At 40.0% G+C, this 144,179-nt stretch overlaps 4 protein-coding genes and 1 long non-coding RNA gene across 9 annotated transcripts in view; 3 read left to right on the forward strand and 2 right to left on the reverse strand.

Annotated features, from left to right (window-relative positions):
* Positions 1-13,218: 13,218 nt before the first annotated feature.
* On the forward strand, positions 13,219-24,481 carry LOC138953554 (uncharacterized). The gene is made up of 5 exons (XM_070325397.1): positions 13,219-13,531; positions 14,856-14,900; positions 20,758-21,024; positions 22,632-22,748; positions 23,736-24,481. Exons 1-5 carry the CDS (start codon positions 13,331-13,333, stop codon positions 23,814-23,816), a joined length of 711 nt encoding a protein of 236 aa, XP_070181498.1. The 5' UTR covers positions 13,219-13,330; the 3' UTR covers positions 23,817-24,481.
* A 9,688-nt stretch (positions 24,482-34,169) lies between these two features.
* LOC138951927 (uncharacterized) lies at positions 34,170-38,122 on the forward strand. The gene is made up of 3 exons (XR_011451267.1): positions 34,170-34,660; positions 35,571-35,691; positions 37,807-38,122. It is a non-coding gene; the product is annotated as an uncharacterized lncRNA (long non-coding RNA).
* Positions 38,123-52,560: 14,438 nt separating this feature from the next.
* LOC138952492 (L-asparaginase-like) lies at positions 52,561-80,258 on the forward strand. 5 transcript variants are annotated; one of them, XM_070324176.1, is made up of 15 exons: positions 52,561-52,931; positions 56,643-56,763; positions 58,638-58,664; positions 63,408-63,437; positions 66,370-66,484; positions 67,274-67,399; positions 68,856-68,939; positions 69,369-69,495; positions 69,979-70,091; positions 70,795-70,980; positions 71,329-71,442; positions 71,992-72,204; positions 72,712-72,959; positions 75,672-75,771; positions 77,328-80,258. In XM_070324176.1, exons 1-15 carry the CDS (start codon positions 52,763-52,765, stop codon positions 77,571-77,573), a joined length of 2,019 nt encoding a protein of 672 aa, XP_070180277.1. In that variant the 5' UTR covers positions 52,561-52,762; the 3' UTR covers positions 77,574-80,258. The 5 variants fall into 5 exon arrangements, with proteins under 5 accessions (XP_070180277.1, XP_070180278.1, XP_070180279.1 ...); XM_070324177.1 differs by lacking the exon at positions 58,638-58,664; XM_070324178.1 differs by lacking the exon at positions 63,408-63,437 and having other exon boundaries at positions 52,562-52,931.
* A 2,598-nt stretch (positions 80,259-82,856) lies between these two features.
* On the reverse strand, positions 82,857-108,487 carry LOC138952678 (uncharacterized). The gene is made up of 21 exons (XM_070324376.1): positions 108,103-108,487; positions 104,418-104,523; positions 103,777-103,891; positions 103,400-103,525; positions 102,324-102,407; positions 101,728-101,854; positions 100,959-101,089; positions 100,387-100,566; positions 99,427-99,540; positions 98,526-98,588; positions 90,920-91,091; positions 89,933-90,029; positions 88,947-89,067; positions 88,559-88,684; positions 87,478-87,561; positions 86,979-87,105; positions 86,431-86,576; positions 85,420-85,602; positions 84,846-84,959; positions 84,384-84,456; positions 82,857-84,160 (listed from the first exon to the last, which is right to left on the reverse strand). The coding sequence occupies exons 1-20, from the start codon at positions 108,194-108,196 to the stop codon at positions 84,394-84,396; spliced, it is 2,373 nt and encodes a 790-aa protein (XP_070180477.1). The 5' UTR covers positions 108,197-108,487; the 3' UTR covers positions 82,857-84,160; positions 84,384-84,393.
* A 20,675-nt stretch (positions 108,488-129,162) lies between these two features.
* Positions 129,163-144,179, reverse strand: part of LOC138952875 (L-asparaginase 1-like) — a 21,998-nt gene continuing 6,981 nt past the window's right edge. Inside the window, exons 5-11 of the mRNA XM_070324620.1 lie at positions 141,213-141,296; positions 140,850-140,979; positions 139,465-139,580; positions 138,132-138,311; positions 136,123-136,236; positions 135,450-135,518; positions 129,163-130,282 (exon numbers count right to left, since the gene is read on the reverse strand). Coding sequence (XP_070180721.1) covers positions 130,202-130,282; positions 135,450-135,518; positions 136,123-136,236; positions 138,132-138,311; positions 139,465-139,580; positions 140,850-140,979; positions 141,213-141,296 — 774 coding nt within the window. The 3' untranslated portion in view covers positions 129,163-130,201. The remainder of the gene's footprint in view (positions 130,283-135,449; positions 135,519-136,122; positions 136,237-138,131; positions 138,312-139,464; positions 139,581-140,849; positions 140,980-141,212; positions 141,297-144,179) is intronic.

Genomic DNA, 144,179 nt, shown 5'->3' on the forward strand with positions numbered 1-144,179 from the left:
ACAAAAACCACCCCCACCACTCAGCTTAGAGGCTCTAAACGAGAAAAATTAATAATAATAAAAGGCATGCATTACTTTGTGGAATGCGATATTTTTGTAAAATGTTTTTACAAATCACGGGTTAACAAGGGGTAAGTCTCTTTAAGATGCACTTAATGTGCTAATGGTCGTTTTCCAAATAGGGTGAATGCACACACTTTGTGACTCGCTAATGCAATACCTCTGAGCCAACGTGTGTTATTTGTAAGAAGGGGAATAAGAGAGTTTTGGGGCAATACGTTGGCAATTTAATTATCTCCCATAATTCAACGCAGACGTGTGTGTGTCCGCAAACCTTTTGAAAATGCATGGATTTTTTACACGACAGTGGTTTCAATAGCTAACCTCGTCCTTTCCATTCGGCATACTCGCAGACACAACAACACATACCTAAGAGACTTACGTCTGCATGTCCGCAATGCGTTTTCGTCTGCTGGTGTGTGTGTATGTGTGTCAGTCCAGCCGTTCGGTAGTTCACGTTGTTCAAGTTCTAGAGTCTGCTTGTAGTAATTTAGTAAGTCAACGTTACCACATATACAACTCTAATAATATAATTTGGGTAACCTTTTCATTTGTCTATCTGCTACGAGGAAAAGCTTGCAGATTTGCTCCAAAGACTCAAAGCAACGTACCTCTTCATCTCAGTCCAGCGAACGACAAGAAGATCTCCTGGCATGTTCTTTTGAAGCATGCTGACAGTATGCGGACCTGTTTAACTGCATCAGTTCTTCTTCTTGTCGATCACTGCATCAGTTGAAAACTGTGAAATGTCCATCTTTATCACAGGGAAAGCGTGCACCTGCCTCGGAAGCGAGAGGTTGCGAGTTCGACCCTGGGTCGGGGCGTAAGCAATTTTCTTCCCCCTTTTCTAGCCCAGGTGGTGGGTTCAAGTGCTAGTCTTTCGGATGAGATGAAAAACGGAGGTCCCTTCGTGTACACTACATTGGGGGTGTGCACGTTAAAGATCCCACGATTGACAAAAGGGTCTTTCCTGGCAAAAATGTATTGGCATAGATAAAAAAAAATGTCCACCAAATACCCGTGTGACTTGGAATAATAGGCCGTGAAAAATAAATATTCGCCGTAATGGCTTGAGATTTATTGTGTAAAAAATTCCATCTCACACGGCAGAAATTAATATGTAAAGCGCTTGGAGAACGTGAAGCGCTATATAAATCTCCCATATATAAATAAATAAATCACAGTTTCTGCGGTCTATATCACAACTGGGCTTTATTATCCCACGAATTAACCTTATTCCATGGTTGAAGACAGATGTGGTTATCCGACCCCCAGGGCACTGATACCTGGAAAGAAAAAAAAAAGTTCCAATGTCATTTTAAACATCTTATTTGTTTTATTTCTTACCTCAGTCCAGCAACCGTTGACTAAGCAGCCAGCATTTTTCCCCCTTTTTCGCTGTTTTTGTTTACTTGTTTCACTGAAAAAGTTCTACGAAAAGACCAGTCTCGTGAATTTGCCATGAATAAAAAAAGCAAGCTTCAAAGAGACACTGATCGTGACGATGAAACCGAGCCATTCTCAGTGAGTATTGCCAGCGTCATCTTTCGTGCTCCGTCTGGCCCTCTTAAAATATATGTAATGATATAATGACCTACACAGACAGAATTACTGCAGTTTCAATCCTACCTTTGGCTAAGTCTTCCATCCAATATTTTAAGCATCACATAACTGTTTTGATGCAACCTCAGTCCCAGATTTTCAAAACGATGAAACTGTCGTCTGCCACGGTCTACGCGAGACAACTCTAGAATCGAACGGCGCACCACTCACAAAAATTACTCCCCTTTACACAAAGCTAGTTATGATATGATTATGAAAATGCCCAGTACTACCTGAACTGTCATCAAAAAATCACTTTTTTTACATTCAAAGTTGTGTTTATGTTTTTCTAATGTAAAATTGGCTGAAATTTATTAATCCGTTGGAATTTTTAACCTAAGTATGACCGTTTTTGAGATATATCACTGCAAAGAGGGGGTATAAATGCTACCCGGTGCTTTGAACATATTGACCTTGAGCGCATCCGAAGCGCTCAGCAACAGGCTCTTTCTGCAACTCATGAAGCTAGAATTGCCAAAAGGCGTGCAAAACTGACCAGGGAAGAAGCACATCAAGAGAAAGAAGAATTTCCTTATCTGGCTGGTGCTTATTAGCTCAAGATATCAGGTAAGAGAGATAATGTGTAGTTTTTTTGCCAAATTTTAGGGTAGAAAAGTTCGTGAAATTTTGACATTTTCGTCACTTTACGAAAGATAACTACAAAACTATTAAAGATACAGTGTTGCCATTTTGCACAGTTATTTTGGGTATGATGCTTGGTTGCTGGAACCTCTAATAATGAATGTAGATAGAACAGAACTCCAATATGAATTTTTTCAAGTTGTAAATATTGACTGGTTTTTTAATCGAAAATGAAAAATCAACGAAAATTCCCTCAATGATGATAATCACTTTCTTTGAGGTTCCAGCAATTCAACCTTATGTTTAAAACAACTTTGCAAAATACCATCACCCTTCTTTAACTGGGTTGGCCTGTATCTTTTGTGAAGTGTGGGATATGAACGACAAATCGGTCCGGGCAAAGTTTTTTCAATATTTTTTTTGTGCATCTATTATTTATGTTTGTCAAAATGTGTTTATGTCTGCTGAATGTTTACTATGTCTAGAAACTGTGGTCAAAATTTGAAGGTTCTATCTGCATTTTTAGGTTTTTTAGTAAAATTTAAAAAAAACCCGCGTTCAGGTAGTACTGGGCCCTTAAGGCCAACAAAAAAGTCTGTTTACGGTAACATAGGCACACAAAAAAATAGGGTCGGTAGGTCGGGATGTTTTTTTTTCGTTTTTTTTTCTCAAAAACCCCCATATTTTTAAGTTATTTTGCCAAAAAACAAAAGACTTTTTTTTTTCCTATTCCCCCCCCCCCCCCCCCCCCCCTAAATGCCAAAAAAAAGTCTAGCGTCGCGCGAAAAAATAGGGTCGGTCGGGATACCGTAAACAGACTATTTTTTTGTGTTGCCTAATAGGACGTTTATCATAAGTAATAGCCTGTTTGTGGTTTTTTTTCACTTCTGCTTGTTGCCTTTTTTGTTTTGTGGTGTGCGGTTAATTTTCTGGAAATACAACATTTGGGACTGCTGATGCTTTTTACAACTCTTGCGGAGTGCACAAAATCTGTCATCGGCATAGTAAGCTTTGTACTTTTTGCAGCGACGGAAAGAAACATAACCTCTTGTGAAAATAAATCAGTGACATTTGTTATGTTCGTTTGCCTCCCTTGATTGAATTGTCTGCACTACAAAGTTATGAAGGAATCTAACGGGATATTATCTTTGCCTAATATTACGACTTCTGATCTGATTTGTTTTTAATGCTGGCCGGAGCTTTTGACTGTTACCGACTTGAAGTAGGGAACAACTTACAAAGCGGCACCGGAAATGCAGCTAAAGACCACTGTTAAACTTAAATTAATGTAAACAGCTGCATGAATTGAGATCAAACATTTATTTTCCCCGTTTTTTCAGTAATTGACATAATACACAATATTTCACGGCCTGCAAGGAGCATCTGTTTTACTCCACTCGGACCCCTACGGCTTATCCGCCCCTAGTGGCTTATCCATGGCCAAAAGTTCAAGAAAAACCACAACTTTGAAGATGACAATATTGGATATTGTTTTTCTCTCTCTAAAACCGATCGAGGGGTGAGCCTGCTGCGTCGAATCGCCTTGTAGGCCCTGGCCGTGAAATACGGTATATGCTCGGACACTGTAAACACACTGACGCTTCGCCTCCACTCCTATCAACCAACGTCTTTATTTAAGACGGTAGATTTGAAATATGGTTAAAGAAATAAAAAGCAGGGCCTTCTTATATAATGAAATAAATCCGGTTAAAACAAATGAGAGTTTTTACACTGCCTAACGATGTGGATTTAGTGAGATGCATCAGAAATAACATTAATTGTGTGTGAAATTTAATCCTGCCTAGCTTTCCAGGAAATAGAGAGCGAAATAAAGGAAATGTCACAAAGGAGAAACATAAGTTGCAGTGCTCGAGCCTTAGGACGTGCCATCGGCCATGAACACAAATATTGTCCTTGTGGTAACGTTATTCCAAAGATAACAACAATATCTTTTAAACACAACATGCCTTTGGTATTTCCCATTTATTTGATGAGAATGACACACAAAAGTGGCATGGGAACTAGTTCGGGAGTGCTGATAACATAGACTGCAAACGTTGAAGAACCATGTATCTTTATATCTGCTACGGGAAATAAAGATACAGTCAGAACTGAATTTAGAAAAAGTTGCGCAAAGACAGAGGCAAAGACACGTATATTAAAGGAAACAAATCATTGTTCTATCTTTCCTAAATATAAAACCAATATCATTTTAACCGATTATTTCCATGGGCATTCTAACTGTCGTCCTTCTTGGTCCTCTGTATGATTAATCACATTCAAACACAAAACACAACGAGCTATATAGAATAGACCTTTTCGGTATCTGAGCAGCTCTCGCGAGACACGCTCTTTGTTATGCTTTGAACATCGCGAGAACTTCGAACCTTGGCTTGTGCAGCTCGCACGAGATCGCTGTACCGCATGCTTTGCTATGCTCTGAAGTTTGCGAGAGATTACGAGAGCTTGGAATACCGAAAGGGTCTATAGAGTGAAGGTACAAAGTTGGCTCAGCAATCACGAACACGATCACGAGCACGAATCTGTCTGTCTATCTGTCTGTCTTGTCTGTCTGTTTGATTGTCTGTCTGTCTGCCTGTCTGACTGACTGACTCTCTTATTCTCTGTTGCTCTCTCTGTCTCTGTCTCTTAAGCTTTCTCTGTCTCTTTCTCTCTCTGTCTCTCTCTCTCTCTCTCTCTCTCTCTCTCTCTCTGTCTGTCTGTCTGTCTGTCTGTCTCTCTCTCTCTCTCTCTCTCTCTCTCTCTCTCTCTCTCTCTCTCTCTCTCTCTCTCTCTCTCTTTCTCTCAAGTTGTTGAACATGTCCCCTGCAACTTGAAATTGTGGTTTTGATTTGTGTGAAAGACACTGTGATAATATGTCCTCTCTCCTTATCAGTGATATAAACAGCTGACTGCTACATTCCACTGCAACCAAGCAGCACTATTGGAACTAGATTGAACTCAGCTGGCTTTACTGTCCAAAAACTGGAACAAAATTCGGTCTTTCAATTTTTCGTAAAATGTTTTACGAAACATAGAGCAAGCAACACCCACACTCCGCGTGGCTATAGTTAATGCCGCGAGTTGTGCACTGTGACTGCACAGTTTATTTTATGGCAATGTGTCTACAGAGGTAAATTTTCATTACAAAACTTCAACAAGAAAGGTTAATTTCCGTCGCGATATAACCTTGAACGGTTGAAAACGACGTTAAACACCAAATAAAGAAAGAAAGAAAGGTTAAATTTGTTAAACGTTTAATCATGAACACAACGGAACATTGACAGCATTTTGTCAAAAGATGAAAAAGATGAAAATGCCATATAACATATCTCCGTTTTTGCTTCATGGTTTTGGAACATTACCCGAATCTGCCTGTTTTGGAGTTTCAATTTTAGACTAATGCACTCCTCCGAAAGCGGCGTATGGCTGCCTAAATGGCGGGGTAAAAACGGCAATACACGTAAAACTCCACTCGTGCAAAACCACGAGTGTACGAGCGAGTTTCAGCCCATGAACGCAGAAGAAGAAGAAGAAGAAGAAGAAGAAGAAGAAGAAGAAGAAGAAGAAGAAGAAGAAGACTAATACACATACAAGAAGTTCTTTGCTTGAACGCTATATTGCCTCCGAGGGAAATGTCTTATCACTGTAAGCTTATCTTGGTTTCTTTGTGTAGTTATAGAAGAGGACCAATACAGAGGTGAGTGTGGGGGACAGTCCAGTGTGCGAGTGAACAGGGGTTGACAATAGTGTGACAACACAGTGTATCCAGTGAAGAAATACCCAGCAAACCCGATTAGTGAGCACAAGATAAATGCCCTTCAGAACAATGGACACTTTAAAAGCTGGGAAGTTGATACTTGAGTTTTTTCTTAACTCGATCACCCACACCCACCCTACTTCCATACCACCTAAAAACAATGAACTATCAGCGGTGACATGCATTCCATCTCTCTCTCTCTCTCTCTCTCTCTCTCTCTCTCTCTCTCTCTCTCTCTCTCTCTCTCTCTCTCTCTCTCTCTCGCGTTCCATGCGTACAAAGCTCCGTGAGGCGATACATGCTCAAGCTGTCAAGGTGCAATTATCCGCAGGTGTCTCAGAACACTCACCACCTCAGACGTTGTAGGCAGAGTTCCGTTTCACTGTTTGGTTTTCAAAGTTTTCAAATACCTTGGGTCACATTACAAGTAAACAACCGGATGTTTAAATGAATAAATGTTGCAATATAAATGGATAATTATGGCAAACAGTGGAGATTTGTGTGCGTTTTCGTGGTTATGCTCGATGTAGACCAACTCAGATTAGAGAAACCATAATAGGGAGCTAAAGCAATGCAAAGGCAATGTTTTGGTGACACAAAAAGTAACGGACTAGTCCAAGATTTTTCTTGTTCAAGCTCTGAGCGAAAGCAAATTGGACGTAGCTTAGGTTTGTTCCTGTTCTGATATATTTTAAATCGAGCAGGTCTTCAAAATGTTCCAGTTCAGAGCATTTTTACTGACTGGTCTTAAACTAAACATTGCTCAAGGTATAGACGAAAAATTAAATAGAATAGTGGTCTGCCTTGCATAAGGAGCTATTCCAGGACTTTTAGTTACTGCAATATTGTCACGGGACAATTTACAATTATTCTTATTTAAAAACATACAATTAAACCCATGGAAAGATTTGTACTCGTTGTTTAACTGAAAAATGTGTGTGTGTGTGTGTGTGTGTGTGTGTGTGTGTGTGTGTGTGTGTGTGTGTGTGTGTGTGTGTGTGTGTGTGTGTGTGTGTGTGTGTGTGTGTGTGTGCGCGCGCAGGTAAACAGGCAACCCCCAATCACACACGCACACACATTTCTCAAACGCATTCACACACACACACACACACGCACACACACACACTCATATACACACACACACACGCACACACACATACACACGCACACACACACACACGCACACACACACACACGCACACACACACACACACACACACACACACACACACACACACACACATACACACACACACACTTGAACAACTTCCTGTGTTGTCAGTGCTCATCTGGGTATTTCCACTCAAATTTTATCTGTAGATAAAATAAAAAATTCTTTTTAAGTATGTCAGCCGGAAATTACGCAAATACCCTCTTCACCTTTATTGGTCACAAAAACAGAAACTAGATCGGTTTAAATCTCGTACTTCTGTAATCTTGAACTTTGTTATCGTTTACTTCTTTTTAAATGACATCTGCAAGACAGTTTTGTGTGAACTACTTTTGTTTAGATAAAATTAAGCACGATTTCTTTTTGTTTTGTTCTCACGCTGGTTTATGGAGCAGCCGAAGGTGTTGGTTCAATATGACGGTGATGGTCGATCGCATTTTCGTTCATTCTTTCTTTTCTTTACTTTCTTTATTTGGTGTTTAACGTCGTTTTCAACCACGAAGGTTATATCGCGACGGGGAAAGGGTGGAGATGGGATAGAGCCACTTGTCAATTGTTTCTTGTTCACAAAAGCACTAATCAAAAATTTGCTCCAGGGCTTGCAACGTAGTACAATGTATTACCTTACTGGGAGAATGCAAGTTTCCAGTACAAAGGACTTAACATTTCTTACATACTGCTTGACTAAAATCTTTACAAAAATGGACTATATTCTATACAAGAAACACTTAACAAGGGTAAAAAGAGAAACAGAATCCGTTAGTCGCCTCTTACGACATGCTGGGGAGCATCGGGTAAATTTTTCCCCTTAACCTGCGGGGGGTATTTTCGTTCATTATCGACGAAGCAAGTAAAACGTTGTGTCACAAACCAAATCAAATATATATGACAGCAAGCTTGTGGTGACCCGACTGAAATGACTTTTGAATGAGATTCCCTTTAAGCATACAGTGCCTTCGTTTTCGTGTAAACAATCAACAACAGCAACACAGATCCGCCTGGGCTTTTCAATTTACATGGCATATAAACCAGCTTTCATTTAAGATTTTATTTGTTATTAAATGACCCAAAAACTGTATATTATATCTATTATTTAAAGAGGAGTCTAACAACAATACATGTTAACTTTAGCTATTATTTAAAGAGTATAGCCAACAAGTGTCTGTGCATTATTGTATTGTATTGGACAATAAACAAAATATTACGTCTTAGAGTTTTGCCTTATGTCTTACGTAATAAGCACGTAAGTTGTGTGTGTGTGTGGGTGGGTGTGTGTGTGTGCGTGATTTTACCAACACTACGCTAAATTCCTTGTGCTTTAAATGTTTTTTTAATGTCACTTGGCTCAATAAATACTGTATTCTGTATTCTGTGTGTGTGTGTGTGTGTGTGTGTGTGAGTGTGTGTGTGAGTATATGTGTGTGTGGGGGGGTGGGTGGGTGTGTGTGTGTGGGTGTGTGTGTGTGTGTGTGAGTATGTCTCATACTTGACATGCAAATACGGTAATTGTAGGTGAACCAAGTGCAGCGACCGTGTAATTATTCTTCGCTTTGTATATTGCTAATCAAAGCCAACTCATCACAGGAACATTATGTTTACGCGTTTTTCACAAAACACAACATTTGTTCCGCAACCAACCAGCGCATTATTCATTCCACTGACGTGTCTCCTAATATTCTTTATTGTTGTTTGCAGTGAATGAGCCCATTGTGTGAAATCACTCTGTCACGTCTGTCAAGAGGTGTTTGTTGTGTTTTCCTCGTTGTGTGTGTGTGTGTGTGGATGTGTCAAAACACTGCAAATAATTGCACCACTGTTATAAATAGAATTATAACCGTTACGTGCTTAATTACACTTATGACTAAACGCACATATGCTTGCATGTTTAGAACTGCATCTTTATGAGTTGAGTGATCATCTGGGGGGAAAAGGCTATGTCCGAAAAAGTCAGATGGTAAACAATGTAGGTCTAAGTTGTGGAAAGAGAGAATTCTTTATGTCCTGCAGGCTAAATATTTCGCCTCTTGAGAACACCATGTGGGTAATATGATTCGAGTTTTACGCCCTCACGGCTTTTGACGAGATACACAAGTGTGTGCGTGTTTAGGCGGTATCAGCACTTATGACAGAATTACCCAGATATTTTACGTGCCATTGTGGTGACACGGGGGTGGGACATGCCTTTGGTCTGCACATAAAGTTGACCCGTGTCCGTCCCGTCCCGAATTCGAACCTGCGACCTTTCGATCCAAAGTCCAGTGCTCTAGCTCTACCAATTAACTGAGCTACCGGGCCCCCGTCTAAGTTCTATGAACCAATGGGACCTTATAGCTGATCTAAATATAGACAACAATACACAAGTCACATTAAAAACACCTGAGGTATCTATTGCATGCTTATTTAAGTCAATTGAAAAAAAATCAGAAATGCACGCATTTTAAAACTTTGTTTTATGTAGGTCTTGGATTTTAACTGAAAATGAGTATTGAAGAAAACAAAGAATTTAAATATAATACACATGCTTGCCATCTACAAGTAGCAGACCCTTAATAAACGTAAACTTTACCACGTGACATTATAGGTCAGTTAGTAGCGAGGTGGTGTGCCTGAAACACGGTGGACAGGAGCTCGTGTGGATAGCTTAAACCACTATAAGCAAGGGTTAGTTAGTTAGTTGTTGCTTTTTGGGTCCAGCGGACCATATAGGCCAAATCAGGACCCCACAAGCAAGGGTGTTTTCTCTTTAACTCGTACACAACAAATAAAAACCCGACAGAGTTATTTCCGAGCATCGTCTATTGGAAAGAAAGAAAACAAGCACATGTTTAAACAACATCAACAACAACAAAACACACACGCAACCGTCTATATGGCAAGTGCAGTCAAACAAGTTGAATATAACCTGAAAAGCGACCATTCATATTGGTGCTCGTCCAACAAATTAACACAGATTAAGGCAAGAAATAAAATATTCTGCTTAAAGGTACAGTCCTTCTGATCATATTCACCGTCACAGACCTGTCCATGCTTTAGCTTTTAGGCGTGAGAGAAGAGCATCCACTTGGACACATACACAAAGCCAACAGGCTGGCTGCTTCCTCTGCCGAGATGAAAGTTTTTGTTGAATTAATTTCGTAAATGGACACAGATGTCCCTTACGAAATAGATTCATCAACAAATTCCCACCCTGCACATCAGTCAAGCAGGCTGTAGATGTTCGGTATGTGTCCAAGTGGAAGATCGTGTTATCCTGTGCAAGAGCCTGGACAGATAGATGTGGTGGTGTGCATGTTCGATTACGCGAGGACTGTACCTTAAAGGTGGTCGTCTATATATACATTTTTGCTTTTTTTTCAATCATCTTATGGTTAGATTTCGATACAAAATTAGGTCAAATGATGAATGAACCATGGGGAAAAAAGTTATAGAAAAAATATATGTAAAAAAAGCTTTTATTTTGGGGAAGCGTGACTCACGCTTCCAATATTTTGTTTTCTGTTTGCTGAGAACATGTGCTTTGCCTAAAAATACTGACCAATCAAATTCATGTCACTATGCTTATAGCCACGTCCAAACAAGTGCAGCAACAGTTTGACACTGGAGCGCTGTCCACGCTTTTTTATTAACGCACGAAATGCACGGGATTTGAGAGGAGTTTTGCGCTTGGCATTTTCCAAATAAGGATATCCTACTATGAGTACTACGCTGGAATACTACAATGAATTTTCAAACGGCTACACTGGCTTCGTCTTTCCTGATCGAAAGGGGGTGTATTGTTGATATTTGTAGATAATAGACTCTGCATTTTAATGGTCAAATGGCGATTTCGGTATAAAAATGTAGACAAGGACCTTTAAAAAACAAATCGCGTAAGGCGAAACTACAACATTAAGTCAATCTGTCGAACGCACAGAATGAAACTGAACGCACTGCATTTTTTCACCAAGACAAAACAGCTTCCTCAATTCCCCGCGGCGAGGAAATAGCTCATTTTCCCCGTGCAACACGAAGTGAAATTGACAAGCCAGTATAGCGCAACAGCGTCTTGCAGTGAGCAGAAAAGCGCGCTTTTCTGCATTCTTTTTAACTTTCTGAGCTTGTTTTGAATACAACATATGATATCTATGTACATATCTTTATAGATTCAGAATTTAATTAAGCATACGAAGCAATCAATTTAGAATCTGTTTGCGAAAAATCGAGTTTAATGACAACTTAAATGAGCAAACTAACTAATTAATTTTTAATCTTCAGAGCTGCAATGCAATCCCATAGTCCGGACTTTGTCAAAGATTGCTTGACCAAAATGTCGACCAATTTGATAGAAAAAAGAAGGCGCGGCAGTGCCGCCTCAACTTTTACAAAAAAACCGGATATGACGTCATCAAATATATTTATTAAAAAAATGAAAAAAATGTCTGGGGATATCCTACCCCGGAACTCTCATGTAAAGTTTCATGAAGATCGGTTCAGTTGTTTTCTCTGAATCGCTCTACACACAAACACACACACACACACACACACACACACACATACACACACAAACACACACACACACACACACACACACACACACACACACACACACACACACACACACACACATACGCCACACCTTCATCTCGATTCCCAGTCAATGTTAATTAAAACATTTAGTCATAACTTGACTAAATGTAAAGACAAAAAAATATACTAATCTTAAAGCCGCCCTGCTGCCACTATTTCCATAGAATTTCAACATAAACTGTACCGGAAAGGACAAAGCAGGTGGCCAAGTTTCTCGCGCTGGGAAATCTGAGACAGTGCATGATTGTATTCTCAGTGCGGTTTAACTTTCTTTTGTTGATAGCATGACCCAACTTGGCGTAAAGACAATAACATGCTGCACCTCAGTCCAACTATCCTTTTGGGGGGACTTTCCCTGCTGTACTAAACTTAACTGACTCGTTTTTTCAGAAAAACAAAAACCGCAAGGTATTTTTCTGAGGTCAGTCACTTCTTATCTGCTAGCCCTATGGTTGTGTGGTTGGCAACAAGTACGACAACTGCGTTATGTTGGCCTCCACAAACCCTAATATTGCAGTATTTCTTTAAATAAAATCTTGTTTGAATCAATAGTGCAGAATGTCGGTTTGTAGATATAACAGTTCTCTCGGAAATCACGCAGATGAAACGTTGAAATGATGTCATCCCTGGACTTTCCTTAGTACGCCTACTATTTACTAGTTCAAGCAGTGCTTGGTTTCATGACGCGCGTGTTACGTCTAATGTCGGTCGTAAGTTAAGTTGTTTTACATGTCGCCATCAAATATTTAAAATATAATCAGCTAAATTGGAATTCATGGCCCTTCCTTCCCATGTAAAGCAATTTGTAAAATAACATAGACAAACCCGGATTTGTTTTTACTAAATCCTTTAATCTTGGTACGGGTCAGTGCCAAAGATACTATATATAATATTTTTCTTGTTTATGATTCCTCAACAAATGTCGTCAGAAAAGACGAAACCGGCACGGTCGGCCTAGTGGTAAGGCGTCCGCCCCGTGATCGGGAGGTCGTGGGTTCGAACCCCGGCCGGGTCATACCTAAGACTTTAAAATTGGCAATCTAGTGGCTGCTCCGCCTGGCGTCTGGCATTATGGGGTTAGTGCTAGGACTGGTACGGTTGGTCCGGTGTCAGAATAATGTGACTGGGTGAGACATGAAGCCTGTGCTGCGACTTCTGTCTTGTGTGTGGCGCACGTTATATGTCAAAGCAGCACCGCCCTGATATGGCCCTTCGTGGTCGGCTGGGCGTTAAGCAAACAAACAAACAAACAAACAGTAAAGACGTCACCACGCAATGCAACAAGCTATGACGTCAAAAACTGACGATGATACTAAATACTGACAAACGAACAAACAATGAAGTGATTGACAAAAAATTACGACCGGGTCGTAAAGCCGTCCTAATCCCTACGCCCCTCTTCGTGCGGCGTGTGTCAAGTGACAGCTGTTCGCCGCACATCCTACACGCGTACTGTTTATAAACCACTCTCTGTGCTCAGCGAATCATTTACTTCACCGCTGTTTCCTCGAGAACAACATTGACCCAAGAACGAAAATCCTCAACGCAGAAGAAATAGAAAGAGAGAGAAAGCTGTGCTTTTGATCACGATGAAGTTTTTAGTTCTCGCTCTTTTCCCGGCACTGGCCCTTGGTCAGATGGCCGTCGGAGGAATCTCGGACACTACCGTGTCCGCGACTTATGAGCCCGTGGTGTTTGCTGTCCAGGCAATTAACAACCAGTTTGCTGCCAGCAATGGCGGGCAGTCTCCCAACCTCGCCCTCCTGGAAGTCGTCAAGGCCAAAACACAGGTAAGATGGTGTTAATTAATGGTTTCAAATTTACCAAAATCACCAATTGTTAGCACCGTATCAGGTGGGCAGGTGCTGGGCCTGTCGCAACCAAAAGAGAGAGAGAGAGAGAGAGAGAGAGAGAGAGAGAGAGAGAGAGAGAGAGAGAGAGAGAGATAAAGAGAGAGAGAGAGATTGAGAGAGACTGATTGAGAGAGATGTGTTTGTGTGTCTGTCCGTTTTATCTGTGTCTGTGTCAGTGTGTCTGTCTACGCCTGTCTATCTGCGTTTGTCTGACTGCATGAGAATAGAAAGGGTGTGTTTTGCATAGTATAAGCAACAGCACATCTGTTTGTCAAGCCTAACTAAGGGTTAGCTCTGAAACAATAGATTAAAGGGCTGGTGACAATTTTATTCATTAGCACTCGTCAGTGAAGTTTTTAATTTAGCAGGCGTTGAACGAAGTTTGTGACATTTGGGGTTTTAAGTGAAAGGGGCAGTGCCTGTTGCACCGGACTGGCCTCAGTCATTCGTGCTTTTCCGTAAATGTAAGCCGAGTTCAAATGATCATTCATAACTCAGTTATTGTATTTAAAATCAATTCCCTGGCTGTGTACAGTACACGGAGCGTAATATTATTCCAAGTTGACCCTTTCTGTTTGAATCGACACTTAATATAAAATCGTATAAAAAGCAAATAATGAACAGCGAAAGAAAAAAACAAATCAGCGTCATGAAAAATTGGAAATGATCACAGAAATGCGGCATTCTTTAGCGCACTATTTTCAGCCTCAAACTCAGGTTGATCAGTTCGTTGTGTTAGCTGTACCAGCTGCTCGTGTCATCTTGTCAACAATAAGGAATGTACTTTCTTTTCTTTTTTTTACATTTTTTTTTTAAGTTAGTCCCTCTTTAGGGCGAGGGCTGGATGTAAAAAAAGCAGACCACTGCTTAATCTATTACCCTCGTTAAATAAAGATTTGTCATTGTCATTGTCAATTGTCATTCCATCTCTCTCTCTCTCTCTCTCTCTCTCTCTCTCTCTCTCTCTCTCTCTCTCTCTCTCTCTCTCTCTCTCTCTCTCTCTCTCTCTCTCTCTCTCTCCCCCCCCCCCCCCCCCTCTTTGGTGAGGACAGGTGAATGCGACTATTCATAGAATAGCTGATCGGCCCCTCCAACAGAAAGGTCAACCAACATTCATAACTGTTTTGTGTGTGGGTTTTTTTTCTCCCCGTATCACTTAAAATATCTCTCGATCTAGGTAAATATTTTCGTTGTTGAAATATTTGATGACATGTATGTTCTTTTGTAATTGGAATTTATTTATTTCTTCTTTTGTTAACAGGTTGTCGCAGGACAGAAACTCTTCCTGACTCTTCATCTTACTGGGGTAAGTGATTTGTTATACTCTGTCCGGCGAGAACAAAAACTATGACGGCTTACTAGTGCCAAAACCTGGGGTTACCCATTATCACGTGATAATTACTAATTAACGCTGTCAGTTACTGTTTTCACTCGTTAGTTACTCATTTTCACGGGATAATTAGTAATTTTCACGGGAAAATGACTAACTTTTAGTTTTGGCACTAGTTAGCAATCCGTCAGGAAGTGAGCCAAAACTAAAAATTAGTAATTAACAGGTGAAAGTTAGTAATTTTCCCGGGAAAATTAGTAATTAACACGTGAAAATGGTAAATATCAAGGGAAAATTACTAATTTTCCCGTGATAATTACAATTATGAGGTTTTGGCACTAGTAAGCCCTATGACGGCTTACTAGTGCCAAAACCTGGGGTTACCCATTATCACGTGATAATTACTAATTAACGCTGTCAGTTACTGTTTTCACCTGTTAGTTACTCATTTTCACGGGAAAATTACTAATTTTTAGTTTTGGCACTAGCAATCCGTCAGGAAGTGAGCCAAAACTAAAAATTAGTAATTAACAGGTGAAAGTTAGTAATTTTCCCGGGAAAATTAGTAATTAACACGTGAAAATGGTAAATATCAACATAATTATAATTATGAGGTTTTGGCACTAGTAAGCCATCATAAAAAACAGAAACGCATTTCTCTAGTGAACGATCATGCACACCCTTTAAATCTAAACTAGCTTTAACTTGTGTTTAGACCTAGGCTCCTGCGTCATGTACGCACTGTTTGATTTCCTTTCGTTTTGTCATTTTGCCATTGTCCGTCCTTTCGGTTTCCCCTTTGCGAAATTTAAAAAAAAATTCCCCTCGGTGTTTTTGTGTCCACTTCCAATTCATTTGAGTTGTGTTTACCTATTTGTTTTAGAACCAACATGTTTTGACAGTTTTGATTTATCTGAGAATGTCTGAAACGCTTTGTCCTTTATTTGATGCACTCTCTTCCATACTTTCCCTTCATGTCTTGGTTTAAACATAAGTTTATTTTAACAAAGGTTACAATCATGACATGTACACAAAATACACAGGTAACAGCAACAAGCTAGAAGCTTATAGTGGTGTCTTCGAGGTTGAAACACGCCTTTCCTGTATACAACTAGTTATGTGACACGATCGTCTAAACCTTCAAAAGTAGTGAAATGTCGGACTACTAAAGTGAAGATTACTTGCAACGGGCATAATCGTGGATTCGAAAGAATTTCTGAATCAGCTGTTTGCCTTACTGATAACAGATCCAGTTTGTTGAGTGTCCTGACCGCAAACCTTTCCCCTTCTCCGGTGACCTCGCTGTCTTTATCTACCTTCAAACATAGCACCGGGAGATCGGATTATCAGTTGGAGAGACAGAGAGAGTATGGGGGGGGGGGGGGGGGGGGGGAGAGAGAGTGAGTGAGAGAGAGAATGAGGGGGGGGGGGGAAGGGAGTGAACTGAATTGAACTGAACAGAATTTAATTTGACAAGGATAAAGATTTAAGGCTAGGCCTTTACTTACTATCTGTCCTAGAGGGAGTGAGAGAGAGAAGGGGGAGAGAGAGGGAGGGGAGGGGAGGGGGAGAGAGAAAGGGAGATTTTGCGATGGTGTAATCTCCACATTGGAAAGAAGGGGCAACGATGATAGAATTACGTGCACATTTCTGTGTGTGTGTGTGTGTGTGTGTGTGTGTGTGTGTGTGTGTGTGTGTGTGTATGTGTGTGTGTGTGTGTGTGTGTGCTATTTGCAAATACACATACACACAAACACACACGCACACACACACACCGGCACACACACACACACACACACACACACACACACACACACACACACACACACACACACACACACATAAATCAGGGGGTGACATAGTCTGGCTCAGTCTCCAAACTTTATGCACAATATTCTTCTTTTTTAAACCTTTTTTTGACTAAATGTTTTAACATAGAGGGGGAATCGAGACGAGGGTCGTGGTGTATGTGTGTGTATCTGTCTGTGCGTGTGTGTGTGTAGAGTGATTCAGACCAAACTACCCGACCGATATTTATGAAATTTGACATGAGAGTTCCTGAGAATGATATCCCCGGACGTTTTTTTCTTTTTTTCGATAAATACTTTTGATGACGTCATATCCGGCTTTTTGTAAAAGTTGAGGCGGCACTGTCACACCCTCATTTTTCAATCAAATTGGTTGAAATTTTGGCCAAGCAATCTTCGACGAAGGCCGGACTTCGGTATTGCATTTCAGCTTGGTGGCTTAAAAATTAATTGATGACTTTGGTCATTAAACATCTGAAAATTGTAAAAAAAAAAAAATTTCATATAAAACGATCCAAATTTACGTTCATCTTATTCTACATCATTTTCTGATTCCACAAACATATAAATATGTCATATTTGGATTAAAAACAAGCTCTGAAAATTAAAAATATAAAAATTATGATCAAAATTAAATTTCCGAAATCGATTTAAAAACAATTTCATCTTATTCCTTGTGGGTTCCTGATTCCAAAAACATATAGATATGATATGTTTGGATTAAAAACACGCTCAGAAAGTTAAAACAAAGAGAGGTACAGAAAAGCGTGCTATCCTTCTTAGCGCAACTACTACCCCGCTCTTCTTGTCAATTTCACTGCCTTTGCCATGAGCTGTGGACTGACGATGCTACGAGTATACGGTCTTGCTGAAAAATGGCATTGCGTTCAGTTTCATTCTGTGAGTTCGACAGCTACTTGACTAAATGTTGTATTTTCGCCTTACGCGACTTGTTTTTAATTTGTGCAAACAATTTGTTTGCACAGTTCTGTACTTTGGACAAGTTTTGAACCTCTGGACTGGTTTAAGCTGGTTTAGCGCTGTAAGTACCTGCACTTTGTACTGACAAAATAAAGCCAGTTTTAGCTGACCTTTTTTTTTTAACTGAAATGACACACTGCTCCACGGCTATTGCGAGTTGTCTCTCTGACCGGACGCTACCATCCTGCGCGAATCTATCAAAACAAGAATACAGAGTTATCTTCCATATGTTTTTCGCGAGCACTGATCTAAATTTGAGATCAGTGTTCGCGAGACGAAAATGATTGCAGATTGGCCGACTTCGACAGTGATCTCCGTTCTGTTCTTCACAGTTATGATAAAGACATCGTTCTAAGGTCAAAACAAGTCGAAATTTTGGGACTGCTGCCGGAAGGAGACCGTAATATATGGTTTCATCACTGTCAACTGGTTACAGAAAAAAATCGTCTGCTCCAGTGAGCGCCGAAACCAAACGGTTGATTATCACGTGACACTTTTGCCATATTTAGAGTTGTTTGCACAGTAAATACAGCCGCGAAAAATAGCTCGCTTGAAACTGTCTTACATATCAATTCCTTTGTAATTTAAAAATTACAAAACACCCTGAAAAATCACTATCGACGATCGCGAATCTGCTTATATCAATAATACATTACAAAAAGCTCTAAATATATGTTAAAAAAAATTGAAAAATCGGTTTGAAACTCAAGGCATCCTGTCAGGGAGAGAATGAGCCGAACTCATTTTGACCTGAGTTCAGGATGACACTGCAGTTGTTACGGTACAACTAGATTAGAGTACCAAAATCATTCTGTTGTTTTGTGTGTGGACATTTTTAGTCAGATTTTGATAAAACTGTGAACATACATAGCATCCATATTGTAGTTTTGAAATATGCAACTTGTTTTGGGCTTACTGGTGCAGAAAGTGTGCTTTTGCAAATTACCTTTTGTTACGTGCGCAGAATTATATTTTTAGTCACAAGTAAGATTAGAAATAGAACATTACTTGTTTTCACGCAAGTGTGAAAATACTTTTTTTTCTGGAATATGAACCTCAACCATCATGTTATTTTCCCAAATTTCTGAGTTTCATCGGTTTGAATAATGCCGATTTTTGAAAGAACAATTTTAAAAATCAATAGTTCACTTCAGCACATATTTCTGAGGACCGCGACGTTATGTTGGACAGATTGTGCAAAGGTGCCAGTGGGATTAGGTTGTTTGCTTATCCTACCTGAACTAACACTTACACAGAATGCTAAAGTTGAAGTGTCGGTGCGTCTTGGAAATGTACTCTCACGTCACCTGAGGTTGCTATGCCTCTCATTGAAATCGATACCTTGGATTACGATGCTGATTGACAGATCGTTCGATCCCAGGTCAACAAGACCAAGTTGCGTTGAACAATAGAGTTTGCACACATACCTAGTTGCTCCCTGCACTTTATATGGTTTATTATTCTGCACACTTAAGTAGGATAAGCTGAAAACAAGCTAAGAGTGTGAGGAGTATTCTATTTATGGATATTCTTGTTATTTTTTTAACAAAACGTTTTGACGGGCCGGACTCCCAACTTCGCCCTCGGTTAATTTTCTCTCGTCGTAAACACTGTGTTACACAAGTGTGGAACAATATACAGGTGTTACGTAACATCTGCATGACTGTGATAAAGTGACAAAGGCTACATCCTGCTTTTGCGGGAAAACTAACATGATCAACATGATCATGCGATACAGAATCATAGAGAATGCCGTGCATGCACACACACACACACACACACCACACACACACACACACCACATACACACCACACACACACACACACACACACCACACACACACACACACACACACACAAACACTGTCCGTGTCAAAGTGACATTTCACTACATCCGTCTGGTTTTTGTTTGTAGAAAACTGACACGATGAAACAATCGCACAGGCGCTCGCACCAAGCCCCCTTACACAGAGAGAGAGAGAGAGAGAGAGAGAGAGAGAGAGAGAGAGAGAGAGAGAGAGAGAGAGAGAGAGAGAGAGAGAGAGAGAGAGAGAGAGAGAGAGACAGAGACAGAGACAGAGAGAAAGAGAGAGAGACACAGAGAGAGAGAGGAGATTTTTGGGGGGTGTTTATGTGAATGTTGAATTTGGAAAACAAATCTCTGTTTTAACTGCAGTTGGTACGTTCTGAACGCTTTCTCCTGCGTACAAAGCTAAAATGTTCTAGCTATGTGGCACACCAAATGCCAATGTGATCCTGAAGCATAATTCTATTTAGTCTTTGAACATGAACAGGTCTCGTCCATTCGATCCGTCTGCGTCGTGATCTTGTTGGAACACAATGGGACAAACCCCACCAGGAGAATATGCGCACACAGTACTAGCTGCAGCCTACATTCAATCATACAGAATACAACAGTCAATTGTTATATCCGTTGTCAGCAGTATGTTTGTTCGCGTTTGACAAAGCATACTTATCTTGATTATGCTGCAATAACACTAGTACTTTTTTTCTGGTGAAGCTAGCAGCATCTGAAATTTGAATACACAGTATTTATGCTGTGACTTTATATTAATCCATTCTCTATGACAGATCTTGACGGCTTATGATCCATCTGCTGAACAACCCTGCAAAATAAGGAGCGTTTAACCATAGACGATTTGTCATCTTGTATGTATTTTGTTTAGAGAAAGGCTTAGAGACCAACAGCAATCATGTAGCTTCAGTCAGACACGGGATTCCGTGCTACAGTTATCAGTCGCCAAACCCGGGAAAGCTGTTGACGGAGCTCTGTACCACATACTGAATAACATCACGGCGTTCTGAAAGTAAGTCAAGAACCCAAGTTCTCAACGTAAGCTGAATAGAGGTCTGTCGGTATAGGTAACACGTGTTCCCGACAGACCCCTAGGCCCTCGCTAGTGATTGGTCCATCCTTGTTTGTCGGAGGTTTTGCAAGAAAAGGTCACTCTTTCACACCACCTACACTAACCCGAAGGAGCTTTTCTCCAAAATCTTTTATTTTCCACTGCACTGTGTTTCAGGACTACTACTGCGACGTAACGGTGTGGTACCGCGCCTGGCTGAAGGGTGACGAGCGCATGCAGGTCACTGACGGCCCCACGTGCCACCAGATAGCACGTGCCATGGGGGGCCTGGGCGGTCAGAGTCAGCCCAAGGCCCTGGACAGCACCACCGAGCAGATCGTCAACGACGCCCTCAACTTCGCCGTCTGCGCCTCCCACGACAGGAGCAACGCCATGTTTGCCTCCGTTCTTGGCGACACCTCTGGGGTTACCTACACTCAGCAGGTGAGACACGGGCGATAAGGTCACACATGCGTAGATTGTATGGAATGGGGCACATCTCTGGGGACACCTACCTACACTTAGCAGGTGAGAAAGAGGCAATAAAGTCACAAATGCGTAGATTGTATGGAATGTAGCGCATCTCTGGGGTCACCTACACACAGCAGGGTACTACGCAGGTGTTAGAGTCGGGTATGGTGTGGAGTATACTTCTGGGCAGGGCCGGACTACCGGGGGGGTTATGGGGGTTGCGCACCCCCCCCCCCCCCTAGCCTAAACATGTACCTTACTTATTTAATTTTTTTTTATTATTGCTTATTTTATGCCGTTTCATGCAAGGAGCGACCATTTTCCTATCTCAGAATATGACCTACCCGTCAGCTTCAGGGGGCTTCGCCCCCTGACCCCCACAACGAGGGGGGGTGGGTGGGTTCTAGGGTTTCCGGACCCCCCCCCCCCCCAGCCAAAAAATAAAAATATTGAATGAGGTATGCATTTCTTTATTTTACATTGAGTTTCAATTTTTGGGGTATTAATCAGTGACAAAATCTGCTGCCTGAAACTGGTAATGATCATCCTCAGAATGCACCAGATTGCACCATTTTGCATCCTTTTTTTCAACATTTTCCGGGGGGGCATGCCCCCGGACCCCCCTAGCAAGCTCGGCGCTTCGCGCCGTCGGCTCGGCGCTTCGCGCCTTCACACCCATATCTTCACAATATACTTTTGAAAAAAACCAGTCATAAAATGAACTGATCCGCCCCTGCCGCCAGGGGGGACATCCCCCTGGGCCACCACTGGCAACCCCCCCCCCCTCCTCTTCGCCTAGTCCGGCCCTGCTGGGTATGGGGTTAGACAACAAGTCCCTACACTGGACAGGTGAGCAACACGTCCCTACACTGGACAAGTAAGCAACAAGTCCCTACACTGGACAGGTGAGCAACACGTCCCTACACTGGACAGGTGAGCAACAAGTCCCTACATTGGGCAGGTGAGCAACAAGTCCCTACACTGGACAGGTGAGCAACAAGTCCCTACACTGGACAGGTGAGCAACAAGTCCCTACACTGGACAGGTGAGCAACAAGTCCCTACACTGGACAAGTGGGCAACATGTCCCTACACTGGACAGGTGAGCAACAAGTCCCTACACTGGACAGGTGAGCAACAAGTCCCTACACTGGGCAGGTGAGCAACAAGTCCCTACACTGGACAGGTGAGCAACATGTACCAACACTGGGCAGGTGAGCAACAAATACCTACACTGGGCAGGTGAGCAACAAGTCCCTACACTGGACAGGTGAGCAACATGTACGGCACTGGGCAGGTGAGCAACAAATACCTACACTGGGCAGGTGAGCAACAAATACCTACACTGGGCAGGTGAGCAACAAGTCCCTACACTGAACAGGTGAGCAACTAGTTCCTTCACTGGACAGGTGAGCAACTAGTTCCTTCACTTGGCAGGTAAACCCCAGGTCCTGTTTACAGCTGACGTAATGTCAAACAGCCTTCTCGTGGAATTCGGATTAGAGATACCACCATAATTCCCCTCTGCTTTGTTGATCTATTAATTCGTTTGTATTATTTATTTTTTTGGTCATGTTTCAGGTGACGACCGGCATGACCTACACATTCCAGAACGTGCCCCTGTTGGAGACTCACTGTCACAACGTTGGCTGCGCTGCCCTGGACCTGACCAACTGCCAGGCCAATGCCCATGGCATGGTAAGCAAAACGTTTCTCGCTTATTTCATTTGCAGTTCCCTGGGGGACATACAGCTACATCCAGCGTTGCCACTGGCAAACACTGCACAAACTATAAAGCAGAAGCAGAAGCTCTCATGCAGGCCGCCTCCTTCGTTCAGGACTCCGCAGACTCTTGCTACCAAGTTGTCTTCCTCTCGGACGCCCTTTCAGTCCTTCAGGCCCTAGAGAACGACAAACTCCCACAGCTGGCCAAAGCATTACAGATGGTCAGACAAACCAGAAGAGTTGTCCTCCAGTGGATACCAGCACACTGTGGGATACCAGGAAATGAAAGGGCAGATGAGCTGGCAAAAGAAGGAGCCGTGGAAGACCAACCTGAAAACAGTGTCAGCTTTAGTGAGCAGAAGACAATCATCAAGGCATTGATGAGGCCAAGGACAAACAGAGATGACTACCACACAATGTCCAGAGAGCAGCAAGTCAACCTCATCAGGCTGCGTACTGGCCACAACAGGCTCAATGCTCACATGAACCGAAAGTTCAAGCTGGCGCCATCACCAACCTGTGCCTGCGGTCAAGAGGACCAAACAGCGGAACACATCTTACAGCGATGTCCCTTACTAGATGAGGAACGAAAAGAAGTGTGGCCGTCACCAACTCCCTTGCAGACCAAACTATACGGCAGTCGACAGGAGTTGGAGAAAACGACAACATTTATCACCAGTGCTGGACTGATTGTGTAACCTCTGCGAACGCCAAGAAGAAGAAGACTTCATTTGCATTTGTACCTGTCATGTGAGGCACCTCCGATGAGAGGACACCTCCAAAAAAATACTATCTACATTCCTTATTTGGTCTATTTTTCTCACCAAAATATGCCTGTCTTGGCAGTTCCACTACCTGCAATACAGGGACTATTTCGACCGGTTGTTGTGTGTCATAATCACTGACCCAAGAAATCGTTTTGTTTCTCAAACACTGAACGAAGCAATCTTTGTGTTTCAGAAATCCACCTGCTCCTTCACAGTGCAGTCCGAGCCGTGGATGACGCCCGCTTTCTCCCTCGGTAACATGGCATGCAACTAGACCTAGAGTGTGTCTCACCCGACTGGTTTCGCTTTTCTAGGCATCAGCGGCATTTGAACACCAGCAACAAACTTCGGGACTCTGGCCCACATGAACCGACCTTAAAACGTCATCGGCCTTATGACTTAACACTTTTGTTTACATGTGCTTACTGTCATATACAGTAGGTACCTTCCGCACAGTCAAACAATGGCTCAAACAACAAGTAAAAAAAACCGCATCAAAAACAAAAACAGAAAGTAAGAAGCCGTTCACACCAGTTTTTGTCCAGCGTTCAAATAATATGTCACCTGTATAAGAGCCCACTAGCTGCAGTTTCACTGATAAAGCGTTGACAAACCGATTTCTTTCTTTTATCTCGAAAATAAAAGTGTTGGTAATCATGTTTCCATTCTCGGACTTTGCCAGATGTTAGAAACTACGAGACCTTCAGGCGCTTACTTGCTAGGCACAAATGTATATGTAGTCAGAGAAAGAGCTTAGTTTTTAATGAATTTATTTACTTGATTCAAACGAGTAAATATCACTCGCCGGAGATCTTCTTACCTTCTTATATTGTTTTGTGTGATTTGTTGGTGATTTGTGTTTCCATAGAGTTTCAATGATAACTGTGATTCAACTTATATGTCTTTCACACAAAATAAAGTGTTCTTTTATAAGTTTTACTACTGTTTTGTGCATTCTAACTTTTTCACTCCCGCGATCAAACGCGCGCATGTGTGTGTATGTGTGTGTGTGTGTGTGTGTGTGTGTGTGTGTGTGTGTTTGTATGTGTGTGTGTGTCTCTCTGTCTGTCTGTCTGTCTGTCTGTCTGTCTTTTTCTCTCTGTGTGTATGTCTCACAAGTATGTCAGCCAGAAATTACGCACGCACCCTCTTCGCCTTTATTGGTCACAGAAACAGAAACTAGATCGGTTTAAATCTAGTACTTCTGTAATCTTGAACTTTGTTATCATTTACTTCTTTTTGGATGACAACTGCAATTTAGTTATGTGTCAAAGAATCACCCACCCGCCTTAGGCCCCCCCCCCCCCCCCAAAAGATGTATGTTTCTGGTCACCCGACCCTACCTAGTTTTTTTCCGCCGACCCTGGACTTTTTATTGCATTTGTAAAAAAAAAAAAAAAAAAAGCCACAAAAAAAGCGTCAATAATAAAGCACGATTTCGTCTTGTATTGTGCTTTCGTTGGTTCATGCAGCAGCTGGAGTTGCTTGTTCGTAACCTCCCGTAACGACCTCTCCCAAGAACGACCCCCTCCTTTTGCCGACCGAATTTCTCGGCACGGATGCCTTTCACACTGTAACTAACCTCCCAAGAACGACGCCCTCCTTTTTCAGACGACCGACCTACCAACAAAGGGTCAATAAGACTTAGACCTTTTTACCAGTGAGTGTCAAAGTTCGTAATTACCCGCCAGCACACGCGGAACACGCACGCCATTACTAAGAACCTTAACTGACTGTAAAACCAAGAAAGTCAACAAAGTAAAGAACAGTGATTAAGGGCATAATCAAAACAGAACAACAACAACAACAAAAGAAAGAAAGAAAGAAAGAAAGAAAGGAGGGGGGTGGGGGAAGAAGAAGAACTTGAAAAAAATGGAAGCAAAATCTGTGTCCTTCAGTTTAAGCAGTAATAGATCAAATAGATAACCTAACCTAAAAGTCTTATAATTAACACAGTTATGGTTTTATGGTGACAGAATCACCCACCCAGACACAGACACATACCTCTATCCCAACCTGCACACTAAGATGTAAGGTGAACACAGAATCACCCACCCAGACACAGACACATACCTCTATCCCAACCTATACACTAAGATGTAAGGTGAACACAGAATCACCCACCCAGACACAAACACATACCTCTATCCCAACCTACACACTAAGATGTAAGGTGAACACAAAATCACCCACCCAGACACAGACACATACCTCTATCCCAACCTACACACTAAGATGTAAGGTGAACACAGAATCACCCACCCAGACACAGACACATACCTCTATCCCAACCTATACACTAAGATGTAAGGTGAACACAGAATCACCCACACAGACACAAACACATACCTCTATCGCAACCTACACACTAAGATGTAAGGTGAACACAGAATCACCCACCCAGACACAAACACATACCTCTATCCCAACCTACACACTAAGATGTAAGGTGAACACAGAATCACCCGCCCAGACACAAACACATACCTCTATCCCAACCTATACACTAAGATGTAAGGTGAACACAAAATCACCCACCCAGACACAGACACATACCTCTATCCCAACCTATACACTAAGATGTAAGGTGAACACAGAATCACCCACCCAGACACAAACACATACCTCTATCGCAACCTACACACTAAGATGTAAGGTGAACACAGAATCACCCACCCAGACACAAACACATACCTCTATCCCAACCTACACACTAAGATGTAAGGTGAACACAGAATCACCCACCCAGACACAGACACATACCTCTATCCCAACCTACACACTAAGATGTAAGGTGAACACAGAATCACCCACCTAGACACAAACAAATACCTCTATCCCAACCTATACACTAAGATGTAAGGTGAACACAGAATCACCCACCTAGACACAAACAAATACCTCTATCCCAACCTACACACTAAGATGTAAGGTGAACACAGAATCACCCACCCAGACACAAACACATACCTCTATCCCAACCTACACACTAAGATGTAAGGTGAACACAAAATCACCCACCCAGACACAGACACATACCTCTATCCCAACCTATACACTAAGATGTAAGGTGAACACAAAATCACCCACCCAGACACAGACACATACCTCTATCCCAACCTACACACTAAGATGTAAGGTGAACACAGAATCACCCACCCAGACACAGACACATACCTCTATCCCAACCTATACACTAAGATGTAAGGTGAACACAGAATCACCCACCCAGACACAGACACATACCTCTATCCCAACCTACACACTAAGATGTAAGGTGAACACAAAATCACCCACCCAGACACAGACACAAACCTCTATCCCAACCTATACACTAAGATGTAAGGTGAACACAGAATCACCCACCTAGACACAAACACATACCTCTATCCCAACCTACACACTAAGATGTAAGGTGAACACAGAATCACCCACCCAGACACAGACACATACCTCTATCCCAACCTATACACTAAGATGTAAGGTGAACACAGAATCACCCACCTAGACACAAACAAATACCTCTATCCCAACCTACACACTAAGATGTAAGGTGAACACAGAATCACCCACCCAGACACAAACACATACCTCTATCGCAACCTACACACTAAGATGTAAGGTGAACACAAAATCACCCACCCAGACACAGACACATACCTCTATCCCAACCTATACACTAAGATGTAAGGTGAACGCAGAATCACCCACCCAGACACAAACCTCTATCCCAACCTATACACTAAGATGTAAGGTGAACACAGAATCACCCACCCAGACACAGACACATACCTCTATCCCAACCTACACACTAAGATGTAAGGTGAACACAGAATCACCCACCCAGACACAAACACATACCTCTATCGCAACCTACACACTAAGATGTAAGGTGAACACAGAATCACCCACCCAGACACAAACAAATACCTCTATCCCAACCTACACACAAAGATGTAAGGTGAACACAGAATCACCCACCCAGACACAGACACCTCTATCCCAACCTACACACTAAGATGTAAGGTGAACACAGAATCACCCACCCAGACACAAACACATACCTCTATCCCAACCTACACACTAAGATGTAAGGTGAACACAGAATCACCCACCTAGACACAAACAAATACCTCTATCCCAACCTACACACTAAGATGTAAGGTGAACACAGAATCACCCACCTAGACACAAACAAATACCTCTATCGCAACCTACACACTAAGATGTAAGGTGAACACAGAATCACCCACCCAGACACAAACACATACCTCTATCCCAACCTACACACTAGATGTAAGGTGAACACAGAATCACCCACCTAGACACAAACAAATACCTCTATCCCAACCTACACACTAGATTTAAGGTGAACACAGAATCACCCACCCAGACAAATACCTCTATCCCAACCTACACACTAAGATGTAAGGTGAACACAGAATCACCCACCCAGACAAATACCTCTATCCCAACCTACACACTAAGATGTAAGGTGAACACAGAATCACCCACCCAGACACAAACACATACCTCTATCCCAACCTACACACTAAGATGTAAGGTGAACACAGAATCACCCACCTAGACACAAACAAATACCTCTATCCCAACCTACACACTAAGATGTAAGGTGAACACAGAATCACCCACCCAGACACAGACACAAACCTCTATCCCAACCTACACACTAAGATGTAAGGTGAACACAGAATCACCCACCCAGACACAAACAAATACCTCTATCCCAACCTACACACTAAGATGTAAGGTGAACACAGAATCACCCACCCAGACACAAACAAATACCTCTATCGCAACCTACACACTAAGATGTAAGGTGAACTTGCCTGAGGCTGTCTATATGTTTGCATGGTGATGTCCTTGATCAGAACGCCATTTTCACCTAAACCGGCCGGCGAAATCGTTTTTTTCACATTTCAAGATCTCCATACACTAACAAAAGTCACATGGTTTGAAAGTGTATTTATGTGTGTACAAGATAAAAACAGATAAGTACTTTTTTATCATTTTTTTAATGGCAGAATTAAACTTATACTATCGATACCACCTAATTTAGAAAACGGCAAGAAGAGCCAAGATACCTGTTTCATTAACAAGGAACACTTTTTTGGTTCATAAAAAGACACTCACTCATTTTGATATAAAATAATAATTAATTGCATACATATTTGAATACAGAATGTTAAACAAATCTACTTTTATTTGAAGTGGAAAAAACACCCCCCAAAAAACACGCACATAAGTGACGCACACAAACTGAAGGCTTGCCACCAAAGACTGTGGGTACCCTAACTACTCTCCTCACATAGGGAGGGGGAGATAGAAGGATCCCTAAACAAAGCCTGCCTCAACACGACTTTAGTAGGTAGCCGTGCCTGCTTGGTCATCCAATTATGCCGTCGAAAATACAAAATTTAGTCAAGCTGTCAAACTCAAAGAATGAAACTGAACGCAATGCAATTTTTCAGCAAGACCGTATACTCGTAGCATCGTCAGTCCACCGCTCCTGGCAAAGGCAGTGAAATTGACAAGAAGAGCGGGGTAGTAGTTGCGCTGAGAAGGATGGCTTTTCTGTACCTCTCTTAGTTTTAACTTTCTGAGCGTGTTTTTAATCCAAACATATCATATCTATATGTTTTTGGAATCAGGAACCGACAAGGAATAAGATGAAAGTGTTTTTAAATTGATTTCGAAAATTTAATTTTGATCATAATGTTTATATTTTTAATTTTCAGAGCTTGTTTTTAATCCAAATATAACATATTTATATGTTTTTAGAATCAGAAAATGATGAAGAATAAGATGAACGTAAATTTGGATCGTTTTATAAATTATTATTTTTTTTTTTACAATTTTCAGATTTTTAATGACCAAAGTCATTAATTAATTTTTAAGCCACCAAGCTGAAATGCAATACCGAAGTCCGGCCTTCGTCGAAGATTGCTTGGCCAAAATTTCAATCAATTTGATTGAAAAATGAGGGTGTGACAGTGCCGCCTCAACTTTTACAAAAAGCCGGATATGACGTCATCAAAGGTATGTATCGAAAAAAAGAAAAAAAGAAACACTCATGTCAAATTTCATAAAGATCGGTCCAGTAGTTTGGTCTGAATCGCTCTACACACACACGCGCACACACACAGAATACTGACACATTTCAAGCGTTCTGCGCCAAAATGTTGACTTTTCATTGTTATTATGGAATATTTAATGCAAGTAAAAGATTATAGTCAACGGGAAAGTCAAGATTAATCAATTCTTGAAACATGAGTGTACTTTTTGGTCTTTGAAAAGTTTGAACGTTTGAGAGAACCCAGTCCTACCACGGAAGAAGAAGAAGAAGAGGAAGAAGAAGAAATCAAGCGAGGACGAAGATCTGATCAGAGACCCGACGAACTTCACTAAGACAAAGAGTAGGAGAGTTTCTGATGAAATCAACGAGCCGAGCCAAAGTATTAGTATTTACTTCATGTATTTCGGGTTTACATATTTACTCCACAATCCACTTCCAAACATGCCTCTTATACAGTTAGAAATGTAGTTAAATATAGTTTTTGATCATGAACAAGCAGAAATTCAAGTGAATCATGTCAAGAAAATCACCATGATCCTTGTTTTCCCCAATAACAGAGGATCTGCAATAGTGTGGGTTTTCTCGGACATTTACATTATCAAGGGTGTATTAGGGTATGAATGACAGCTCATACTGTCTGTAAAGAGGCGGTACACCCCGAGATTGCCGAAAACAATAGGGGAAAAGGGAACATAACAACTCTATGATGGGGAGAGGGGTCATGTATATATGTGTGTGGAGGGGGGGGGGAGACAGAACAGGAATCAGTGGCAAAATACCGGACAAACAAAGATTGCCTGCATAAACGAGTAAATTGTTGGGTTTTTTGCTCAAATAAAGCAAAAATCATTCGTGAGAGTCTCAACCAGAGAATAAAAACTTTGCGTGAGAGTCTCACCCTACCGAGCGTGAGAGTATCAACCGGCAATATGTAGGGTTGCTACGCGATTTCTTGACATGTAATCGAATTGCAACTTTTCAAAGACCAAAAAGTACACTCATGTTTCAAGAATTGATTAATCTTGACTTTCCCGTTGACTATAATCTTTTACTTGCATTAAATATTCCATAATAACAATGAAAAGTCAACATTTTGGCGCAGAACGCTTGAAATGTGTCAATATTCTCTGCTCCCCTTTTACAAGTGCATTTAAATAATAAAAATAATTCTGGAATATGGTACGCATACTTCTTATGCTACAGTGCAAACAACAATAATACGATAAAATGTCTTTTTGTGAAAGTTATGATGCAATTTCTGGAGCAACTCACCTCGCTTTGCCGCCGCGTGAGAGCTGAAATGGATTGAACCGGAACGTGGGTAGTTTCTTCGTACCAACCGGTTATACGGTGTGTTAATTATTGAAGTGACTTATAACATTGAATGAAATATTTGTAAATACTAATGGACATAGTCTGCTGTTGCTATGAAAACTGGCATAAACAGCGCCATATTGGATTTCTAGGAAACGATTTTATAGCAACATCATACATCAGAAATTCTAAATATTTGGCACAATTATATACACATGTATTATATCTACAGATGTGTTTGCATAAGACTACAGTTTAATTCAATTTTTGTTTTTGTAATAAGGATTTATGAATAAGCCTATGCGGTTAGAAATTCATTTAGGCAACTACACATTAACATGCTTCCATTTGAAACTTCGAGGTCTTCATCGGGGATTGACGCCCGACAAAAGCTAATTGAACGCGACGAAGGGCTTCAATTAGACTTTGGGAGGGCGTCAATCCACGATCAAGACCGAGAAGTTTCAAATGGAAGCATGTTAATGTTATTGCCGGGGTAGAACTTTCGATTTTGTACACAACTTCTGACTGGAATGGTGACCAAAGGTGTTATTGGAGGTTGATCTGGAACTAAATCCGGCAACTGACTCGACTTGATGCAGTCAGTACTCAGTAAATCTTCTAATTAACACTACACGGGTCAATTTCAGTTGTTAATCTCAGCTTGTTTATTTTTATTAAAAGCAATTTTTATTTTTATTTTGTTAATTTTGCTTTCCCCTTTTGTTGAGTTTTGTTGTACTGTCTGTCACCGACTGACGGATTCACCGTGAGGTGAAGAAATAACTTAGGGCAGTGAGCGGGAAGCAACGTCACCGCGAAAGCCAAGTGTTGGGCGCAAAGTAAGAATCCGGGGCAGAGTTGGAATAATCGGGATTTCCCGAAACCTCCTTTGATTTCCAACAAAGCGTCGCCTTTCCGGAAACGAGCTGCCTCGTTCTAGAAATGGCAACCCTTCGACTGGCACAAAAAAGTATACCCTTTTCACAGGTCATGAATAAGGTTTATGAAAAAGCAAGATCTTATACAGGGGAAGTCTTGAATTGGGGGTGTGGGGGTACACTGTGTAACAATTCTCTGAGTGACACTTACTCAGCGCATGCAGCTAGCTAGTGCTGCTGTCTCGATCTATTTTGAACACAATGATTTTTTTTTCTCAGAGTAGAGTGTTAGTTTGTTACAACAGGCTGAAATCATCTTTAATTTGAATCAACATTTTGCAACAATCAATCACATCAATATAGCCCACAGACTTTGCACATTACGTTTCAAGAGCCTAGATTACCATGCAGTGACAAGAGCCTACTCAGTAAAGGGACGTAATGCTGTCTCTGCAGCCCAGAGAGACTGTGTGAGTTTACAGATCTCTGGTTTAATATACAATCAGTTAAGACTGAGTAAAAAATTAGTACAATCGATAGTTACCAGTGAAAAGTTATATCGGAACACTCTTGTTGTGTTTTTGTTGTTGTAAAATGTAGGATCTGAAACATTAAAAATTACGTAAAATTGGTGCGTTTTGGTCGAGTGGGATGGGTCGTTGAACTGTGTTGTTACAGCCCGCCGAAGATATCAAAAGGGTTTTGCTTTTTGTAATTCGGTTGGTTTGGTGCGTTATACAATGCATCTGCTTTTTCAAGACTAAGCATTGATCACTTTAAAACACAAGGATCATCATAGGCCATCATGACTTGTATCATTTTACATCGCATTCTAAGAAAGAGCAGAATTCTCACTATGCGCGCGGTACATTTCTAGAATCGCGTAGCGCAAAGTTGGAATTCCTACAATGGCGGCCATTGTTGGAATTCCAACAAAGCGCAGGTCATTTCCGGAAAAGCGCCGATGACGAGATGGGTCGCAACATCACCACTGCATGGTAATCTGGGCTCTTGAAACGTGATGTGCAAGTCACCTGTGCGCTATATTGATGTGATTGATTGTTGCAAAATGTTGATTCAAATTAGCATTCAGATTCAGATTTCAGCCTGTTGTAACAAACTAACACTTTACTCTGAGAAAAAAAAATCATTGTGTTCAAAATAGATCGAGACAGCAACTAGCCAGCTGCATCCTTTCTTTCTTTTCTTTCTTTATTTGGTGTTTAACGTCGTTTTCAACCACGAAGGTTATATCGCGACGAGGGAAAGGGGGGGAGATGGGATAGGGGAAAGGGGGGGAGATGGGATAGAGCCACTTGTTAAATGTTTCTTGTTCACAAAAGCACTAATCAAAAAATTGCTCCAGGGGCTTGCAGTACAATATATGACCTTACTGGGAGAATGCAAGTTTCCAGTACAAAGGACTAAACATTTCTTACATACTGCTTGACTAAAATCTTTACAAACATTGACTATATTCTATACAAGAACCACTTAACAAGGGTAATAAGTGAAGAATTTTATGGGTGAGAAAAGGAAAGTAAAAGGACTTTGGGGAGGCAGAAATAGAGAAGAAACAAGAAAAAGATCCTAATTAGGTTCACGGCATCGAGAGTGATGCGACCTTCTCTCAGAAGTTAGTAGAGAAGGCTCCCCCATCCACCACCCGGGGGACGCGCCTCTACGCCAATTAGGGGGCGCGAAGCCAGCTGCATCCGCTGAGCCGTGTCACTGAGAGAATTGTTACACAGTGTACCCCCACACACCCCCCCCCCCCCCCAATTCAAGACTTCCCCTGTATAAGACCTTGCTTTTTCATATACCTTATTCATGACCTGTGAAAAGGGTATACTTTTTTGTGCCAGTCGAAGGGTTGCCATTTCTAGAACGAGGCAGCTCGTTTCCGGAAATGCGGCGCTTTGTTGGAAATCAAAGGAGGTTTCGGGAAATCCCGATTATTCCAACTCTGCCCCGGATTCTTACTTTGCGCCCGACAGTAGCACTCAGTATTGTCTTCCCTGCAGCAAGTCTATCATCTTGAACACAAGGCCAGTACTGTAACTGCCCTTGATACGGATCGATCCAAGGGGGGGCAATCTCAGTCATCTCAAAGAGGGAAATCCAAACGCTATCCGCCTTGTTCGATTTTATGGGCTTGGACGATAGAGAAAAATAAGAAAAGCAAACACTGGAGTATACCTGGACGAAATTGCTATCAAGAACGCAGAATTGATTTTTTCTGAGGTTTTTTTTTGCCGTAAGCGCCATGTTTATCGGAGCAGGAAACTCTTCCAGAGTGAGGCCCCTTTGTTGATGCATGTCAACATCCGTAGTGGAATGCATGAATGGAGACTATCAAGCTAGTTGGGAACTAAATCCAAAGTTCGAAACTATCGCTCTAGTGCGCAATGCATGGCACGATATTTTCAAATGTTCCGACCTAAGTTGGTGACTAACTTGCCTAAATTTGGTCCTCCTCCGAGGAGGACCAAATTCCTTAGTTTCGAACTATTGCAAAAATACAAATGGCGGCCGCCATGACAGTCTTTGATTTTGCTGTACAAAAAAATCAAATATTCGGCAGTCCGACGCATGAACCAAAGAATGATGTCGACAAAGAAGTTGAAACATTGATTGCGCTTTGGAGGGGGTTCAAATACAAGTCGTGAAGTGACCGGCACAGCTGATTTGGGACACGATCTACCTTGAGTCGGGAGATTTGCTATGAACATTGACTAAATTTCCACTTTTTACATCAGCGACTGTACAAATTTGGCTTGTACATCTTCCTGTCGCCGATTTTAATCGGTTTGGATCATCCAACAGGTAAGAGCAAGATTCATCCGTTGTGTGCGTGTAGTTTGTGTGTCCCACGGTGTGTGTGTTCGTTTGTGCGCCTCGGTGTGTGAGTGTGTGTCAGATTATATTGCAATAATACATTTGTTAGAAAGTGAGAGCAAGGGTAGATCTAGATCTATGGGCCAGGCAGTACTGTCTGAGTGTCTCCGAAACCGTGTTCAGTGTCATAGGAAAATAGGCCTACGAGCCATTGTGTAGTGGTGACGATGAAAGATACAGTTGTTGTTTTTCTGACAGTGACATTGACAATGAACGATCGTCAATGCATCAATGATTATGCACAGCAGCATCGGTTTCTTCGGAACTGTGCACTGTTGACTGAATTTCCCACGGTGGAGCAATGAACAGTAGACACTAAAACAAAGCTAATCTAATGCATTGAAGCATCGCTGTAGATCTATCTCATTCAACTAACAATATAATGCAGTGAATGGCAAATCTATCTCTGAATGAGCTGTTGTGTATCCTTATTTGCTGTAAATGTCCTGGCTCACACTGCACTCCCAACATTAGAAGTATGTGTTCTAAGCTGAATGCATGTATAATTTGATATAGTAAGTGTGTAAAGCCAAGAGTAACACTAACTGGTCCAAAACAATTTTTGTGTGGATACAAATGAAGAAAGAAACTGACTTCACTTGAATCACTGCCACTGAAAGTGTGTCTATTGTGTATTTTTAGAAGGGTTATTCAACAATGACTTATTTTTCTGTTTAAATACTTGATATTTACTCTGCATGAACAGAGTCAGAGGTAAATGCTGCTGTATAAACTATGATTGTGAAAGAGGGGATAAAAGAATCAATGAGCGAGTGGTTTAATTATAATACAGTTATTATTTATTGTTAATTAATTATTTTATGGTGTGTTTTTTCAGGCCTCCTAAGAAACCAGAGATGATGTGTGATGAAGTGTTCATACAGCTCTTGCATTCATATATGGATTCTGGAGAGGATTCAGACTGAGTGGACATGCTGCTTTCCAGGCTACCATGAAGAGTAAGTCACACATTTCTGTACCACTACCAAGTACCTGCTTGTGCCTATTAAATTGTTATTGTAAAATTGATTTATGATATGTAAATTGGCACTGGTGATAGTAGTTTGAAGCTGTGTAGATGTTTTTGGCAGACTTTTGTACGTTGTGTTGTAAAGAGATCTGCGTTTCACATTAGATGCACTTACAATCTAGATAGATACATTCAGCTATGTCAACACTTGTTACATCTGAATCTGAGAGTAGTGGCAGAAGATGCAAGTTTATTGACACAAAAACATTACGGCTTTGTATAAAATAAATTCTTACATCTGTATGTATCCTTGCATAGTACAATTTGTACTATTTATACAAAATGGTACATAAAGCTTGGTTTTAGTTCTCTTTCTCTTCTCAAATCCTTTGCCACTATTCTTAAAGTAAATTACACAGTGTGAATGAACTAATACAGCACAGGAAAGTAAAACAAAATTGCAAGATAAAATGAAATCATTACTAATTTACTTGAATTATTTTAAAGGCACATACAGTTATTCTTCCCTTGGCTCACCATCCTAGATCTTGCCAGGCTTTTACATGGAATAAGAATGAATCTGTTCACTCGGATACTTCTACATTCAACACCCTGGCTTCTTCCTGCTCAGAGTTAGATTTTGTTGTGGAAACCACTCTCAGATTAACAAAAATGTTACTTCTTTACTTCTGCGAGTGACTTTTGAGAAATTCGTTCATAAATAAAATTCAACTATGCACATGAAGCAGTCACTGACTGTCAGGGTGTCAATATTTTATGTGTCTGGGTGAAGTTATGTTCCTATCCCATGTACAACTGGCCAGATCTGAAATGGCCAAAATCAATGGGATCAACACACATCCCCAGAATCTTCATCACTGGAAAATGTGGTGGGTTGAATCTATTTTAATAAAAAGGCTGACAGGCGAGTGCTTTGGATCCTGAAAGTTCTGTTTTGGACTGAAATCGAGACACATTTCCCAATGAAACTCAAACTGTATAGTGTTATGTTATGTTATGTTATGTTATGTTATCAGACTGGTACTTAGGCTGTTAAGCCTTTGTCTGATCTTTTGATCAGTTGCTATCCTAGCCTAACTTTGGGCTAGGTAACCTACACGATCTTCTTTGACCGTGGCCTATTCTATCAACTTTTTCTTGGATGGTGTAGTGAGAGGCATACTGACATTTGGGCTATACATATAATCTTTCAGTGCATTGTCCAAGCGATTTTTGAAACTGTTCATTGTCGGCGCTTCTACCACATTCTTGTCCAAGGAGTTCCACGTGTCTATGATTCTGTTCGTGAAGAAAGATTGTCGGAGAGCTGTTCTGCATTGTTTCTTCTTGAGCTTGAACTGATGTCCACGGGTATTACAAAGGCTATTCAGCTCCAGTGGGTTCTTGCAATCGTAGTATCCATGCATGAATTTGTATGCTTCAATCATGTCTCCCCGGATACGCCTATAGCACATGCTTGGAACTTTCAAAACTCTCAAACGCTCTTCATAACTCAAGGTCTTCAACCCTGGAATACACTTCGTGGCTCTTCTTAATACACTTTCAATCAAATTTTTATCTTTCTCGAGTCGGGGACTCCACACCACATTTGCAAACTCCAGATGAGGCCGTACAAGTGCAACAAAGAGCAGTCTTAGCGTTTCTGCGTCCAAATGCTCATAAGACCGTCTAATGAGACCCAGGATTCTGTTTGCTTTGTTGACTTGTGTTTCCACGTGCTTTGAGAATTTCAATTCACTGTCCACATTGTGTTGATGCTGAAGAGCGAAAGTGTGTGGGTTGAGGGCACACTTGTTTTTGACTAAAATCGAGAAACATTTCTGCCGAGCACAAAGTTCATACACGCACAGATGTTTTCAATAGTTTAGATTACAATATCACACACACCATCCCCGATCCCAATGGTCATGTGAAGAGCAAGTGCTTCCTCAACCCCCCCCCCCCCACACACACACACACACACACACACACTGCTCAACACGTACACACCTTCTCCCCCCAACACACACCCTCCCCTCGCTAACCAAAACCCATCCCCGTGAATACTGAAGGTGCTCAGTTATATGTTTTCTTTATTTTTCAGGAAGGACCGCTACATTAAGGGAAGGCTGTTTGCACCTTGGTTCGCTGGGGACGATGATCAAATTCAGAGTACCATCACAATTCTGTGCTTTTCCATCTGATTCAGCTGAGAATGCTTGCAGAGGTTTCTACACTGCCCGTCATAAAAAGTAGGCAGATGCGTTTGAGGGCAGATCTTACTGATGAGGCTGTTGATTGAAAAACCAAGTATATGACTGAAAAGGCCATTAATTTCCCTACTTTATTCAGAAACAAAATTGGGTTTTCATGACGTAGTGTCTATGCAGTGAAACCTGCAACACAGACACCCCCCCCCCCCCCCCCCCCCTCCCACAAATCAACTTCACAAAATCAAGCTTCCCGTGTTAAAATCAACAACACAAATCAGAACAACTAAACCGAAACATGTCATTAGACAGAACAATCAAATCTTTATCCAAAACAGTCCGTTTTGTTCACACATATCTTGTCTAACATGAACGCTATGGCATGCTGAGCGTGTAGTTGTCAATCCTCTCAGTTTTTGAAGTCGTTTTAGCGGGTAATGAGACCAAAAATGGTACATTTCAGAACTCCTCAACGCATTGTCTTAAAACTGTCAGTGATTTGTGCTAACACACGTCGTTAAGTACAAAAATGAGACCAAAAAATGGTACATTTCAGTAACTCCTCAACGCATTGTCTTAAAACTTGTCAGTGATTTGGGCTAACACATGTCGTTAAGTACACACGGAATCTCAAGTCATGTGAGATATTAGTTCTGCTGTTGCGCGACATGCCAGAACGAATTTTAAAAATAAAAATGTACCCTGTCCAATGAACTGAATTTGTAAAAAAAAATTAGCATGCATTAAGAAAAATGAAAGCTTCAATTTACCTTTAATTTCATACATTTTCAACTATGACTGTTCACAGCGCTAGCGCATTTGTACGCACACACACATTCTTGGAAAATGCTCTTTCAAGAGCCATGATCAGTTAAGCGTGTCAGCCGTGAGCTTTTCTAGGCGTAGGCCTACATTTGCGCTCAGCGCTCTGAATGAGGCAAAATATTAATGTTCGCGTTGAAATCCTCATACCGCCAATGTCTGATAAAATATGTACATGAAATTTAATTGTGTGGCGCATCTGTTATTGTTCTTGAAGATAACAACAAATTAATTGTTTTTCAATGAGTCAGCGAAGACCTACCATCAATTTAAGAACTCTTTCTGGCATGTCAATTAACAGCAGACTAATGTCTCAAATGACTTTAAAATCCGTATGAACTTTCCCACATGTGTTACTACTGTTAGCACAAATCACCGTCGCGTTGAAGGCAATGCGTTGAGGAGTTACGAAAACGTACCGGTTTTTGTCTCATTACCCACTAAAACTGCCTTTTACAGCTTCTCAGAGGAATGACACCTACACAAATCAACATGCCTTAATGTCAGTGTTAGACCAGATATGTGAACAAAACTGACTGATTTGGATGCAGATTTGATTGTTTTTTCTATTGACGTGCAGAAGATGTTTTGTTTTGGCAGTTCTGATTTTTTGTCAATTTTAACGCGGGAACATTGATTTTGCGAATTTGATTTTGCAGGGTGTCTGTGTTGTATGTTCCACTGTATAAACACTATGTCATATAAACCCAATCTGCTTTCTGAATAGGTTTGGGGAATGAATGACTTTTTTCAGTCATATACAGGATAAACCAAAAAAATGTAACACTAAAACAATGCTAATAACTTCTACATCTGTTGACCGAATCACTTTATTTTTAAGGTACATAAACCGCAGCCAGTGCATGACCCTTCCACAAAGTGGACATTTTGTAGATCAAATGTAACTGGTCAAATGGTCGGACTTTTGTGCTCTATTTCAAAAAATAAATTCCAAATTCGGCGGTCGATTCACTAAAACGAAGTTTGACCATGAACGGTATCAATACTTACTTAATTTAAACCCTCCAGACTTTTAGCTATTATATTATCTGAATGTCTGAGTATACACCCCCTAGATCATCGGTGACCTGAAGAAAGCAGTTATATACTCATAGACAGACGCGTGTGAAGCATGTTTAAATGTGGAGTACGCTCATTTAAAAAAAAAATACACCAAGTTTGTTTGAGAATACTCCAAGTCCAAAACAGGGATTCCCAGGTCTGAATGTTGATTAAGGTATACTTTTGTGATTCGAATTGTCCCGAATGTTACAATCTTGAGCGCTTAAATCGGGCAAGTTTGGCTACCGCTGAATTTTAAAACCTGTACTGTTGAGTCGATCCCCAAAATTGGGAACTTAATTTAAAATTGCACAAAAGTCAGCCTATTTGATCTTCAAAATTGTCACTTTGTAGAAGGGTCATGCATAGGCTGAAGTTTATGTCCACAAATGTAGGTTATTAACTTGTTGTGGGTTGCATTGTTTTTGGGTCAACCTGTATTTGTTTTTTTTTAATAAACGGCCTCATCATAAAGATTTGCCTTCAAACGGATCTGCCTACTTTTTATGACGAGTATTATTGTTGGCTCAGTGGCTAAAGAAACATTCTACAGGATGAATAAACAAACAAACAAATCTCATGATTCTCTGTGTTTTAATGTGTGTGTGTGTGTGTTTTGGGGAGTTTGTTTTGGTTTTTAGTGAGAGGATGGCTGGTGGTTTGGATGGGGTGAAAAGCTGAGTGACACTGTGATTGTGGATAATTAAATTGTTGTTGCTGCTGTCAGTTTCAAGGCACCGTTCTTCTTGCAAACGCCAAGTTTGGCTTACTATTTTATATCTGCATGGGCTCTTACATGAGGTTAGGCCATCTATACATTTTGATACATACCAAACATTTACATTCTGACTGGGTCATGTGCAAAGTTGGAATGTTTGAATGAATACATTTTGCGGATTGATGCCAGTAGAAGTTAAACAAATTAATTGATCAAACATTCCAACACTTCAAAGTAAACACACGTGTTTTTGACAGCTGGTATATGTTAAAGTGGAGGGATGGTTTTATTCCACGTGAAGCCTGCATGCCACATCTGAGACGTTGAGCGAAATCGTTTACACAAAATATGCAATCATTGTTTATCATCATTTAAATTAAAACGTTCATACACAATGACACAACAAATGTTGTCGGAAACTCAAAAGAACACAAAGGAATAAAAGATGATCAATGCAGCAAAACGCGCCACTTGTACAGAGTGGGTTACAATTTCATTCTTTGTTTAATTTAGCCTTCACATTTCCCTTATCATATCTTATATTTTAACATCGTTCTGTTCTTGTCAGCTTGAAATGTTTGCAGTTTTTACTCACGAAACAGGTTAGTCTTCTGAAGTCAGTGCAACATCAAATCTAAAACTGATTTCACACATGAGATGCATTTTGATGATCAGCTCTACCATACCGAAGCAATGCATTTAAACTGGCGCAGATTAATTTTCAAATGATGTTCAAGCAACAGCTAGCTTCCTTATAGACAGAGTGTCTAAGTTACAAAATATAGTCATCTCAGTATCCAACTTCATTACCTCTGTTTCTTTGCTTGCTTAGAAGAACTTCTCAGAGTGTTTGCGGCATTCATCAAACAAGATCATACACATTAAAATATTGTCACTTCCTACTCATTGAATAATGTATTTATTGTATCTAATTATTCATGTTAAAGACCAGCACAAAATTGCAATCATTTAAATATGTCACTGACATAAAGTATTCTACCCGATCTGGAAAAAAGGAATAAAATCATAAGTGCATGATTCAAATCACTGATGATGTCTTGTAATTCGGTAGTGTTTCCAGTTAATCTTTTCTCTTTACATCTCACAATTCTTTTACTAGTTTATTTTGTAAGTAGAACACCAGGCCAAAACATTGTTGGCTCCTTTTGTATGACATCACACATTTTCAAAGATTTGCTTGCTAACTTGCTTGTTTCTTAATTTGTTTAATGATCGCTCCAAATTACATTCCTTCCTTTATCTGGCACTCTTGTTCTCAACTTTGTCCCTCCCTCTTAGCGGTTTAGAGAGAGAGGGAGTGAGTGTGTGTGTGTGTGTGTGTGTGTGTGTGTGTTAGTGTGTGCGTATGCCTGTGTGTGTGTGAGAGAGAGATAGAGACTGAGAGAAAGAAAGAGAGAGAGTTGATCTATTGTCTTGATTCCCTCATTCAATTTTCTTTTGTTGTATAGTGTAGAACTTAGACAGCTTCGTGACATACCTGTGGTGCGGTTTTATGGTCGTTTAACTCTCCATCGGTGAACCATGCAATTATTTCTCTTCAACGATTACTCGGTCTCTACTGACAACTCTAAACTCCACAAAACACGACTTTTTTCAGTTCAGAAATGTCAGTTTCGCTCCCATAAATTGAAACACAAACTTAAATACATCCATACATCATTGTCTGTTACAAAGTTCCAGCTTTGCTTTAAAATGCACAATCAGTATGAGGGACACGGACTTTTTCCCAGTACATACCGACTGAGCCATCACTCAAATCTTCGACGACACTGACTCAGCCTATATGCTGCGTACATCTCCCCGGTCGGGCAGTTTTAGCTCTCGTAATGTGCGGAAGAACTGAGAGAAACATTTGCGTTCTGCCTATGTTTGTCTTGTTTGCTCGCCAAAATAATATTGCATCGATCAACCACTCAAGTTCGCACTGTTACCATGCTCCCAATCCCATGCTGGTTTGTTTACCACTTTCGAAGGTGAAGAGTTCACCGCGCCTGCGCAGTGACGGGGATTCCCCGTGACGTCACCTGAAAGTTATGACCTACTCTTTTTGTTGGTAACTAAGTAGTCTCGACCAAGTTCGCTCTCATGCATTGCAGACTGACTAAATCTTTAGTTACGAACTGCGTAGTTCGAACCTACGTTTAGTTGCTAACTATAATAGTCTCCATTCATGCATTCCACTACCGATGTGCGAGACGCGATAAACATGGCGCTTACGGCAAAAAAAAACCTCAGAAAAAATCAATTCTGCGTTCTTGATAGCAATTTCGTCCAGGTATACTCCAGTGTTTGCTTTTCTTATTTTTCTCTATCGTCCAAGCCCATAAAATCGAACAAGGCGGATAGCGTTTGGATTTCCCTCTTTGAGATGACTGATATTGCCCCCCCTTGGATCGATCCGTATCAAGGGCAGTTACAGTACTGGCCTTGTGTTCAAGATGCAAGTCTATGAATCGTACCGCATTACCCGACCAACGGCACGACAATACGAACAAGTTAAAGGACCAGACCACGCTGTTTTAGCGTCAAAAACGCTTCGAATCGTGTTCCTGCGCGACCGAACACTTCCCGATGTTTGCAGTTAGTTAGAAAACCACTTTCTTACCGTCTTCAACAATGTTTGGTTTACTTCGGAATCTTCTAAGGCCGTAATCCGACGAATTTTGTGACCGAAGCGACGGATTTCTTCTCCAAAACGACCCGCCATTGTGCCGCGTGATCTTCGCGAGACTGGCTTATGAATAAATTATCCGTGACGTCACACCGTGTGGAGATGGTTGTTTACCAACATGACAACAAGCGTAACTGCAGACGAAATTGAACCGTACATGTTCGAACTACCGGTTTCTCTCCTCGAATCAAGCATGAAAGATGAGGGTGGAGGCCACTTCCAGCAGTAGTGAAACAGTGACGATGAAAATTGCGACACTGTTTGTCTCAGCGATCAAAGGTAAACACGCCCGCTCTCTGTGCTGAACTTATCGTCTGCTTTCGAGTCTGTGTTATTTTTTCACTCTCGCCTTGTCAACGCACTCGCGAATAAGTGGGATATTGTTTAAGTGTTCATGCATTGCATTCACGAGTAAAAGAACAACAGCTCATCGCAGTTTTAACTGTTCTTGATTATTTCAGAGACTGGTGTCAGAGTGGCCACTGTACCTGTTGTATTGTGTGGGAGGGGCAGATTTGAGAGAGAGAGGAAGCTAGCCTGAGGTACATTGTAGAATGAAAACTTGCAGGGGAGCAAGAATGCATCACCAGCCACGAAGGTGTACATACAACTTTTTTTGAGGTGCCTATATTTGTTTGATTGTTAAATGTATGTATTTGTTGTTGTTTTTAAAGGCTATCAAGAAAACTGTTGTCATTTAAATTTGTAACACTCAGTCACATATAGTTTCACACACACACACACAAGATTAACTCACTTGCATGCCCACAGAAGAAGTTTGCTCTTCACATTGTTCTGTTGTTGTTTTTATAATGTAATCATTGTAACATCAACACTCAGTAATAACCAATATTACAACACAATCACTTTTTCATCAGAACTCACTCACATACTACATGACTTTGTATTAAACCCTGGTTTATGGACACTTGCATATTTGTACTTTGCATGGGAAAGCAGCCTGTAGCAGTCAAAGTCTGGGCACTGTTGCATTGTAGTCTTGCTGTGTATGCAGAGCTTTGTTGTAGCTGCCATAGGCCAGTGTTGCCATAGGCCAGTGTTAGGATCACCACCCCCTCAAACAGCTCGTTCAGTTAACTGATGCCTGTTTTAGACAGAAAAAAAGTTACCACAATCAGCAGAACTTTCACCGGAGAAAGGGCATCATTCTTTCATACTTTCTTTCTCATAGCTTTTTTTTGGTTTTTATAATCTCTTCATTACACTAAATAACATCCATCTTAAGACCTATTTTGAGCCTTAATTTAAGTTGACTAGTAATGATATTAATCATAATGTATTTATTTTTATAATGTACAAACTAGAGTATGTATGTGGATATGTGTGTGATGGTGCTGGTATGGATATGTGTGGTTTGGGTTATGTGTGTACTGATGTGTACATTTTATGTGTTTTGTATGTTTTACGAGTGCGATTTTATGTGATGTTATTCTGTACACCAGCCAAAACAAAATGTCTGGTATATTAGATAATAAACGCACCTTTAAATTTATTAGCGACTACACCCCGTCACCCTCCAGTCCCCCTCCCCCCCATTACACCCTACACTTTTAACATTGTATAAAAAATCATGCCCCAATATAGGTCCCTAGTTACCTGGGAGGACGTTAAGCTCCATAATCAACATCAACAACGTATTGAATTGAATTGAAAAGCTGGGGTTAGGAGGTCTAACTTCTTGAATTAAAGTTTTTTTTTTCTCAGGTGCATGTAGTTTTTTATTTGCTTGAAATCATGGTGTATTCTGGTTGTAAGAGAAGAGTCAATTTCCTTGTAAGCCTGCAAAATTAAAATTTGTCATTTTTGAAGTAGCCTACATTTTTGTAAGAGTCCAAAATAGTCCAGGATAAGGAGGAAAAACATAGGGTGGGTCAGGAAATCTGAAACATTGCATAGTTTTGTTTTGCCTATGTAGACACAAAAAGTACTTAGAGCACTTTCCCCCCCCCAAGAGAGCATAGCTTAGTTTTAATTATTTTAATGCCACTGTTAGCAAGAGGAGTACTACAGACAGCAATCAAACAGTGGGTTTTTTCTGTAGACATTGTTATTTCTGTTTAGGTGTTTCAGTAGTTTTCTATGCGGATAAATCATGCTGCATGATCACTAGAAACAATCCAGCTCTGTAGCATGCAAGTTTTTTAAAGGTTTTTTTTTCCCATGTTACTCTGAGAGAAAAAAACAACCCACAGAGATAAAGTTGAACTGGCAGTTTGACTGAAGCAGTGGTAATAACACAGAGTGCTCTTCCTACAATCAATTTTTTTATGTGGATGATGATGTCCACACATGTACTTGGTTGTATTATTTTGCTAGACTATTTGTTTCTGTTAGATATATCTGCTCACATGATTGTTGTTCATAATTTGACATTACATTTACTGCTGATCAAAATGTATTGTTGGAATAGGTCTGCTTAATATTCTGACTGCAGTTTTGTAATAAAATCAAATAACACAGATGTTTTAAGTATCAAAGTGCTTTTCACACACACACACACACACACACACACACACACACACACACACACACACACACACACACACACACACACACACACACACACTATGAGTATGACTGCAAACATGAATTTGTACTTGTATTAATTATAATTACTGTATTACAGAACCTGATCTGAAAAAAAGGACAACAGCAAATTATTCATGCAAGCTTGCTGTATTAACGATTTCTTTATCTATTTAATACAACACTGAATTAGATAACAACTATAACAACGTGTGTGTGTTTGTGTGAATGTCTATGTGTATATGGACGGACACTGATTAAACCTGAGACTCATCGATTACCCAGGTGAGTGTTAAAGAGGGAGAGAGAGAGGTAACTTTAAGGTGGGTGCATGGGGACGGACATGTATAGTAACAGATATATATGTTTTAATCTGTAATCTTAACACATGTGCTTAAAATTAGGAACAGATGCCATTCCACTACAAATACTGTCAGTCTGACAAAAACGCCCAGTGACACTGAACCCCTATCCCTTACAGAACACATTCAGTATACATGTACTCACTTCCTTTCGTCTGCGTTTAGTGAAAGCAGATCGTTCTGATGACATTGGTATCCGGTTTCTGACCTCCTGTGAGTGGTCAACAATTGTCGGAACTGGAACTGCGTTAGGCAACAGCTGTTTTGTGTGTGCCAGGTTTTCTTGCCGGCTTAACTGCGTTCGCATTGGAAGAAAGTGTCGCGAAACACACAACATCGTGTTGGCCGTTTCCAGTTAATCAGTCTTGCTGCAGAAGTTGTAAGCCCATCGGAAAAAGGTGACAACTGATGCCTGAACCTTTTTTCTATACTTCATAGCTATCAGCAGCCGTGCGCATTCCTTCGGCGTGCTGTTGATGCTCGATTTAGGCAAACGCCCACTTGAGCGTAAGCTGTAACTTTCGGTTTCCAAACACTAAGTGACGTCACAGCCGGTTCTCGTCTACTGGCGGCCATTTCGAAGTCTCGTTTAGCAGACGAATTTGGCGGAACGTTTTTAATTAAATCACAATGATTAAGCTACGAATCGGTGAATTTCTTTACATTTTTGGAATCTTTAGGTGCATTTCTCTAACCTTCAGTCATCGGTTAGTGGTTCTAATAACCTTTAAAACAGCGTGGTCTGGTCCTTTAAGAGAAAAACGGGAAATCCCGCACCACTGCATCAAGGCCACTGATAGTACACGTCACCAAGTCTTCAAGTGCACGTGTCAATACAGAGTTACTCCCCTTAGATGATTGATCTGGAGCCGAAACCGAAGAATAATGAACATTTTGCACGCAATAAAATGCAGGCATAACGATCTACATTTAGAACATTCTTTGAGAAAATCACAAAATAATTCATAACTTTACTCTTGTAAAGGTTAGCTTTTATTAAGTGTGCGATTTGTGAAGCGGAGAGTTGTTTCCCATGCATTTTTGTTTTGCTTGTGCAATTATTATAACATGCTTTGTTTGAATGTGTGTCAAATTGATTGACTCAACAAAGAGTAACATTACACAAACAATATACACAACTGGTCATGTTTTTTGGAATCAATGTGACAGCGATATGGACTAAATATACTTGAAGATTTAGTGGTATTTTTGCAAAACATGTAATTATGCTAGACATTAAATTATGACTCTATTTCTGCGTAAACATCAGTATGTCGATTTGAAGTAGATCTTGGTGCTTATGAGTATTTCGGGTCTAATTGATCTAAATACCAATTTATTACGGAACAGCTAGGCTGTTCCTTCCAATCTTAGATAAGCAGTATCATGCTGTAAACGTACCAAAATTAAACTTGGAGAATACATGGAATAACTTTAATTGAAGTGATTTCATCATGTCCTTTCAGTGGGCTTGGGTCAATCTTGGCGGCGCCCGTCTCCTCTCCAAGAACTTGCAACTGGTCGTATACGCGTACCACACGCTATTGATATAACTCTAAATAACAGTTAACGATAGTTTCGAAACTCTATATAACAGATAACGATAGTTTCGAAACTCTATATAACAGTTAACGATAGTTTCAAAACCCTTCATAACTGTTAACGATAGTAATATCAATTTGGCGCACCATACGTACGAAACGTGCCAGCCCCCTCACTTCGTTTCGCCCAGGAACCTCCTCGCCCCTGAACAAGCTGGATTCCGACAGTTCCGCAGCACTGAAGATCAGGTCACTTACCTGGCGCAAGAAGTTGAAGATGCCTTTCAGGAACAGAAGCTGGTCTTCGTCACCTGGATAGATCTTCAGAAGGCCTTTGACAAGGTCTGGAAAGATGGACTCCTTGTAAAACTGCTGAGGAAAGGCGTGTCCAGCAACATGTACCAGTGGATTCGCTCTTACCTCTATAACCGCAGGGCAAGAGTTAACGTCGACCAGACCAAAAGCAAGAAGTTCCTCCTTCGTCATGGCGTCCCTCAGGGCGGAGTCCTCTCCCCCACACTCTTCCTTCTCTTCATCGACGATCTGGTGTCTGAGATGCCCAAGGGGATCAAAGCTGTTCTCTACGCAGACGACCTTGTGATCTGGTGCAAGGAGGAGCACGCAAGTACTGCCACCTACAGAATGCAGCAAGCGGCAGATAGGCTGAACGCATGGGCAGAAGATTGGTGCGTCTCCATCAACAAGGAGAAATCCTCCACCACCCTATTCACACTGTCGCCAAAGCAGAAAGCCGGAACCATTAGGCTTGGTGGAACTCCTCTGAGAGAGGATGAAGAAGCAACGTACCTTGGTGTCACCTTTGATAGACGGCAGACCTGGAAACCACACATTGCACAGGCAGAGACGAAGGCCCGGCGCAAGCTAGCCATACTCAGGAAGCTGGCAGGTACCACCTGGGGAGCGAACGAGAAGATACTGAAGACAGTATACCAGGGAACAATCAGACCCCACCTCGAGTACGGCTCCACAGCGTGGTCAACCTCAGCCAAGACAAACCTGCAGAGCCTTGACCGTGTGCAAAACCAGGCCCTCCGACTCATCACCGGTGCAATGAAATCCACGCCCATCAAGGAAATGGAGAAGCTTACCACCATCCAACCCCTCTGTCAGAGAAGAGAAGCCAAGACTATGGTACAGGCCGAGAAGCTCAAGTGCCTACCCGACCACCCCATGAAGCACAGACTGAGCAACCTCACCAAGAACCGGCTGAAACGGAGCAGTTTTGTACACGAGAGCAAGAGACTTTCTCGACAGTACAGGGAAGTCCTTCCACAGAACACTCTACCTCTGACTCAAGAAGAAGAGGAAACCCCCAAGGCAACAGAGAAACCAGGCATCCAGATCTGCACCAGTGTTCCACATGTTACCTCAGGAGAAGATCAGAATGACACAGCTCGACAGGCACTCACCTTAGCCCTGATCGACGAACAGTACCCAAAAGAGGCGTGGATCCATGTATACACCGATGGATCAGCAACTAACGCCGTGCTCAATGGAGGTGCAGGCATTCTCATCCAGTTCCCTGGGGGACATACAGCTACATCCAGCGTTGCCACTGGCAAACACTGCACAAACCATAAAGCAGAAGCAGAAGCTCTCATGCAGGCCGCCTCCTTCGTTCAGGACTCCGCAGACCCTTGCTACCAAGTTGTCTTCCTCTCGGACGCCCTTTCAGTCCTTCAGGCCCTAGAGAACGACAAACTCCCACAGCTGGCCAAAGCATTACAGATGGTCAGACAAACCAGAAGAGTTGTCCTCCAGTGGATACCAGCACACTGTGGGATACCAGGAAATGAAAGGGCAGATGAGCTGGCAAAAGAAGGAGCCGTGGAAGACCAACCTGAAAACAGTGTCAGCTTTAGTGAGCAGAAGACAATCATCAAGGCATTGATGAGGCCAAGGACAAACAGAGATGACTACCACACAATGTCCAGAGAGCAGCAAGTCAACCTCATCAGGCTGCGTACTGGCCACAACAGGCTCAATGCTCACATGAACCGAAAGTTCAAGCTGGCGCCATCACCAACCTGTGCCTGCGGTCAAGAGGACCAAACAGCGGAACACATCTTACAGCGATGTCCCTTACTAGATGAGGAACGAAAAGAAGTGTGGCCGTCACCAACTCCCTTGCAGACCAAACTATACGGCAGTCGACAGGAGTTGGAGAAAACGACAACATTTATCACCAGTGCTGGACTGATTGTGTAACCTCTGCGAACGCCAAGAAGAAGAAGAAGACTTCGTTTCGCCCGCCAGCAGGAGCGGTTACCAGGGTGTGGTTGGGTCAAGGTCCCGGAACCAGAAGTGAGAGTTGAGTGTCAGGTGAGAACCAGTGAGCCTGTCCTCCCGAGGGAGCTGCCTGCCAGGTGACAAAGGTACCATCTCTACGCTGCACACCCCACACCCCACATTATTACAGACAATGTCAAGGAATGGACCTCGCTTCCCATGGATGAGCTGCTCACAACGGCCCAGAACAGACCCGAATGGAAGAGGACTGCTGTCTCGTCGTCCCTCATGCCCCCCCCCCCCCCCCCCCCCCCCCGACGGCCAAATCGGTCAAGGGAATGAAATGGAAATGAATGAAGTGACTTACAACATTGAATGAAAAATTTGTAAATACTAATGGACATAGTCTGCTGTTGCTATGAAAACTGGCATAAACAGCGCCATATTGGATTTCTAGGAAACGATTTTATAGCTACATCATACATCAGAAATTCTAAATATTTGGCACAATTATATACACATGTATTATATCTACAGATGTGTTTGCATAAGCCTACAGTTTAATTTAATTTTTGTTTTTGTAATAAGGATTTATGAATAAGTATGCGGTTAGAAATTCATTCACACATTAACATGCTTCCATTTGAAACTTCGAGGTCATCATCGGGGATTGACGCCCGACAAAAGCAAATTGAACGCGACGGAGGGCTTCAATCAGACTCTGGGAGGGCGTCAATCCACGATGAAGACCGAGAAGTTTCAAATGGAAGCATGTTAATGTTAGAACTTTCGATTTCGACTATTGCCGGGGTAGAACTTTCGATTTTGTACACAACTTCTGACTGGAATGGTGACCAAAGGTGTTATTGGAGGTTGATCTGGAACTAAATCCAGCAACTGACTCGACTTAATGCAGTCAGTACTCAGTAAATCTTCTAATTAACACTACACGGGTCAGAATTTCAGTTGTTAATCTGCTTGTTTATTTTTATTCAAAGCAATTTTTATTTTTATTTTGTTAATTTTGCTTTCCCCTTTTGTTGAGTTTTGTTGTACTGTCTGTCACCGACTGACGGATTCACCGTGAGGTGAAGAAATAATAACTTAGGAAGCAACGTCACCGCGAAAGCCAAGTGTTGGGCGCAAAGTAAGAATCCGGGGCAGAGTTGGAATAATCGGGATTTCCCGAAACCTCCTTTGATTTCCAACAAAGCGCCGCATTTCCGGAAACGAGCTGCCTCGTTCTAGAAATGGCAACCCTTCGACTGGCACAAAAAAGTATACCCTTTTCACAGGTCATGAATAAGGTATATGAAAAAGCAAGATCTTATACAGGGGAAGTCTTGAATTGGGGGTGTGGGGGTACACTGTGTAACAATTCTCTCAGTGACACTTACTCAGCGCATGCAGCTAGCTAGTGCTGCTGTCTCGATCTATTTTGAACACAATGATTTTTTTCTCCTCAGAGTACGAATACGAATACGAATACGAATACTTTATTATCTCATACAGAGAAATTTCAGTGTGGTGCACATTAAAAGACAAAACAAATAATAAGACAACAGATAAAAATACCATACGAAGCATACTACACTCGCGCACGTATATGTACACTAACAGGAATAGTAACATGATTCCAAATAGGTTAATTGCCGTCAGCTTTAGCTAAAAGTTTAACGCTAAAAACTATCATTATCACAGGACTAGATATGTCATTGAACAATATTTATCACAGGACTAGTCATTCGAGGGTTATCACACTCAGCATAAGGGTGCACATAAAAAATATTCATCACAGAAATCAGTGCATATGTAGAGTGTTAGTTTGTTACAACAGGCTGAAATCATCTTTAATTTGAATCAACATTTTGCAACAATCAATCACATCAATATAGCCCACAGACTTTGCACATTACGTTTCAAGAGCCTAGATTACCATGCAGTGACAAGAGCCTACTCAGTAAAGGGACGTAATGCTGTCTCTGCAGCCCAGAGAGACTGTGTGAGTTTACAGATCTCTGGTTTAATATACAATCAGTTAAGACTGAGTAAAAAATTAGTACAATCGATAGTTACCAGTGAAAAGTTATATCGGAACACTCTTGTTGTGTTTTTGTTGTTGTAAAATGTAGGATCTGAAACATTAAAAATTACGTAAAATTGGTGCGTTTTGGTCGAGTGGGATGGGTCGTTGAACTGTGTTGTTACAGCCCGCCGAAGTTATCAAAAGGGTTTTGCTTTTTGTAATTCGGTTGGTTTGGTGCGTTATACAATGCATCTGCTTTTTCAAGACTAAGCATTGATCACTTTAAAACACAAGGATCATCATAGGCCATCATGACTTGTATCATTTTACATCGCATTCTAAGAAAGAGCAGAATTCTCACTATGCGCGCGGTACATTTCTAGAATCGCGTAGCGCAAAGTTGGAATTCCTACAATGGCGGCCATTGTTGGAATTCCAACAAAGCGCAGGTCATTTCCGGAAAAGCGCCGATGACGAGATGGGTCGCAACACCAAGAAAGAAGTCATTACGTCCCCTGTAATAATTTTTATTCTCATTTTACATTTATTCTCAAACTGTCCAGGCCGAACTCTTTTCGCAGATCAGTCATCAGTAATTATGCTTTAAAAAATCACCTAGATGTGAGCATATTTTTGCTTAGAAAGAACCTAGCACTGAAAGTGTAACACTATTATGGAACAAATCGATAGAACATTATTATTTTCTCCTTTCTCCACTGATAAAGGATTCTCCAAAAAGGTCAAGGTCGTTCTTGTTTGCAGTTGATAAGTTCAACGCAAGTTCGTCTGCTCTTGCGAAGGGCAAAACAACTTGCTTGAAGAACTAAAACATGGAACAAAAGAGGCTTCCAAGCGTTGATCTCCATGAGTTCCCAAAAGAGTCTCTACTGAATCGTCTGACTAGCTTCGAAAAAGAAAATGTCGCGGACCAAGAGAGGCTGGCACGGGTTCTGGTTTTGTACACCGGAGGAACCATTGGAATGGTGACCAAGAATGGAGGTTTGATCAATATTACGGTTAATCTTGTCATTAACACGGTTATGGTTTTACGCGCCCGTGTGTGTGTATATCCTATGTGTGTGTCTGTGTGCTCTTGAGTGTCTGTGTTGTGCGCGCTTGTGTGTGTGGATGTCTTTTTCTTCTTCTATTGAAATTGAATCGTTTTCCCTTCCTTGATAACAGAAATGGCACTAACATACTGTTGTTTATACCCCTTGAAACTGATAGACACGATTTCCCCTCTTGGCATGATTATATTTTGCCAATTAAAGATGTAGATTGTATGACAAAAGACAACGTACAACGTACACGTACTACTTGTGGGCGATTTCAATTGTCCCAACGTGAACTGGAGCAGTGGCGCTGTAGAGGCAGGAGCTCCAGAGAGGTCAGTGCAGCAATTCCTGGTTGACACCACCACAACCAACTTTCTCACTCAGATTCATGACCAACCAACGCGTGAAGACAACATCCTCGACCTGGTCTTCACCTCAAACCCATCACTCTGCAAAAGTTCCAGGTCAATACCAGGCATATCAGACCATAGCATCGTCATCACCGATGTGGATATCCACCCCCATCGCATCAAGGAAAAACCAAGGAAACAACTCATCTACTCAAAAGCCAGATGGAGTAACATCACGACTGAACTAGACCACCTAGCAGAAGAGATCAACACCATGAAAGATCAGGGTGAATCTGTAGAGGCCATGTGGACCCGCTTCAAATCGTCACTCATGGCTGCCGTCGAGCGTTTCATACCATCCACACTCCGGCGAAGTAACTACAGCCTACCGTGGATCAACCGCAAGATGAAGAAAATCCTGCAACGCAAGAAGAGGCTCTACAAACAAGCTAAGAAAACTGGCAACTGGACGAACTACAGATTCGCCCAGAAAGAATGTCGACGCCAGATGCGGCAGGCGGAGTGGAACCACATCAACTCCACCATCGAGGAGAGCCTGAAGACAAACGACACCAAACCCTTCTGGCGATACGTCAAGTCACGCAGACAGGACAACGCTGGAGTCTCGCCACTCTACAAAGAAGGCTCCTTACACAGCGACAGCACCTCCAAAGCCAAGATACTGCTACAACAGTTCCAGTCCGTCTTCACGAAGCGTGATGACTCTCCTCCACCAGAGTTGAAAGGCACCCCAGTCCCCCCGCTTGAGAAGATTACCATCACTACCGAAGGTGTTGCAAAACTCCTGAGGAACCTCAAGCTCAACAAAGCATCGGGACCAGACGGCATACCAAACCGCATCTTGAAGACGTGCGCTGACTCCATTGCCCCACCCCTGACGGCGATATTCACCACCTCCATCGAGTCAGGCGAGCTCCCGAAAGACTGGCTATCAGCGAACATATCCTCTGTCTACAAGAAGGGAGATAGGAACAAAGCTGAGAACTACCGCCCAGTATCCCTGACCTCGGTCGCCTGTAAGCTCCTTGAGCACATCATCTGCCACCATCTTCACAAGCACTTCGAACAACATGGAGTGCTATCCAGCCGCAACCATGGGTTCAGGACCGGCCACTCATGTGAAACCCAGCTGCTCACCACCATGCAGGACATTCTGTCATCCCATGATGCTGGCCACCAAACTGACGTCGCCATCCTTGATTTCAGCAAGGCCTTCGACACTGTCCCGCACAAGAAACTACTCCACAAGCTGGCCCACTACGGTGTGCGGGGAAGTGTCCACAACTGGCTGACCAGTTTCCTGACCAAGCGGAAGATGAGGGTTGTACTGGAGGGCGAGGCATCTGAAGAGGTAGAGGTCGAGTCCGGTGTCCCGCAAGGCACAGTGCTGGGTCCATTGTTGTTCCTGTGCCATATCAACGACCTCCCAGACTCAGTCCAGTCGTCTGTCAGACTTTTTGCGGATGACTGTCTCCTCTACCGCCAGATCCGCACCTTTCAGGACCACCTTACGCTACAGGCAGACCTAAAGAGCTTGGAAGAGTGGGCAAACCAGTGGGGGATGAGGTTCAACGCTAAGAAGTGCTACGTCCTCTCCACCAGATCCACATCCCACTACTTCTACAGCCTCGGAGACACCATCCTCCAACAGGTCGAACAGAACCCGTACCTCGGCATACAGATCTCAGCCGACCTGAAGTGGGGCCCCCACATCACCAGTCTCTGCAAGAGGGCAGGATCTATCCTGGGCTTCTTACGCCGGAACCTCCGGAACTGCCCACGTGAGTGCCGTCGCCTTGCCTACATCACTCTTGTCAGGTCCACCCTTGAGTACGGGGCGGTGGTCTGGGACCCCTACTACAAACAAGACGTTGAGAGACTCGAACGCATCCAACGCCTAGCCGCTAGGTTCATCATGAAAGACTACGTGTCCAAGGACCCAGGCTGCGTCACCAAGATGCTAGAGTACCTCCAACTCCCTACACTCCAGGAACGCCGTCAGCAACTTCGCCTGACGATGCTGTTCAAAATCATCAATGGACTTGTACCTGCCTTACCCCCTGACTCCTTCCTCACCCCGGTGAGCGTATCTCAGCGCCGAGTCAAGCCAAAAGCCTACGAGGGGTATGAGAGCCAAAACATCCTCCAGAGACAGGCAACCAACAACAGCCGCTGTTTCAAAGCTCCTACCTCAAAGACTGATCAATACAGGAACTCGTTCTTTATAAAGACAGTGATCGAGTGGAACAATTTGAGCGAAGCCACCGTCACCCTGACCACGCCCAGCGCCTTCTCATCGGCGTTAGGGGGGCAGAAACCAGTGTGAGAGCCTCAGTAGTTTTTATCCAGTTTTTAACATTGTAACATAGCATTTTTAACTGTGCTTGAAAAGCCTACATTCTAGGGCAAACGGACTAAAACCGCAAGTACAGCAGCAAGAAGACCAGCTGGAGTTGTACACTATATCCACCTTGTGTACAGTGAACTTTTAAGACTCTTTTAGATGCGCACACCCAAAAAACGTCACGTTGATAGTCGTCGTCGGCTTCTGTGGCGCACCCGCCAACCACCAACCCAGGCGGGTTATCCAGATCCAGATCCAGATCCAACCCTCCCATTCCTTCAAAAATAGCTGTGTGACACTGTGTGCGTATATGTGTGCGTACGTGTCACTATGTGTGTCACTGTGTGTGTGTGTGTGTGTGAGAAAGAGAGAGATAGAAAGAGAAATAGTTTGTGAATGTGATAGAACTGTTATATTCTAAAAATACTGATACGCTAAAAGAATGTTGTGTTTGTGTGTGTGTGAGTGAGCAAGAAATTCATGGTTTGAGGATGAAAAAACATGTTGATTATGAAAGAATTACAATCATAAAGGGGAAAAAATGCTCCTTATGTATCCTCAACCACATCTTTAATCAGTCTTAACAGGGCTATAAATAATAAATGATACAAAGGTTGGGGTTTTACAAGAAAGCAGTTTTAAACAGTTTATAATTCATTGCTAATATCCACCAAAATACCCGTGTGACCTGGAATAATAGGCCGTGAAAGGTGGATGCAGCGCCTATAGGCTGTTGATCTACTGGCCGATGTGAATGCGTGATATATTGTGTAAAAAATTCCATCTCACACGGCATTAATAGGTAACATATGCGCCTTGAGTCGCCTTGTGTGGTGAGATACGTGCGCGATATAAATCCTCGTAAATAGAATAAATAAATATATGTATAATTTATATATATAATATGTAATAATTATATTACACTGATTTCTAATTTTAGCATATGAACCACAATCAAACTGTATGGAGGAAAAGTTGCGGTCACTGCCCATCTTCCATGATAAAGAGCTGGCCAAGAAAACTCTGTCTCCAGAGGACCTGAAGCATTTTCTTGCCCTTCCGTAAGGAGACACACTTTTATTAATTAATTTAATAACTTTAAAATGTTAGAACAGAGACAGGATCAGTGATGCACACATTTGCTTCACTGTTCACTATGTGTGTTTGAACTTAAAACTAGGGTTTGCAAAAGAGGCTGTCATTTGAGTGACATTTTTGGGTAGTCCCCCTTGTCACAGTAGCTGCTCTGCAAAGGCTGTCCACCTTGAGCGTTTATAGCTATTTATAGCTCAAGCATTCAATGTCTGTGAGACACATCGTTATTGGTTTCAAAGAGGTGTTTGTGGCACTGGTCCTGACTGCTGTGTTTGCCTGGTGTGCTCAAATCTCAAGTTCAAGTTTTCAAGTTTTTTTATTAGTCCATAACCCCTGGGGGCATTTTGAACAATAAATACAATCAATACAATCATGATATATGCTAATATAATAAATAAATACCTTTGTTTTTCGCTCTAATTAACTTAGGCCCCCCAAAAAAAAGGTCTGTTTACGGTAACATAGGCAAAAAAAATAGGGTTGGTAGGTCGGGATTTTTTTTTTCTCCAAAAAACCATATTTTTACGTTATTTTGCAAAAAAAACAAGATTTTTTTTTCTCCCAAATGCCAAAAAAAAAGTCTAGGGTCGCGCGAAAAAAATAGGGTCGGTCGGGTTACCGTAAACAGATCTTTTTTTTTTTTTTGGCCTTAGCCAATTAAACTCACTCCTGTTTGACAGCATGTCTTTTCAAGTAAACCTTAACTGAGTGCTTCATGCATTTGATTATATTAGTGGTTAAGGACACTCAAGAAAAAATGACAAAAATTGAGTCCTAATGTTGTCCCAGACTCCATAGTTTCTAACTAATTGTTCTTTATTTCTGCTCTGGGTGATGACAGAATATCAGAGGAATGAATTTGTTAGAGACATTCATGATGCACTGTTCTTGATTCAAGACCTCTGCCCGCACAGCCAAAATGCTAATGCTGGTAACTGTATTTGCATGTGCATTGTTGATTTTTCATCTAGCACAAAAAAAACATAGCAACTTAAAGCAAGTACATGTACACGCAATTAAAATAGAGATCATCCATTTTAATGATTCATGCTATTGCTAATGATTTGTTATAATAAGAAAGATTCATTACATTATATAAGCCACTTAGGGTTGACTTCTTCTTAGAAGAGAAGCAGCCTCATATGGTATCAAGCTGCTATAGTTTTGTTTGTGTTTATGGCATAAGTACATTGTACACTATTTGCCGATGAAATAATATCTCTTTTTCCTCTGCCATTTACTTTGCCTATTCTACAGAAAGTGACATTTGTCATCTGTGACATGCGTACAGCAACCATTCCATCCTTGGGTTTTCATGAATGTTGCTTTCATGGAGACGTTTTTCATACTCCTTTATGACCACCTAATTGTCACTTACAGAGGTACCTGTGATGTGAGGCCCCTCTGATGAGAGAACACCTCCCAAGAAAGGACACCTGTTGTCGCTTTGTCTATAAAGTATAATTTTGACCGAATTCTACTTGTCAGGACAGGCCACCTGCTATGTAGGGACACACTTAGCTGGTCCGAAGGGTGTCCTTTCATCACAGGGGGGGGGGGGGGGGGCAACAAACACACTGACCAACAGCTGAGACTGCCACATGGCTACAATTTTGAGAAGTTCTGCCATAGCTTGGAGATCTCTTGCAAGAAGTACAAGCACAATGTTGAGAAATTAAGGCAGTAGAATTCATCGAGGAAAAATTAAAAAAATACTTTTAGTGTAAGTTCTGTCATGGCTTTAGACCTCCTGCAGAAGTTCAAGTACAATTTTTGTACCACTGTATGACCGCTTAATTCTCACTTCATCTTTCCTTCTTTGTGTTTTCATGCTTCAAAGGAACTTGTCAAATGATGATGGTTCAAGGTAGATATTTTGTGTTGTCTCATTTTTTTACATTTAGTCAAGTTTTGACTAAATGTTTTAACATAGAGCGGGAATCGAGACAAGGGTCGTGGTGTATGTGTGTGTGTGTCTGTGCGTGTGTGTGTGTAGAGCGATTCAGACCAAACTACTGGACCTATCTTTATGAAATTTTACATGATAGTTCCTGGGAATGATATCCCCGGACGTTTTTCTTTCTTTTTGATAAATACCTTTGATGACGTCATATCCGGCTTTTTGTAAAAGTTGAGGCGGCACTGTCACACCCTCATTTTTCAATCAAATTGATTGAAATTTTGGCCCAGCAATCTTCGACGAAGGCCGGACTTCGGTATTGCATTTCAGCTTGCTGGCTTAAAAATTAATTAATGACTTTGGTCATTAAAAATCTGAAAATTGTAAAATAAAATATTTTTTTTATAAAACGATCCAAATTTACGTTCATCTTATTCTTCATCATTTTCTGATTCCAAAAACATATAAATATGTTATATTTGGATTAAAAACATTAAAAATATAAAAATTATGATCAAAATCAAATTTTTGAAATCAATTTAAAAACACTTTCATCTTATTCCTTGTCGGTTCCTGATTCCAAAAACATATAGATATAATATGTTTGGATTAAAAACACGCTCAGAAAGTTAAAACGAAGAGTCGAGGTACAGATCTAGAAAAGCGTGCTGTCCTTCTCAGCGCAACTACTACCCCGCTCTTCTTGTCAATTTCACTGCCTTTGCCACTAGCGGTGGACTGACGATGCTACGAGTATACGGTCTTGCTGAAAAATTGCATTGCGTTCAGTTTCATTCTGTGAGTTCGACAGCTTGACGAAATGTTGTATTTTCGCCTTACGCGACTTGTTCTGTGGATACATTTGTATATTTAACCATGGGTTTCTAATTTTCATTTGTATTTTCTTCTTTTTTTCTATATCATTACAATATCTCTGGAGTTGGGGAACTGAGATGCAAGACAAACCAGTAGTTGACCTGTTGAGATATTCGTGGCCAAAAACTGAGAACGTTTTTTTTAATCATTCCATAAGGAAACAGTTAGGTTTGTGATTTGTAATGATGTCACCACATACCAGGGATACCTTAACCCTTACACTGGTGCAATTCTGTAACACATGTTGCATAGCCACCGGTGAAATAACAGAGAGAAAAATAAAGAAAAACAGTCATATAGGTTTCGCATCCATGGGAGATATTTTATCGGAACCGACCAAACAAACTGAGCCAGCAGCGTGACATATGTCGTGACAACCAGGTGACAGTACACTTAAAGTAGCGCGGCATATGTCGCGACAACCAGCCTAAGGGTTAAAATTGGTGTTTGAACGATCAATTAATCACATTTTAAACGCTGTCGCTGGGTATCTTTGCAGACTGTAATTTCTTCACACTATTTTTGTTGATGAACAGATTCAGGACTTTAACACAGAAGAGTTTGGTTACTGAAACCATTCCTCTGTTAACAGTGATTTGATTAATTTAATAATTAAGGAGCATTTTCGAGTTAATCATTGCAGTTGTGTCTAAAGTTCAGCACAGCGAATATTCCTTAGACTTCCTGAGGTTAATTTAATTCGCCAAAAACGTCTCAAAAATAATTGTTTTACTAGTCGATATCTGTATCATGCTTTGTAACAATTAACAAGCAGCATTAAGTAGACTACCATAGAGTTAGAAAGACGAATTCTGTATAATTATGGGTTATTCTCCAGAGCTGTGTACCAGTGGAAACCATGTTACGAAGGTGATCTTTCTTTATTCAACTGAGACATTTTAACCATACAAATTGATTTCATTAACTAATACATCTTTGGCATGCAAAGAAAGAATTAGAAATACTTGCACATAGTGATTGTCTATGACGTTCAGTAAATTACAAGCATTTTAACCTCATTCATTGACCGGCACGGTTGGCCTAGTGGTAAGGCGTCCGCCCCGTGATCGGGAGGTCGTGGGTTCGAACCCCGGCCGGGTCATACCTAAGACTTTAAAATTGGCAATCTAGTGGCTGCTCCGCCTGGCGTCTGGCATTATGGGGTTAAGTGCTTGGACTGGTTGGTCCGGTGTCAGAATAATGTGACTGGGTGAGACACGAAGCCTGTGCTGCGACTTCTGTCTTGTGTGTGGCGCACGTTATATGTCAAAGCAGCACCGCCCTGATATGGCCCTTCGTGGTCGGCTGGGCGTTAAGCAAACAAACAAACAAACCTCATTCATTGACAAGATAAGTTGTTTGTTTGTTCGTTCATGGGGTGAAACTCCCACGGCTTTTACGTGTATGACCGTTTTTACCCCGCCATTTAGGCAGCCATACGCCGCTTTCGGAGGAAGCATGCTGGGTATTTTCGTGTTTCTATAACCCACCGAACTCTGACATGGATTACAGGATCTTTTTCGTGCGCACTTGGTCTTGTGCTTGCGTCTACACACGGGGGTGTTCGGACACCGAGGAGAGTCTGCACACAAAGTTGACTTTGAGAAATAAATCTTTCGCCGAATGTGGGGACGAACTCACGCTGACAGCGGCCAACTGGATACAAATCCAGCGCGCTACCGACTGAGCTACATCCCCGCCCCTACAAGATAAGTAAAGCAGTACTCTTTTTATATTTAGTCAAGTTTTGACTAAATATTTTAACATCGAGGGGGAATCGAAACGAGGGTCGTGGTGTATGTGCGTGTGTCTGTGTGTCTGTGTGTGTGTGTAGAGCGATTCAGACTAAACTACTGGACCGATCTTTATGAAATTTGACATGAGAGTTCCTGGGTATGAAATCCCCGAACGTTTTTTTCATTTTTTTGATAAATGTCTTTGATGACGTCATATCCGGCTTTTCGTGAAAGTTGAGGCGGCACTGTCACGCCCTCATTTTTCAACCAAATTGGTTGAAATTTTGGTCAAGTAATCTTCGACGAAGCCCGGACTTCGGTATTGCATTTCAGCTTGGTGGCTTAAAAATAATTAATGACTTTGGTCATTAAAAATCTGAAAATTGTAAAAATAAATAAAAATTTATAAAACGATCCAAATTTACGTTTATCTTATTCTCCATCATTTGCTGATTCCAAAAACATATAAATATGTTATATTCGGATTAAAAACAAGCTCTGAAAATTAAATATATAAAAATTATTATCAAAATTAAATTGTCCAAATCAATTTAAAAACACTTTCATCTTATTCCTTGTCGGTTCCTGATTCCAAAAACATATAGATATGATATGTTTGGATTAAAAACACGCTCAGAAAGTTAAAACAAAGAGAGGTACAGAAAAGCGTGCTATCCTTCTTAGCGCAACTACTACCCCGCTCTTCTTGTCAATTTCACTGCCTTTGCCATGAGCGGTGGACTGACGATGCTACAAGTATACGGTCTTGCTGAAAAATGGCATTGCGTTCAGTTTCATTCTGTGAGTTCGACAGCTACTTGACTAAATATTGTATTTTCGCCTTACGCGACTTGTTTTTTTCTTCCTCAGCCTTGACCAGTAAGGTGTACAGTGGGTTACCTCATCTGTGAACCCTTCAGTTTTCTTGCTTTGTTGATCATTAACACACACATTCCTCCCCGACCATAATGCCAGTGTCCTCCCGGACCATAATGTCAGTGTCAAAGTTAGACACAGCCAGGTAGCCTTTTTCTCAGTGGACAGTGCTGGTGGCCTTGAGCAGACAACCTCTCTGCCCACATACTGGCTGGGTGTGGGGGAGGTGGGTTGGCTAGGGTAGGAATGGTTGTAGAACAGGAAGAGCTCTGGAGATAAATGAAAAGGTGTACTCTTCCATGCAGATTCAAAGTTTCCGCTTTGGGGGAGGGGGTAGGGAGTGGGGTTGGCACTTCCAACTGGAAAGTGAAAAGTCACTGCCTGAAGACCAGCAAGCATCCAATAAAGCCAGACAAGAAATGATGACATGCATGAGGCGATTTGTCTGCTTGTTACAGTCCCTCTATATTCCAGGTTTCACTGTCTTGTTTTTTTTGGGGGGTCTGTCTATCTGTTTGTCCCCACTCACGATCAGTATATTTCTGGTGTTTATGTTTCAAGATAATACATTCTAGTTTATGTTGTGATTATTTAAAGGACTAAGAATGCATGTCACAAAATGGTACCCAGCTCTGGAGAAAAACCCATATGCACATGGCTTAACTGATACGTTTCTTGATGTGTATGGTAAACAAATTGCTCTTTCTTTTCAATAAGATTTAACATTAACACTTGGTTTATTAATTGTGTAATAGATGGCATGTGATCATATGTATCCTGGCTATACAGTTTTCTTTGTGTTACCGTGACATTTTAACCCCATTTTGTCATTAATTTCTCACAGCTTCTGTTAACATTAAACAAATTGGTTTTTGAATACACTGTAAATTAGAAGAAAAAAAAGAGTGATACAATGATGGCACACATGTAAATCAGTATCTCTTTACACTCCATGCAAATACACACACACACGCACACACGCACACATACCACGTACTATATATGTATATAACTGAGGATAGGGATGCTCCTTATGGTCCTATAAGTGATTTGAAATACAGGTGTATATATATATTCATTCTTCATGTATTTCATCTACAAATACATATGTAGGAGAAAATGAAAATGTGAATGGAAAAGAAGAAAAATGTTTTGCATGTGTTTTATGCAGAAGCATGTCATGTTACTCTGAAATATCAGGATTTTACCTTTGTACTTTCAGGGAATTATCAAATTCAACGGCTGGAAATAGGTGACCGAATGGAAATTGTTGTGCGTTTCACTAATTACCCACTGTCAAACTGTTCGTGCTGTCTGGAACCCTGGCATTTGATCAGTGGAAGTTTTCATTCATACGCTTGCATATATGTGCTGATGCATGGAAAATAATTGTGAGGATGCAAGCACAGACACTAAGAGGTGTATTTATACATGTATTTTTTGGGATGCGCATCTTGTGAGAACTGAGATTGTACTGACAGCAAGCTGAGCATGTGTAGAGTTGCTAAACTTTGTGTCATAAAGCAAAAGAAATTTCAGGTGACAATGAGGTAACTAACGGTAACAAACTAACAAGTTAGTGGAAGGTGGCTTGGCTTTGAACTTTTGTGTCAGGAAACCAATGACTGTTCAGGTGATAAAGATCTATCATTAGCGGTAACAAAATGTCAAATTAGTGGAAAGTGGCTTATAATTATATATGCTTCAAATTCTTGTCCATAAAATGTATCACTTCTCAGATGATACATAACCAACAGTAACTAACCCACAAACTAATGGTAGCTAGGTGGTTTGAAAGAAACTAGAAGCTGTGAGATTCTTAATTCCTACCCTAATTTCCATTCAGTTTTAAAATATGATTGCCTTTAGTATTTGTGAGTGTTGATTTTTGCACTATGTTTTATTACTTGCACTTTCACTCACTGACTGGCTTATTAAATTTTCATCGTCATACATTTTATTTCTTTGAAAGACTTCGCTTGTTGATTTTTGAGGTTAGCTGATTACGTTATTTTATATTGCTGTGTTTCAACAGGTGTTGCAAAGCTAATCGTTTTTACTCTGAATTGTTTTGCTTTTGTTTACATGTTGCTGCATGTGTTTACCTTTTTGACTGGGTTAATGTTCATCCTCTAAGATGTACGAAAAGCACTCATGTGCGTAAGTCATTTTGACATTCTTTTTTGATGTAATATTTGATTCCTTTAACATTTATTATTAGTGTAATCCCTCTTTAGGGCGAGGGCTGGTCGTAATAGAAGCAACCGCTTTGTGCTTATACCATTACACTCGTTCTCTCTCTCTCTCTCTAGTCTCTGACTCTCTCTCTCTCTCTCTCTCTCTCTCTCTCTCTCTCTCTCTCTCTCTCTCTCTCTCTCTCAAATTTGACTAGTGTCAGCTAAGATCTAAACTGCCATGTCTAGGGGTCATCTGCAAATCCTTGAAGTGTTTGACTTGCACAAAGATCCTGCTTTAAAAACATCAAAGGAAATGCATGATAATTATGAAGTTTCAGTTACCTAGCTTAAACAAAAATGTTATTTTTGTTAACCAAACTTGACCCCTTTGTGACCTTCAAATTTGATGGAGGTCACGATCATCATCAAGTGAATGCAGGTCATATCTGGAGATTATAAATCCTGGATCGTGTGAAGTTTCATAGAACTTTCTTGAGAAAGTGGTAATTTTCCATTTGTTGGCCCAAACATGACCCCTCTGTGACCTTGAAATTTGACAAGGATCAACCAAAATTGGGTCATGTCTAGAAGTGATCAAACTGTGGAAGTATGTAAAGTTTCAAAAACATTTTTGTCAGACATTTGAGAAATTTGGAATGTTTCATTGTTTTACACGGAACAAGACTCCACTGTGACCTTGAAATTTGAGGATGGTACCCCAAACTTGTGTCTTGTTTGAAGATTATCAAAACCTATCAGTGTGTGAAATTTGTAAGCTCTATATAGCTTGAAAAACATTCAATTGACCTAACGGTCTGCTGATTACTCAGGAGAGTCATAAATGTATGAACATAAGAGAATTGACAGGACAACACATTTCAAAATACCTTGCAGGCAGAAAAGGCCTTGAGCTCTCAGGTAAGGTGCCTGTTTACAGCTTGTGATTTTATAATGTCAGTGAATATTCTGTATGTGCATACCTGATTGCCTTGGTGAAATGAATGCATACGTTTTTCTCATTTATTTTGTAGATCAATTCAGAAATAACTCAGTCGTGTTTTTTTAAGTTGGGGAAGATTTTTTGGGGGGGGAGGAATACATTTAACTGAGGCCAAAAAAATGTAACGCTGTAGCAAGTGGCATGTCAACACACATAGCAGGTGATGTTTTTCACTGAGGATGTAAAAGGCAGCTTTGATGTGCATTACTTCCGCATGAAAAGAGCAGAGCATTGAGCGAGTAGTGCACAAAACACAGATCAGTGCAAGACGCTTGACTCCAAATTGTCTCTTGGCTAAATTATTTGACCCAGTGTTGCCTAGGAAAAGCAACTTTTCCACAATCCATAATAACCTTACAGAGTTATTTCCGAATATCATCTATTGTGTATTAATATTTCTTTTGTTACATAATTATACTCGTCATACTTGTCAGTTTTCTTGCTATTTCTTGTAAACCTTTTGGCATGTTTTTGATGTCACACAGGTGTGATCATGTTCATTGTGTGGTGGAAGTTTCTGATAACTTAGAAAGGTACACAAACAGTTGCTTGTCAAAGTTTTGTTGACATTTATTAAACAAACCCTCTTTCATCCAATTATGTTGATTGAAAACTTGCAGTTTGTGGTTACATTCCCTTTTAACTGGATGCATGAACTTTTTCTACCTTTTAGTTTTACGATATCTGACGGGAGTTTCATTAGTTTTCTCTTTGTGAAACACCATGTCACAGCAGTACTTTTCAGGAAATCTAGTACAGTAGAACCCTCCACCAAAGACCTCTAAAAATCTGAGAAAACCTGGTCTTAAAAAGGAGGGAGTGTTAAAATGGGGGTAATTTTACAGAGGTTATGAACAGAAAGTCTGAACACAAAGAAGGTCGTAAAAAGGAAAGAGTCTTAAATTGGGGGGTTCCACTGTATTGGAAATATTTATTGAAAAGATTTGCTTGTTCTCTGATAACTCCTGGCAAATGTTTATGGCATGATTTGCTTGTCATCCGGTCAGTTCGAGGCATCAAACTAAGCGCAACATTGTGTACAAGATACATGAGTACAGCCCCTTGCTCGATTCTTCCAACATGACGCGAGAGGATTGGATCAAAATTGCCAAATGTATTGAGGTAAAGGGAGCGTTGTGAGTATTTTTAATTGATGTGAATTTTTTTCAGCAGTGAATCGATCAAATGGGAATTGTGTAATGAAAACAGAGTAATATGCCTGTCTAAATCGCAATTTGGGGGGGGGGGGGGGGGGGGGGGGGGCACGTAATAGCCCACTCGAACAAATGAATGAGGGAGTAGCTGCCCACAATCTTAAATTGAAGGAGTGGGCGGTTTGATTGTCTTTTTTTTTTTAAATTGAATGTTAAGAGTTTTTCTGTGTGAGTGTGTTCTTTTTTCCCCAACAAATTAATTGCATTTACCATTCATGATTGATAAAGGTATTTAGTTAATGGGTGATAAATCTGGAGTTTTGGTTTTTTTGTTATGTGTGTGTGTGATCTTTTAGCAACTGATCAATATTATTTCTTCTTCTTCTTCTGCGTTCGACGGTTGTGTCTAGGGTTATTATTTCTTCAAAATTGCTAAACATAATTGGAAGCTTTGTGAGAAATTGATTTTACACGTGATGTAAATTGCATTTACAATTCAAGATTGCTACATGTATGTATTCCGGTGATGGGAGCTTTCAGAGTAATTTATTGCTGTTTTCAGTAATAATTAATTTTCAGCCTATTTATGTTTAGCACAAACAAGAATCACATAAAACAAGAACAATACTAAAGAAAGAAGGAAAAGGTATAGTTATTTTTTAGGGAGAGCTGGCCCGGTCCAGTAGAAAGCAAGGAAACAAAAAAAAGAATCATTATTGACATTGTAATCGCACAATATGTTTGTGTCATGTTTCAGGCAGACTACAAAAATTATGATGGCTTTGTAGTCCTTCATGGAACAGACACCATGGCATACACAGCTTCTGCGTTGTCTTTTATGTGTGAAAATCTGGGCAAACCTATTATCCTCACAGGATCTCAGGTAGACATCGCCACCGCCAACAACAAAAATCTGTTCAGCTTTAACCTCTCTCTCTCTCTCTCTTTCTTACAAATATCTGTATAACCATGCGATAATTCTTTGTTACTTTTAAAGTCTTAAGTACAGGATATTTTAGGACCAAATGTTTAAAAAAAATAATTAAAAAATGATCACTGCTTATTGTATTGCACTCCGACTTGTTTCTTGGTTTGTTTGTGTCGGGCAGTTTTTCTGTTACAAGGGATACAATTCATGCAGAACTTGTTATTAATGCTAAATGTCTATCTACATGTAAGTTCAAGCGTTTTTTTTGGGTTTTTTAATGGCTTATAACTCTTGAATTAAAAATGCTCAAACAGACATGGTTACCTGACAAACTCATAATTGATAATCAAAATTCTAAAACTATACAGTGGAACCCCTTTTTTAAGACCCCCAATATAAGACTTCCTCCCTTTTAACACCTTTATTTTTAATGGGTTTTTTTTTTTTCATAACCCCTGTAAATTTACCTCCATTTAAAGAATCTCCTTTTTAAGACCTGATTTTTGACTCACATGCGAAGCAAAAGTGAGTCTATGTACTCACCCGAGTCGTCCGGACGTCCGGAAAACTTTAACGTTGGATATTTCTTGGACACTATTCAGTCTATCAGTACCAAATTTGGCAAGATGGTGTATGATGACAAGGCCCCAAAAAACATACATAGCATCTTGACCTTGCTTCAAGGTCAAGGTCGCAGGGGCCATAAATGTTGCTTAAAAAACAGCTATTTTTCACATTTTTCCCATTTTCTCTAAAGTTTTTGAGATTCAATACCTCACCTATATATGATATATAGGGCAAAGTAAGCCCCATCTTTTGATACCACTTTGGTTTACCTTGCTTCAAGGTCAAGGTCACAGGAGCTCTTCAAAGTTGGATTGTATACATATTTTGAAGTGACCTTGACCCTGAACTATGGAAGATAACTGTTTCAAACTTAAAAATTATGTGGGGCACATGTTATGCTTTCATCATGAGACACATTTGGTCACATATGATCAAGGTCAAGGTCACTTTGACCCTTATGAAATGTGACCAAAATAAGGTAGTGAACCACTAAAAGTGACCATATCTCATGGTAGAAAGAGCCAATAAGCACCATTGTACTTCCTATGTCTTGAATTAACAGCTTTGTGTTGCATGACCTTGGATGACCTTGACCTTGGGTCAAGGTCACATGTATTTTGGCAGGAAAAATGTGTAAAGCAGTTCTTAGTGTATGATGTCATTGCTGTAAAGGTCAAGGTCAAGCATGTGAGTCGTATGGGCTTTGCCCTTCTTGTCTCAGATTTTTGGAGGTGTTAAGGGGGGGGGGGGGGGGAGGGGGCGCACTGTATTCAGGTTGCATCAAGGGAGTTGTTGAGTCCCTGTAGGCAAATGTTCTACTCAGCAGCTTTTGATTTTCTTTCAGATTCCCATTTATGAAGTGCGAAGTGATGGCAGAGACAATTTTCTGAGTTCTCTCATCATCGCAGGAACTTACAACATCCCGGAGGTACTGCATGTGTAATGTTTACATCAATGACTATACAGTTTATTCACTGAAATAATATCTGTTTTCAAACTGCATGCCTGTCCACTTCAAAGACTGATAGGTCGAAGCTCTAGAGAATGTTTTGTTTTGTCTGTAATTAAACATTCCATAAACTTTTTTCTTTCTATTTTTAAAGCATGCCTGTCTTCTAAATTTTTTGTTTAGATGTTTATTGTTTGTGAGGGGGTTATGTCTGTTAAGTTTCCTCCTTTGTAAGCCTGTTTACTTTTAATAAACCTGATTTTCTTGGATCGATGTGGGAGGCCAAACTACATGATTATGGGCAGTCAATTTCCTCAGAAAAGAGCGCGTATCCTAGGGGAGATCTGCAGCCTATCTTTGCAAGAATGACTTTCTGGTGTCAGTAAAAATGTTCTTTGTATTTTACAGGTGCTGCTCTGTTTTAACGAGAAGGTTTTCCGCGGGAATCGCAGCGTCAAGATGGACTCATCAAGTTTCACAGCATTTGACTCACCGAATATGCCACCTTTAGTTACACTGGAGATCAACATACATGGTAAGAGTGGAGATCACATGGTATCTATCTTCGCTTTTCTTGTGTGAAGCTCTCTGTTGTAGGATATTTACATTATTACAAATCCAGCTTGTTTCACACTCTGTATGATATTTACGGGCTATATTACATTTGTCAAGGAAGAAGTATTAATTGTCGCATTACATTGCCAATGATTTTTGTCTGTCTCAAACTGTCATTTAGTTAGTTCTTTGGCTTCTTCAAGTCCCTCACTTGAATATACATTACATATGATATGGATGATGCACTCAAGGTGTGCCCCCCCCCCCCCCACCCCATTCCGCAAAAGAACAAAACAAAAGACAACAAACACACATACACACCTAACATTAGCCACTGTATCATATGCTTTTAATGGACTAATAAAACTCTGTATATTTTATATTTTCTCCCTTGCAGTTGACTGGCCTTCAGTGTTTCGCAGTGTGATACAACTCTGTATATTTTATATTTGCTACCTTGCAGTTGACTGGCCTTCAGTGTTTCGCAGTGGCGAGACTGAGAAGTTTCATGTGCACACTAACCTATGCCAAAATGTGGGTATCCTGAGACTGTTTCCTGGCATTACATCACAGACGGTAAGACGAGAGATCCCGAACTGTTAATGATTCGGAAACACAAGTGTCTAGATACAGTCAGAGCTAGAGCAGAAAACATTCAGCGAAGTTCAGTATAAATCAGTGTCATCTTCTAACTTTAGAATATCATAGGTGTCAGCTTCTTTTTAAAACTACAAATACCAGGTTAAAGTCTTGTTATCCTTCTTGCAGCGACAGTCATTCATACCTTAAATTTAAAAATGTCGCACTCTTCTTATGCAAACCGGTCACATGTTAGCTTGTTCAACTATCTTTTTTTTTACTCACCTGAGTGATCAGGAGTCTTAGCAGTGAATAGTGTTTTGTCGTTCGGCTGTTTGTCGACGAAAAACTTGTTGAGGTTATCTTGGATATGTTGACATGCTAAACACCTACACATTTACAAAGTGTAAAAATCTTCACATGCTAAACACTTACACATTTACAAAGTGTAAAAATCTTCACATGCTAAACACCTACACATTTACAAAGTGTACAAATCTGACCAGGTCTGAGATGGTGAGCTGAACTTTTTTCATGCCTTTTACTTATGTTTGTTTATTGTTTTTAGCATAGCGCCTGACTTTTCAGCTATGCCTCCAGTTTTGCCATGCATTCTAGTTCTACAGTCATTTTCGTCACCGAACAAAGATATTTGGAATGTTTTAATCAATATATCACTGTGCATTTTATTCCTCCTCAGGTTCGAGCCTTCTTACAGCCTCCCACGCAAGGTGTGGTCCTACAGACGTATGGAGCCGGCAATGCGCCCAGTAATCGTGAAGACATCATTGACCTTTTCACGGAGGCCACCAAGTGGGGCGTGCTCATTCTCAACATCACTCAGTGCAGCCGTGGCTATGTGGACCCAGCCTACGCTACGGGAGTGGTCAGAGTTTTGCTTTATTGCTCTTTGTCAAAGGCTAATGTAGGGACATTACTTATGACCAGAAAATCTTAAGAAGCAGGGCACAGTCTTAAAAAAGGTAAAAGTTTTAAGTCTTAATAGGGGTTTATGATTTTTCCAGTGTGATTAAAAAAAAAAAAGCAAAGTTTTTGTAGAAGGTACCAAACTCGACTGGGGAAAAAAAAAAAAACTACTGGCATCTGGTTGAAAATATCCACAAATAAAAAGCAGAAAGTTTATTGTTCCCCCATTTATGTGTTTATTATTTACTTATTTATATTTTTGGTTTTTATTTATTTGTTTATTGATATATTTATTTGTTGTGCACAGGCCCTGCAGAAAGCTGGGGTGATACCAGGGTGTGACATGACCCCAGAGGCAGCCTTGTGCAAACTGAGCTACATCTTGGGCAAAGAGGGCTGGACACGAGACATACAGACCAAGGTGAACACCACTTTTTACAAGAAGAATGATGATTCATTGATTCATTGGGGGGGGGGGGGGGGGGGGGGGGGTATGGATGTCACCTTAAATTGTCAGCAGAATATGGACTAAAGTAGTTTTTTTGATTTTCCATGTGTTAATTGTTAAACTATCGTTTTGTTTTACCTTCAATAAAAATTAAGAAGGGTTTCGTTGCAAGACGTAAAATATCACTAAGCCGGATGAAGCCAGGCATGTGGATCGATACTTTAAAAATAAAATAACCCTTTATTTTCCAACAATCAAGTGTGTTGGTTTTTGTTTTTAGCATAGTCCCATGACTTCTGAGCTAATTGCCTCCTGTTTTGCCATGCATTCTAGTTCTATAGACTCATTCTCCATGTGATACTGAAGGCATTCTCAGTACATTAGGCACATCACCAGTTCATATCCCTAATAAGTTTAGAGGCTTGTGAGGTTTGTTAATAATAATTTGTTAGTTAGTTCTTAGTATAGGAGCTTTGACATAGCACAAAGTCTCAACAAAGCCTCCTTCATGGTTTCCAACAGCAACTGGGACGCAATCTGCGAGGAGAGCTGACAGTGACCGTAAAAGAGGAAATCTCGCTCATGGACAACGACCTTATTGAGGGTGTGGCTAGGGTGCTGTCACTCAGCACGGGAGAAGAGGTCCACAGACTTCGCAACGCTCTCTTCCCTAGTCTCTTCTGTGCTGCTGCCAAGGCTGGTGATGTGGCTGCTTTGGAGAAGCTTGCTAATTCTGTGAGTGCTGTATATACCTAACGTTTTATTTCACAGAATGACTTGATACCTACAATGAGAGGCCCCTCCCATGAAAGGACACCTCCCATGATAGAAAAACTTCTGTTGTCCCTTTGTTTACTATCTTTACCAAACTATACCTGTCATGACAGGTCACCTGCAATGTAGAGAAATTTCACCGATCCGAAAGTTGTACTTAAATCACAGGTACCAATGAACAAGAAAATATCTGTCCAATTGCTGATCTGTTATATGCCTCGTTTATTTCTGCATTGGGATATAAAAATGACATCAATATATATTTTCACAGTGCAGTAATAAAAATTATTTTACTCTTTTTGTTTCTTTTCTCAGTCAATAATATTGTTTCAATAGTTGTTGTAGTCTCAGCCTGCATGAATGTTAGTATAGATTGAGATCTATTATCCCTTTTAGAGAAAATCCTGAGGGCTCAATATCTCAAACCACAGCCTTTAAAATGTATCCGATTTTTCCGTCACAAATCAGGGAGCAGATGTGTCGTCACCGAACCAAGACGGTCGCACAGCGCTGCACGTGGCCTGCTCTATGGGAAACCTGAACATCGTCCAGTTTCTGTTGCTCCACGGAGCGTCTGTTCACGAGAAGGACCACAGGGGAGATACTCCTCTTATAGACGCTGTCTTTTCCAAAAGTTTACCTGTAATCAACCTTCTGGTGCAGACAGGGGCCATCTTGCCTTGGACCAGCATACGCATCGGCATCACTCTCTGCGGGCAAGTATTGTTGCAACCTCAAGCCAAGTCATATTGGAAAAACTTAACAAGAAACTTGAGAGTACATATAATTCAATCATAGCGCATAGGTGACTGTTTTCTTTTAGCATGGATATGAAACCTCTTACATAGGTCACTGTCAGGAGGTTATTATTATCATTATTATCATCATTAGAAGAAGTAATAGTACAGTGGAACCCCCCTTTTAAGACCTCAAACAATCTGAGAAAATCAGGTCTTAAAACGGAGGGAGTCTTAAAATGGAGGTAAATTTACACAGGTTATGAACAGAAAATCTTTAAAAAGTAAGGTCTTAAAACGGAAGAAGTTTTAAAAGGGGGGGGGGGGGTTCCACTGTATTGTGCCGTGAAAGGTGGATGCAGCGCCTATAGGCTGTTGATCTACTGGCCGATGTGAATGCGTGATATATTGTGTAAAAAATTCCATCTCACACGGCATTAATTATAGGTAACATGCGCCTTGAGTCGCCTTGTGTGGTGAGATACGTGCGCGATATAAATCTTCGTAAATAAATAAAAATAAATAAATAAATAAAAATATTGTTATTTACTTTCTGATGCAAGGCAACCCTGCCTTGGCCACATTTGTTAAACTATTAACGTCTACAGGTAATTTCTTTGTGTCGTAGAAAGAGGATGGGGGCGAGACTTTATCTGAGAGTTAGCATGTCTATCTGTCTGTCTGCTTGTACCATTGTTTGTTAATTCTTTCAGTTGAGTAATTTGTCATTAGGCCACACACAAAAATAGGTGTGGTTGAGGTAACATAGTCATAGCCAAAAAAATTAGGATAGGAAGGTAGGCAATCACTTTTTTGACTCACATGCGAAGCAAAAGTGAGTCTATGTACTCACCCGAGTCGTCCGTCCGTCCGTCCCCCCCGTCCGTCCGTCCGGAAAACTTTAACGTTGGATATTTCTTGGACACTATTCAGTCTATCAGTACCAAATTTGGCAAGATGGTGTATGATGACAAGGCCCCAAAAAAACATACATAGCATCTTGACCTTGCTTCAAGGTCAAGGTCGCAGGGGCCATAAATGTTGTCTAAAAAACAGCTATTTTTCCCATTTTCTCTGAAGTTTTTGAGATTTAATACCTCACCTATATATGATATATAGGGCAAAGTAAGCCCCATCTTTTGATACCAGTTTGGTTTACCTTGCTTCAAGGTCAAAGTCACAGGAGCTCTTCAAAGTTGGATTGTATACATATTTTGAAGTGACCTTGACCCTGAACTATGGAAGATAACTGTTTCAAACTTAAAAATTATGTGGGGCACATGTTATGCTTTCATCATGAGACACATTTGGTCACATATGATCAAGGTCAAGGTCACTTTGACCCTTATGAAATGTGACCAAAATAAGGTAGTGAACCACTAAAAGTGACCATATCTCATGGTAGAAAGAGCCAATAAGCACCATTGTTCTTCCTATGTCTTGAATTAACAGCTTTGTGTTGCATGACCTTGGATGACCTTGACCTTGGGTCAAGGTCACATGTATTTTGGTTGGAAAAATGTGTAAAGCAGTTCTTAGTGTATGTCATTGCTAGGTTTAGCTGAAGGTCAAGGTCATGGAAAGGTCAAGGTCAAGCATGTGAGTCGTATGGGCTTTGCCCTTCTTGTTTTCTAATGTATACAAATTAAACCTACTTGACAGGGAAATAAGTGTGCGACTATGGATATTCTTTTGAAAAATTTTAAACTTGCCTTTTAAAAAAACAAAACTTAGAAGATCAGAGGAATTCGAGACGAAAACAGTTCATGGCTCAATTGATGTTTGTGGCTTAATTCTCACTCAAATAAATCTACCCACAAGCGATTTTCAGTCATTGGATCTAATGTGCCATCCTCAGAGTCTTTAATAGCCCCCATGACAACTCGAAGCCATTTTGGTTTGTGCACGCGGCTGTGACATCAGAGTAACCCCAAGCTGTCGCGCCGTATCTCTTCATATTCATCTCTGGATGAATTGCGCCAAACAGCTCACTCACATGTAAAGTCTCTGGATAAACTGCAATTTGTTTGAGTTCATTTTGGTGGTCGCACTTTGCCATTAGCAGAGCAACCAAGCGTGTAGCACTCGCAACCGAAGAAGATGCCGCCATTTTTGTCATGGCAAGCGTCTGTTGGGCCTTTTTAGTAGGAGTTATTTCCCTTGCATCGTCTGTCGTCTGCATGACGACTCGAGCGCTTTCGCTTTCATTGCGTTTTCTGCACTCGTTTTCTTGTTTTTTTTGGTTTTTTTTTTGACAAATGTAATAATAATAATAATAATAATAATAATGGTGATTTCTATAGCGCTTTCGAACACACAAAGCGCTTTACATAATAAAAAGTTATAGGGTTGGCCCCTAAAAATAGGGTAGGTTGGGTTACCGTAACCACACTTTTTTTTTTTTAGGCCTTAACAAAGACAGTAAGTACTATGCAAGCCATCATGCAGTCATTTTGACAAATGTGACTGAGAAGAGATCCTTCTTTCTTCAAGTACTTTTGCTTGTGTATTCTCAAGTAAATCTACACAAAGAAAACAGAAAGAGAGTACAAACGGACCTCATTTCACTGTAACAGGTTGAAACTCTCCACACACACACACACACACACACACACACACACACACACACACACACACACACACACACACAAGCCTGGTTTAATTCTGTAACTTTCAATGTTTTGCTAACAGTGCAGTGGCAGTGGATGATCTGGACACCATCAAAGCGTGGCACACGGCAGGGGCTGACCTCAACTCTTGTGACTATGACTACCGAACACCTCTTCACATTGTGAGTCTTGCTTTGGCACGCCAGGAGTTTGAAATTGAATTGTTACATAAAAGGTTTTTTTTAAAAAAGGTTTTACATTTTTCAACTCATTTGATGAAAGTAATCTTGCATTTTCTATTTAGGCGTGCAACTTTGTTTTACTTATGTGTGCATATTTGAAACTGATTTGTCAGGACGGCAAACAAACACATCTAAAAAGGAGGTTTGTTGGTGACTTTAATTCAGTTTAATGTCTGGATTTACTTGCCTTTGATAGTACTTGCCAAACGGGTTGTGTTTCTTGGCTGAAGTATCCACTTCTAAAACCTGATCAAAATCATTTGTGTGATGTGCTAGGCATCACCCACTGGGGCCCTCAGTTATGCTTGTACCAACCTTTTCCTTGTCCTCCATCTTTATGTTGTTTGAAGCAGATTATTAAAATAAGATCACCGCTAATTACCACCATTTCCCATCCCCTATCATACCATACAGGGTGCCCAAGCAAGTACACCGGCCTTTCATTTTGTTTAATACCTTTTATGTCCTCATGTGCCTATCACCAGCTGTCGAATGAACAACGCTCATTATATTTAGTCAAGTTTTGACTAAATATTTTAACATCGAGGGGGAATCGACGAGGGTCGTGGTGTATGTGCGTGTGAGTGTGCGTGCGTGTGTGCGTGTGTGTGTGTGTGTAGAGCGATTCAGACTAAACTACTGGACCGATCTTTATGAAATTTGACATGAGAGTTCCTGGGTATGAAATCCCCGAACGTTTTTTTCATTTTTTTTGATAAATGTCTTTGATGACGTCATATCCGGCTTTTCGTGAAAGTTGAGGCGGCACTGTCACGCCCTCATTTTTCAACCAAATTGGTTGAAATTTTGGTCAAGTAATCTTCGACAAAGCCCGAGGTTCGGTATTGCATTTCAGCTTGGTGGCTTAAAAATTAATTAATGACTTTGGTCATTAAAAATCTGAAAATTGTAAAAAAAAATAAAAATTTATAAAACGATCCAAATTTACGTTTATCTTATTCTCCATCATTTGCTGATTCCAAAAACATATAAATATGTTATATTCGGAATAAAAACAAGCTCTGAAAATTAAATATATAAAAATTATTATCAAAATTAAATTGTCCAAATCAATTTAAAAACACTTTCATCTTATTCCTTGTCGGTTCCTGATTCCAAAAACATATAGATATGATATGTTTGGATTAAAAACACGCTCAGAAAGTTAAAACGAAGAGAGGTACAGAAAAGCGTGCTATCCTTCTTAGCGCAACTACTACCCCGCTCTTCTTGTCAATTTCACTGCCTTTGCCATGAGCGGTGGACTGACGATGCTACGAGTATACGGTCTTGCTGAAAAATTACATTGCGTTCACTTTCATTCTGTGAGTTCGACAGCTACTTGACTAAATATTGTATTTTCGCCTTACGCGACTTGTTTTCATTTGAACAAAAAAGCTAAGAGAACAAGAATTTATTCCCCCATATATGGCATAAAAGCCATTGGTATTTGTCTTGTCCTAGCTTCTTGATTATCTTTGTTTTTCTTGCTTCAGGCAGTGAGCAGTGACAGGAAGGACATCGTCAAGTATCTGACGCGTGGCGGTGCTCGGTGCAACTTGCAAGATGTCTTTGGACTCACCCCACTTGGCATCGCACAGCAACTGGGTCACACCGAAGTCATTCAAATGATGTCACCAGGTGGAGCCCTGCCAGCGGCAATGAGCATCGGCACAAATTCAGAAGATAACCAAAAGAACGTGAACGGTCGGCTGGTAGCCAGAGTAAAGCCAACAGAATGAAACAGAAAGGACTTGTGGTCATTCATAGAGACAGTAAACAATAAGCTAAAACAATGAAGCAGAAAGGATTCGGGTGGTCAGCTCAGAGTAAAGAAAAAAGAATGAAACAAGCAAAGATTTATGTGTGATCAGCTCACATTGAAGGTAATGCACACAGAAAGAAACAGAAAGGATTCATGCATTCAACTCAAAGCCAAAGTAATAAAACAAAAAGCCGAAACAATCTGTTTGAGGTGACAGAGTATAACCACAGCAAATCAGAAAGAATGAAACGGGAACGACTTGAAACGTCCGCTTACCAAAGTAAAGGAAAAAGACCTTCAGAGGTCATACCACTGACAAACGAAGTCACACTTGACTGGAGTTTCACCTTCTGCACTATTGAACAGGCTGTTTGGCATGTGTGTGTTCAGCAAAATTGCACAAGAAAGTAGTGTAGAACTGTTTGACTAGTGTTTAGAAGTTAAACAATTCTCTCAACAATGATGACTGACGACTTTGGGTATTTGTCTTATTCAGGGTGATGCATTTCTTTTTTTTTCACTCTCTTTACTTTACTATCCCATTGGTGGGAAAAGGATCACTTCTTCCCAGTGCTAAGCTGGCAACAACAAGAGTCGGGCTACCCAGGTGTGTGCATGTTTCAGAATATTGATCATCAAACAGAGCGTTCTAACACACACGCACAAAATTATGATGTTTTTGCCCTGGGACAGCAGCCACAGTGCTGTATCTCAGAAATCGACATCAGACAGTTACTAAGTGCTATTTCACAGAGTGGTATTAGAAAGTAAATAAGCGTTCATGTTTCACGCACCATTGCATGCATTTATTCAAGAGCAACTTATGTGTGCCCTGTGTGGGCGGGGAGATAGCAGCGCTGGTGGCTTTAAAACCACGTGTCTATCGGAGTGGGTTTGAATCCCAGATTTGGCAAGGAATTTATTTCCCAGAGTCAACTTTGTGCAGACTCTTCGGTGTCTGAACACAACCGTGTGCACTCATATGATATGCACGATAAAGATCCCAAGTTCACAGCGAAAGTCCCAGGGCTTGGAAACACAAACACACGCATTTAGGAAAAAGAAGAAAAATAGAGTAGTGCCGTACTGTATGGCAGTTCGCTTTCCCCAGGGAGAAAGCAACTCAAATTTCCATGAGGGTAACCTCCCAAACAGGATATCATCTTATCCTTATCCTAATCTTAGGAAAGTTTCACAGGGTGAGTATTTCACAAGACAACACCAGTCAGCTTTGAAAACCGGCTACAGCTTTGTGTTCTCCATGAAAAAAGGTACCACTGCTGAAAACTTATGGAGCTTTCTGAGAATTGGCTGTTATGTCATGTCTGTTATTAACGTGTGTGTGTGTGTATGTGTGTGTTCTTTGATGTACATGTTAGAACATTTTCAAAGTGTCATTTGTCAACCATCCCGAGTGAAAACGATATTCAATGTGGTAATCTTGAAAATGTATATTGATGTTTTGCACATATCATTAGGAAAGCCTGATATGACTGTCTCTCAGCTGAGATTTTGAGCACAAAAAACAATACTGTCAAGAGTGTGTGACTTTTGAGCCAGTGTTTTTAGGTTTGGTCATGTCTTGCAAAACTGTGACAGCTGAGAATTCACAAAAGTCTAAAATGTTTCTCAAAACTATCACTGCATGTACTTCATACCAGTTAACCTAACCCAGTATACAGAAAATGTGCAGAATGAAAAAAGGTATTGTTTTACTGTTCTTGAACAATTGGCGATCGTGACTTATGTGAATGTTTTGTACAGTATTGTGGTTGTGCAATAGTGAGTAGAATCTTTGCTATTGTCCCCTTAAAAGGAAAAGAAAGGAATGCCTTTTGCTTTAAAATAGCAACTTTTGCATAAAAGTTTTGAGCCCTTGAAAGAAAAAAGGTGCAAAATAGGTGCATAGCAGTTACTTTCAACTGGGGTGTGTTTTAAGCATTCTAATGGAAGTTGTTTGTACAGAGGGGTAAATTTAGTGCCTTTTTGTTGTGCTTCTTTCTTTTATTGTTAAAATATGTCTGTCCTATAATCAGTGTTCATTTTTGGGTGAAAATTGTATGGGTTAGTCAAACCATCGGACCAAAATAGTATAATTTGTTTTAACATACCTCATACAGCCATTTAGTGTTTGGTCAACTCATCATTAAAATGACTAGTTAAGTACGTGGTGCATTTATAAACTGAGAATATTGTGACCCATGATCTGCTTCTGTTTTTGTGTATAATATACTGTCAGCCGTTATCAGGGGAATCAGCCAGAATCAAAACAAGAGCTCTGATGAAGATATCATTATAGTGATGATTCAAAACAGTATAAAATCTACCAGATTTTAAGGAAAGAAAATGTCTACTAGTGGGCGATGTTTGGTTCCGTTTGATCTGAGCAGACAGCAATATGATCAACGGCTGTGGCACTTGTCTAAAATCGTACTAAGGGCACAACAATGTGCCTGCCGGTGAAGTCTTATGCGTTATTGGAAACTGACCTGGAGTCAAGACAATATGATCAACCAACGGCTGTGGCACTTGTCTAAAATCGTACTAAGGGCACAACAATGTGCCTGCCGGTGAAGTCTAATGCGTTATTGGAAACTGACCTGGAGTCAAGACTCAAATCAAAAGCAGGTCAACATTCATTGCTTTTCTCAACTTGAAAGAAGACTGGTAACTATATTGTGATTAAATTGGGCTACATTTTTTTCGTGCTTACACACGACCTGGGAATCTGGACCTGGCATAAGGGTTAATTCTATCAGCACTACCACTCATCCTGAACTCGGGTAAAATTAGTTCCTTCGGGACCGTGGACCGATGATTATCAGAATGCACTATCACTGTGATGACTTGTTAAGGTATGTTGATGTGTTTCAATGGTCTTATTTGACACATAGACGTGAGGGACCAGTACTGGTCCAAACAGACTTGAGGGATCTCTAGGCTGCCTACTGCATTTGCCGCCCGGTTTGCCAGACCCTTGACTTATTCTCCACGGCCCTGATGTCGCCCTGCATTTTAGCTTTAATCGGCCCTGAAAATGATTTTACATAAATGTTATGTACTCAGCAAAAGGGCAGTACGCACAAAAGTGTTACATGTATGTACCCCACTGCATGAAGTAGTCATGATGCCATAGCCTTTTTTGACCGCATTGGACGCTAAGGGATTGGAAGATAAAAACTATGTGTGTGTGTGGGGGGTGGGGTGGGGGTGGGGGCTCTGGCAGCCTTCCTAGTACACTGTGGTTGATGTGTCTGACTATATCCAATAGCTAGTGAACTACTCGTTTAACATGCTCCCCGATTGTCCATGTATCATATAAACTTCGCTATTATTTGTTAGCGAACGAGAAGAAGATTTTGTTGACTTGCCACTGAATATCTCTCTCTCTCTCTCTCTCTCTCTCTCTCCGTTGTTTAAAAACACTGTTTACTTCTTGTTTTCGCTTTTAAGAAACGTAATGTGAATTAAGTTGTGAAAGCTAAATCAGTGAATGCATTCATATACTTGTATAAATAAAACTGACTATTAGTATTAGTGGTCATATACTTGTATAAATAAAACTGACTATTAGTATTAGTGGTCTGTAAGAAAACTGGCAATTTTTGTCAGAAGGAATGAATCTCAATATGAAGTCTTTTTGGTGGAATATAATCCTGGGTAATTCTTTCTGGAGGCATTTATTTGTTTGATATTTATACTTTTTTTCATTATTATTATGACGATGTGTGGTGTTTAATCTCTCTCTCTCTCTCTCTCTCTCTCTCTCTCTGCATCCATGCAAGTGTGTGCACCTCTGTGCATGTGTGTGTAAAAGGAACATGATCTGAAAACTTGTAAAGAATAAAGTTTGAAAGCTTCGAGTCTTAACAAAATAGTGTCGTTTGTGTGTGAGAGAGAGAGATAGAGCGAGGAGAGAGAAATCAAATGTCACCGTCAGGGGAGTTAGTGTGTGCATATCTGTGTGTGTTTTTGCGAGCCAGTGAAAGATAGAGAGTGGGTTTCAGGTTAAAGTTGAGAACACACACACACACACACACACACTGATGTGATACAGCTTATCTAATTAAACACACACACACACACACACACACTGATGTGATACAGCTTATCTAATTTCCCCCTTTTGAATTCCCTCTCCACTTTCTTCCTCTCTCATTTCCGTATCAAGGTTGCTGGTAGCTATTCAGATTTCGAAAATGTACACGCAAGGCCATGATATCTGCAAGGGCAAGGCTCCGATTTCATGTCAGAACAACCTGACTACAAATTAAATTGCACAACTTTGTCTGAAAAGTACGTAGAGGGACAAACAAACATTTCTCAGAAACAACGTAAAAATGGCTTGAGGCCAAAGTTTCACCATTCCGGTGCCACAGTATTTGCATTCCAGACGTAAGACCGCGCCCGCATTTCAAGTAGTTTGTTTCTTCTCTCATACTGAGATGCGTAGACTTAGTATATGTTGGTGTGACCGACGGATCTAGGACTGTCGTTTTTCAGAATTCGGCTATGTTGTGTTTATCTGCCTACCGAGGCATGAGACCCGGGGTAGGGCGGATGGTGGCGAGAGAGGTGAAGGGACGGGGAATGTTTACAGTGCCGTGTGCCAGGCTATGAGCAGTGCCCGCCAATGTTTAGCTCAGGCACCGTCGCGGCAAACGCGCCTTAGTTCTCTGCGGGAAAATGCAGCGCGCTATTCTGGGCATCTGGCCAACAGTCATCCTCATCTCTTAGGCAGACTGATACCAAGAGGTGTAGGTTACACTCGCCTTCAGGCTCAGGCATTTTCAAACGCTCGACTCAAGACTATACCGTCATCACAAGGTTTAACTTACATCATTGGCCCAGTCGTTCTAAAGGCACGTACGCAGATTGTCATGTCCGCGTTTCTCCTGCTTTCTGGAGTTGCAATGGTTTTGGTTTTTGTCTACATATGCTCAATTATTAATTGCATTATCATACGTGTTCAAAACTGACTGGCAATGATCAAGGCAGACTGGTTTATCTCTGAATTTTCAAAACGTGATATTATTGGTATCCGACGAATAGACCATCGTGATTACTTACGTTAAACTGATCATCCTTTTTTTGCTTTTTGGACTTATGAGAATTTTCCCCGACACGAGTGACTGATTTATTTTATTACAAACAAACAAAAATACTGAAGAAATTACTAAGATTCTATTGTGGATTTGTAAATAAATCAACCACACCGGAAAAAGACTGATATGTGAACAAAACAGAACACAAAACACAGTTACTTTACTGGTAAAACGTTTTACCCACTGTTGATACTAAATTTTAAGCATGAAACACAAACAAACATGAAATTAAACGGGCAAAAGTGTTAAAACATTTCTGAAGACGTTTTACATCAAAGGTAAGGTATCACTTTAAACACAGTACAATTATCAATAGCCCTAATGTACTAAACTTTGAATTGTAGTGCTTCTACTACCCCCCGCACACACACACACACACACACCCTTTATTTTGACCAAAAAAACATGCTTGGAAACAGTAAATAAGATAGCTTTTATGTAAGTTCAAGGGAAATAAAGCTACTAAGCTCGGAAGGGAAAAAAAATTAAAAAGAGGCGTGAAGCCTTTATTTATAAAAAAAAAATAATATACAAAACTTGCATACAGGGTATTAGACTTTTACACAAACAGCACCACTGAATACATACGTAAAATTGAAAAGGAAGATGTTCCGAGCTTAAATTCCTGATTTTAATATTTTCTTTTGAAATGCTATCTTTTTTTTCTTTGGGCACGTGAATTGGGTGATTGACCTTCTTTAATATTTACTTCCTGTTCTCAGGGAAAGACTCCTGCCTTAAAACAATAACACATCTAAATAGCAACGAACAATATAACAATGTTGACCCGAACAACAAAACGATCAAACCCGTTTTGGCGGGGGTGCCTTCGTCAACGCAAAACAAAATACTTTTTCTTTTTTAAATCCGAAAAGAATACCGAAGCAGGAATCACAGAAGCAGAAAAACATCAGTCACTTGTTTGCTGCATCAGAGAACGAAATATTTACAAACGTAAGAAGAAACAAAATATCATGCACCGAAAACATCAAATTTAAGACATCAAGTCTTGCACAAAAAACAATGCAGTTTGCAAGAGCAACAAAAACGACGTACTTCAGAAAAGTGCACACAAACGCCAGCACTCGTGAAAGGCCTAACGTTAAACACTCACAACAACTAAAACTGACCTTTGGAGGACTCTAAGAAAATGAAAGAAATGGGTATAAAACATTTCACAGCGTCAAAACAATGTAAAAATGCAGAACAAAAACTGGAAAGGGAATGAAAGGTTCAAAGTTGTTCACACAAAAACTCCTTGGTTCATTCAAAATAATCATCTTCAAAATACAGGAATATGAAATTGTCCGCTCATTTCAAAGAGCAAACTATCACGCAGCCTAAGATAATATCTTCAGCAATGAAACAGATGCAGTCTTGTTCGGGATCTATCCACTGTTACACGTGGTGGATGGTACACAATTGTTATCCTCACTATCAGAGGCGCTTCACAGATTGGCTGAAAAGTAAAACGGGCTCTGTAGAAGGACAGTCCAACACTTGTCATTGTAAAACGACAACACCAATTGCAAAAAAAAATCATGGATGATCCTGAGCAATAGCAGAAACAAATAGTGTGCACACACACACACACACACACACACACACACACACACACACACACACACACACACACACACACACACACACACGCACACACAGACACACATACAAAATCTCACCTAAAAATTTCTACTTTTTCTCCGCTGAATTAGAATCCCGCGTCATTTCTTTGCGAAGAGGTATTTTCAGTTTCTGTAAATTAGAAAACATTAGATTTCAACAAATGATGAGTACAATGGAACGCCCCAATTTAAGACTTTCTCTTTTTTAAGACCTCATTTTCTCACAATTTGGGAAAGGGGATTCCACAGTAAGCTCAGGTAGAATATCAGTTATATAATTAGTTTGACATTTTGTGTCAGAAGTCACCAATGACCATGGGAATTAAAATGATTCCTAAAATATCAGTTTGCTTTCCTTATCAAACACTCAAACGACAGATTAAAGTTAAAATGACTGAACAGATTGTATATATATATATATTATCTTCCTCCCCTGCAAAGGCACACACGTACACACACCACTACCACTCGTTCTCTTTTCTATACGCCACCTTCCCTCACATCCCATCTTTGCTTCACCTTTATGCGTTCGTCGTGGGTGAGGTCTTTCTTGGCTAGCAAGTAGCACAGTTTGCAAAAAGCCGCCTCTGTGGTAATGTCTCCACCGGGCACAACTCCAATCTCGGCCAATTTCTGTGGGAACACACATACAACGTTCGTATTCAGCCTTTTTTAACAACATACAAAATCTGAGAGTATTTGCGATGACATTCATTCACTTGGTCACATACCAAAAATTAACAGCCTGTGTGCTCTCAGCTGCGCACAGTGAACTTTTGTTTGATGAATTACCTTCGCAAAGGCCACTAGTTGTTTTTTTAAAGAAAACCATATATCAACAAATTCCGAGTCAGCACAGCAAAAAGTCAGGATGTCGATTTTGAGTAATTGTCCAAGTGGAGGAATGGTTTTATCCCGTGTAAGAGTCTGGCCAGATCTCATTGAGATGGTGAGCTGAAAGAGTGCGCCTTGATACTCATCCAGCTACAGACTCTGCTGTCGTAAATATTAAAGCCTAACTGAAAAAACACCGTATTTGTATAAACCAAGAAAATAGTTCATAATATTAGTTTACTTGTGGATCAGTAATTACCTGGCCAGTCTCATAGGCACCAGTAACGGCTCCGGTATGACACTGTGTGACGTTGATGATCATAAGCTTGCGATTCGTTTGTTCACCTTTCAGAGCTTTCATGAAACCGTCATTGGTAGGGGCGTTGCCGGCACCATATGACAGTAGAACCACGCCGTCCAGCTGCTTCACAATGGCCTTCACCTGCAGCAACGTTGGTTTGAATACTGTTTTATTTCTGTACACAATTATTACAATGACAATCATTGGTATTTTGGACTGAAACAGTTCTACTGTGTTTTTAGTGGGCAGTAAAAACCATTGATAATTAAAATACTGTTTTGTTCCTTTACACAGTAATCACAATGCCAATCATTGGTATATTGGACTACAAGTGTAGGGCTTATAATAGTGTCTTCAGTTCGTAGTAGCCTAAAATCCATTGATAATAATGAAAAAAACCTTTTGTATTCCTTCACACGGTAATCACAATGACAATCCTTGGTATTTTGGACTACAACAAGTCTACGGTTTATGGTGGTGTTTTCAGAGCAAAGTTACAACCCTTAATCAGTAATAATGAAACAGGACAATTGAGACATTTAAATCAAGCCGGTAAAATTGGCCGCAATATCTGACGTCAGTAATAAAACTTGTGACTGTTACGGTCAACCGATGCAATAAACTGTCTTTAATGAATGCCAACAATTCTTCACTTAAAACTGAAGAACTTGAAGCAACCAGCAGCTACTCTCGTGGTTCTTTGCTTACCAAGCATGCTTGAAGATATAATCATCTCACAACATACAAAGCTGAGGTGTAAAATGTTTAAAATCAAGCAACCCTTCACGTAATCGATTTTCCGGGGGGGGGGGGGTAGGGTGTGTGTGGGGGGGGGGGGGTGGGGTGTGTGTGTGTGGGGGGGGGGGGTAGGGTGTGTGTGGGGGGGTGTGGGTGTGTGGGGGGGGGGGGGGGGCCTTCTAATGATAATCACCAATAATAAACAATGTTAATAAATCACCAAGCTTGTACCATTTCAGGGGGGATGCCAGGATACAGGTGAAGTATCCCCACTTTGCACTCAGCTGGCATCGTACAGATGACAAGCTCTGTGGTGCTGCCTGTCCCAGCAGGTTTGTCATCAGTGGGTCCATTGTCTCCAACCGCATTCCAGTCTGCTGCAAAGGGAATTACGAACACGTATCACAACAACACACCTACAGGTGTCTGGTTAGTTACTTAGCTGTTATATCAAGCCAAAGCTCTCGTTTTGTGTACAGACTCTGCACCATTGCAGAGCAAAGAAGAGCAATGACTGTAAGAAACAACACTCATTGTCATGGAACTGCCACGCATTGTTTATACTTCAAACATGGACCGCTCTAATGTTCACACTCAAAGCAAGACTAGAAGACTACACACAAAAGCCTTATTTTGTAAACGTTTCATTCAAAACACAACGATTGGGATCTCTTTTAAAAGAACAACGAATAAAACTGAACAACAACAACAAATGTTTGATTAGAACTCATCACTGATCAAATGAGGACTATACCAGTGTGTAACAGTGTTGTTCTTACTTTCAGCACGAACTCCAAGCCTGATCAAGCGATTGTGATTTGGAGAGATGAAAGGAGCAAAATTGGAGTTGTCGCTCTTGACGCAACGGTTCCCTCGGAAAACGTCACTCCCGAAGTACAAGAGGACCTGCGCAGTCAATTTTGCTCAAATGAAAAAAAAATTGAGAACAAAATCACTGCGACGGTTGTGCCCAAATCGCCCATATTCAGAATTAGATAAGTATTTTCAACCGCACCAAAACACCACCAAAGACACTGAAAGCGTTTTAAAGTCAGTCAGTTTAAAAAACCAAGACAATTAAATAGATTATGTAAATATATGAATCCTGAAGTCACCCAGGTATATACATTCATGAACCACTCCTGACTTCCAGCAAGTGATTGCCTCAGTGTTAAACGTGTTAACATGTATTCCCAATGACTAAAGCCCTGCAAACATTGACCAAAACACAATTCTTTTCCCCTTGGATATTTATAAACAGTATAAATAAACATGTACCTCTGGGATGTTAGAGGTTCCAGCGACGATGATGGAGTTGATCAGATTGTCTCTGGCATCACTCCTGGCTTCGTAGATTGGAATCTGGGTGATGCAGAATCCACATTTGAGGTACATGCCATGAAGAATACAAGACACGACAAGCCTAGAAAAACAAAATGTATTGTCCATACATAAAGAATAAAAATGAAATTCTAGCACCACATCGCATAAAGGACAAACGTACTACTTAAAATACAGCTGAAACGAAACTCACCGATATATTGTTAAAAACATGAAAGTTTAGTTAATTCATATTGTTCAAAACATTAAACTAACATATCATGTAAACACTAATAGAAGATAAACATATTTGAGATGCGTACCTCACACGCACTAACGCGTAGAAGGTGAGCTTTTAGCCTATATAATGAATATTATACATTTTGGAGCCAGTATGCGTTAGTTCATATGCACCCCGGACATTTTAACATACAGTGGTACCTCTCTTTCAAGACCTCCAGAATTGGGGAAAATAGGTTTCAAAAGGGATTTCTTTCTTTCTTTCTTTATTTGGTGTTTAACGTCGTTTTAAACCACGAAGGTTATATCGCGACGGGGGAAGGGGGGAGATGGGATAGAGCCACTTGTCAATTGTTTCTTGTTCACAAAAGCACTAATCAAAAATTTGCTCCAGGGGCTTGCAACGTAGTACAATATATGACCTTACTGGGAGAATGCAAGTTTCCAGTACAAAGGACTTAACATTTCTTACATACTGCTTGACTAAAATCTTTACAAAAATTGACTATATTCTATACAAGAAACACTTAACAAGGGTAAAAGGAGAAACAGAATCCGTTAGTCGCCTCTTACGACATGCTGGGGAGCATCGGGTAAATTCTTTCTCGTCCCAACCAGTATGGGACTCCCCCCTAACCCGCGGGGGGTTTCAAAAGGGATGAAGTCTTAAAATGGAGCTACATTTACAGAGGTTATGAACAAACAAATATCTTGGAGGGCAAGGTCTTAAAAAGGAGGAAGTCTTCAAATTAAATCGGGGGTCTTAAAAGGGGGTTCCAATGTATATTCATTTGCCTACCTGTGACCCAGTGATGACAATGGGTTTGGCAAGGTTTTCACACATGAAGGACAGAGCAGAGGCCGTGTAGACCATGGTATCTGTACCGTGCAGCACCACGAAACCATGGAACTCTGCGTAGTTTTCCTGAAACACACACCCACACATGCATCAGTTGGATAGCCACATAGAATGTAGGGACAATAAAAAATTTTTTTTTAAAATAACCAACCAACCTACACTATGTCTATCAGCTTTCTTCTTCTTCATCATCGGATTCAATTAAATAAATAGATATATGCATTACACGCCCCTGGGGAAGGTCTTTGACCAAAAATTTGGGTAGCCAACTTATCTTGTTTGTTTGTTTTTACTGTTCAACTAATGTATATATATATATCATTATTACCTTTATTTTCTCAGCAATTGTATTCCACTCCCGCTGAGAGATATTGGACGAGTCCAGCTGTGGGTGCATCGACACCACTTTGTACGACACCGTCACTTTCATCGCTGGCAAATCTGCTTCTCTGTCACCAATAAACGACAGAGATATTGAGCACCCGCTCAAGTTTTTTCTTCTTCTTTTTTTCTCCCTTTTTTCTCCTCTTTTTCCTTTTTTTTATAAGTCAAAACACATATGAAATATTAACATGAAAACACAACATTAGTTTGAGTGTCAGTTTGAGGATTGTTTCGGTGGAAAAGTTAGTACACACATCATTAGAACAAAACAGCTGTATACAAGATGTCACAACTTTTCCAACATGAAACATTTTGCGTTTTGAATGTGTTAACTGTAATACAACACTTGAATTTTATTCAATAAAATACTTTAAATGTTGATCAATTAAAACACACACACACAAAGAATACATGACAGAAATGCGGTCGACTTGTTAGAAGACACTTTTCTGACTGTGTAGGGATTGTTGGGTGTTCGGGAGAGGCGGTTTTTTTTCGTGCCTTTCTTGTTCTTTTCCTTTAAAAAAATAATTCCCACAACCAAGAACAACATTAAAAAACTATATATAAAAAAATCTCTGCATATGTGGTAAAAAAAAAACACCACGACTTATTCCCTCCTTCAATATAATCATTTACATGTCAACAGTTGTAACACAGACTCAGTTACTACTCCCTCTGCTAGTAGCTGATCAGCAGATTTCATTTGTTTGTTTTTCTCGAAAGTTTCGCATACTTTCTACAGTCTTTCACGCCCAAGCTTCCAAAATAGAAACTCAAATACGGTACTCTAATCTTAAAAACAAATAAGTGAAATAAAAAAAATTAAATTAAAAAAATTCCAGATCCGTGGCAAACTTAAGAAGACGACAACAAAAAAGAATGCTCTCAGGATTAAAAGGAAAAATATTCACGCAAAAATGTACTCACGTATTTGTAATGACAAATTTTCCGTTGGTGCATTTTCCAAAGATATCAGAACACTTCAGAAACTTTTCAAGGTCTCCTTCATCTGCTGGTGCATAACCTTCAAAGGGATAAATGAACACAACATAGGTATAGTATACCCTCCTATATATAACAAATCTCTGATTGTTTTGTGTATGTTTTTCTTATTTCTTTTATTTTTTCTTTGCACACTTGCTGCCCTTAACTTCCATTTCATTTCATATGAATAAATAAATAAATAAATAAATAGATAAATTAAAAAAATAATCAATAAATAAAAATTAATCAATAAATAAATAAATACATAAATAAATAAAATAAAATATAATTAAAAAAATAAAAGAACAAATACGTAGATCATCAAACAATCAACAAACGAAGCAATAGAAAATGATTATAAAAATAACGGTAATAACAAAAATTTAAAACAAAATTAAATTTCTGGTTGTCAATTATAAAATCTGACATAAAAAACGTGAACGGCGTGTTGTTGTTGTTGTTGTCGTGAAATAAAGGTATCTTTGGAGATACATTTCTTGGATATGTCCAAGGTTTTACACAAACCAAAAGTCTGCAATCTGGTTGTTATCTTCGGGAAGATTTTGCTGAATTAATTTGGCAGTTTGACACAGACGACATTTACGAAATTAATTCAGCAAAAAGTTCCCTCCCTAAACATAAAGCAGCCTGGTTGTAGATTGTGGAAATGTATCCCATTTTTTATTTGTTCATATTTTGTTCTTATATGTTTTGGTGTGTTTTTGTTTGTTTTGTGTGTGTGTGTGTGTGTGTGTGTGTGTGTGTGTGTGTGTGTGTGTGTGTGTGTGTGTGTGTTGTTTTCTTTTTTTTCTCCATATTTCTATTGTTTTTGTAACTGTCGCTGTTGCTGTAAACAGTGAAATTCGCACACATTTGCTATCTATTATCAACAATAACATGTTGACTGTGTAAATACAATCAAAAACGTACCTTGTTCAGAATTCTTCATGCCAATGGTTCCTCCTGTGTAAATCACAAGGACAGAAGGAGATTTCGCGTCTGCCATGATGACGATAAATCTGCAGAACAATCTGCTTAAAATTTCCTCAGAATCAGTGCTAATGGGTGTGCTAGTTTCACCGCCGTTGATAAACAGGAAGCTATGTTACGCCGCTACAAACAGTGACATGCACAAGTGCCGTTTCCACCAAGAATATACTTCCTTTGACAACTAGCCTATCATGTAAACGGCATCCAAGTGCCAGTTTCCAACCAAGTGCTCTAGACCACCCCAGTTGAAAAATGAGCCATCGTCCTCAGCGTCGCGCTTTTCTAACTTCCGTTGCAGTCAGCGAAGGTAGGTGTAAGGGGGGGGGGGAGAGGCGTGGTAAAGCCTATCAGGTGGGGATGTTAACATTTTCGATATCTCTTTATAACATTTTAGCGTATCACCAGTAAATGTCCCTGTTTAGGCTTTTAATAAGCCTGTGATGACGTTAAAACAGAAGTTAATCGGTTATCTCGTCTTAGCGATCCGAGTGGACAAACACAACGTAAACGGCCCAGAATAGCGCGGTGCATTTTACTCAGGAATGATGATGTTATGTTCAGTATATAACTATTATCAAACAATGTTCAAACGTATGTTACTAGATTCATGATTTATTTTCTGTCGACTCATAGATTTTTGAGAAATGAAACACTTCCTTTTTCCAAAAACAGCGACGGCCAATTTTTAAAGACGTGCTCCTAAACACACACACACACACACACACACACACACACACACACACACACACACACACGCAAAACACACACACACACACACACACACACACACACACACACACACACACACACACACACACACACACGGTTGAACACACACACATACACACACACACGCGCACACACACATATTCACACAAACGTACGTACGCTCTCACGCACGCGCACACACACACACACAAACACACACACACAGACACACACACACACACACACAAACACACACACACTCTCTTTTCTACCTCTTGAGCCTCCGCAACCACACAGAGACACCGACACACAGACACAAACATCCCCCCACACTACACACACACACACACACACACACACACACACACACACTCACGGTCACAAGGGTTTTTGACCTTATTGTTGAGAATGGTTGCATGACAAATTTACAGCCTTCACAGACAGTTCAAGGCAGGTCGTTTCCGAAAAATGTTCGCTGCAAATTCTGCTTATTCATGACTAGCTCTCACGCGTTAAAAAAAGAAAAGAAAAGAAGGACGAAATAGAGGACAACTTGACCGTATGATTGTGCAAAACAAGTGGTACTGTCATTATCATCTTATTAAAGGATCGCTCTTTTTCATGCTCCTTTTCAACTTCAAACTCAAAATGTCGTGTGTAGTATTAAAGTTAAAAAACAAAGGAATACTGTACTCACCGATACAAGAACGAGACAAGACGGTACGAATGTTCGCTTATGGAAGCTTCATCAGGAAAAACAAGAACACAAAAGACAACAAAAAGCAGACGCAACACGGAACGAACACTGAGGAAGAAAAAGAAAAAGAGAAAGATGAAAAAGACGAAGAACGAAAGTGTACCTAACCGAGAAAATGGTATGAAACTACATGAAACAAGAAACGGTGCACGACAAATAGATCCAGTCGGGTTTACGAATGTGTAATATTGGTTGTCATTTAATACCTGATATACTTGGGAGCCTGCACAACAAGTTCCATCGGTTTTGAAGATGTGTGGCAATAGATATATATTTCCCCAAATCGAGGTAAAAATCACACACATTTGGGGATGAATTTTGCTGCCTTGAATGATAGCCGAGTTCGACAGTAAATTGCGAAAATGAACCAACGGTTCTGCGTGACGTATATATAGGTTACATATAATAATAATAATTGTCAGTAAGTACTGGTGTCACATGACTGATGTGAACCAGTTGATTGGCTAATGGTGATGCGCTTAAATCTGTTAGCGCACTCCAAGAGTGCGCTAACTTTTCCACAGAGCGTATTCTTATGCCCTTTGCCAAAGCGAGACTGTACTCTCATCCTCAGAATTGCTTCTTAATGAATTAATGAAAATCAATCAATCAATCAATGAGGCTTATATCGCGCATATTCCGTGGGTACAGTTCTAGGCGCTCTGCAGTGATGCCGTGTGAGATGAAATTTTACACGGCCAGTAATTGCAGCCATTTCGGCGCATATTTACCTTTCACGGCCTATTATTCCAAGTCACACGGGTATAGGTAGACAATTATTAACTGTGCCTAAGCAATTTTGCCAGGAAGAGAGTCTGCACACAAAGTTGACTCTGAAATAAATTTCCGCCGAACCTGGGATCGAACTCACGCTGACAGCGGACAACTGAATACAAATCCAGCGCTCTACCAACTGAGCTATATCCCCGCCGCGCTACCAACTGAGCTATATCACCTTTAGCTTTTATTTTTTTCGATTTGTTGAAGGTGGTCCATATTAGGCAACACACACGTACTTTGAGATTTTGCTATTATTTTTTGTTTGCGGTAGAAACTCGGGGTCAACACTGTTAAAATATAACAAATACAGTCTTCGCTGTCAAATATATCAATTTTTGTGTGATAACAGCTTTGGCTGTGGACAGAAACGAGTCCGTTTTAGGCGTCACATTTAGAGTGAACGCTGCCAAAAGCGAGAAAAAAAAGAGAGAAAAAGCCTAACGGTTTTGAGGTTTCTGTTTCTGCAACTGTTTTGACATGTGCAAGTTATCCAGAGAGGGTAAATACAGCGAATGGAATTGTTTTGAGAGCTCTAGCGCCGTTAGTTTGTCAGAACATGAGGTGGTCCATATTAGGCAGTGGTCCATATAAGGCAACCTTCCCCTATACTTGATTGTGGGAAAACCTTACCCATTGTTGATATTTTGCTTGTACCAAGTTTGTTTTCACGTCAAATACACGCGCGCCGAAAAGGACAATCAAAATGTCAAAACTGTCATGATTCATTGAAGTCAAGACACAGTATCTGTGTCAGTTACGAAGTTAATTAATCAAAATTAACATATCAAAACTGTCTTGATTCACTGAAGTCAAAACACAGTATCTGTGTCAGTAACGAAGTCCATTAATCAAAATCAACATATCAAAACTGTCATGATTCACTGAAGTCAAGACACAGTAGGCTTATCTGTGTCAGTTACGAAGTTAATTAATCAAAATTAACATATCAAAACTGTCATGATTCACTGAAGTCAAGACACAGTATCTGTGTCAGTTACGAAGTCCATTAATCAAAATCAACATATCAAAACTGTCATGATTCACTGAAGTCAAAACACAGTATCTGTGTCAGTAACGAAGTTAATTAATCAAAATTAACATATCAAAACTGTCTTGATTCACTGAAGTCAAGACACAGTATCTTTGTCAGTTACGAAGTTGATTCATCGAAAACAAAGCAACAATCCCACTGCACGGAGACAGAAGCCATACTGTAGATGTTTGTATGTCCAAGGATCCAATGTAAAAACCTGGACGGATCTGTGGTGATCCACAACATGATTTACACGGGAAGGAAGACATTTCCGGTTACTAGATCCCTAAATTTATCATTCTATTTTTGTGATTAAACGGACTTGTTGCCATGCAAAAATCTCCTAAAAAGACCCCCAAACTTATTTGGAGTTAAACACACACACACACACACAAAACGAGTCGTGTGAAGCGATATATCAAAACCTTAAAGTCAATCTGTCGGACTGAACAGTAAGGAGCAACACTGGAACCCCGTCATCACCGAGACTACATGTATGTAGTAAGGCTTGGCTAACCGAAACCCAAAGAACGACACTGGTCGCGATTGTCTCGGCGATGCACGCGAACGTAGTACATCATTTGCATAAACTGATTTTCTTTTCTAAACTTCTTTTCAGAGTAAACATAACAGATCTCATATGTTTTTGGATTTAGACGTTGAAAAAATGAAGATATCTGGGGATATCATCTGGAAAAATGTACGTTTATGTAAAGTTCAATGACGATCTGTAAAGTAGTTTTCTGGGAAAAGCTACACACACACACACACACACACACAAACACACACACACACACACACACACACACACACACACACACACACACAAACACACACACACACACACACACACACACACACGTCAAAACTTGACTAAGTAAAATGTGAGTCTCCACTTCTCTGTGCATCAGACTGAATCACCCAAGCACGACAGTACAGGAATTTTAAAAATAAGTCTGTCCATTTTTTTGTATTGCGTTTTTGTCCTCACATCCTATCCATGGCGCCAGGTAAAGTCCTGCAATTGAAATGATGTCACCGTTCATCCGTCTAGCTACTTGGAGGAATAGACGATGAAAAGACTAGACAAATCTGATTGATTTTTTTTTTAACTCATTTTCAAATTTTCAACACGTGTGTTTGTATGTATAGATTTTCTCAGAAAACTACTGGACAGGTCGTCAACAAACTTGCTTTTAAAATAAAAGGTGAAAAGTTCTAAAATAAAATTGAGCCACAGACAGAAAGCCTAATTTAAGTTTTAGGCCCCTTACGAACGCTGAATAGTGATTGCTATATTTTCAAATTTAAACTTTATTAGACAGCACATTGCAATTCTAAAACTTAAAACTCACAAAACACATTTTACACACTGAAAATACAAGCCAAATGTCTAGTATATGATAACAATAGACTTGCACATTGAGTCAAAGAAAGATAGGCTAATTCAATAAAATCACAGCAACTTAACAAATCCATACGGTAAAAATGTTCATGCAAATTTGTTGTTCTGTCTGAGAGGAACACATATTCACTCACAGAACATAACAATGCATTTCAAATCACGAAACTCATAGTTATCAGTGCAGCAAACCCAACATCCCAACAATTGTTGAAGATGTAAATTGATGAAAACTTATCAAACTTGATATATAGACAATGAAGAAAACTGCATAGAAACAGTAAGGGTTGGGTATGAAATAAAATAAATAAACTTTATAAGGTGGTTACATAGAATTAAAAAAGATCTTCAGATTTGTTAAAATTATTCCGTGCTTTGCTTAGGCCTCGGTCTTCGGCCATGTATACATTCTGTTTTAATCTGACGCATTTATTTGAACCCTGGCTGGTCGAACGTCCAAAAGTTTCCACATGTAGGATCTAGGAGGTGTTCTAACAAAGCAATGTTTTTACAGCCAGTACATTTTGACCTATACATATTTTCAACCTTTCCAACTCACCTATTGTCCCCTGAGTCTGGGAACAACACTGGTTCACTTGTAAAGAATATAATCAGAAAGTTTGCTGAAATAATCCTCTAACTGGGGGCTGGGTAGCTCAGCGGGTAGAGCACTGGACTTGGTGTCCTAGGCCTACGGTCACAGGATCGAATCCAGGTTGGTATAGACACTGATCAACTTTATGACTCAGAGACGGTACCCATGTCCCATCCCCCGTGTCACCACAAAGGCACGTAAAAGACCTTGTTGCTGTTAGCTTTCCACGCAGCATTAGGATAATAAATGAGAGAAAAAAATGGCAAACAAATGTTAAAAACAGCAAAACAATGACAGTAAAAAAAAATGCTTCCGCGATATAAGTGAAACACTTGGAATGCTAGACTTGATTCACATATTACAAACAAAACTATCATGCAGTCTTCAAGGCAGCAAGGAAACGCATTCGGTAGATCAACAATTGTATGGTTTTTTTTATGAGCCTTTAAAATGTCCACACTGTTGGCAGTAGCTTTATAGGTGGGTGAAGTGTTTGTTTTTTATTTAGACCGAGGTAGTTAATACTGAGAATGTCAGAAATTAAACTTTGTTTTAACAAAATTGAATACTATCAGTGATTTGAACAAGATTATCTCAAAATTGTAGACAATATAAAATGTTACACACAATGTGACAATAATATCTGTATTTTTGTCAAGTTCATTTGGAAACCGCTTAATTTTAAGTGTTTCTGACTGTTAGCTTTATCCCCTTTATAATATCATCACAAGTATGCATACATCTACAATATAAAAACAAAAGAAAAACACAAAGACCACTCTAATAGTTAGAAACGTTTGCACACATTTTCATAAAAGTTAAAAATAAACTAAGAACAAAAATCAAATAGGACTACAAATGTTTAAAAAAAATAAAAAAGCCAATAAAAATGCTCTGAAAATAAAAAAAATTCGTGCAATAACTCCCAGGAGACAGTTCCACAGTGTTCCCCTCGAGGGTTGATCGGTAGACTACATGACATTTTGGAGGAAATCAGTCGTCTTGAGGGTGGGAGTACTCAGCAGTACGGTGCCATCTGAAATAAAGATTGCAATGTGAAAACAGTTCTTTGTTCTCTGACACACTTTTTCAATCAAACCCTTTAAAGGGACTTTACCCGCTCCAAAACAGCCCAACAGATTTTAGTTTGCTTTTGGATCGGAATAATAATCTCACTTCTAAATACCTAACCTGTGCAAAAATAATTAGTTTGGAAAATGTGCGTATGGGTTCTTTTTAGGTCTGGGTACCATTTTGTGACATGCATTACATTCTCAGTCCTATAAATGATTTTAATGTATATTCAATGACAACCAGAATGTATTTTCTTTGCTTTTGTCATTAATACTCCAGTTAGATAATGATACAGACATTCAACAAAAACATAGTACACATTTTTGTCTTCTATTTGGTATACAGTATGGTTAAAATATGGTTAATATATCTCAGTTAAATAAAGAAATATCACTCGCGTAACACAGTTTCCATTGGTATACAGCTCTGGAAAATAACCCATACATTACCTTTGGAGTATGACAATGAAGAATTGAAACTCCGCTGCAGAAGAGTGTGTGTCTAGTGACCAGTGCTTACATTCGTTTAACAAATTATCAAAGTCACGGATCATTCAGGGGTAAGAGAACATCTCTTTAGTTTTCGAATTTTGTGGGTCGAGTTTGCGAGCAAACGTCCAATCAAGAGTACACCGAGCATACACGCTTTGACCAATGAAAACACCACAAATAGCCACAATACAAAACGAATCAAATAAAACAAAACAAAAAGAAAGAAATATAAGAACAAGAATGGTAAATTATTTGTATCATAGGTACTTGTCTGTCTGACCATTTGACAGACTTCCAGGTCGAAGTACAGTGATTGTAAGGTTTTGTTTTGTCATAAATTAAACGTTTCAATAGCTTACCATTCTTGTTTTTTTATTCTGTTTTTGGAAAACAGAAAAAAAGACAGACAGAGAATTAGACAAATGTAATTTTTAGAGCAAAATAATATTGGGTACTGCCAGTTTAATTCTAAGCGGTTGCGCTTTGCGCATAGCCAATTTGTTTGATTACCAAACCTCAATTGAAAACATTTATTACTAGACTTTGTTCTACCAAACCCATCTCCCGTGCCAACACATTTGGTATGGGTTTGTTTTATCTCCAGCTTTCTTGAAAATGACCCCAAATAGCCTCTTACAGCAGCACACACGACAAGCTCTGATTTTGTCACATTAAGGTATACTTGAGAAACACAAACAAAGTATACCTGCTTCTTCTTTTTGGAAGATTTGGGAGTTGTCATTTCTTTGCGGATGGGATTTTCCATGTCCTGCAAATCAAGCTCATTAATGTATTGTACATATCTATGAGTTGTTGAATGAAACACTGTTTAAACCAAGCAACACCATGCTTGAAAACAAAGTTCTTCTGACAATATGCTTCAAGGCCACGTGCTTGCTCATTTCTGGTGTATTGTTTAAAACAAAAGAAGAAAAACATGAACGCAAAATAGAGAAGAACCCCCCCCCCCCCTGGCCCTATCCTCTCCCTAGGGCCCGGCCCAACACCCCCCCCCCCCCTCCGCCATCCTCTCACTAGGGGCCCTCCCCTCCCCCCTCCCCTCCCCCTCTCCCCACACAGACCCTCTCTTAAGAAAACATCACCCAGCAACAACAAAGCTAACCTATCTAGGAGCACCTAAAAGTCTCCAAAATGAGATCAACCATATTTTGTGAGTAGGTAGACTAAACAATTTCGAAATATAAGTATGGAAAATGCAAAAGTCTACATGTAATATTCGATACAGAACTTACAATTGGTAAACTAATCTCTAAAAGAGAGTTCAGCACTCTTATGCAAGCTTCTGTGGTTCCTTTTGCCTTTAAAAATGATCCAGAGTAAGTAGAACTACAGCCCTTTGTATGTCCGCAAATATAATACATGGTTTAAGGTCTCATAAATATGTCCAGCGTTTTCAGGTGTAGCAAAAACAAAAACGACACGGATCTTGCGTCAAGATAGTGTCATGTGCATGGAATTAGATAAATTGAAAGTAAATTGTTTACAAAACACAAGAGCGTCTGACCCCCCCCCCCACACACACACACACACACACACAACACTCTCTCTGTCTTTCTCCCTCCCCACCCCCCCCCCCCTCCACTTACCACAAACCATTGTAATTCTCCGATGTCGTCCCTAGCGAGCATGTAGCACAGCTTGCAATAGGCTGCTTCTTCAGTCATGTCTCCCCCTGCCAAAACTCCGCAACCTTCCAGCATCTGAACAAAACAAATCCACCCGGCAGAATTGAGAACTGACACCATACTGAAAAGGTACATTCCCTTTCGTGTAAACTGTATCAACAATATATTCCCACTCTGCATAAGCAGCAGCCAAGTTGTTAATGTTTGGTCTGTGTCAGATGCTTTTACATCATGTAAAATCGTCTGATCTGTCGCCAACTTCCACTTGGAGGCTTTGTGTGTACGGACATTCTTTGCTGAATTAATGTTGTAACTGCCACCCATGTCAATCAGTGACATTAATCCGACACAAAAAAGTCCTCTCTGTAGAAAAATCAGCCAGGCTGTAGATTGTTGGCATGTGCGGCAGCATATTCTTATCTCAAGCAAAAGCCTGAACAGATCTGTGAAGATTGACAAGATAACGACCACTTCCACCACCACATATCTGTAAAACCTTTACAAGACAAGAGTATCCTTCCGCTTGGACACTTACCAAACTCAACATCATGGCTGATACCTGTGAAGACTAGCAATTTCCTGCTGAATTAGTTTCGCACATTGACAAATGTGTTAGTTACGAAAATACATCAGCAACAAATCCCCACTCAGCACAGAAAAAAGTCAGTGTGTAGATTGTCCAAATGGAAACATGCTCATATCCCAGGGACGTGGATGGATCTGTCATGATTTGCAAGACGGTCTACGCTTGAAAAAACAGGCGGGGGATGAGGTTTTTGTTTTAAGCGGAAGGAGAATAAATGCCAGGCTTGCATGAATACTAATAATAATTATTGTACACGCATAAAATGAAAAATCAACACATATTCAGAATGCGAACCCACGTGTAAACCTGCCAAGAGTGTTCATGACAATAATCACCTCGCCACATGCATAGTCGCTGGTTACGGTTCCTTCGTGACACTGAGTGACGTTGATTACGATGCCCCTGGAGTTGGTAAAATTTGTCAATGCCGTTTTGAACCAAGCCTCATCCGGGGCGTTGCCAGCGCCGAAGGACTGAAGAACCACGCCGGCCTTATCTTCCAGAATCCGCTTCACCTGTGGAATACCAGATATACTGAAATCACGTCACGAACCATTGCCTTCCTATTTGCAGTTGGCTAAAAGTACCTGCCTACCTACATCGGGATATGGAAGAGGGCGTCGACTAAAAAAAAAAGATTTCTGCATACATCTCATCTGTAGGTATAACATCTGTTACCAGTTCTGATTTTATTTCTGTGAAATGTTTTGAGTTTGACAAGAAATTATTAACGATTGAATAATACAATTAGACGTTTAATAATCTGTGAAACGTAACCACCCCCGAGAAATAACAGGGTTCTCTGGTTGTAGGAAATAATGTTAAGATCGAGAAACCTTGTTGAAGCATATCTCAAAAGCAAGTTATATTAGAAAATTAAGGAAAGCATTACACTCAGTATCTCTACCGTTTTTTCGTTGATGCCAGGGTAGAGGCGAAGGATGCCAACTTTACAGTCTTTAGGCATTGTGCGAACCTTGAGACGGCTGAACAAATTTTGCTGGCCGCCCACAACTTTCCCCAATGCGTGAGGATTCTCTGAAGAGAAAATGTATTACTTTGAATGGTTCATTTTAATTAAACACCGACAAAAGCAACACAAATTCAAGCGGCAACACTTGTCTGTATCAGAAAAAAATGTGTTTCCCTATTGCTCTTTTGGTTTGTTTGTTTGTTTGTTTGTTTATTTGTCTTTTTAACCTTCTGATCTTAATTTAATCAACAGATAAACCCAGGCATACTGATACTGATGAACCTGCCTTAATGACTCGGTCGTTCAGTAAAACGAGTCTTTTGAATTGTGCACGTTGACGTTGCAATGATCAGTTTTGCTTGGAGAAATCACGCTGCACAAAAGTAATAACCTGTGCAGTAACACTTTCGATTGACAGGGGAGGGAGAGGGGGGGGGAGTCATCATTCCAACAAACCAATGAACCCATCAGTCAGCCAGCAAATCAACCAACCAACTAAGAAGACAACCAACTAACCAATCAACACGTTTGCCAAACACACACACACACACACACACACACACACACGCACACACACAAACACACACACGCACGCACACACGCACACACACACACACACACACACACACACACACACACACACACACACACACACACACACACACAAAACGAAGTTTGATATGCAAATGTTGCATGGACACACTTTTCATGCCTACTCCAAGTTCAATCAAGGGAGGGTGATTCGGGGAGATGAAGGCGTCGAATCCGGAGCTATCTTTTTTGACGCAGCGGTTTCCCCTGAAAACGTTGTTCCCGAAACACAGCAGGACCTGGGGTGAAAAACATTTCGGCGATTACTGTGATATATCAAGTGTCTCTAAATAAGGCCTTGCAAGCTTACTAACAGTACTAATAGTACACTGAGCTCACACTCAATAGTCCTAAAGTGTTATCCCCCCAGAATGCCCCAACCTAATTTCCAAAACTGTAACAAGAACACTCCATCGACTCGGTGCAGGGTGGTTGGGGGGTGGGGGATGATAGGGTGGGAGGGGGGTTGTTTGAGTGGAAGAGGGAGAGGAGCTTCAAGTATCAGCTTAAAAATGAATTAATCAGTTTGTAAATTAAATGTGTCATTAACATCACATTTTCACAAACATATTTAAAACTGATTACATGGTACTTCTTATTAATTTCTGAATTGCATGGTAAAAATGTTATGTCATGTTTGCTGTGTTGTGGTAGTGGTGGTTGGTAGTGGTGGTTGGGAACTTATGCAGATGTCTGTAATTGTCCTACCTCTGGAATTTTACAAGTTGATGCAGTTATGACGGAGTTTATGAGATTATCTCTTGGGTCGCTTCTGGCTTCGAAGATTGGAATCTGTGGATGGTTATAGACGTTTTACAAAACGACAGTAACATTTAACGATACATTGATGTTATGTTCGTGTCAAGGAAACATATACATTTGTTAAAGTAAATGTCCCCCTCCCCTCCCACTTCTCCCGACCAAATGACTCGCAATCGTTTTTTATTGATTGATCTTTCGGGTGTAACTTATTCCAAGATTACTCCAATTTAAACCTATTCCAGGTATAACAACGCATGTCTTTATAATCTCTTGACATCAACAATGAAGTAATAATCCCGGCATAGTATAACAGATCTTCCACTTGGATTGATATATAAACATTGAATTTTCCCCGAAAAGATAGTGACTTCTTTTTCGTGTAGACCATCTTGAATATACAACCACCAATTTGGTCCAGGCGTTTACGTAAGATAAGGCCTAAAAAAAAAATAGGTGTGGTTACGGTAACCCGACCTACCCTATTTTTAGGGGCCGACCCTATAACTTTTTATTACATTTGTCAACAACAACAAAAAAAACGAGTGCAGAAAACACAATGAAAGCGAAATCGCCCGAGTCGCACACTTATTTTCCTGTCAAGTAGGTTTAATTTGTACACATTAGAAAAAAAAGTACCCCCCCAAAAAAAAAGTGATTGCCTACCTTCCTACCCTATTTTTTTGGCTATGTTACCGTAACCACACCTATTTTTTTTTTGGCCTAAGAAAAAAATTCGAATTGAACAAATACACATAATCTGAGGCCTGTTTTCTGTGCAGGGTGGCATTTTTTTCTGAAGTAATTGTGCATTTGGCGTCTGCGTCAATTTGTGAAATTACTTCAACGAGTTACCACTGTACACAAAAAGCAGCCAAACTGTTATGTGTTCAGGTATTTGCACAGTGAAAGCATACTCTTATCCTGGGTAAAAGTTTGGAGAGAAGTATAGTGGTGTACGTCATCGTGTGCATAGGAAAAAAAGTTTCTTTGATTGAAAAGCAGCCACTAGGCGCTTTACTCACCTGTGCCCCAGTAATCACAACAGGTTTGCCCAGATTTTCAAACATGAAGGACAAAATAGATGCCGAGAAGACCATAGTGTCTGTTCCGTGTATCACGACAAAACCCTTGTACTGACGGTAGTTTTCCTAGAAAAAACAAACAAGGTTCAAGCAATGTTTGTATACTAAGCGCTCATTTTACCTTGTCAACAAATTCGTATTCTAGGCGGTTATTGCATAATTTCAACAACAGCTGTTTCATAACGTTTTACACCAAGACCCACCTTTTACAGTGGTATAAGAGTAGTTTTGAAATATTTTTGTCGATGTTGTAAATAAAAGAATTCTGAAGAAAAGCCCATCGTCCTTAAGAAACGCAATAGTCAGTACATACATACCTCAACCGTCTTGGCGATTTCATTCCAACCTGCTGGAGTCATGTTGGACGAATCAAGCAGCTTCTTCAGCGATTGGACTTTATAAGACACTGGTGGCGTAGAAGAATCTGCATTTCTACAATGATCAACACAGAACAGCTACCTGCAGTTACCATCACAGATCTCGCTAGGCATTGTACATGTGTATCCTTCAGTTTGAACACATACCATCAAATCAAGAGGCTTGCTGCTTGCTGTACGCTGTAAAAATAATCAGACAACTGACGCAGATGTCTGTTACAAAATTAATTCAGCAAAACAAATGTCAACGCTCAACAGAAAGCAGCCCTGTATAAGTTTGTCCTAATTGAAAGATGCTCTTAGTACATGTGAAATAATGGACGGATGTATAGCGATTAACAAGATGGTCCACACGGGAATCGTGTACCTTGGGTATGACATTGAAGAGCGCGGGAAAAGTTTAATGTTACTGACATGAATTCATAATACAATTAACAGATAGCTAGCATCCACAGTGTGATATGGGGAATATTTGTCGCTCTGTCCGTTTGTTTTTTGTCGGGAAGGTTTGTTAAATTGCTTTGTTTGGTCTGTGACGGTCCTTTCTATGTAGAGCAAGTTTTCTTTGCTGAATTACTCACATCTGGTCGATGACAAATCTGTCATCTCTCCGGCTCCACGTTCCGAATATTTGTGAACACTTCAGAAAGTCCGTGAGCTCATCATTGTTCTTTCCGGGCTTATAAGCTTTAAGAGGCAACACACACAAAACATAAAGCAACAATCAGTATGCTGAAAAAGGGCATTGTTCTAGTCATCGAGTAATCATTTTTGTATAAATTAAATTGTATTTATCTATTTGTTTATTTGCTTTTGTTAACTTTGTTTGTTTTGTTTGTTTGTTTGTCTGTTTGTTTGTCTGTTTGTTTGTCTGTTTGTTTGCGTTTGTTTATTTGTTTGCGTTTGTTTGTTGGCTGGTTGGTTGGTTTGTTCGTGTGTTTGTAGTTGTTTGTTTGTTTTTACATTTAGTCAAGTTTTGACTAAATGTTTTAACGTAGAGGGGGGAATCGAGACGAGGGTCGTGGTGTATGTGCGTGTGTGTGTGTGTGTGTGTCTGTCTGTCTGTGTGTGTGTGTGTGTGTGTGTAGAGCGATTCAGACTAAACTACTGGACCGATCTTTATGAAATTTGACATGAGAGTTCCTGGGTATGAAATCCCCGAACGTTTTTTTCATTTTTTTGATAAATGTCTTTGATGACGTCATATCCGGCTTTTCGTGAAAGTTGAGGCGGCACTGTCACGCCCTCATTTTTCAACCAAATTGGTTGAAATTTTGGTCAAGTAATCTTCGACGAAGCCCAAACTTCGGTATTGCATTTCAGCGTGGTGGCTTAAAAATTAATTAATGACTTTGGTCATTAAAAATCTGAAAATTGTAAAAAAAATATGTTTTTTATAAAACGATCCAAATTTACGTTTATCTTATTTTCCATCATTTGCTGATTCCAAAAACATATAAATATGTTATATTCGGATTAAAAACAAGCTCTGAAAATTAAATATATAAAAATTATTATCAAAATTAAATTTTCCAAATCAATTTAAAAACACTTTCATCTTATTCCTTGTCGGTTCCTGATTCCAAAAACATATATATATATGATATGTTTGGATTAAAAACACGCTCAGAAAGTTAAAACGAAGAGAGGTACAGAAAAGCGTGCTATCCTTCTTAGCGCAACTACTACCCCGCTCTTCTTGTCAATTTCACTGCCTATGCCGTGAGCGGTGGACTGACGATGCTACGAGTATACGGTCTTGCTGCGTTGCATTGCGTTCAGTTTCATTCTGTGAGTTCGACAGCTACTTGACTAAATGTTGTATTTTCGCCTTACGCGACTTGTTTGTGTTTGTCTTGGATCGGTTCTTTACAGCTGGATTTGTCCCCCTTTTCAACTTAATTTTAGTAGTAGTAATAGTAGTAGTAGCTAGTAGAAGTAGTAGTAGTAGTAATAGTAGTAGTAGTAGTAGAACATGTAGTAGTGGTAGTTTTATTATTATCATTATTATTATTACTATCATTATTATTTTTATTATTATTATCATTATTATTATTATTATATGCTCTCCAGCAAAAGATAATTGACATGCACTTTGTTACTATTGCCACCAGTTTTTGTTTATCAATGTAACAAACATAAAACAATCATCAGAAACCTTGTTCATTTTGCTTTTAAGCTTTGTTTGATAATAGAATGAGAGCTCTTCTCTCTTTTTCTGTCACGAAATCAATAGTTTAGCACATCAACACTCCAAATTAACAACAACAACAACAACAACAACAACAACAACAACAATCCAAAATTAATGAGATAATGAATTTCATCAACATATGTAAGAAGGCTTGTGTAATGACTCCACGTTCATATGGCATGTTGAATACACTGAGTGGCACAGATGTGCCAACTGTATCAGTGCATGAAAATTAAAGTTGCGACTCAAAATGAGGAAACCTTTGCAAATTTTAACAGAAGTTGACTTAAAGCCCCAGTATGTCTCAAATGGTTTACAAAACGATTTAAATCTTCTAATGAAGAAAGCAGTTCTAACCTTATGGAACACACTTGCAATAGCATTTAATAGTATTAAATGAAACAAATCGTCTGCTTTGAGACACAACCTTTCGTGACCCTGCTTCTGGGCTATCTTTTCTGAAACTGTCAAAACTTCGAATTGTACTGATCTTGTCTTGATGAAAAAGGAAATCTTTTATGATTTAAGAATGTTTGTGTTACAAACTGTCAATTTATTATTTAGATTTTAAAAGTTAGTTCTAGCGCCAAAACAAAGCGCCTGATTGTAGATCAGACGGTCCACGAAAATAAATTCTTTGAAAATGTCTCACTCTCGACGGAAAGCAGCCAGGATGTTCCCGTTCGGTGAGCGTTCAAATGGAAGGGTGTTTGTACTGTGTGTAAAAGCCTGACAGTATCTGTGATGGTTTACGGGAGGCTTACTGTGCCTTTAACAAAAGATTAAAAAAAATCTCACCATAAACACTAAAATTGAACAATTTGAGATTGTGCCTTTTAAGGATATATTGCCTTATTTTTCGTTGAACATTTTAAAACGTTGCTGCCATAATTGTTTGTTCGTTTTTATATTTTTTTATTTTTATAGATGGTCACACAACCATTAGATGTTTCTTGATATTTTGTACCCAAATCATGACGTGTGCGATGTCACGCATAACAGACTAATTTGATTTTCGTTTCTTTCTGTTTCCCCACAAATAAAGCAGAACATTTCCACTTTGGCGGCGAGGGTTCATTTTCAGAAAAAAATCTCATAATGCAAACGACGCGCAGATTTTTAAAATTCACATGCAATTCGCAGTAACTGAACGGCCTTCATAAACGGTATTCAAAGTAGGAATATAAGTCATTTCATATTATGTCTGTGACACGAAATTAAAAAGAGGGTTCTACCTTTTCACATTGAGTATACACAGTTTTCTTTTAAGTTCCGAGCAGAATGCAATAAAGCGAGTAGAAACTAGAAATTGAAGTAAAACTTTCAACAATAACGTTGCTGTATTAACCATTTATTTAATGTATATCAAACAGCTGTTTCATTCTCATATCTGTAATTTGCGAGAGACTAGTTTAAGATTAATACACTCCATGCAAAGTCAACACTAGTAGTTTTAATCAAGTTTCTTTTTTTTCTCAGTTTTATCTGATACAATTAACCATCTGTATTAAGTCGTACGCAGCTAAGATTCTGTTTATTAGTTTTAATCTGGCAATGAGATCAAGAGTTTGCACACATGTAACTGTTTTCTCTCATTTGAAACAAAATGTTTAGAACCTGTTACTGTTTAACTTGTTTATCTCTGAACATACACACACACAAAGATATTTCTCAAGGCTCAGGTGCTCCGCTTGTCTTTCATGCTCAGTAAACCTGACAGTCAGTAGTAAAACCGCTTAGCACTGATCGAATAGGTAAATAATGCAAACTTTGCTTTGCTATGAATATGACGGATCAGGCATCAGACAGTCTAAATATTACTTCAGTTTTGAAGAAAACCCTATTTCAAACAATAGTATTTTGTTTTAATTGTGTGCGGGTTTTTTCCCTTTTTTTTTTGGCTTGTTTTTTTCTTTTTCTTTTGTTTGTAGTTAGTTTTTTTTCTTTCTTTGTTTTCTATGTGTTGTTTGTTTGTTTATCTGTTTGTTTGTTTGATGTTTTATCCTGTGTATGCGATGTTTGTTTGTTTATTTTTGTTTGTTTGTTCTTCTTGTGTATGCAATCAGACATACCTCCGCTAGTCTTTTTCATTCCAAATGTGCCCCCCGTATTGATAACAAGAACACATGAATCTGGATCAGTTGCCCAAGGATACGAAGAACACATGGTTGTTCAAGAAATAAGAGCTGAGCTGACAATCAGTTCTCCGAGAACCTCCTAAAACCTGCACAGGATCAGTGCGAATGGCAATAGACTTCAGGTTCTCTGAGCTCAACGGTCCCCTGCATACAAACCATGGGCCCTGTGCCAGAAAACTAAGACCGACAAAATCACTGATGCTAGGCAACTCCGAGACAGATGAAAGACAGCCATCGTTGCTTCGTTTGAAAAGATATTGCTCAATGAGCATACTTTTCAACAGATTTCCAAAAATACGAAATGTTACTCATTTGTTGTAGTAATCAGTAAAGTCTTTGACCCATGCAATCCTCCTCCCTTCCCAACCGTCATCCCGATAACTTAACCCTACTAAGGTACTCACACACACCGTACTTATATATTAAAGTTACTCATTTATATAATCTGTTCATTCGTAATTCTTCCGCATTTTCGCTTTTGATCTAAATCTATTTTTAATTTCTCTTTGAAATAACCAAGCGGTTTGAGTGCAGATTTTGACATTTTGAGCGGCGCTCTCATTCTAAATATCTATATATATATATAAAGGCAAATATTTAAAAACAATCTCCTCAAAAGTTTTGGTGATGAATATGGAATATGTTTAATGATCCAAATGTTCGCCCCCACGGGAGGCTTCTTCAGGGTGATAGATGAAGGATGATAAGATTGTGCAACCAAGAGAATATATATATATTTATACACACATGCACACGCACTGTCAGGTATGCGCTCTTCATGTGAGTCTCTGTCTCTGTCTCTCTCTCTCTCTCTCTCTCTCTCTCTCTCTATGTCTCTATGTCTATCTGTCTCTCTTTCTCTTCCCGTCTCTCTCTCCCCTCCCCTCCCCTCCTCCTCCTCCTCTCCTCCCCAGCTCCCCTCCCGTTTGCCCTCCTTTCCTTTCCCGGGAAACGCAGGCAAGGATACGTAATGCTTGAGCCGTTTTTGAGAAATGTCGCCTGGCGAAGTAACGGCATTGAAATGATTGCGTTTTTACAAATCATTTTTACGGCAAATGTTTATTCAGCAATATGACCACACAGGCGTTTACACACAAAAAGACAGAATAATGGGTCATGCAATACGTGCAACTGTGAAGCACAGATCAGTTCTGACAGACACGACAATCAAACCAAGACGAAAAAGTCTTTGACTTTGTCATCCGTACCTGCTGATCAGCACAAATTGTTACTGCTCGTTTTGATTGTGTGATCTTCAAATCATGCATGAAATACCTGGTGTCTGAATACGTCTGAGCCTTGGGACTCGGGGCAGCACAAACACCTTTTCAATATAGCAATGATGGCCTCACGTTCACAATGCTTTGAAAACATGCCAGTGTCAAATTTCGTCACAAACAAACTGAACTGAATGCATGTGTACCCATTCAACAACCTCAGCACTCTCTCTCTCTCTCTCTCTCTCTCTCTCTCTCTCTCTCTCTCTCTCTCTCTCTCTCTCTCTCTCTCTCTCTCTCTCTTCAAAGAGAAAAGCAATATTCTTGCTTATCTATTACCCTCGATAATAAAGATTTTGTCTTGTCTTGTCTCTGTCTCTGTCTGTGTCTCTGTCTCTCTCTGTCTCTCTCTGTCTCTCTCTCTCTCTCTCTCTCTCTCTCTCTCTCTCTCTCTCTCTCTCTCTTACATTTCCTATTATTGGATCATTTTTCGGAAATTCGGTTTCAATGAAAAGGGGCCACGAAGCATTTCTGCTGAATTTCTTTGGGGACTACCGCCAAGGTTGCCTACATGTTCAGACCTGTATGGGGCAGCGACGAATGCTCAGTGCGTAACCACGACCCTGGAAATGCGACAGTTGAAGATGTGGTAGTGAAGAAATTATTTTTGAGAAGTTGTATGGTGAATATAGCTTTAAGAAGTGCAAGAGACAATCCATTTGGTGTCGTTTAGACACACCTGTAATTATAAACTTGAAAATGCTTCGTAACTATGCAAATCGGTTGAATCAATGGTGACAGGGGAACGGTTTAATTAGGCAAACCCTTTTGCGTTTCGCTTCTGTTCATCGACTGATTTTCTCCCCCGTGCAGGCAATCATCCATACCGCTAGCAGACGAAACCGTGCGCATTTTGGATCTTAACTCTGTAATATGTAGCAAATGCGTAAAACACTCGCCGATCTCAGGTGCAAAAATGCAGGACGCAAATGAAAACAAAGACGGTGCCTACCCAAACACAGCGTTTGAAATGCGATTATTAAACGTTCAAAATGAACTGTTAAGGTATTCCTGATGCACTGCAAACTGAAGTGTTCCACTTTTGAACACACTTTATGTAACCCGTTGTGAACACTGTGTGACGAACTCAATAATTGAACCAGCAAATGTAGCACACATGGTAAACACACAGTGTTCACAACTGGTTTAAACACATGTGTTCAAAAGTGGAACACAGTTTACAGCGTGTGAGCTGACATATGTACAAACCCCTTACCGAACTGTGGGTGATTTGAGGTTTTTTTTCATGAGAATTCCTTTAAAGAAACCATTATTCCCGTCGAAACCATCTCGTAAAACGAAACCGTCTCGTAAAACGAAACCATCTCGTAAAACGAAACCATCTTGTAAAACCGCCTCAGACCTGTCTAGGCTTTCACGTTCCAAAAGAGAATCCTACCACTTGGATACATACATGCCCGGGGCCCGGTAGCTCAGTTGGCAGAGCTCTGAACTTGTGATCCTATGGTCACAGGTTCGAATCCGGGCCGGGACGGACACGAGTCAACTTTAGAAGCAGATTCAGAGACGGTATCCAAATTCCACCCCCGTGTCACCACTGTGGCACGTTAAGGACCTCGGTCATTCTGCCATAGTGCAGGTCGCTGAATACACCTTAACTCTACATTGATTATTTTGAATGTATTGTTTTGTCAATAACAAACGTTCCAACAACCTACCTTTCTTGTTTTTTGATTCTGAATTTTGTTTTTGGATTTACACCTAAACACGCATACACCTGGGTACCGCGTCTCCGTTGCTGCTAGCTTTCCAATGGGAGGAAGCGACCCGAACTTCCAAGCGTTGGGACAATAAAGTAATGAAAATGAAAATGAAAATGAAAATGAAAATCCAACCGCCTGCCTGCTTACTGAGCAGTACCCAAATCTTTGTTTAATTAATTTCGTACCTGGCACCTTTGTCGGTCAGCAAAATTAAGCCAGCAACAACAAATACAATTTGCACAGGAACTAGTCGGACTAATGAATTTTTTTTAAATATAAACATGTATTTTCAAGAGATATTGTTCACACTGTTTGTGAAAAAGTCGAAGTTAAGCCTCACGATTGAAAGTATAGCATAATACGAAGCGCACATGAAAACGCAGTCTGAAAATGAGAAATGGAACAATTAATAGGTTTGTGTGTTGTTGTTTTGTTTACACATTGAAGTGTTCTGAAGCCCCGCCAGGTCCCTATAAGAATCGCACAAAATACAGTAAGCGAACCTAATGCAGTAATATTTTGGAAAAGCTAATTCGGTTTTACATAAACACTGGATTTTGGTAACAAATTTAACAAAAGAAACTAGATAAGGACTCTTGAAATTGGAAAGTTCTTCATAATATATATCCCAGGAATACGTTGTTGTTTACAATGGGTAAACTTCGTAGAGTGAACCGTGCATAATGTATCGTCTAAAAAAAACACAGATTATATTGAACATGTTTTTATTCTTAAGATCTTGTCAATTGATTTCAAAAATCTGGAAATACATTGTATCGAAAACGTATGTGAAATATAATCTTAAAATAAATGTTAAGTTGTATTATTGTTTATTTGGAATTGTACATAGTTAACACGCAGTTGTTGATTATGCTAATATTCTTATTGTTGTTGCAAAAGTATGTACCGGAATGTACCGGTTTTGAATTCTATTAGATACTAGATACATGTTGATTATGAATTAAGGTAAAGGTATTCAAAATGACAGGGGGAAAATAACATAGAATATAAATATAAATAGGGGTAGTTGTGATTAAACAAAAACAAAGCTTTCTTTCTTTCTTTATTTGGTGTTTAACGTCGTTTTCAACCACGAAGGTTATATCGCGACGGGAAAAACAAAGCTCCCTAGGCCTCCGCCCTCGATAAATCATTCAGTCAATACTCAACTATTTATGGAAAAAACACATCCCGTTTTGACAAATGAAGACAGAGATAATATTGAGGGGAATCTTACCTATACTGACATGTGTTCAGCATTACATAACATGAAAAACGGAACAAGCCCGGGACCTGATGGGTTTACAACAGAATGTTATAAATATTTCTTCCAGGATATTTTTTTTTTTTTTTTTTTTTTTTTTTTTTTTTCCTTACGCCTGTTCCTTGTCCCGGTGTGCACTCACGCCGCCCCGTCCCTGCACTCACTGTTCCATCCACATCTGAATTTCGTTCCGCTGCCAGACTTGTCGATTTTACAGACGCTCCAAGGAGGGATGTCGGGTTGTTGCGGTAGGCTACCCTCGGAAGATGACACTGCACTTCTGCTGAGTCACTTCGACGGTGTTCAGTAGTGGGTCTGTCCCGAGCTAACGGACGCAGCCCACTACCTACTATGCCCCCTACTAACGACATTGACAGCTAAGTCGCGGAGCCAGACTGAGTGAGGGTCCCCTCCAGAGAGCAGACCGCCACCATGTCCCTCCGTCGACCCCCCAGAACGTCACACGTTGAGGACTGACAGCAGAAGTACTATTCAGGGAAGGATCGAACAGGAACACTGAGACCAAGGTCACCATGAGAGCTCCGGGCATGAAGGGCCACAAGAGCAAGGACACTTTATAATTTTGGATGATTAATGAGATGAGGATGATTATAATGATGATGCTATGGATTTCCAATTTGGTTTGAGACTACGTGACAGGGCAGCACTCTACGCTTACTGTCATAATATATCCTGGTGTCAACCAGGCCCGAGAACTGCCGCACCTGCGGTGTTGGTCAGGTAAACAGAACCTGAGCACCCTCAAAGTCGCATTCGTTAAGTGAATGACACTCGGCTGTGTGATTCCAGCCTTCCCATAGGAACCATAGCACTTCCACTCTGGGTAGGAGCCGACCGTAGCCCGAAAAACCCACATGACCCTGATGGGATTCGAACCCACGACCTCCCGGCCCACAGCCCGATGCGTTAACCACTGCGCTACGGGGGCCGGTCTTCCAGGATATTGGATTATTTCTGCTACGTTCTGCAAATGCTGGATTTCAATGTGGAGAATTGTCCGTTACACAGAAACAAGGCATTATTACATGCATTCCGAAACAAGACAAGCCAAAACAATTTATTAAGAACTGGCGGCCAATATCCCTGCTTAACATATCCTATAAAAATTGTTCATCCTGTATTGCGAATAGATTGAAAATAATGTTACCTAAGATTATTAGTGAACACCTAAAAGGTTTTATGAAAGGAAGATTTATCGGGGATAATATACGTTTGGTGTATGATGTGTTGATGTTTACTGAAAGAGAAAATATACCAGGTTTGCTGCTTGCAATTGATTTTGAAAAGGCGTTCGACAGTGTGTCCTGGCCCTTTTTACAAAAGGCATTGGATTTTTTCAATTTTGGAAACGATGTAAAACAGTGGATACGAGTTTTTTTTATCAAGATATACAGACATGTGTTATAGTAAATGGCCAATATTCTGGTTGGTTTAATATAAGAAGAGGCGTCTGACAAGGCGATAGCCTCTCACCATATTTGTATTTAATATGTTCCGAGATACTATCATTAATGTTACGTAATAATTCTGTGATAAAAGGATTGAAATTGAATAACGAGGAAGTGTTATTGTCTCAATTTGCGGACGATACAACTCTTTATTTGGATGGCAGTAAGGAATCGTTTGTTGAATGTGTTAAAACTTTACAGACATTTTCTAAATGTTCTGGATTAAAGATAAACAATGAAAAAAAATCAAATTGTTTGGATTGGAAGAAAGCGAAATTCACAAGAAAGATATATGAGGGATATGAACTTCAGTTGGGACCCTGGGATTTTTAAAGTATTGGGAGTCAAATTTTCGACAAACACCGGCAACATTCTGGAAATTAATTATGAAGGAAAATTAAAAGAGATTAAAAGAATTTTAAACGATTGGAGCAGAAGACAGTTAACACCATTCGGTAGAATTATAATTTTGAAAACTTTGGTCCTTTCAAAATTGGTATATTTATTAACTGTATTGCCAGACCCACCCGAAGAGTTTTTACGAGAAGTGAATGCAGCCTTTTATTCCTTCCTGTGGAATGGTAAACCAGCAAAGATTCGGCGTAATGTCGTTTGCAGACCCTATTGCAATGGTGGTCTGAATATGATTGACATTTACACTTTTGTGGCATCAGTAAAGATAAATTGGATTCGCAGATTAAAGATGTTTGAATTTGATGTAAAAAAAGCTTATTTTTGATATGATACCTGGAATGAAAGACATATTTAAAGTGGGTGCCGAGTATGTAAATGTGTTAATGAAACGATGTGGTAACAGTTTTTGGAAGGATGTTTTGAAACATTATAAGAAATGCTATATGTCCGTCTGTCTGTTATGTCCTAATGTTGTATATATATATACAACACTCGTGTACACTACATTGGGGTGTGCACGTTAAAGATCCCACGATTGACAAAAGGGTCTTTCCTTGCAAAATTGGTTAGGCATAGATAAAATAAATGTCCACCAAAATACCCGTGTGACTTGGAATAATAGGCCGTGAAAAGTAGGATATGCGCCGAAATGGCTGCGATCTGCTGGTCGATGTGAATGCGAGATGTATTGTGTAAAAAAAAATCCATCTCAGACGGCATAAATAGATCCCTGCGCCTTGTGTCCGAGTCTGGAGATACGCGCGCGATATAAGACTTCATATAACATATATATGTCTTGTATACTTGCCATTTACATATTTATTATAAATGTTGATGGATGAATGATGATACATTGTAGACGGATGCATGTTATTGATTAAAAGCCCCACAATGATGTGCTTGGGAAAAAAACAGAAGAAAAAAAAGTTCACTCTCTGCATAAAAACAATAAATAAATAAAATAAAAAAATAAAATAATAAAAAAATACTCAACGCAATAGAAATCCGGAGTGTCCATTATTTGTGCGTTTGTCCATGATAGCAGAATGTCGGGTTTGATTAAAGGTAAAATAGACCGATAGTGAAGCCACGCCTGAAACAAACAACAACGACAAAAAGGAGGACGGAGGGGGGGGGGGGGGGGAGGGGGTAAAGCAACCTGCATGCAACTGAGGTTACCAAAAACAAAAACAACAACAACAAGAAGAGCAAACGCTCGATCGAGTCACTTTCGCAGTTCTGAATATTATATGAGGCATCAGATGGACAGGAAGAAATTGCTATTCACAACACAATGAGTCACGTTCACATAAAATTTGAGCCCGGTCACTTTTATAGTTTCCGAGAAAAGCCCAACGTTAAGTTGTGTGTTGCCGAACAGAAAAGGCTAGTTATCTCCCTTGTTTTTCTGATAACGTTCGTAAAAGGCTACAGATGTAAATACTTTGATGTAAAGAATAATCCTACAAAGTTTCAATCACATCCGATGAACTTTGTCAAAGATATAAAATGTCTAATTTTTCCTTTGACGCTGACCTGTGACCTTGAAAAAGGTCAAAGGTCAACGAAACCATCGTTAAAGTGTAGAGGTCATTGGAGGTCACGACTAAACAAAATATGAGCCCGATCGCTTTGATAGTTTCCGAGAAAAGATATAAAATGTCTAATTTTTCCTTTGACGCTGACCTGTGACCTTGAAAAAGGTCAAAGGTCAACGAAACCATCGTTAAAGTGTAGAGGTCATTGGAGGTCACGACTAAACAAAATATGAGCCCGATCGCTTTGATAGTTTCCGAGAAAAGTCCGGCCGGCCGGACAGACTAACACTGACCGATTACATAGAGTCACTTTTTCTCAAGTGACTCAACAAAACCCTGACATTATCTTTATCCCAACAACAATTCCTTTGCTTCGTGCTTTAATCTATTTTCGTCGTGCACTATCTCAAGTTACTGCACATTAAACACAGCATATCAAGCAAGCGTACGAATGCACTCAGTTATCTTTATACAGCCAAAAACTCAATATGTCCCCGGACAAAAAATTGAAACGATAATGAAGTTTTAAGAGTCATAACGCCTTTGCTTAAAAAAAATAAATGAATAAAAATACACATGCAGACTGTGGAACCATCTCAGTTTTAGCCGTCCGTAAACCGCTGTTAAGTCGTTGAGACACCTCAAAATGGAAGGAAGCGATGATTCTTACGTAAACATTGTTCCTTTATTATACTACAACCCGTTGAATAGTTTTGATATCGATGTGTTTCTCTGGTTATGTAATTTTGCCTAGGTTTCTTAATCATCGTGCTTTATTACTGAGGACACTTCAGTAAAGGTTAGAAGGCCAGGGGCAACCTAAGCGCATATTGATTAGCCTATTTGAGGTACCTTGGTACTTGGTTTTTCGTATCGGTTTTTCAACACTTTTGATCTGAGGCTTGTATAGTTTTCTATAAATATTTTTTTCGTAAGCTATAAGCTGACCATGACACTTTTTCAAATGAAGGTGGTTTTTTTCGTGAAGGCATGTTAATTAGATAAAGACTACTCAATGTCAAACCCTTCCCTGTATCGAACCTCACGCACTTCTGGGTACACCCGTCATTTGCACGTGTGAAATATGCGCTGGAAATGAATTTATTGTTTTTAAAAAAAAGAATATCGCCAGCTGTGCGGCCTTGCCGAAGAGTCTAACTTTGCTGTTTGTTAGTAGTCGTTAAGAAGAAATATTTAGCATCCAAGTCGCAAAAATAATCACTAGCAAAATGATAGTGTGATCGACAAGAAGAAGAAGAACTAGCAAAATCATGGAGGTCTGATTGACTTGAATCGATTTTGAGAGAAATACAGGGCAAAAAATGCACAGTTCTTGAAAAAAAAGGGATCATTCAAGTACCAGAGGGTGTCAAAAACCATGACTTAAACGTGCAGTCTTTCCCGTAAAAACAGGAACCATCACTATCTCAGAGCTACCCAGACTTTCACATGGGATAAGACCAGACCTTCAATGCCACTGGGACACACACCAAACATATTTCTGATTACTCAATTTCCCTGATAAAACTAGTGTCTTTTGAAGAATTACCCCCCCCCCCCCCCCCTCACCAAATAAAATAATCCAGTGTGTTGATTTGGGGCATGTATCCAAGTGGCGGGACAGCCTCACGCCATGATAATGTGTTATAGTGCGTTGTGCTCTTCATTGACATGTGTGTGATTGCACTTGAAATAATGTCATGTTGTTGTATTTTACCATTGATTGTACAGCGATTTGAGCGGGGTTAAACCCTCGATACATGCGCTTTTTATATATTATGCATTATCACTATTATTACATAAACGCCTTGTCTCAGTGACCTGCGATGATGATCCGAATCGTTTACACGGGAAGAACTAAGCCCTAAACTAAAGGACACTTTTTTTTAATCGTTAACCTTGGTCAACGACAGTTTAATCTTGTTTTGTACAACAGATGACTCACAGTTGTTGGAGCTTTCATTATTTGTAGTTGGCACGAATTTAAATCGCGAACGTGACAAATCCCGAGTCTTTCTTTCTTTCTTTCTTTATTTGGTGTTTAACGTCGTTTTCAACCGTTCAAGGTTATATCGCGACGGGATCCCGAGTCTATTGACTATCAGAGGATACGAATTCAACGCCTACACGTATGTAAATAATTTGTTTTGAATAGTAAGTGCAAGCAGGGCATAATAATATCTGATACAGAAATTCGACCTGACGCAGGCTTTTAAAAAAAATGATCATAACACTTCTTATTTTCTTCACACACAAAAAATTAACAAAGCATTGATCTTATGGCCGAGGTTCCAATACTTATTGCCCGTTTAATATGAGATAAATATGAATTCAATACACGATCTAAATATGACTCCATCATTCTTTTGCTACTTGGAAGATTTAAAAAGAAACATTTGAAAAACAACTGAAAAGGAAGACAAGTGACAAATATGGATATTTGGGCTGACGCCAGCACATTTTCACACAAACAAATGTGCGCATACGGGATTATAAAACCGTTTATGGTGTCGTTTTTTCTTCTTTAAATACATTATGAAACACTTTTGTTTACGTTTCCATATTTGTCCTGATCATTCGTTTTTCCTTTTTGAAACTTGGTACACTGTATTCAAAACCGCACGCCCTGGGGAATGACACGAACTTTACGAGGCTTGCTGGATTTTCTTTGTGCTAAGTCGCATGAAAAGAAAAAAATATCGGTTACCAAACATATGTACGTCAGAGCACACAATCACACAACTATGGCGACACCCATCCACGTAACATCACCCCATCCACCCCACCCCCACCCCCGACCCTGCACCTCACATCACTCTCAATCCATCCCGCCTCCCTCCCTCCCCCCGCCGTCTCAGCTATGTTCTTGGATTCTTTTTTTCTCAATCTGCTAATGTAAAGGTACAGTTGTGCTAACCGAGATAATAGTTAAGTGTTTTGATTTCCATTGTCAATAGTTTGGCAAAGGTACAAACAACGAAAAATACTTACAAGACAAATGTTGATCGTCTAAATGTCTGGGCAGTAAAAACATTTTGCTGCGACTTCTTCTTTGACTTTTGTCTTGCTGGGATTTGTGCTGTTGTGAAACTGACAAAAAGTCTCCAGTTACGATTCTGCACATGTTCCTGTCCGTTTCTTTTCTGTGGTTATGTATCTGTGTTTATGTTGTGTGTTTGTATATATGTTCGTGCCTACGTGCGAGCATGAAGAGAACATTGCAATGCTCAAGGCCAGGACACCTTGCCAAAATCGGAGTTTATTCCTGACCAGCAATAGCGCGATGAGCACATTTTTGTGCTTGTTTTTTTGGGTTTTGTTTGTTTGTTTGTTTGGTTGTTTGTTTTTAATTTGTTTGTTTGTTTGTTTGTTTGTTTGTTTGGTTGTTTGTTTTTAATTTGTTTGTTTGTTTGTTTGTTTGTTTGTTTGTTTGGTTGGTTGTTTGTTTGTTTGGTTGGTTGTTTTTGTTTGTTTGTTTGTTTTTGTTTGTTTGTTTGTTTTGTTAGTTTGTTTTTCTTTCTTTATCTGCTCTTGTTTCTTTTTTTCTTTTTTTCTTTCTGTCTTTTTTCTTTCCTTGTTTATTACTCTTCCTTTGTGTTACCGTTTCGAACAATCTCGTTTGTTTTTTCGATTTTGTTTTGCATGTCCATCATATACCGTACTAACATGTATTGCTTGTTTTGCTTGCTGATTCCCTTTTCTATGTGTTCACTGCTGCACTAATATGCATTATAGACCCTAATGGCAGACTCAGACAAAACAATCCAGGCTTTGGAAACCCAATTCTTGAGGAAACAGATCAACATATCTGATATCTGTTTACGGTATACTATACTATGCTGTGTACCTGGTTGTCAATTGTCTCACTTGACAACTGTCACGTGACATCAGTCACTTGACAACTGTCGTCCGTCAACATACGGTATCGCGTCTGCCGAGATTTTCATTACTTTTATTGTTGATGCTGTTATTTGTGTATCTCTGGCATACTTCCAGTCACCTTGAGCCCTCAAAGCATTCTGTACACGTGACCTATCCCTCAACATTTTGTCTTCATGTTTATGCGCCACTAATGTTATTTCTCAGATTGAGATGAGAAAGTTCATTTCATTTGAACGACTCAGAGTGTACATTTCTCGTAAACGCAGTCTCGTCAGTGAGAAACCCCAATCCTATTGAGAACCCGAGTGCGTGCGTACTCCGACTGAGGTAAAGTTAGAGGACCCATCCCCCTCCTCTAAAGTCGCTACCTGTCAGTAACTTCACCAACACTGTCCATGTCACTCTTTTCATACGTTATTGAAACCGTCAATTCTGAATAAATCTTGTTCAATTATTGTTTGTAGATTTATGTCCCTCATGGTCACAAAATGGTGTCATTTTAGCACCAATGCATTGCGGACAAATACGAGATACTGCTCGCGAAAGTTTTCAACCGATGCTCAATCATACCGGCTTTGTGGCGAAAGCGTGCTAGCGTCTTCTTCAATGCATTACAGTGTCGAGAATATGTTATCTGATAACGTGGCCGAACGGTTATTGCATTTGCCTGATATGCGATTTAGTCGAGTTTAAATCGCCATCTGGCCGTACTTGTTTTTTTACATTTAGTCAAGTTTTGACTAAATGTTTTAACATAGAGGGGGGAATCGAGACGAGGGTCGTGGTGTATGTGTGTGTGTGTGTCTGTCTGTCTGTGTGTGTGTGTAGAGCGATTCAGACTAAACTACTGGACCGATCTTTATGAAATTTGACAGAGTTCCTGGGTATGATATCCTCAGACGTTTTTTTCATTTTTTACATAATAGTCTTTGATGACGTCATATCCGGCTTTTCGTGAAAGTTGAGGCGGCACTGTCACGCTCTCATTTTTCAACCAAATTGGTTGAAATTTTGGTCAAGTAATCTCCGACGAAGCCCGGACTTCGGTATTGCATTTCAGCTTGGTGGCTTAAAAATTAATTAATGACTTTGGTCATTAAAAATCTGAAAATTGTAAAAAAATTATATTTTTTATAAAACGATCCAAATTTACGTTCATCTTATTCTCCATCATTTTCTGATTCCAAACACATATATAAATATGTTATATTTGGATTAAAAACAAGCTCTGAAAATTAAAAATATAAAAATTATGATCAAAATTAAATTTTCGGAATCAATTTAAAAACACTTTCATCTTATTTCTTGTCGGTTCCTGATTCCAAAAACATATCGATATGATATGTTTGGATTGAAAACACGCTCAGAAAGTTAAAACGAAGAGAGGTACAGAAAAGCGTGCTATCCTTCTCAGCGCAACTACTACCCCGCTCTTCTTGTCAATTTCACTGCCTTTGCCATGAGCGGTGGACTGACGATGCTACGAGTATACGGTCTTGCTGCGTTGCATTGCGTTCAGTTTCATTCTGTGAGTTCGACAGCTACTTGACTAAATGTTGTATTTTCGCCTTACGCGACTTGTTACTCTTTGTCATTTGTTTATTATATTTAGTCAAGTTTTGACTAAATATTTTAACATCGAGGGGGAATCGAAACGAGGGTCGTGGTGTATGTGCGTGTGTGTGTGTGTGTGTGTGTGTGTGTGCGTGTGTGTGTGCGTGTGTGTGTGTGTGTAGAGCGATTCAGACTAAACTACTGGACCGATCTTTATGAAATTTGACATGAGAGTTCCTGGGTATGAAATCCCCGAACGTTTTTTTCATTTTTTTGATAAATGTCTTTGATGACGTCATATCCGGCTTTTCGTGACAGTTGAGGCGGCACTGTCACGCCCTCATTTTTCAACCAAATTGGTTGAAATTTTGGTCAAGTACTCTTCGACGAAGCCCGGGGTTCGGTATTGCATTTCAGCTTGGTGGCTTAAAAATTAATTAATGACTTTGGTCATTAAAAATCTGAAAATTGTAAAAAAAAATAAAAATTTATAAAACGATCCAAATTTACGTTTATCTTATTCTCCATTATTTGCTGATTCCAAAAACATATAAATATGTTATATTCGGATTAAAAACAAGCTCTGAAAATTAAATATATAAAAATTATTATCAAAATTTTTTTTTCGAAATCAATTTAAAAACACTTTCATCTTATTCCTTGTCGGTTCCTGATTCTAAAAATGAATAGATATGATATGTTTGGATTAAAAACACGCTCAGAACGTTTTTTCTTTTTTTTATTTTAAACTAATATGTTCAAATAAATAAATAAATAAAAATAATCATAACATAAATTTATTCCTAATGTTCAGCTCAGTTTCCAGTACACCAAATCTTTTTTAACACTCAACTTATACCAGGCCCCTGAGGGTTAAGTCCCTTTGAAAAATAAATAATATTTCAAGGGGTGTCCCATATCTAAATTTACTTATACACATTTTTCCAATCAAGATTAAATGGGTAAGATACTTAAACATTTCATGTGTCAAACCATTCTTATCTCGCACATAAATCAGCACATCTGTTGCTTGTAGAATAATTGCTATGTTATATCGATTGTAGAACAATGTTTCAACATGCTTCCACAAATGGTGAATTTTACTGCAATAGAAAAAGAAATGTTCAATGTAATCAACTTGTTCAATACAGTATGGACATTTATCATTATTTGCGAGTCCCATTTTTAAGAGGAGAATATTGGTTGGGTATATATTGTGTAATATCTTCCACTGTAATTCTTTTAGTCTGGTTTCTGTTGTTGTTTCTTTTGCATTAAGCCAAACTTTTTCTTCAATACTAATACCAAGTTTGTTCAGCCAAAATCGAACACAGCAGGGTGGACTATATTTCATATCTGTCATAAAATTTCGAAAATCTCTAGCTTTTAACATCACTTTATCATTAAAATACAATTTCGAGAATTCTTCAGTGACAGCATATACATAATCCGTATTGTTCTTTAAATAACGAGACAACGCCGAGTGAACAACAATGTACTGTAAATAGAGTTCTTGTGAAGTACCAATTAGGTTCTGTACATTTTGAAATGACAAAATGGAATTGTTTTCTAAGAGGTCATTGACATGTGTTATTCCTTTTTTTGCCCAGTTGTCAAAATAAATTACATTATTTTGATATTTTATATCGACATTATTCCATATGCATGCCATCTTCAGAGATGACGAAGAGTGCAGTGTATTATGTTCCAACCAGACTCGCAGTACTTTGCTCCAGAAGGAGGACTGAAGACTATCTAACCCTTTAAACGCTCAGAAAGTTAAAACGAAGAGAGGTACAGAAAAGCGTGCTATGCAGCATAGCGTAACAACTACCCCGCTCTTCTTGTCAATTTCACTGCCTATGCCGTGAGCGGTGGACCACGAGTATACCACACCGGTGACACTGTGACGGTTCCCCTACGCTTTGTGTTCGGTGCCCTGACCCTTTGTGTTCGGTTCCCACTCGGTTCCCACACGCCAAAATTCGCGGACAAAACATCCATTTATGGTAGTATTACGCAATGTTGCTCTCTGAGAATGGTCTTGTTAGATCTGTGAGTGTTTACACTACATGCCTAGGTGCTGTTGGATTGAAGGTTTTTGATATTTTAGCCGTTATTAGGTAGAATGCCTTCCACTTTACTGCAAAACTGCATAATTCGTAGCATCGGCAAGAAATATCCTACCAAAAAATGCCTGCTTGGAACTGTCGTTGGTCCAGCAAAAAGTTAAACATGTCTGTAGCAGACAGCCCAAGTTTCAAGATTGTAGGGCCATCCAAACAGCCGTAATAATAAAAACAACAAAAGTAGTCAGTGAAATTGGCTGTGTTCGGTCCCCCCACACTTTTGTGACGTAGGCGTGACGGTTCCCATAATTCATTGTGTCGGTCCCCACTTTCTGTGTCGGACCCCACTTTCGACCTAATTTCTCTGTGACGGACCCCACAACCAGCCTATTTTGTGTCGGTCCCCACACCTTCTTGGATTTATGACTTGCCGGTTACTTGTATCATTGTATTCATTGAATCTAATTGTCTCGGAGTTATTTTTCAGCAAAAACCGGCAAGGCAGCACCTTTTGTGATACCAAGTAAGTCAGATGACATCAGTATGTGTGTGTGTGTGAGAGAGAGAGAGAGAGAGAGAGAGAGAGAGAGAGAGAGAGAGTGAGAGAGAGAGAGAGAGACAGAGAGAGACTAACTTTATTAGTTTATGCCACAAATAATATATAACATTATTTATCTCTGGGACGGTTCCCAGTATACCAGCAAATTATGTGTTGATCCACCCACACCTTCTTGAACTGGCCTTCCCAATATCTACTCTTAGTCTTACGGCCTTGGAGATATGCAATTTGGCACATTTTTAAAATAAAAGATCCACCTGTCGTATGTGAGATTCAGTTTTCAGAGCAAAATGCTGCCCAGGGACTTCTAGTGGTGATTGAAAAAAAAAAAAGAGTACTTGCCTATGTCAAGTATGTGTCTTTATCCACGCTTGTTGTAAGAGGCAACTTTTCCCAGCTCCTTGTGTTCATGACTGCTTTCTCTTAAAATTAATTACTTTATGACAGTCAGAATACAATGGAACAAGGCTACATAAACCCTGACAGCCTACGACAACGGCCCGACTAAGGCTCAACACCGCGCCAATAAATTCAGCATTGGGCCAATGTTGGGCCATGATTGCTCCGTTTTCGTAGGCTATCAGGGTCAAAGATACATATTGGTAAACTAGTAAAATACATGTTCAGCATCATCAGCAATACCACAAAAGGATTAAAACAAGAAATTCCTCCGATAGGAACTACACCCCTGTCAAAGGGAAATAACCTTCTCAGTTGGTGGCAGTGAGAATGGTTATTTCCCTTTGACCAACGGGGGTGTCCGTCTATACCAGGCCTTGTATAATTTTAATCCACCAATAACTCCCTAACCGTGTGTTTGACTGGTCCCAATTTTTGTAAGGACCGTCTCAGGAATGTATAGAACCTGTTCACCAAGTTTGGTGACGATCGGTCCGTTCATTCTTGAGATCTACTTGCGAACACAAACACATCGAGTGAAACCTATACACACCCCTATACCGGGGGTGTAAAAATCCTATTAGCTGTATGTCAGCGGCACAATGCAACCAGAACCAGCGTTTATGTGGAGTGATCGGGTGCTGGTCACTACCGCGAGCGTCACTACCGCGAGTACCACTACCGCGTCTCACACTAAAGTTGTGTTTCCGTACCCGCGACAGCGTTTTTCCAGCGGTGCGACGAAAATCAAGCACATAGAAAATGACCAGGAGTGTTTCCACACGCGCGACGCGTTAGCGGCGCGACAAGCGGCAAGCGACGCGATTTTTTTGAAAGGGTCCTGGAGCGATTTTTTCGCGTTGTCGCGCGGCAACGCGGGAGTTTACAGATTTTACCGCATGTTTAAAACGCAAGTACGGAAACACGTCACGCGTTTGCGCGCGTTTATTTTGTCGCTGCCGCTGTCGCGGGTACGGAAACAGAACTTACCGCGAGTACGACACTACCGCGAGTACGACACTACCGCGAGTACGACACTACCGCGAGTATAACACTACCGCGTGTCACACTACCGCGAGTATAACATTACCGCGTGTCATTTTATGACTTCCATGGCTGAAGGCAAAGGTTGAAATGTTTCCTTGAAATATAAAACAAAAAGGCCTGGTCTGTTCTCTGAACACTAATTCAATGTTTGTCATGCTAACCAAGAACTCAAAACGATCAGAACACACTATCAGAATACATATAGAATGGGTTGCTTCCAATCGAAGCCGTTAGAACACAAACTCACAAGAAGTAAGTTTGCATGCGTTCTCTCTACGGTTATGGTACTCGCGGTTGTGGTACACGCGGTAGTGTGACACGCGGCAGTGTTATACTCGCGGTAGTGTCGTACTCGCGGGAGTGTGACACGCGGTAGTGTTACACGCGGTAGTGTCGTACTCGCCGTAGTGTGACACGCGGTAGTGACGCTCGCCGTAGTGTCGCATAACCGGAGTGATCTGGAAAGGTGTCAATCTCTCTCTCTCTCTCTCTCTCACTCTCTCTCTCTCTCTCTCTCTCACACATACACACACACACACACACACACACACACACACACACACACACACACATACTGATGTCATCTGACTTACTTGGTATCACAAAAGGTGCTGCCTTGCCGGTTTTTGCTGAAAAATAACTCCGAGACAATTAGATTCAATGAATACAATGATACAAGTAACCGGCAAGTCATAAATCCAAGAAGGTGTGGGGACCGACACAAAATAGGCTGGTTGTGGGGTCCGTCACAGAGAAATTAGGTCGAAAGTGGGGTCCGACACAGAAAGTGGGGACCGACACAATGAATTATGGGAACCGTCACGCCTACGTCACAAAAGTGTGGGGGGACCGAACACAGCCAATTTCACTGACTACTTTTGTTGTTTTTATTATTACGGCTGTTTGGATGGCCCTACAATCTTGAAACTTGGGCTGTCTGCTACAGACATGTTGAACTTTTTGCTGGACCAACGACAGTTCCAAGCAGGCATTTTTTGGTAGGATATTTCTTGCCGATGCTACGAATTATGCAGTTTTGCAGTAAAGTGGAAGGCATTCTACCTAATAACGGCTAAAATATCAAAAACCTTCAATCCAACAGCACCTAGGCATGTAGTGTAAACACTCACAGATCTAACAAGACCATTCTCAGAGAGCAACATTGCGTAATACTACCATAAATGGATGTTTTGTCCGCGAATTTTGGCGTGTGGGAACCGAACACAAAGGGTCAGGGCACCGAACACAAAGCGTAGGGGAACCGTCACAGTGTCACCGGTGTGGTGACGATGCTACGAGTATACGGTCTTGCTGCGTTGCGTTGCGTTCAGTTTCATTCTGTGAGTTCGACAGCTACTTGACTAAATGTTGTATTTTCGCCTTACGCGACTTGTTACTCTTTGTCATTTGTTTATTTTTTGTTTATTTTCTTCATGTGCAAGACAGTACGTTGTAACATCAAAATTGATTTTAATGATTAATTTTAGGCAGGAGTTAGTTTTTACATTTAGTCAAGTTTTGACAAAATGTTTTAACGTAGAGGGGGGAATCGAGACGAGGGTCGTGGTGTATGTGCGTGTGTGTGTGTGTGTGTGTCTGTGTGTGTGTGTGTGTGTGTCTGTGTGTGTAGAGCGATTCAGACTAAACTACTGGACCGATCTTTATGCAATTTGACATGAGAGTTCCTGGGTATGATATCCTCAGACGTTTTTTTCATTTTTTTGATAAATGTCTTTGATGACGTCATATCCGGCTTTTCGTGAAAGTTGAGGCGGCACTGTCACGCCCTCATTTTTCAACCAAACTGGTTGAAATTTTGGTCGGGTAAAGTTCGACGAAGTCCGGACTTCGGTATTGCATTTCAGCGTGGTGGCTTAAAAATTAATTAATGACTTTGGTCATTAAAAATCTGAAAATTGTAAAAAAAACAATTTTTTATAAAACGATCCAAATTTACGTTTATCGTATTCTCCATCATTTGCTGATTCCAAAAACATATAAATATGTTATATTCGGATTAAAAACAAGCTCTGAAAATTAAATATATAAAAATTATTATCAAAATTAAATTTTCCAAATCAATTTAAAAACACTTTCATCTTATTCCTTGTCGGTTCCTGATTCCAAAAACATATAGATATGATATGTTTGGATTAAAAACACGCTCAGAAAGTTAAAACGAAGAGAGGACTGGTACAGAAAAGCGTGCTATCCTTCCCAGCGCAACTACTACCCCGCTCTTCTTGTCAATTTCACTGCCTATGCCGTGAGCGGTGGACTACGAGTATACGGTCTTGCTGCGTTGCATTGCGTTCAGTTTCATTCTGTGAGTTCGACAGCTACTTGACTAAATGTTGTATTTTCGCCTTACGCGACTTGTTTCGATAAATGTCTTTGATGACGTCATATCCGGCTTTTTGTAAAAGTTGAGGCGGCACTGTCACACCCTCATTTTTCAATCAAATTGATTGAATTTTGGCCAAGCAATCTTCGACGAAGGCCGGACTTCGGTATTGCATTTCAGCTTGGTGGCTTAAAAATTGATTAATGAATTTGGTCATTAAAAATCGGAAAATTGTAATTAACATTATTTTTTTATAAAACGATCTAAAATTACGTTCCTCTTATTCTTTATCATTTTCTGATTCCAAAAACATATAAATATGTTATATTCGGATTAAAAACAAGCTCTGAACATTAAAAATATAAAAATTATGATCAAAATTAAATTTCCGAAATCGATTTAAAAACATCTTATTCCTTGTCGGTTCCTGATTCCAAAAACATATAGATATGATATGTTTGGATTAAAAACACGCTCAGAAAGTTAAACGAAGAGAGGTACAGAAAAGCGTGCTATGCAGCACAGCGAAACCACTACCGCGCTAAGTCTCGTCAGTTTCACTGCGTTTTGCACGAGCGGCGGACTACGGTCATTGTGAAAAAATGCAGTGCGTTCAGTTTCATTCTGTGAGTTCCACAGCTTGACTAAATGTAGTAATTTCGCCTTACGCGACTGGTTATTTCATTCAGTTTGATTGGGTTGTTGCTATACACCGATTAACAGTTCCGCGGCCATTTTAGATTCGCACATGCGCACATCTTTTTCTACGAGCACTTTTGCTTCTTCTTTCTCTTCCGGTTTCCTGTTTTTGAGAAAATGCGCATCCGCAGATCGTTTTTTCGAAAGTTTGTTCTTCTTCTTCCTGTTCCGGTTGATTTGAGAAAGCGTAGATTCAGTTGGCAGAAAGTGCAATTTTGTAGTCTTCCAGCCCTGAAGTTGCTTTTGAGTTTTCGAAGAAAGAGTGTAAAGGTTCTAAGGATTACATCGGGCACACAAACACGCAATTTTCCTTTTTTCCCCCCTTTGATTTAAACGCGTGCGCAGATCGTTTTTTGCGAGTGTGTTTGTACTGCTTCCTCTTCCGCTTTCCTTCTTCGTTCCATGTAAACGCCGAAACTGTTAACTGGTGTATTGACTTTGAAACTGACACGCCGGCGGAAACGCCGGTAACGCGTGCGCAGAGAAGAGCAAGCATGGGGAATCTCCTATTCTAAAAATAACCAACACTGGTAGCTGCTGACCTTCTACCAGGCTCACATGAATACCAAGTGAAAATAGATAATTACCGGGCTGTACAAACAAATACCGGGCGGTAGTTACACGACAGTTTGACTCTGAGGGACACAATTTTGCAGACTTTTCAAGAATATGAGCCCAGGTTAGAAATCCATCAAAAGGAAAGCACATTCATGCAGCTTTGCACTCACTGAAGAAAAGCAACAACATTTAGCACACTGAATATAAAAGTCAAATGTATTGAGTTGCAGAGAGAACTTCAATAAATACACAATAAACCAACACAAATTTCTCCACTCCATTTTTCTCTCTGAGACGAACAATTTGTCTCTCTGATAGTAACAATTATTCACTGACAGTGATAGAACAAAAACAGTACATTCCAAAGTTTTGTGCAGTAAATCGAAAATCTCAACAATTGTGCAAGATGCAAATCCATAAAACACTTACCCAACTTGATTCAGACAATCAAGAAAACTGCACAGAAACTGTTCCAGTTTGATATTTTAAAAAATAAAGCACTTTATAAGTTATTCATATGTACACACAATTCTCACAAAGCTGGAATAATCCGCAAACGGCAAATACAAAACAATAATGTCACAGTCATAATGTTACAGTGGAATGGTTGGAATACTAGACTTGGGTCACGTGTTACATCTTACTATCCTTGACAATACTATCATGACTATACATACACTTACACATTAAACAAGTCAAACAAGGTAACTCAAAAATAAGGATTTAAACATTTAAACAAATACTGAAATAGTGCGAAAAAAATCGACGACAAAATCTCAAATAAGGCTACATGTGTTAACACAAACTTTCAAAATGATGGAAAAAATGACTGCGACAAACAGGTAAGGATGCTAACTGTCACCATCATGTACGCACTACACTTGAGAAAGATCGATGTAAAGTAAGAAAGAATCAGAGAAAACAGGAAGAAGAACAAATAGCTTGAGGGGCTGTTGAAGTACCCAAGCTGTCACCCTTCTACTTCGCTTGGTGGCCATTAGGTTGTTTGTTGTTGTTTTCTTCGTATCTGGTAATTTATCCCTCTATGTCATCTTTTATTTATGTATTCGTGTATTTATTTATTTATCTATTTGTTTTTGTAGTGACCTGGTACCGAAACGCAAAAGAAATAAAAATTTAAACTAGGCGTCCCTTTACACAAACGGTCTGAAAGTAGACTTTTCTCTTCCGACTGGCCGAACAGTAATTATGTCGAAGAGGTTAGATCAGCGCTGTTCACCTCCAAGCTTGACTACGCCAAAAGCTGCTGGATAACATCGTTCGTCCTGATGATCTGCAGTCCAGCCATGGAGATCTCTGAAATTAATTAAGACTGCAAAGTTATCAAACAAAAACTCGTTACATTTTAAGGCAGCGTATTGGACAAAACAAAACAAAACACTTGTTATAAAGGAACTTTAACTACCCAAAGGTTTACCCGCTTTGGTTTTGGATGGCGGTAATAGCTCACGTGGTATAAATACCTTACTTGTGCGAGCTTTGACGATTTAGCATTGCCTTCCTGCCCAAAGACTGTGACGATGATGAACCGGGACACAGAGGTAAAGGCTATGGGATTGCATTTTAGCTGGAAGCTTAAAAAACAATTAGTGGTTTTGGTAATTAAAAATCTGAAAATTCTAATTGAAATTAAAATGTTCAAAAATGATATCATTTTATTCTCTATCATTTCTTGTATGTTATGTTCGGGTTGAAACAAGCTCAGAGACTGAACAAGAATAAAGAAAAGCGCTCGTTCCTGCGACTCGCTGTGCACTACTGCGTTCCTGCGTGAGCGTGTCTCCTGGCTTATGGCCACGAGAATCGACAAAGCTTGTCTTGGTGGAAAAAAACAGTACGTTCATTTCATGCTGTGAGTTCGAAGGATTGACTAAATGTAGTGATTTCGCTTGAGGCGACTTAGGTTTTTTTTAACCTGAAAATGACCACGCTGTGACCTTGAGATTCGACATGTCTGTAGGTAATAAAACCCTATTCGCGTGTAAAATTTCAGAGGTCAGTGACATCCGAGAAAACCTCAACGTAGACTTTTTTTCGTCCACAAACGGTTAACACGTACTATACGCCTCATTAACAAAATGTCTCAGGTGAGTCAAAAACAAGAAGAAACAAGTCGCGTAAGGCGAAAATACAACATTTAGTCAAGTAGCTGTCGAACTCACAGAATGAAACTGAACGCAATGCAACGCAGCAAGACCGTATACTCGTAGCATCGTCAGTCCACCGCTCACGGCAAAGACAGTGAAATTGACAAGAAGAGCGGGGTAGTAGTTGCGCAAAGAAGGATTGCAGGCTTTTCTGTATCGTTTTATAAAAGAATTGTTTTTTTTACAATTTTCAGATTTTTAATGACCAAAGTCATTAATTAATTTTTAAGCCACCACGCTGAAATGCAATACCGAAGTCCGGGCTTCGTCGAACAATACTTGACCAAAATTTCAACCAATTTGGTTGAAAAATGAGGGCGTGACAGTGCCGCCTCAACTTTCACGAAAAGCCGGATATGACGTCATCAAAGACATTTATCATAAAAATGAAAAAAACATATGGGGATATCATACCCAGGAACTTTCATGTCAAATTTCATAAAGATCGGTCCAGTAGTTTGGTCTGAATCGCTCTACACGCACGCACACACACACACACACACACACACACACACACACACACACACACACACACACACACATACACACACACATACACCACGACCCTCGTCTCGATTCCCCCCTCGATGTTAAAACATTTAGTCATAACTTGACTAAATGTAAAAAGGGCTGAAGTAATCATGTACTATTAAAGGCACAGTAAGCCTCCCGTAAACCATCACAGATACTGTCAGGCTTTTACACACAGTACAAACACCCTTCCATTTGAACCGAACGCTCACCGAACGGGAACATCCTAGGTGCCCTACGTAAAGAGCTAGCTGTAAATGTAAGTAACTCCTTTAAACGAACTATTTTCAATTACGATAAATTGAATATAGAAGGGTTTTGTAACGCTCTTTCACAAGTTGATTGGACAGGTATGGTGACGAATGAAATGTTTAATGATAGCATTGATATTTTTAGTAGAACTTTTATGAATGTTGCAAAGCAGTTCATGCCTGTTAAAGAAGTTGTTGTACGCCCTAAAGACGCACTCTGGATCACCCCAGAAATTTTAAAGTTAATCGACGAGGGAGATCAAACTCACCTGAGAGCAAAAACGAGTAACTCTTTAGAAGATTGGCTGAGTTATCGTCAGACGCGTAATCGTGTTACAGCAGCTAAGCGAGACAGAGTCCAGCAATTTTATATAGAGTTAGACGAACGCATTTCCGACCAAGGTTCCTTTGGTACTAAAAAGTGGTGGCAGTTGGTAAAGTCATTTATGGACAAGAAAGGACTTGGTGTTGATGAAATTCCTCCGATTAATTTTGAAGGCAAGATTTACCAGTCAAACCAGGACAAAAGCTAACGTTCTGAACAATTTTTTCATACAAAATTCCGTTCTTAAAACGCCAGACGACAATTTGCCTCAAGCTGATTTTCTCGACAGCGAACTTAATGAGATTTATCTTACAGTCGACGAGGTTAAAGAGGTTATCAAAGCCCTTGATAAAGGTAAAGCCACTGGTCCGGATCTCATTCACAACAGACTTCTAGTTGTTGCTGTTGATGCCATAGCAGAACCCCTGACATATTTGTTTAATAGAAGCCTTAGAGAAGGTATATATCCTAGTTTGTGGAAGACGGCTCATGTCACTCCTATTTACAAAGCCGGCCCAGCAGATTGTTGTAACAATTATCGACCAATTTCATTATTAAGTTGTGTTGGGAAGGTAATGGAGCGCTGTGTCCACAGCCATGTTTACACCTTTTTACAGCGAAATGATATATTAACACCGGCACAGTCAGGATTTATCCTGGTGACTCTACCAGTTGTCAACTGGCTTCTATTTATGACGAGTTCTGTTTAAATTACGATATGGGAATTACCACTCAAGCTGTTTTTTGTGATGTGTCAAAGGCATTTGAAAAAGTCTGGCACAAAGGGTTATTATATAAACTGGAACTAGTAGGAATTAGAGGACAATTGTTGAAATGGTTTCACGATTATTTAACAAATCGCCACCAGGCGGTTGTTATTAAGGGTGCTAAGTCTGCATTAAAATGTATCCCGGCAGGTGTTCCACAAGGTTCTGTTCTAGGCCCCTTGCTATTCCTGATATATATTAACGACATTGTGAATGATACTGAATCTGTTATAAAGTTGTTTGCTGATGACACGAGCATGTCTATGTCCTTAGAAGATCCAACTAGACGAGCACAGATTTTGAACGCAGACCTATATAAAATTAATACCTGGGCAAAACAGTGGAAAGTTAAATTTAACGAAGCAAAAACGGAACTGTTAGACATAAAACGTGATAATATACCAACCGAACCAATCATTTTTAATAATATTGTTTTGGAAAACGTGAACCAACATAAACACCTTGGCGTAATCTTGCAGAATGATTGTAAGTGGGACTTCCAAGTGAGAAGCATTATAAAAAAGGTCACCTTATTAATTAATTGTTTAAGATATTATAAATATAGATTAAATCGTAAAAGTCTGGAAACTATGTATAAATCTTTTGTTCTTCCACATTTTGACTACGCAGACATCATATGGGACAACTGCACAGAGTACTGGTCAACTGCACTCGAAAAACTACATTTGGAAGCCATTCGGACTATAATCGGTGGTGTGCGCGGCACAAGCCACGAAAAACTGTATAAAGAAAGCGGATTTTGTAACCTAAAAGAAAGACGGAGCAGACACAAACTGATTTTATATTACAAGATGGTATATGGCAAATGCCCTCATTACTTATCAGATCTCTTGCCACCTTTAACTTCTGATGTTAACCCCTACCATCATAGAAGACCATTAGAAAGAAGAGTCCCCATGTGCAAAACCGAATTATACCGTCGATCTTTTATACCATCTACTACTGTCCTGTGGAACACCTTGCCAGACAACATCAAAACAACTAACTCAATCAGCGATTTCAAACGCTATTTATCTACTCCTGATTATAACGTACCTGCCTATTATTACTGTGGTAAAAGACTGGAAGAGATCCACCACTGCAGAATGCGCCTAAACATGAGTAATTTGAATTCTGACCTGTGTAAACGCCACCTACAGGGAAACCCACAGTGCGCTTGCGGCTACCCGAACGAAACAGCTGACCATTATTTGACACATTGTCCTTTGTACGTAGATGCTCGCCTGTCTACAATAAACGCACTTCCTGTTAATTACAGACATGTTGAAATATTGTTAAATGGTAGCGAAAACCTTTCTCTTTGCACTAACAAGCTTGTTTTTGAAAGTGTCCAATCGTTTATCCATGAATCTGGTCGTTTCTGTTGATTTGACTCAGTACCCATATTCAAGCCAACAAACCTTATTTTATATGCATTTTTCAAATGTATATTTAGCGAGCTACTGCTTACTTGCCACAGGACTATGGTTTGTAATGTACTATGTATATTCTTATTTGTATGCGCTGCCAACTTCATCTTTTATATGTACCTACCGTTTTCTCCTCCCTCCTCCATCCTCTCCCCTCTTCCTCCTGCTAGCTTTTTCTTATTCTTTCTGATTTACTTTAACTATGCTCTTCTTGTAGATAGTTCAACCATTGATAAGTATTGCATGTCCGACATCATATTTGCGTTATTTTCCTACTTCGTAGGGCGCGTAATATAAGCGTTTGCTTGAGTTCGTGTCCCTATTGTTTATCGTTGTATTTATGTATCATGTTTGATTTAATAAAACATTGTTTAAACCAAGAGCTAGCAATTTTCAAAGAATTAATTTTGCGGATTGTCTGTCAGACAATCGGACGGTGCTTTTTTGCGCTTCTGACCTAACTTTTGAAATCTAAATAATAAATTGACAGCTTGTTACACAAACATTCTTAAATCATAAAATAAATCTTTTTTCATCAAGACAAGATCAGAACAATACGAAGTTTTGAAAGTTTAAAAAAAGATAGCCCGGAAGCAGGGTCACGCAAGGTCGTGGTTCTCGTAGCAGACGACGCCGCCTGGCGCCAGTTCCTCTGAACCGTTAACCGCCACTGCTCTAGTTCGCAGCCGTTTCAATGTTGCATTTCAGATTCAGGTTCACAATAACGTGCTATTGCAGATAAGCTTACAGAGATTTGCATTGAAATCACAAACTGGCGGCTAAATTGTGAAAAAAGGGAAACTGGATTACACGGGTTCACGATGGTTCAGAGGTAAGATAAACCACGCAAAAATAAATTCTTTGAAAATTGCTCGCTCTTTACGGAGGGCACCTAGAATGTTCTTAAGCTGTGAGTGTTTAAATGAAATGGTGTTTGTACTGTGTGTAAAAGCCTGACAGTATCTGTGAGGGTTTACGGGAGGCTTACTGTGCCTTTAAACAAAAACTTTACCTCTCGCATGGGTTCGGGCACCTCAACTAGACCTTGCGTCATTTCTTGGCGGAGGGGCTTCCCGAGTTCCTGAAAATAAAGCAATCTTGAATGGAACTGCAGGTGAGAAGAAAAACAAATAAGATAACAATGCAAATGTACTCACCAGAAACATGGACAATAAACGACGAAATAATTTTTGACAAACTAGCTGTGTCAAGCTCTAATTGAAAGTTATTTGAAAAAATCTCAATTTTCAATTTTATTTTTTTTACCAAAACTTGACCCGCTTTGACCTTGAAATGTAGAATGAGTCAACTAAGACTTTCATCGTTTCTGGATGTCACCAAACGGTAGAAGTGTGTGAAGTTCAAAGAGCTCTGTAACGTCATACACATCCCAGAAAATCTAAACGTTAAGGGGTTTTTTTCGACTACGGCCGCCGTCCGCACGGACTCATCAAAATTCTCCAGACTGGGTTCAAACAATAAGCTAGAAAATCATGGCTGCATTACAACGCAGAAAATTTGTGAATTATTGCAAAATTCCGTTAAAAAAAATATGCGCTAACATTTTGTTTGTGTTTGAATCTTACCTTTTAAAGTCAAATTTGTTTAAACGTATTTCAGACATTGGACAACATTCTTGTTAACAGTTCAGTAATAAAGTATACGTGTACAACGCACGCACTGACCCGTTTTCGCTGTTCGTACGTGAGGTCTTCTCTGCCGAGCAAGTAGCACAGTTTACAGTAAGCCGCTTCCGTGGTTATGTCTTCCCCTGACACAACTCCGCTCCCTTTCAGCATCTGCACAAAATCAAACCCACCAAATGTGAAAAACCTGTACCATTATCTCAGCAATTTGCAACACTTTCAAAGTTGTGCACACATCAAAATCAATTATATGAGCAAATACAAGCCCTCCAAAATCAAGAAATTATTACCTTTATTTTAGCAATTCCAAACACTTCTAGCTGTGCACACTTGTCAAAATAAATCATCACAAATGTTGTATTGTTAAAGGCACAGTAAGCCTCCCGTAAACCATCACAGATACTGTCAGGCTTTTACACACAGTACAAACACCATTTCATTTAAACACTCACCGCTTGAGAACATTCTGGGTGCCCTCCGTAAAGAGCGAGCAATTTTCAAAGAATTTATTTTTGCGTGGTTTATCTTACCTCTGAGCCATCGTGAACCCGTGTAATCCAGTTTCCCTTATTTCACAATTTAGCCGCCAGTTTGTCATGTCAATGCAAATCTCTGTAAGCTTATCTGCAATAGCACGTTATTGTGTACCTTTGAATCTGAAATGCAACATTGAAACGGCTGCGAACTAGAGCAGTGGCGGTTAACGGTTCAGAGGAACTGGCGCCAGGCAGCGTCGTCTGCTACGAGAACCACGACCTTGCGTGACCCTGCTTCCGGGCTATCTTTTTTTAAACTTTCAAAACTTTGTATTGTTCTGATCTTGTCTTGATAAAAAAAAGATTTCTTTTATGATTAAAGAATGTTTGTGTAACAAGCTGTCAATTTATTATTTAGATTTCAAAAGTTAGGTCATTAGCGCAAAAAAGCACCGTCCGATTGTCTGACAGACAATCCGCAAAATTAATTCTTTGAAAATTGCTAGCTCTTTACGTAGGGCACCTTGGGTGTTCCCGTTCGGTGAGCATTCAAATGGAAGGGTGTTTGTACTGTGTGTAAAAGCCTGACAGTATCTGTGATGGTTTACAGGAGGCTTACTGTGCCTTTAACAACAAACGGCTTCTAATAAATCAGGAGTTTCTTGGGACAAGAGAAAGAAAAGAAAGGGACCATGCCAATTAAGGACTGCGTTGAGAGACGTGATTTTTTTAATTCACTCAAGTCAGGCATCATTTCAGATCCTGGCGACTGATCATGAGTTTTTATTTAACCTCTAACGAAATGTTCCTCCTTTTCCTTCTCTTCCAAGTGTGAGTATTCATGTAGATTTACCCCCATCGCATAATGATGATACCCTTCTTTGAACAGTTGCTCTAAAGAGACAAACATCCTCAATAACGAGTCAAGTCAAGTCAAGACAAACATCCTCAATAACGAGTCAAGTCAAGTCAACACAAACATCCTCAATAACGAGTCAAGTCAAGTCAACACAAACATCCTCAATAACGAGTCAAGTCAAGTCAAGACAAACATCCTCAATAACGAGTCAAGTCAAGTCAAGACAAACATCCTCAATAACGAGTCAAGTCAAGTCAAGACAAACATCCTCAATAACGAGTCAAGTCAAGTCAAGACAAACATCCTCAATAACGAGTCAAGTCAAGTCAAGACAAACATCCTCAATAACGAGTCAAGTCAAGTCTAGACAAACATCCTCAATAACGAGTCAAGTCAAGTCTAGACAAACATCCTCAATAACGAGTCAAGTCAAGTCAAGACAAACATCCTCAATAACGAGTCAAGTCAAGTCAAGACAAACATCCTCAATAACGAGTCAAGTCAAGTCAAGACAAACATCCTCAATAACGAGTCAAGTCAAGTCAAGACAAACATCCTCAATAACGAGTCAAGTCAAGTCAAGACAAACATCCTCAATAACGAGTCAAGTCAAGACAAACATCCTCAATAACGAGTCAAGTCAAGTCAAGACAAACATCCTCAATAACGAGTCAAGTCAAGTCAAGACAAACATCCTCAATAACGACAGTCACCTGGCCAGTCTCATACGCGGCGTTAACAGCTCCTTTGGGACACTGGGTGACATTTATTATCAGTGTTCCCCTTTCGGTTGAGTCTTTCAGGGTATCCAGGAAGTCTTTATCAGTGGGAGCGTTGCCGGCTCCAAAGGACAGAAGTACCACCCCCTTTAGATTCTGGATGTTTCTCTCAACCTAGACAAAGCAAGAAACATGTTTATGTGTCACTTACTTCAACAAAACAAATGATACTGTGTTATTTTACATTTAGTCAAGATTGTGACTGTGTGGGGGGGGGTGTGTGGGTGTGTGTGCGTGCGTGCGTGTGTGTGTACGTGCGTGCGTGCGTGTGTGCGTGCGTGCGTGTGTGCGTGCGTGTGTGTGTGTGTGCGTGTGTGTGCGTGTGTGTGTGTGTGTGTTATACGGACAAACAGACAGGCCAATCAACACAAGTTCTTTCATTATTAATTCTACTGACACAACTTCAACACACACACAGGCTCACATGCCAAAACAAAGAATACATAAAATACACAGGAAGACACACACACAAAAACGCATGCACGCACGCACGCACGCTCGCACGCACACACAAACACATACCCACACAACACTCACACACTGTGTGTTTTGAATGGGAATCCCAGACGGAAATTATCATTGTGACGCCTTTTTTCGTCAGTCATAATTTTCGTCCTACCTTTCGCCCGAGTGGAACTTGTATTTAAAATTTCGCCGAGAGCTACAGAGTGCGTTTTGGGTGTGAAATAAATGACAACACACACGAGGAAGGTCTTACAATAAGTGTTTGAGCGGTGGTTTTTTTATTTTATTTTTTTAGTGCTTTGTTTAATCACGATAGCAACAGATAATGTGCAAATGTATTTGACCTACAATGGAAATTGACATTTTGATGTACAATACCTCAGGCTTTAATTCGTTTATTTTCTTCTTTGAATATGTACTTGCTCTTGGAATATGTGTTTGTGAGACATACAGGCAAGAAGCTATACAATCAACTATTTAATGAATTTACATCTAATATTCTTATGTGCCATGCTTAGACATAAGATCCCCCCCTAAAAAAAATCCTAAAAAAAATCACATACAGCAATACATGTCAATAAACATAACGATATCGTTATTTTTCAATATCATAATCGAGTTTTAAAAATCCAGCATTTCTTTACATTGGTAGATCTCACACACAAACTAATGTATGCCTTATCCATCCAAACATATGCGAAGAACGTGGGTCGGATGAAGACATTTTCGATAAATATTCTACCTCCATTATCCTGGGCGACGAAGGAAAGAAACACAATTCCAAGACTCGATAAATATGTACCGTTCTCAGAGTGATGCCAGGATACAGGTAGAGGATGCCCACTTTACAGTCTTTCGGCAATTTGCAAATCGCAAGTTCTCTTCCAGGATACATCCGTGGGGGGTCTCCTCCAACATCTGCAAAAATGCACACAAAATTAGTGTTGCTAAACCTCATTGCGTGGTAACAAAAAATAAATATTGTTATATCTGCCTGGAAAAATATTTATTCCCATGAATTCCGCAAGTTGCAATTGCGTCCTATTGTTTTTCTAAATATTAAAACTTATCAGTACATGTAAAAACAAAAAAGCGTTTTTTGTCTCCTTGCATAAAAGTCAATTAAACAAACTTGGTATTTTTTCAAAGGGATAGCTGTCTGAGACGGGACTGAAAGCCCTGGGGGCTCCGTGCACCTGGCAAGTTCAGAAACTTTAAATATCAATTCAAACATAACAGTTCTATATATTTTTGGATTCAGAAAAAAATCAATGAAATCACGTTTGTGTCTCTTCTTCCACATTTTACTTGAAGTCGAATTTAATTAGTGAATTCATTTATTGATTTGTATGCCTCAAATCTGAAATCCAATCCCATGGGCATGGTCAGAACTGATCGAGTCAAAGATTGTTAAACTAAAATGTCAACCAATTTGATTGAAAAATGCGATCGCCACAGTGCCGCCTCTTATGACGTCAATAACATTATTTATCGAACAACTGGGGGAAAGCTCTGGGGACACTATCAAGAGACCACCCTTGACTGAATATGAAAAAAGAAAAATTAAACCGTAATGTTTGTGTATCGTGCGTGAATACTTCAAACACGTGTGACTCCGCAAAGAGAAATCTATCTTTGTAGAATAGCAGGCTAGCGCCAAAAAGATAACCCGTGAGGGACGTATCATTTATTAAAGCCAACATCTGTACTGTATCGTAGTGACAATAACTCTTTAAAATGACAGAGAATCAGAGACAGAAACAAGGGGAAAGGGAGGAGGAAGAGACAAAGAATGTAAGTGTGCAATTCAACTCAAAGAGAATCATTGGCAAAAATAAATAAAATCACATACTGCGTAAGACTAAGTAATGGGTACTTACGACGTGTTTTTCCGTCATGAAAACCTGTTTCGGCACTTGTAACAATATTCTTAATTTGAGGTTCACTAATGTGCAAATATTAACTGGATATGTTTGTATATAATCTAATAAACTAACCAAACGCTGGATATCATGTTTGCAAATTTAAAAAAAACAAGCAAACAAACAAAGAAACAAGCTCTTTAATACAGACACACAGACACACACACACACACAGACACACACACAAACACACAGACACACACACACACAGACACACACACACACACAGACACACACACAAACACACCCACACACACACACACACCCCTTTCAAAGCGGACTCCAAGCTTCATAACGGCAGGATGGTTTGGAGAGATGAATGCTGCGAAATGTGCGTTGTCATTCTTGACACAACGGTTTCCTCTGAACACTTCACTTCCGAAGCACAGCAGGACCTGAACATAAAAAGGTATCTGCTCGAGTTTCGTTATGCGGTAATGAAGTCTACGTTACTCGTTCTTTGTGAACTTGTTTTGCTCATGAACTATGCTAACTTCTACATCTAGTTCCTGAAGTAAGGTGAGTGATTTCAATTTGATTTTTAAAGGTGACTGTTTCACCAGTTGGTTAATGATGTAATCAGTAAACACCAACGACAAAAATACACAAAATGGTGGTTGTGGTTTACCTCCTTGATATTACTGGTTGCTGCAACTATGACGGAGTTTATGAGGTTGTCCCTTGCATCGCTCCGAGCTTCGTAGATAGGAATCTGGTTGGTGGATTTCAAGGGACACATATGGTTAAAATCAAAACAAGTCGCTTGAAGCGAAATTGATACATTTAGTCAATCTGTCCCAACACTCCCAGAATGAAACTGAACGCACTGTTTTTCACGAAGAAAATGTTTTTTCATACCCCGCGACCCTGACTGAAAGCGTTGACATATTTACGTGGAAAACGTGATCGCTTGAGGTGACAAGCTAGTATAGAAAATAACAAGTCGCAAAAGGCGAAACTACAACATTTAGTCAAGCTGTTGAACTCACAGAATGAAACTGACACTGAACGCACTGCATTTTTTCATGAAGATCGTATATATACCCGTGTGACTTGGAATAATAGGCCGTGAAAAGTAGGATATGCGCCGAAATGGCTGCGATCTGCTGGCCGATGTGAATGCGTGATGTATTGTGTAAAACAATTCCATCTCACCCGGCATAAATAAATCCCTGCGCCTTGAATATGTGCGCGATATAAATTGCATAAAATAAATAAATCCCTGCGCTTAGAACTGTACCCACGGAATACGCGCGATATAAGCCTCATATTGATATATCGTCAGTCCACCGCTCGTGGGAAAGGTAGTGAAATTGACAAGCCAGAATAGCGCGGGAGTGGTTGCGCTGAGCAGGATAGCACGCTTTTCTGTATCTCTGTTCTTTTTATATTTAGTCAAGTTTTGACTAAATATTTTAACATCGAGGGGGAATCGAAACGAGGGTCGTGGTGTATGTGCGTGTGTGTGTGTGTGTGTGTGTGTGTGTGTGTGTGTGTGTGTGTGTAGAGCGATTCAGACTAAACTACTGGACCGATCTTTATGAAATTTGACATGAGAGTTCCTGGGTATGAAATCCCCGAACGTTTTTTTCATTTTTTTGATAAATGTCTTTGATGACGTCATATCCGGCTTTTCGTGAAAGTTGAGGCGGCACTGTCACGCCCTCATTTTTCAACCAAATTGGTTGAAATTTTGGTCAAGTAATCTTCGACGAAGCCCGGGGTTCGGTATTGCATTTCAGCTTGGTGGCTTAAAAATTAATTAATGACTTTGGTCATTAAAAATCTGAAAATTGTAAAAAAAAATAAAAATTTATAAAACGATCCAAATTTACGTTTATCTTATTCTCCATCATTTGCTGATTCCAAAAACATATAAATATGTTATATTCGGATTAAAAACAAGCTCTGAAAATTAAATATATAAAAATTATTATCAAAATTAAATTGTCCAAATCAATTTAAAAACACTTTCATCTTATTCCTTGTCGGTTCCTGATTCCAAAAACATATAGATATGATATGTTTGGATTAAAAACACGCTCAGAAAGTTAAAACAAAGAGAGGTACAGAAAAGCGTGCTATCCTTCTTAGCGCAACTACTACCCCGCTCTTCTTGTCAATTTCACTGCCTTTGCCATGAGCGGTGGCCTGACGATGCTACGAGTAAAATGGCATTGCGTTTCATTCTGTGAGTTCGACAGCTACTTGACTAAATATTGTATTTTCGCCTTACGCGACTTGTTAATTTTCTGAGCTTGTTTTTAATCCAAACATACCATATATATATATATATATATATATATATATATATATGGGTGCGTCTCAGAATCTCGTCCTCTGTTTGTGACATTATCACCAAAAGTAAAATCTTCCCAGAAAACGTTGATAATACTATTTACACACTTCTCAGGGTGTACCTTTTCAGTTTAAACAAGAAAAAATATAACATTGCCTTTAGTTTGCCATATATTGAGCATTATTTGGACCATGTGTGCAAAATCACCCGTGTAACATGGAAACAATAAAAGACAAAAAAACTGCATTTATAAGGCTGAAAACGACTTTTATTCAGTTATTATTGTTGAATCACAAGCCATTATAGAGTTCAATATGAAATGACTACATGCAAACAACAAAATAATGTTTTTTTCAAAGTTCCATGCATTCGTCAAAATTTCAATACAAAAATGAAAATTAATTAATGATATCCTGATCAGAACATGTTGATACATGGCATTCATTCAGTCTTATTGACATTTAACCTTCACAATAGCATATATACAAAGATTTGTTGCTCTAAGACAAAATGTTAGAAAGTTATCCCAAAAGAATGCAAAATGGTCACCGATGTAACATGGAAACATCACTTTTGTAACAAAGAAACGGTTATGCTTTTTTCCACAAACTTTACTAAATGAAGCTGATTTTGCAACCAGATTCTTCTTAGGTAAAATGCCAAACACTAAAACAGGAACAGAAAGAAAAAAAGCTGGACAAAATCAAGCAAACTTTGCCCCAAAAAAGAGAAACATTAATGAAAAGTTCATCACCGACGTAACTCGGAAACGAACAACCAGACATGTATTATAAGGTTTGACATGAAGAATGCAAATGTTCAAAAGTGGTTCATTCAATTGTTAAGACAATAAACCAAAGGCATTGGTTACATATAGAACAGTTGCCACTTGCAGTTAATTAATTTATTTTAAAAGAAATAATGCCCCCTGGCATTGAAGGTGGGGTCACGAATCATGGTTGCATCAGATGTAGGGACTAAGGAAATATCATCGATCCCTGGAAAGCAATAGTAGTTCCCCTCCGGTTTCCTTCGAAGGAACGTTACCACCAGTTCATCAGGTCGAATCTCTTGCACCTGAAACACGCAAGTACCTGCGATTTCAACTAAAGATTGATGCAATATGTGTACTAGTTTCACTAACATGAATTTGTTTAATGTCTATCAAGATTTTGATGCATCCACATTCACTGGCTAAAAACAAAATAAAGTAATTATTTTGTTCAGACTTACCATTCCATTGAACATACAACTTTTACAATTAAAGAAAACATTGACACTTACCGTTCCTTTAAA

This window comes from Littorina saxatilis, linkage group LG17 (assembly GCF_037325665.1).
Source record: "Littorina saxatilis isolate snail1 linkage group LG17, US_GU_Lsax_2.0, whole genome shotgun sequence".
Classification (NCBI taxonomy): domain Eukaryota; kingdom Metazoa; phylum Mollusca; class Gastropoda; order Littorinimorpha; family Littorinidae; genus Littorina; species Littorina saxatilis.

Coding starts and splice junctions, on each gene's coding strand:
- LOC138952678 (XM_070324376.1), bottom strand. CDS start 108,196: ATGTGTTCTTCGTATCCTTGGGCAACTGATCCAGATTCATGTGTTCTT. Junction 90,030..90,919: donor CATGAAGAATTCTGAACAAG/GTACGTTTTTGA, acceptor ATCCCTTTGAAG/GTTATGCACCAGCAGATGAA. Junction 86,577..86,978: donor GCTTGGAGTTCGTGCTGAAA/GTAAGAACAACA, acceptor TTCCCTTTGCAG/CAGACTGGAATGCGGTTGGA.
- LOC138952492 (XM_070324176.1), top strand. CDS start 52,763: ATGGAACAAAAGAGGCTTCCAAGCGTTGATCTCCATGAGTTCCCAAAA. Junction 69,496..69,978: donor ACTGGAGATCAACATACATG/GTAAGAGTGGAG, acceptor GCTACCTTGCAG/TTGACTGGCCTTCAGTGTTT. Junction 71,443..71,991: donor CACGAGACATACAGACCAAG/GTGAACACCACT, acceptor GGTTTCCAACAG/CAACTGGGACGCAATCTGCG.
- LOC138953554 (XM_070325397.1), top strand. CDS start 13,331: ATGAAGTTTTTAGTTCTCGCTCTTTTCCCGGCACTGGCCCTTGGTCAG. Junction 14,901..20,757: donor TGACTCTTCATCTTACTGGG/GTAAGTGATTTG, acceptor ACTGTGTTTCAG/GACTACTACTGCGACGTAAC. Junction 21,025..22,631: donor GGGTTACCTACACTCAGCAG/GTGAGACACGGG, acceptor GTCATGTTTCAG/GTGACGACCGGCATGACCTA.